Source organism: Odocoileus virginianus, chromosome 25 (genome assembly GCF_023699985.2).
Source record: "Odocoileus virginianus isolate 20LAN1187 ecotype Illinois chromosome 25, Ovbor_1.2, whole genome shotgun sequence".
NCBI lineage: Eukaryota > Metazoa > Chordata > Mammalia > Artiodactyla > Cervidae > Odocoileus > Odocoileus virginianus.
Window position 1 is genome coordinate 32,198,425 of NC_069698.1, and position 144,179 is coordinate 32,342,603.

Sequence of the window (144,179 nt, forward strand, 5' to 3'; positions counted from 1 at the left end):
GAAGGGCTGTAATGTCCTGGAAGTCTAATCTGTACCTGACTTTACCTGAATGAATGCATCTCTCTTGCTTGATAAACATATCACTGGACAACAGTGAAATTACTTGGCTATTTATGATGTCAGTTGTCACTGGTGGTATAAAGACATCTTAAAGTTGGATTCTTGATAAATGTGAAAGAGGAGAGTGAAAAAGCTGGCTTGAAACTCAGCATTCAGAAAACTAAGATCATGGCATCCTGTCGCATAACTTTATGGCAAATAGATGGGAGAAAAATGGGAAATGGTTGCAGATTTTATTTTCTTGGTCTCCAAAATCACTGTGGACTGTGACTGCAGCCATGAAATCAAAAGACACTTACTCCTGGGAAGAAAGGCTATGACAAACCTAGACAGTATATTAAAAAGCAGATACATCACTTTGCTGACAAAGATCAGAGCTTTGCTTTTTCCAGTATTTTTTTGTCCAGTATTTAGGAATGGTTGTGAGAGTTGGACCATAAAGAAGGCTGAATGATGAAGAATTGATGCTTTCCAACTCTGGTGCTGGAGAAGTCTCTTTAGAGTCCCTTGGACAGCAAGGAGATCAAACCAGTCATTTCTAAAGAAAGTCAACCTTGAATATTCATTGGAAAGACTGATGGTGAAGCTGAAGCTCCAATACTTTGGTCACCTGATGCGAAGAGCTGACTCATTGGAAAAGACCCTGATGCTGGAAAGACTGAGGGCAGGGGGAGAAAGGAGCAAAAGAGCATGAAATGATTGGATTACATTACTGACTCAGTGGCCATGACTTTGAGCAAACTCTGGGAGGCAGTGAAGGATAGTGAAGCCTGGGTTGCTGCAGTGCATGGGTTCTCAAAGATTTAGACACGACTTAGTGATTGAACACCAACAACAAATTTGGATTCAGCTCAACTACAGCAAAGGAGAGACCATATTGAAAATAAAAGTGAAAATTCATCAGGGTCTTCTCTCCAGAGGTGTAGGGCTCTCATTTCTGCTCCTTTATAATATACACCTCATCTTTTCTCTCTGTGTGAATAAAGGTTACTAACCATTTTATGCTATAGATGCCCTTGGACCTTTGAAAAAAAAACCTACGGAAAAAACCTCTGAAAATGCTTTCAATGTATAAAATATATTATATGAGATTAAAAAGAAAATCAAATATATTAAAACATATTCAAAATATTAACCAAAATTTTTATTTTTTAATTTAAATGTTTACAGTATATTAATACATATTCTTTTTTACAATGTGTGTTAGTTGCTCAGTTGTGTCTGACTCTATGTTACCCTATGAACTGTAGCCTTCCAGGCTCCTCTGTCCATGGGATTCTCCAGGCAAGAATACTGGAGTGGATTGCCATGCTGCCCTCCTCCAGGGGATCTTCCCAATCTAGGAACTGAACCTGGGTCTCCTACATTATAGGCAGGCTCTTTACCATCTGAGCCATACAATAAAGTCAATTAGAAGATCTGGCAGTGTGTCAATATCTAACATAATTCCAAAATATGTATAAATTTTTTGAGAGTTTTGATATAAAAATATTTGTAATTTTTACTGGAAATAAAATCACAGGTGTTACTAGCATTACTGCAGTTTTGCCTAAATTCATAGTGTAGCTAGAGGCTGATGAAAATCAATGTACTTTTTTTCCACTTTCAAGTTAATGAACTCCTTGAATTCTGTTCTTAGATCAGGGCTACCTGGGCTCAGGTTAAGATGTGCTTTTATTTACTGTCTTCTTTTTTATTCTGTACAAATTGGGAATTGGTAGCGTAAGTGCTGCACATTCTCAGATCCAGAGCCCTCAATAAGAGCCACATGTCAAATGCCTAATGCCAGATCTCATGGAAAATGATGGTGACTGGACAGAACAATCCATTCCTCTTTCCCAAAACAGTGGAAGATCCTATAAAGCAAACATATCCTTTGTCCACTCTTTTGAGGACAAGGACCAAGAGAGTTTTTAAATATAGGATATGTATAAGGCAAACATACCAAAAAGGACCTTTACAAATACAGGTTTGAGATCTTTAAAAGCAATTTGAAAATTCCTCTTGGCACAGCTCACAGATATAATGAAGGGGTTCCTTTCAGAGTGAAGAGTCATCACTGCTCCTAGGGAAGAAAAGTTGCCTCTGCACAAACAAAAGTATAGGTTTTGTAAAACTCTGATACAACACTGTTTTTCCAACTGTACAGTCCAATATGGTAGCTACGAGTCACAAAATTAAAAGACACTTACTCCTTGGAAGAAAAGCTATGAGAAACCTAGACAGCGTATCTGAAATTGAAATTGACAGCAATTGAAATATGGCTAATAAGACCCAGGAGTGAATTTTTAATTTTATTTAATTTTAAGTAGTTAAAATTTAATTTTAAGTAATTAGAATTTAAATTTGTGTAGCTATTTGTGGTTAGTGGTTAGTGGGGTGGATACCTAGATACAACCTGTTAAATAGTGCATCTCCATCACTTGCCTATAACCATGACACTCCAGCCAAACCAGCAAAGAACTCCTACTCTTTTACTTTTGTTGTGGCTGTTTTCCCTGCCAGGTACACTCTCATGGTTTCTACTTCTGTAAGTCACTCCATACCTTAGATGCTTAACTTATATCACACCTCCTCTGGAAGGCTTCTATTATCAACTTAGCCCTCTGAATGAATCTACTGCTATATCACTAGTTGAGACTTTTTTTTTTTTGGCTGCACTGCACAGGATATGGATTAGTTTCTCAACCAAGGATCAAACCCTTGTCCTCTGCACTAGAAGTATGGAGTCTTAACCACTGGACTGTCAGGGAAGTCCTGCTATATCACTAACTGGTATAAATCATATGCAACCTCATACTGATACTTATTTTTTAAAAAAACATTTGAAAATTTTTACCTTCAAGTAGAGTGCAGGCTTTTCTAGGAGGAAGAAACAATTTATCTCTCACATCTCTTTGAGTAGTACCTCATCTTTGCTTAGGGCTTCCATGGTAGCTCAGCCATAAAGAATTAGCCTGTAACTCTGTAGCCACAGGAGACAGAGGTTCAATCCCTGGGTGGGGAAAATGCCCTGGAGGAGGGCATGGCCACCCACTCCAGTTTTCTTGCCTGGACAATCCCGTGGACAAAGGTCATAGTCCATAGCGTCCCACAGAGTCAAACATGACTGAAGTGACTTAGCTTGCATGCAGTCTTTACATAGACATGTTCAATACAATTTTGTTGAAGACGAGGTCACCAGATGCTTTGGAGGAAGAAAGCATATGAATAAAAACAAATCCACTGGAGCAAGGATGCTTGGAAGTTGAGAATCACTGTAGAAACAGACTGCTGAAATATTTCTGAGTGAAGAGAGACCAAAAAATCATTTGGTGTTGTCGTTAGGCAAATAAATTATTCCTTTATGGATGAGACAACCAAGTGCTAATGATATTGACTAATTTAGCCAAGATCATGTGCCAATGAAGGATGGAAGGGAAACTGGAACACAGTTCTCTGACATTTAACATTTACAGAGCAGGGTCCTAGAAAGTCTGGGGACCTCTTAAGAAGAAAGAGAGAGGGGTCAATAGAAAGAAGAGGATAGTGAAAGGGAGATTTGTGAAAAGAAATACAAGAGAGGGTTTATAATGAATATTCTTGCTATGTTCAGTTTTCTGAAAACCTAAAAAGTAATTTCCACAAAATTAAAGAAAATTCAAAATATCCTTTTAATTTTAAATACCAGTAACTCCTAAGATACCTGAATAGATTGAACAAACACAGGAATCCAGGCACAAGGACTAGATATGTTTATGATCTCCTTTCATGCTTGATGGTCTCCAGATCATGTTCTTTCACCAGATGGAGCCTTGGGGTGCATGTACATGCCAGGCTGCAGTGAACTCAGTGCAGTGGGGAAACCTTGCCACAGCAAAAATAATTGACAACATTTCCTATAAAATGTTGACATGAACACTGGAGAAAGTGTTAGAAAAAGAATGATCATCAATATTAGGTATGTAGCACATTAAGGAGAAATCATCCATCTTCCCATCATGTATAGGCAAAGTACATGATAGCAGTAGCAGTATCATAGAAAGAAGGTAAAATCTAACACTGCACAAGCATTAGTATAATCATCCCCATGTACCCACTGGACTCATTTCTACAACTACAACAAAGCTCTCCTATCAGAGATGACCCACTTCTTTTCATAGGACAGAGATATACAGGAGATAGAAGAAGAAGGAAACTAAGGGAAATGAGTAGATAGATCCATGTTTAAAGGAAGGAGACTCAAGAGTCAAAGAATTGTACTATGGACGTGCTTAATTTGCTAAGAATGTGTGTGTGTGTGTGTGTGTGTGTGCTCAGTCGAGTATGTGCTTAGTCCAACTCTTTTCCACCGTATGGATCATAAAGGATTGAACCCATGTATCTGCATCTCCTGCATTGCAGGTGGATTCTTTATCACTGAGCCACTGGAGAAGCCCTTGCTAAGAATGCCTGTAGGCTAAACAAAGCACTAATTAAAACATTTAGACTAAGGTATAGTTACTATACAAAGTCATTCTCAACCTTTAAATTAGGAGAGCATGCTCAGTAATCCCTTCAAGTAGCCAATATTTGAATGTTCTTACTGTATCTGCAACATAAGACTCTCAAACCGTAAGGCTACTTCACGTGATTCCAAAGCCAGTGGCGTTTCCATGTGCTGCAGCCTATTTTTGCTCCTTCATCATAGATTGGAAAATTAACAAGTCATTCTATAAGTTTTTGGTAAAATGTCTATTCATCCTTGATGTGGGTATATTTGAAAAGCCAGATTTCAAAACCAAAAGAATATCTTGGGAGGGAATACACTTAAATGGTTAAGAAATGCTTTCATCTACCAAGAGGAATCATTATTTAGGAAAATCAATTTAAGGATAGAATTGATAGAGAATAATTTCCAGTGGAGAATCAATGGAGAATGAGTATGTTAGTTAGAGAAAAAGTAAAAATAAAAAATTGACTGAGATGACCATGCCTGGATACTGCCAATCCGGTGCTGTGATTTTTTAACAAGTGTTAAGATTGTTTTGATGAAATATTATTAATAATGTGCATTATGTGCTTATGATGTTGAAAGGCACTTTGCTAAATTTAAGGATTATTTCATGGAATCCCTGAAGACCTTAATATGGATGATTTGCATTATTTCTTTTTATAGATAAGGAAACTGAGAAAAAATAATTAGGTAAGATGTCCATAACACATGAGAAGGGACAGAACTAGGATTCAAAACCTAACAGACATACTCTGAGTAACCATGCATTTAACCACCATACTCTAATTTCACCTCAAATACACCAATGTGGTCCATGCTAAGTTGCTTCAATCATGTCCAACTCTGTGTAACCCTGCCAGGCTCCTCTGTCCATGGGATTCTACAGACAGGATTACTGGTGTGGGTTGCTATGCTCTCCCTCAGGGAATCTTCCCCACCCAGGGATTGAACCTGCATCTCTTGTCTCCTGCATTGGCAGGCGGGTTCTTTACCACTAGCACCACCTGGGAAGCCCCAGATACATCAGTGATACATCAGATACATCAGATCAATTTTGATCAAATTTAAATAATGTACAAAGCCTTATTAGAAGAACAATTGTGTGAGATTTCCCATTTTGAGAAACACTGACTTAAAAATGTAAAGTCACATTCTATGAAAGAAGCCACTGTTATGGACTGAAAATCTGTGTCCTCTCCCAAATTCATATATTACAGCTTCAACCCCCAGTATGACAGCATTTGGAGATGAAACCTCTAAGGAAGGAATCAAGGTTAAATGAGGTCATAGGGCTGGGGCCCTCATCCAATAGGGTTAGTTATAGGAAAAGGCATGAGAGAACTCTCAGTCTCACTGTGCACAAGAGTGAAGGCCAAGTGAGGACACTTGGAAAAGGTGGCCAACTGCAAGTAAGGAGACCTGTCAGCAGAAATCCAATGGGCCAGTACCTCGATCTTGGGCTTCCAGCTTCCAGAACTGTGAGAAAATAGATTTCTGTTGTTTAAGCCACCAAACTTATGGTATTTTGTTATGACAGCTGAGCTAACTAAAACAGAAGCTTTGAATTGTAAATTTTCATTTTAAACAAGGAGTTATTTGTTTTAAACCTGCAAGATGATTTCTAAAGATAGCTATTGAAATGTAAATCTAAAATTAAAAACTTTTTACAGAACTCTTACCCTGTTTCCCCTTAAAAATTATGTCCTTGATTTCCAGTGTTTGTGAATTTTTCATAGGACAAACCTGGGCTAACCATTGTTACAGATCTTGTCAGTAAATTATTAGTTTGCCTGCATTCAGAAATTAAGATAGCCCAATTATTTGTAAGTAGTGAATTAAAATAAATCTTAAAAAAAGAGAGAATAGAGAGATGTCTACATTCTTTCCTCTGGTATTTGAGCTTCCCAGGTGGCGCAGTGTTAAAGAATCTGCCTGACAAGCAGGAAACGAGGGTTCATCACTGGGTCGGAAAGATCCCCTGGAGGAGGAAATGGCAATCCACTCTAGTTTTTTTGTCTGGGAAATCCCATGGACAGAGAAGTCTGGCGGGCTACAGTCCATGGGGTTGCAAAGAATCTGAGAGGAATTATCGACTTAGCACAAGCGAAGTAAAGAATCACACTGCCCACAGCATTCTTGAATGTTTAAGGTAGGAATCCCCTCCCTTTAGAAAAATGGGACAAAATTATGAAGAACCATGTCACATTTAATCAAAATAAAGATAAATTCAGAGATTAATTTTAAAAGTATAAATTTAGCTTCCAGTTTTCAGCGATAGATGACTATATAGCTAATGCATCGTCCACTAGAATATACAAATTCCTCTTTAAATGGAGATGATGTTCATGTCATGTATAAGTGGCCGTTATCAACAGTAAAGGAGGTAATCTATGTGAAGCCTTGAAAACTGTCAAGTTCTATTGAAATGTCAAGTCAGTCATCATTGTTGAGTTCTTTGCTCTAAGTGACTAATGCCACATTTTGAATTTAAATCATGTGGCACTTTATTGAAAGGAAGTAATCACCATGTAAGCTTAGAAAACAATGTAACACTTCCTGAATGACCAAGTCTAGCATTTTTAGTTTATGGAACACATTATTAAGTATGGCTTAGTGACAAAACCATCCATAAAAAATGTGAATTTTGTTAAAGGTCTAATAGAATATTACAAAACCAACCTGACAAAGGATCTGTTCTGTGAATAAAGTGGATTTTTAGAAATTATAAAAATAGTTTAATGTGGCAGATTTCTACAGAAAGGAGGTATTTAATTTTAATTCAACTTGCAGATAGCAAGCACCTGCTATGTGGAAGGCACTGTGCTGGTTTCTGAGCCACAATGAGAAAATGATTGTGTGTCTGCTGCTAGTTGTTCTACATGAGATTTTTAAAAAATTGGAATACAATTGTTTTACAATGTAAAAAAACTAACTGTAGGTTTCTACTGTACAATAAAGTGAACCAGCTGTATGTATACATATATCCCCTCCCTCTTGAACCTCCCTCCCAACTCCCATCCCACCCCTCTCAGTTCAGTTCAGTTCACACGCTCAGGCATGTCTGACTCTTTGCAACCTCATGGACTGCAGCACACCAGGCCTCCCTGTCCATCACCAATTCCCAGAGTTTACTCAAACTCATGTCCATTAAGTCGGTGATGCCATCCATCCATCTCATCCTCTGTTGTCCCCTTCTTCTCCCTCTCTTCAGTCTTTCCCAATATCAGGGTCTTTTCAAATGAGTGAGTTTTTCTCATCAGGTGACCAAAGTATTGGAATTTCAGCTTCAGCATCAGTCCTTCCAACGAATATTTAGGACTGATTTCCTTTAGGATGGACTGGTTGGATCTCCTTGCAGTCCAAGAGACTCCTAAGAGTCTTCTCCAACACCACAGTTCAAAGCATCCATTCTTCAAAGCTCAGCTTTCTTTATAGTCCAACTCTCACATTCATTCATGACTACCGGAAAAACCATAGCCTTGACCAGATGGATGTTTGTTGGCAAAGTAATGTCTCTTCTTTTTAATATGCTATCTAGGTTGGTCATAACGTTCCTGCCAAGGAGCAAGCATCTTTTAATTTCATGGCTGCAGTCGCCATCTGCAGTGATTTTGGAGCCCCCCAAAATAAAGTCAGCTACTGTTTCCATTGTTCCCCCATCTATTTGCTATGGAGTGATGGGACCAGATGCCATGATCTTAGTTTTCTGAATGTTGAGCTTTAAGCCAACTTTTTCACTCTCTTCTTTCATTTTCATCAAGAGGCTCTTTAGTTCTTCTTCACTTTCTGCCATAAGGTTGGTGTCATCTGCATATCTGAAGTTATTGATATTTTCCCCAGCAATCTTGATTCTAGCTTGTGCTTCATCCAGCCCAGCGTTTCTCGTGATGTTCTCTGCATATAAGTTAAATAAGCAGGGTGACAATATACAGCCTTGACATACTCCTTTCCCAATATGGAACCAATCTGTTGTTCCATGTCTAGTTTTAAGTGCTGCTTCCTGACCTGCATACAGATTTCTTAAGAGGCAGGTCAGGTGGTCTGGCATTCCCATCTCTTTCAGAATTTTCCACAGTTTATTGTGATCCACACAGTCAAAGGCTTTGGCGTAGTCAATAAAGCAGAAACAGACCCACCCCTCTAGGTCCTTACAGAGCACCGAGCTGAGTTCCCTGTGCGATCAGCAGCTTCCTACCAGCTCTCTCCTTTACACACAGTAGTATATATGCATGCCGTGTGTGTAAGAAGCTTCAGTTGTGTCTAATTCTGTGTGACCCTATGGACTATAGCCTGCTAAACTCATCTGCCCAGGGGATTCTCTAGGCAAGAATACTGGAGTGGGTTGCCGTGCCCTCCTCCAGAAGATCTTCTAGATCTAGGGATTGAAGGATTGGAGATCTAGGGTTTGAACTCACGTCTCTCATGTCTCCTGTTTTGGCAGGCAGGTTTTTTACTACTAGCACCACCTGGGAAGCCCATCAGTGTATGTATATTAATCCTAATCTCCCAATTTGTCCCACCTTCCCCTTCTACCCACCATGTGTTCACCTGCCCATTCTCTATGTCTGCATTTCTATTCCTGCCTTGGAAATAGGTTTGTCTGTACCATTTTTTAGATTCCGCATATGATTTGTCGTAGAGAGGCAGATATTTGTAGAGGAATTTAGATCAAAGTTCCCCAGTAATTGGCCTGAGGTATGGGATGAAGTAGATTAATTCAGAGAATAAAATTGAGAGTTTAAAAAAAAATTAGTGGAATATTATCCTTACACACCCACTTCAGGGTTAATATTGGATTGTCAGTCACAGGCCAATCTTCAAATATATCACGCAGCAAGCTGTGATCTTTGCTTTCTGATTGTTGATACACAAAGCATCCAGTATTGATAACGATGTACTAGCGACCTAAACAGAAGAGCCATTTCCAAACTTTTTCCTTTCTTTCTTAATGCTGAATCTGAGAGCTATGTTAAATCTGGTGCTTGTGCAACTACTCCAGTTTTTCTACAAAAGAGGAAGGAAATTCTTTTCAACAGGAAGCAAAAGAAGAACAAGTTTAAAAATGATATTTGCTTAGGTGTGTATAACTTCTGTGTTGTCATCTTTCTTTTATAGCTGGAACGCATTCTTTGTTTTTAGGATCTAATCATCAGTAGACTGGTTTTGGGTTTTTTTATTTTGTTTTTAATTCATTTGACTGTGCTGGGTCTTAGTTGCAACATGTGGGATCTAGTTCCCTTCCTAGGGATTGGACCTCCATCTCCTGCACTGGGAGTGTGGTGTCTTAACCACTGGACCACCAGCGAAGTCCCAGCAAGCCGTTTTGTAAGGTCTTAAAGTCTTCAAAGTCCTGATGGCTGGTTTTTGTGCATTTCTGACTTCTGATTTAGCGAGAAAGTGCCTGGATGGGCTATTTCATCCATTATTGCCATGGTTTTCACTCTTGTGTTCAGTTTTTAATTAAAGTGTACTAAACTATATCAATCAGATCTAAGTAGGAAATAATTGTCCTAATTAAAAAACAAAAACAATAAAAATTCTTATGGCTGGTTGATTTCAAAATATTGAGTGCCCGAAATTCATGGTTGTACTGAAAACTACCAGTTTTGTTAAACTAAAGAGTTAATTATGTAGGGTTCTTATGCCAGGAAAGTGGGGTATGGGGGGGGAGAATTTTTTTTTCTTTCTATATCTGTCAATTGAAAATATGCTGTGTTGTAGCTGAAACATGAATATTTTAAAGTAACAGCAAATGCCTATAATTCTTGGCCAGCGGTTCCAGGCATGTCCTTTACTGGCAATGAACCACATGCAGGGAGAGTCTGTCTAGGGTGCCAAGGAGTTAATTATACTCTCTTAGACTCTCAGGACTAGAGTGTCTTTACTATAAGCCCCCCATCTCCCTTTTTTGCATAAAGTGGAGCAAATCTCATTGCTCATCAAATTGTTTTAAGCAGGTGCCATTTTCACTTTTCTCTTTGTATTTATGAGTCAATATTTGTACAATCAGATAAACCAAAAAAAGTAACTCTATAACTTAAGTCTCCTTCATGTTTTTATGTTGTTTCCTGGGGTTCACAGTGTGAATGCAGCCCTGAACCAAAGGGGGCTCAGTTCCCAGCAGTGCAGTGGCATTGGGCACCAGGCACTGCAGACTATCTTTAGTTTATACAGTTTATACATTAAAGAAAATAAATGCAATTGAGAATGCCTAATGGAACTTTCTGGCACATGCTACAGGAGGGTACTTAAATATAGCCTGATAAAAAATTAAAACCAATTTATCAAAATGGCAAAACATTCAGTAATTTGGAACACTCTTAATGTCCATTTAAAGTGCAATAGCCAGTAATTTATTCCATTTTGTAGATTTCAAGTTATCAGCATTTAGTGAAATTTATAGCTCATTCTTAATTTTGCTATTATTTATCTTAGCAAATAGGGGGAATCTTACTCTGCAAAAAAAAAAAAAAAGTGCTGATTCTCATCTTGTGAAGTGCCTCAGTGTAGCAGATTTGGTGTAGAAGACAAATTGATGGCTTGCTACCACCAAAGTAGAGATTTCAACTTTTTTTATGTAAGCTTTCAGATATGTGGCTTCTTATACTTGAGTATCTTGGAGACCCAACCAGGGAGCTTATTAAAAATACAAATTCTTGCTTTCTAGCCCCAAAGGACTCTGATCGGAAGGTCTGGAATGGTGCCAAGTAATCTGTGCTGATTTTTAACAATCACCCACAAATAATTTTGTTCCTAGGATACATTTTGATAAGCACACATTGAGACAGAAAAATCGGTGCTTTTTGTACACAATGCCATTTTATATATGAACTACTGATTAGTAGGTATAGTAATCCTAAAATTAATTAAGGTGTTGATTAACTTCAGTTTGAGGGATTTACAAGATCTGTTAAAAATTCAGTTTGGAAAATTGTTCCATTTTGTATTAGCCTCATAAGTTGTGTCACTAAGACCAAACCAAATTCATCAAATCAATAATTCATTTAGAAGGCTCTGGTATACACTCAAAGCTATAAATGTTAAATACATAAGATGTATTTTCTTCTCTTAATACAATTCCTGGGGAGATACAGATAATGAAACATAGCATCAGATAATTAACTATAGTAAACAGCTAATATTCATATATGTTGGTAAGAATAGTTGATTTGTTGAAAGTGATAGTCTCTTGGATTCCAAAAACCTCCTAAAAAATATGGCTTTAGGGAGTACACTCAATGCTGAGGTCTCATTCTGATCATGTATAGATCAGAACTACAAGCGTTTTGGACAGAAACTATTTCTCAGACTATGAAGCCATTACGTGTTCTCTGATGTGCCAGGTTATAATGGCCATGTAGCTCCCAGACTAGGATCTTTAAGAATAAATGATGTAGTGCCTCACTATGGATATTCCAGTTTTAAAACTGAACATAATTTTTCCATTAAGGAACTAGAGCTGGTATCATTAGAAAAGAATGGTTGGCACAGTAAAGGAGATAATCCATGTTCTTTTCACAGGTAAGAGTGAAGGTCCAGTGAGCTTCCTAAAGACATTTACTCAGTTTTCAAATATCTCCCCAAACAGAAAAGTTGCTATAAAGGAATGCTGGAAATCAAGCAGTAGATATCATCTTAGATGTGAAATGATGGTCTAAGCAGAGATTACAAGGACTTCTTCTTGGTCCTATATATTGTAGAGGTCTTAGGGGAGAATCAACCAATTACAGGCAAAAAGGAAATATCACATATGAACTCAAGGACAAGACCATGTACATGGGCCATTTATAGAATAAGCAAATGAATTCTAGATTTCAGGGGAAAAAAGGTAGAAGAGGAAATAAGTCCACGAACCATCCAGGTTTAAATCCTTGGATCAAAGGTTTATCTCCAGCTGTTGGAGGCTCTTGGCAGAGGAAGATAGTCTCTGGTGATGAGTGACAAGTTGGAGGAAAGGAGAAAGTGACAGGCAGTTTCTGAGGAATTTGCAGCCCAAGGCATTCCTGGTCCCTGAAGATGGGAGTGACTATGATAGGGATCTTTAGCAGTTTCATTTTTTTCTGATGTGCTTATCTGAATTTTAAGAACCCAGAACAGAAGAACAAGAAAATTCAGTTAGGACCTAGTTTTACATCCATTATCCAGGCAAGAGGCCACAGAATCAAGCCTATTGAGGCTGTTTATGTTTGCCAAATGAACTATTTCAGATATTAAAATGACATCAATACAGGTTTTTGGAGAAGCTCACTGACATTAATGGCGTTGCCAAAAATGTAACACAAACCTCTGAACATTTGTCATATTTAGGAAGTTCTATTTTCCAGTTCATTTCCACAGAGCTAGAGAAAGGAAACGTGAATTACTATGGTAGTAAGGGAAGGAAACCAAAATATAACGAACCCTTATTGTGGTCTTCACCTTGTTCTATGTACTTAATACACTGTCTCATTTGGTAAGTTCATAATAAATGTGAACTGTGTTAAAGGTGAAAAAGGTAGTGATGTGAAGCCTATAGACATTTTAGGGATTTAATAATGAACAGGCCATCCCAAATGACTTTTTAAAAAATTGGAGTAAAACTGTTTTACAATATTGTGTTAGTTTCTGCTATACAACAAAGTGAGCCAGCTGTGTGTTTACATGCATCCTTTTCTGTTTATACCTCTCTCCCACCCTGCTCCATCCCACCCCTCTCAGTCATGACAGAGCACTAAGCTGAGCTCGCAGTGCCATATAGCAGCTTCCCACTAGCTATCTCTTTTACACTTGGTATTGTATTTATGTCAAACCTAATCTCCCAGTTCATCACACTCTCCCCTAACAGTTCAATTTCATTGTGTTGAAAAAAAAAAAAGTCCTCATCAAACCAACCAACCCTGAGAGCAGTCTGCAAATACATTCATGTGCAAACCCTTTGTTCATATTCATCTGTCCATCTCTCTAGAGACCTACACAACTTTTATTTAAAATCCTTGGGAGAAAAATGACCTGTTGGAATTTTTCTAAAGCAGTTATCATAGTAAGGATATGAAGAGGGTGAGAGCAACTCATACAATCATACACAGTGTGGGTTTTATCTGGAAAACTTTCACATCGGAGGTTGACAAGAGATAGCATACATCTCCATCCTCTCATCATCCTATAGAGAAGTGTGTCAGTTCCTGGACCCACAGGAGTCTGTATCCCATTACTCTACTTTTTTTTTTAAATTTACTTTTACTTATTGGAGTATAGTTGCTTTACAGTGTTAGTTTCTGCTATGGCATGAAGTGGGGACAGAGGATGAGACGGTTGGATGGCATCACCAACTCAATGGACCTAAGTCTGAGCAAACTCTGAGAGATGGTGAAGAACAGGGAAGCCTGGTGTGTTGCAGTCCATGGGGTCATGAAGAGTCAGACACAACTGATTGACTGAACAACAAATAACATCTGCATATGTGTCTCCTCCTCTTGGACCTCCCTTACTCCTGTTCCGCCTATCGAGGCCATCACCGAGCCCCACGCTGAGCTCACTGTGCTATACTGCCCATTCCCATGAGCTGTCTGTTTTACACATGTCAGGGCACACATGTCCATCTGAATCTCCCAGTTCATCCCCAAACCCCTCCGTGCCCCCAGAGGATGGGCCCACCGGTGGCTGTCCTGACCTAGGATCCCCTGAAAGCACATCTTCAAAGGTTAGTTTGAGTACCATATTCTGGAGTGTGAGCCCACAGGGGCAGGAACGAAGGATGGACTGACAGATACACAGAGAGATGGAGGAAAACGACCCATGATGAGCTGTCCAGCAGTGCCTGCTATGGCTGGCAACTTGCTTACTATGGAACAGCCTGAGACTTCAAATAACACATGTCTTAGGCTCAATCTGCTTAAAGAAAAAGTGGGCAGAATGATTTGCCCATTGGCTTCTCTCTCCCTATGGCCAAGAAGTGCCCATTAATTATCCTAACACTCTGCTTCTCTTGTGTCAGAGAAACTCTTGAAGAAGTTCAAACCTGAGGGGAGGTACCATGAGCTCCTTTTGTAGGAAACTGATCAAAACTCAGGGCTGGAATAAACAGTGATGTCTTGGTAAGTGTATGATATATGTAAATTTCCCTTAAGGCGGAGGACCAAATGTTTTAAACTCAAGCCTCTAGTGGGTTGGGTATCACTGTTACGGGTAGGCTCAGGAGATGCAGGGAAACCATGGAAAGGCCTAACAATTCCTCCTGGGCAAGTATAGCCACTCACCCTGTGGAGATGTGAAACAGCTTTTCCTGATACGGTGGGGTGAGTGTGGGACCCCAATAGAGTGTGCCCTTCATAGTCAGGTAATGAAGAAAGCATGCCCATGACGGCCTTTGGAATTCCGGGTTGACGCTCTGTGGTCGGATATGGATATTTAGTGTGTGCTCTGCTTATTCACTCAGTCTGACGCTTTGAGAGCCCATGGACTGTATCCCACCAGGCTCCTCTGTCCATGGGGATTCCCTGGGCAAGAATACTGGAGTCGGCTGCCATGCCCTCCTCCAGGGGATCTTCCCAACCCAGGGATTGAACCCAGGCCTCTCACATTGCAAGTGGATTCTTTACCCCCCAAGCCACCAGGAAGCACAACATCTGGTATGTAAATTCATTCTAACAACAGTTTTTTTATTAGGAGTAAAAAAAAACATTGATCTGGTTTACCTGCTAGCATTTACATTGAATTTCATTCTCACATTTGATGCTCATGAATTGCAAAGGAAAGGTCAGTAAAGGAAAGTGTCTCCCCATCATGCTTTGCATGATGACCCCCATAAGGGTCAAAGGGCTGTTAGAATCCTATTCTCTTAGCTACTCTGCATCCTTGACATCACAAATGAGACAGTTATGTTGATAGTGAGTATTTTCTATTTCAGGAATTTTGCTTTGCTTTGTAAAAAGAATGATTTTTTTTTCTTAATTATTAAAGGTTGCAGTGATTTCCAGGTTTTCCCTGGGTTTTGACTGTGTAACTGATTTACCGTTATCCTGGGCAACACTTGAATGGCTTGGCTTGCTTTTGTTTTTCTAAAAGACCCATACTTTCTTTTTTTGTTCTTGAACTTCTGATCACTCTGCTTAAAGCACTTTTAAGTATATTCTTGTGCTGTAAAATTGGTCTAACTTATCTTTGCTCAACCTATCTGTGTTTAAAATACCTTGTTGATGATACTGATGAACTTATTTGCAGGGCAGGAATAAAGATGTGGATGTAGAAAATGGACTGTGTATATAGCAGGAGGAGGAGAGGGTGGGACAAATTGAGAGGGTAGCGTTGACATGTATACACTGCTATGTATAAAATAGATAGCTAGTGGGAAGTTGCCGTATAACACAGGGAGCCCAGCCCAGTCCTCTGTGATGACCTAGATGGGTAGGATGGAGGTAGGATGGGAGGGAGGTCCAAGGGGGTGGGGATATATGTATGGCTGATTCATGTTGTTGTATGGCAGAAACCAAAACAATACTGTATGGCAATTATCCTCCAATCAAAAAAATTAAAAATAAAATAAAGTACCTTGTCTTCCTCTTTTCCAACTCCATGGATAAACAGGGTTAATTTATTTAGCCTAGTCACTCCCAAACTCCTTTAACTTCTTATATATTAATCTCTGTTAATCATATTAGGTGATGGAGTCCAAACATTTTATTTAATAAAGAGAAGATCACATCTGTTGAATGTCACTTACGAGAGTTATAAAAAGGAAGAATCCATCCTTCCATTTCTTCTCTCAACAAATGATGGGTGGATCACAATAGGCATAGAATTCTGTCCTCTGTGTTGTGGGACACTGTAGAATGTAAAAGACAGTGGGCTTCCAAAGTATGCAAACTAATTTTGCTAACCTCATTTTGTCAAGTAATTTTGGTGTGGGAAATAACCAGTGGGAAAGCAAGTGGGGAAAGAAAAATAAGTAGTAAGATTCTGAACAGATGTTCAGCACAGCGGGAGATAGTGTTTCAGACCTGAGATCCAACTTGTAAAAGAAAGTGTGTAGCGGCTTGCATTTTGAGAGGAACCCCAGACAGGAAAAGATTATACTTTGTGGCAAAAACACAACAGGGAGACCTAAATGAAATCATGACTACTTTCCTTGTGGAACCACAGAGAAGAATGTGGGGTGAGGAAGCCCATTAGCAGATGACATGCCTTCGGGGGGGCGAGGTGAGGCGGCGGAGAGGGGGAAGGCAGTAGTTTTCACTGCCTGGGCATTTGTGGTGGGCCGTTCGTGTAGGTAGTATATAAGGCTCTGAATTGTCTTTTTATTTAGCGTCTATTGTGTAGAAAATTATTTATGCTTCTGTTTCATTTTTTTCTAATGTTTCAGAAAACTGGTTATTTATTGCTATGTCGCTTCACTGGTGTCCGACTCTTTGCAACCCTGTAGGCTGTAGCCTGCCAGGCTCCTCTGTCCATGGGATTTTCTAGGCAAGAATACTGGAGTGGTTTGCCATGCCCTCCTCCAGGGGATTCTCCCAACTCAGGGATCAAATCCACATCTTTTACGGCTCCTGCATTGGCAGACTGGTTCTTTGCCAGTTATTTGCTAGGTTAGAGTAATTGTGTAAAAACATAAAATCAACAACCAGCAGAAATCCTTTTTAGAATTTCTTCACTTTTAATTTTTAAACCTAAAATCAATGCTATAAAAGCCACAAGAGTAAAATAAAATTTATCTTGCTAGTAAAATGGATTTTCAAATGCTTTCAAGTCCCCTGGGGATTCAAATCCAGCAATACTTGAAGTCACGCCATTCTGTATGCTGTCAAAGTTTGACTGCCAGGGATAAACTTTGAGACGGTTCTGAACCAGCAAAGGGAAGCACTGGAAAATACACTTAGCAGCTGTGCAATCAGAAAATATTAGACTGCCACTCAAAATACAGTTCCTTGTGGCCACACAGAAATACAGTTCCCACTCACTGAACGAGTTGGGTTCCAAATGGGTATTTGCAAGAATCAAATCTCTCATGAGCTGGATCAAAAATCAGGAGGTTGCTGGCTCGTTAAAGAATGTGGCAAAAAAATAAAATCTAGATGAAAGCATCTTGAGAGTTAGCAGTTCAGACTCTTAGAGAAATCCAGAGGGCAGGGGAAGAAAATGCTTTCTATATCGGAGAGTGGGGATAAACAACAAGACGAAACAGGATATTCTCAGGACAAGGTCAGGGAATCTATCAGGAGTGTTTCTAGGCCAAGAGACATTACCGAGTGACCCACTGCTCTGAGCGTTTTTCTTGAACTGCTTCATTGAAATTAACGCCTTCATTCTCTGTGTGGTATTTTATTTATAGTGGTTACCTCTCACTCTCTGAAGATGTTGGGGGTCTTTACTTGTTGACGTGTTGACCATTTGTTTCTTCCTCTTTGAATGTGAACTTTGTGCTGGTCACCCTGTGTTTCCAGCATTGAAGTGCTTGACAATTGCTAAATGAATACACAAAAAAGAAAATGAAAATTTTACAGTTACAGTCTTGCCATACCATCATTGTTTTGTACTGTACACAAATAAACGGTAATGTAAGATGCTTTTGCTGATTCAGGCTCAGATGCTTTTGATGGATAGACAGCTTGTGAACAAAATAATTTTCATAATAGCTTTTGTTGTTTGTGGGGGTGCACAGTGAATTTGAATTCATTTCATTTTGATATAAGAAGGGTGCAGTATCAAATATAATTTTAGCGTAGACATTAAAAAAATCACAGCCTTAATAGACTGACATATTAGTGTTTTTGGTAGTTATCGCCTTTATTCTAAAAGAAGAAGTCAAATAGGGTTAGAGTTGAGGTTAGAAAGCATCCCACAATGTTGGGCAGAAGGGTGCTTCAACTCCACGTCCAATTTTTCAGAAACTGTAGTCTGGGTTTTCCTTTCTTTTCCAGTGCAGTTACCATGGAATTAAGATGGTATATTCTTAAATATACAATATTTCTCAAATGATGGGACTATTTCTGTACTACACATTTTAAAAATATGTTCAACCTTAAGGGATTATTTAGATCTTAAAAGTATTTTGCACCCAAGCTCGTTTGTTCCATCAGTCACTGATTCCCCTTCAAGCAACTTCCTGTCTCTCCTTTGAATTAGAACTGATATTTTATATCCCATGTGCTACAGACAAGATATGAATTGCACGAGGGTAAGGACATTTTCTGCTTCATTCCCTGCCTAGCCTTCAGTGACATGGTAAATGCAATAACAACATCACCAATTTGCAGATAAATAAAGGAGAAGAAGCTTAGTGGGCTGTTTTAAGCTGTACTTCCCAGGGCACCATATTTTGGTGGCATTCAGAGTAATTCTTGACTGCATGTTTAAAAATCACTCTTTATTACCACTTTGTTTTAATGCAATCATAAGCTTTTTAAAGATTTAGTTTTAATTGTGATTCCATATTTTCAAAAGTAAGTAATTGCTAAACGACATAGCAGTGCTCCTTTTCCCAAACCATCCCACCACTAGCCCCTTCACCACAGTGATCTCCCTTTAGACATAAGAAATACTATCTCTCTTAGCTCTTCTGGTTCTTAGCTCTTTACTTATAAATACTACATGTGCTGCACTTAGTCACTCAGTCATGTCCAACTCTTTGTGACCCCATGGACTGTAGCCCATCAGGCTCCTCTGTCCATGGGGATTCTCCAGGCAAGAGTACTAGAGTGGATTGCCATGCCCTCCTCCAGAAAAATTGTACAAAAAAAGGACACAATAACCCAAATAACCACCCAGATAATGATGATGTGGTCATTCACCTAGAGCCAGACAGCCTGAAGCATGAAGTCAAGTGGGCCCTAGGGAGCATTGCTACAAAGCTAGTGGAGGTGATGGAATTTCAGTTGAGCTATTTCAAATCCTAAAAGATGATGCTGTGAAAGGGCTGCCCTCAATATGTCAGCAAATTTGGAAAACTCAGCAGTGGCCACAGGACTGGAAAAAGTTAGTTTTCATTCCAATTCCAAAGAAGGGCAATGTCAAGAAATGTTCAAACTGCCAAACAATTATGCTCATTTCAGGTGTTAGTAATGTAATGCTCAAAATCCTTCAAGCTAGAATTTCAACAGTATGTGAACTAAAAGCTTCTAGATGTAAAAGCTGGATTTAGAAAAGGCAGGGGAACCAGAGATCAAATTGCCAACATTAACTGGATCATAGAAAAGTAGGTAATTCCAGAGAAACATCTACTTCTGCTTCTTTGACTACACTAAAGTCTTTGTGTGGATCACAAAAAACTGTGGAAAATTTTTAAAGAGCAAACCACCTTACCTGCCTCCTGAGAAACCTGTATGTAGGTCAGGAAGCAACAGTTAAAACATGACATGAAACAATGAACTTGTTCAAATTGGGAAAAGAGTGTATCAAGGCTGTCTATTGTCACCTTTCTTATTTAACTTATATAAAGAATATATCATGCAAAATGCCAGGCTGGATGAAGCACAAGCTGGAATCAAGATTGCCAGGAGAAACATCAATAACCTCAGATATGGAGATGACACCACCATTATGGCAGAAAGAGAAGAGAACTAAATAGCTTCTTGATGAAAGTGAAAGAAGAGAGTGAAAAAGCTAGCTTAAAACTCAACATTCAAAAGCTACGATCATGGCATCTGATCCCCTCACTTCACGACAACTAGATGGGGAAGAAACGGAAATGGTGACAGATTTTATTGTCTTGGACTTCGAAATCACTGCGGACAGTGGCTGCAATCATGAAATTAAAAGAAGAAGAGCTCTTTGGAAGAAAAGCTATGACAAACCTAAACAGCATGTTGAAAAGCAGGGACATCACTTTGCTGACAAAGATCTGTATAATCAAAGCTATAGTTTTTTCAGTAGTCATGTATAAATGTGAGAGTTGGACCATAAAGAAATCTGAGTGCTGAAGAACTGACCCTTTCAAACTGTAGTGCTGGAGAAGACTCGAGAATCACTTGGACAGTAAGGAGTTCACATCAGTCAATCCTAAAGGAAATCAGTCCTGAATATTCGTTGGAAGGACTGATGCTGAAGCTGAAGCTCCAATGTTTTGGTTACCTGAAGCGAGGAGCCAAATCGCTGGAAAAGTCCCTGATGCTGGGAGAGACTGAGGACAGGACAGAGGATGAGCTGGTTGAAGGGCATCACTGATTCAATGGTCATGACTTTCAGCAAGCTCTGGGAGATACTGAAGGACAGAGAAGCCTGGCCTGCTGCAGTCCATGGGCTCACAAAGAGTCGGACACGACTGAGCGATTGAACAACTAGAAATTTAACAAATTTCTTAAAATGTCCTTATTTCATTTTTACATATGGTTGATCATGTATTTGGATATAAATTACTAGAATGGATAGTATACACATCAAGAATTTGAAATGCACTGTGCTACTGTCCGCAAGGCTTCTAAGTTGCTTTTAGAAAGCAAATGTGATTATTTTTCCTGGTCTTTTGTATGTGCCCTGGAGGGTCTCCTTTTTGTTCTTTTTTTTTTTTTTTTTTCATTTATAGCTTTAGGCACCTGGTGGCAGGTTTTTTCAATCTGAAGACTTACATATTTCAAAGGTGGGGAATTTTCTGGTTTTCTCTGTGAAACTCCTACTAGTCAGATGTTGGGCCTCTTCACTTAATTGTTTTTCTTTCATCTTTTCTCTCTTATTGGCTATCTTTGGACAGTTTTGATCTTCCAGCTGTTTTGTAGAACTCTTATTCAAGTGATCTTTTTATGCTTTAATTTCTATTACTTGTTCCATGAATGTTTCTTTTTAAGAAGTTAGTTTTGTTCCATGAGTTCAATACCTCTCTTACTCTCCAGGGATATTAATTAAAGCATTTTTTTGCTCCCTAAACCTGTTTTGGTTATTTTCTCATCTTAATTTTAGAAGCTTTCAGTTCTTTGATTTTGTTTCTAGTTAAGATAAAGGCCCTAAAATTTGAATAGGAAGTTCTATGGGTGTGGGTTGCATTTATGCATGGCTGAACCTCCTGTGTTTGCCAGACTGACCAGCCAGTTTCTATGTTGTGAATCCCCTAAATGTTTGGATTCCTATTGGGGCTTTCTGTGAGGCAGTACATTTTCTCTTATATTTTCCTGTGGGGAGTTAACATGCCTACCAGATATCCAGAATTTGGTGGGAAAGAAAGGGTCAGGGTCCACAGTTTAGTAAGCAAATTTTAGTTTGATTCCATTTATCTTCCCCTGTATGGTAATTTGCAGTCTTCTGTGCTCATTCCTGCAGGTGTTTTAGAAGTAGAATAGTCATCAGAAGGTACTCACAGTGAGTGGGAATTGGGGATGTGGGGCTAATTGCCCGTCAGCTGGTTTTTTCAAATCCTTACCCTGATATCTTCAGAGTGTTCCCAGTAATTCCAATTTCTGAGACTTTAGGGGGTTGTTAGGGGCCAAATGAGTTAGTAAATCCATCCATAAGATTTTACTACTTCCATTCTTCTAAATTATTTTTCTGTTCACTTCAGTCTTCCAACACTATGCCTTGGGGTTACAGATTTATTCTAATTTTTTAAGTAGCTCTTCAAATTTGTTGGTTTTCATGTATTTGGTTGTTTGTTTTTTTTCTTCCCCCCTCTGGATGTTAGGTTGTTGAGTTTTGAGAGGAGAAGAAACAGAAATGTCTTGACTCTACCAACTTAAAACCACAAATCTGGTGATCAGATTTTGAGGGATAGATTCTCGTTATTGTAAAAATTGCCAGCATTTCTTTTTAAACAGGATACAGTTTACTAATTAGCACTTGCAACATTATCATGAAGTAAAGTAGAATATCTGCTGTGGTTGCTGAAAGCAGTGCTGTCCTACTAGAGAATCAACTGGAGAAACCAAATAAAGATCTAAAGCTTTCTGGTGGGTATTGAGTCAGTGTAGAGAATGTTAAGTTGCTCTTTCTGGTGATTGTTATCACATTATCCTAGACGAATGTTGTATTCCACATATGAGTACATGGCCGCCAATATAAGCAGAGCATGGGGCAAGTAAGAAAACTCTCACCACTGGATAGTTCTAGTAATATATAGACAGGTTTCTATTCTTCTTTCTCTATTTTTCCTGCAGATCACTGAAACATTACAACAGAACATTTTGCAGTTATTTGAGTGAAAAAGGAACAAACCTTTATTGGCTGCCCACTCTGTACAGTATACAGTAGTGTGGCTTATACATTATTATCATTTCATCATTTCTTCCCAGATATTTGTTACATTTTAAATTTATGTATATTCAGTGAGATTTCAAGGCATTGATTTCTGAATGAAATTTAAGAGATTCTCAGCAATTACTTGAATCTTTTTTTTTCTGAAATTTCCCATGTGCAGAGCTACATTCATTTTTTAATGATTTCTTTTAATTTTTGATTTTTGTCTGGATTTGTTTGTAAATCTGTGCCTCAATCTTCAGTTTATCCATTATCATACAATAACTGCATATTCAACACTGTGCAAAATTACCATTGCTCACTTTTCCTACAAAAACAAGGGACATGAAATCTTTATATTTGAGGAGGCCTAAAGAAAACAGATCAGAGTCCAAAACTAAATACAAACTCTCACTCAAGTTCCGTGAAAAGTCAAAAAAAAAAGAAAAAAATTGTAATGCGAACACATACACACACACATACAATGAAAACAGAAATATGTGTTTCTAATCACTGTACATTCTTCTACTCCCTGGACAGAACTGCAGCAACACTGAAGCGTTTTTCCGAGCCTGGATACTGCTCCTAATTTTGCACCTGCTCCTGAGGTGAGCCAGGCTGGCAGGAAGAGGGGGTGGGATTGATTCCAAAGGGCTAGTCCTTAGCCAATCACCAGAGTCACAGGCCCTTGGAGTGAGGTTGAACCACAGATGCATTTAAATGTTCATCTCTGTGTTAAAAAAAGACTTTGTGAAAATAGCGTCTGGTCCTGAGCCCAGCAGGCATGGAGAGGAAGAATGATAAGTTATCCATTTCTAGAAACTTTATAAATATAGGAATTGCTTAACACAGACTGCTGACCTTGAATTCCCTTCTTATGAGTGTGTTTGTAATTCTGAAAACAGCCTCAGAAGGCTGGAGAACAATTCACAGAATGGCTATTAATAAACAGCGCTCTAAAAGTTACAGTAGTCCAGAGGGTAAAGACAGGTGCTTCACTTCAGTATAGGAATGAAATGCTGAAGAGGCTGGGTGGCTTGTTTGAAGACTGTGGGGTGTGTGAATGTGCTCATGAGAATCCACACACTCGTGTGTGCATGCACAACACGTGCACAGGTACTCTGAAAGCACAGTTGACCCTCAAACAAAAAGGGGGTTAGGGCACTGACCCTCCATGTAGTGGGAAATCTGCCTTCAACTTTATAGTCAGTGCTCAGTGTTCACAGTTCTGCATTTGCTGATTCAGCCAGCTAGCAATGTGAAGTCCTGTAGTAGGTGATTACTGAAAAAATCTGTTATAAGTGGACCTGCACAGTTCAAACCCCTATCATTCCAGGGTCAACTGTCCTCACGTGTGTTTGCATTCTGTAGTAGATAATGCTTGTTTAAGACCGTGGTACAGCTTGAATTAATGCAGTAATGATTTTGTTTCTAAAATCATTCCAATGCTCCTATGTTTTTCAACAATGGTAATAGCTACAGTTAATAAAATAACATTAGAATAATATCTTTTCATTTAAGTATGATGCTAATGAGATTAAGACTGCTTGGTCTCATGAAGAAAAACATTCAGCTCTCTATTTAAACTGAGCTAACCTCAAAATGTAGGAAAAATAATATAAACTCAACCTATTTCCTAAAGAGTTGGCAATAACATCTTCATAAATGTACTGGGTTTTCAATATTTAAAAAGCAGTGACCTGGGTCTCACATTTCTCATAATTAAGTAGACATGAGAGACCAACTACTTGGGCATAATGCAAACATTAGTAGTAAGAGGAAATTTATGAGTTTTCTTTTTCATCTCAGTTTCAGTGTTGGATTTGCAACACTGCCTTCCTTCCATTTTCTTTCTTTACTTCTTTTATCTCCATTCCTTTCCTCCTTTCTCCTGGCTCACCACCTCCTCTGTCATTTTATGGAATAAGTGGTAGCATGAAGAGCATCTTCAAGAAAGTATATCCTATGGCCTTTCTTAAGGTAATTCAAACTTGTACTTGGCCAAAAAAGAACTGTATGCTAAATTTATGTATGTTCCCGGAGACAGAGAGAAACTATTTTTTCTCCGTCCCCTTCATGAGACATTTAAACAAGTGGGTAACAGGTGCTACATGCCTGGAACACACTGTACTCCGAATATTCTTGTAAGAAGCTGTTCACTCTGGGAAAGAATTTTGTTTCGAAGTCTTAGCAAACAGCACCTGTGCTTGGTCTGTCATTGATGAGATACACCCTTGGTGATGAAAGGGGATGTTATTGGGATATGGATAGAATTCTTCCTCCATATACCTGGGGAAGGAGTTGATAAATGAATTTATACCCACCAAGTTGCATAACTGTATGTTCTTTGGGATAAGATATTTCACCCATGTTTTGAATTGAAGGAAGAATGCAAGATTGAGCAATGTACTGTGTATTGTTTTCATTTGGGAAAAAAATGTGTTTGATTTTACTCATATAAAATATATGACTTGCTTGTGACAAGACTCTGATTGTTGTTGTTTAGTCACTAAGTCAGGTCTGACTCTTTGTGAGCCCATGGACTGCAGTACACCAGGCCTCCCTGTCCTCCACTATTTCCCAGAGTTTGCTCAAACTCATGTTCATTGAGTCAGTGATGCTATCCAACCATCCTATCCTCTTTCGCCCCCTTCTCCTCCTGCCCTCAATCTTTGCTGGCATCAGGGTCTTTTCCAATGAGTTGGCTGTTTGCATCAAGTGGCCAAAGACTGTGATACTTATGTAGAAAAAGAAAATTAAAACTTGAGAAAGAAAGAAGGAAATATCAGTTAGTAGGATTAAGGAGCAAATTTCTATGTTTTTTGCATTTACCTCAGAATTAGCAGCTAGGTCTCGTGGACTTGGCCTAATAAAGACAATTTACACAGCACTATGGATAAGAAAAGAGCCCCAGAGAAAATATTTGTAAGCCATAAATTACTAACACATGTGTACTTATGATGAATAAATTATTTTGCAATATGATGAACATGAAGAGAAAAATAAAATCTAGATTTCTAAAAGAGGATTAACTCTATCAGCTCCTTAGTATACATATTTTTTCTTGAGTCATTTTCATTGCCGACTTTTAAGTATCCTAATGGTTGGATATGATGTACTGATTCACAGAAAGCATCCTCCCAACCCCCCCAGGCAGAGCAGAACTGTGACTTGAGCCAGTGTTTGATGAATTTCCCAAGCTTGACGAAGTGCTGTTTTACTTTGTACCCTTATCCCACCCCCTCCCCAAAGTTTGTGAATCACTGTCTAACCTCAAAAGCATAATGCTGCTATATATCAATTTAGAGATTAAATTCATTTGTAAGAATAACTATCCTGACCTCCATATGTGATTTAGTATACTGGGTTAAGTTCTCTATGTCTACATGCTAGCTTTTAATAATTCTGGATGATGACGGCATAGCCTGAGTTGGGAATTATCAGGGAAAACTAGGTGACTTGGAAAAATTTGTTCTGGTGGTATCAGGTCAACATATAACATCAGAGGTTGTTGAAATCTGAAGCAGAACACTCAGAGTGTGACCCCAATACCATTTTGATTTGCATTGCAAAATGTCTATTTCCAGTTGTCTGGAGGAAACTTACACTTGAATATTTCATCACATTTAACACATTCATCTCCCTCTCAATTTAGACCTGTGTCCTTGCTTGTATTTTCCATTTTGTTGGGATATTGTTGTTCTAGTTTTCAGTAAAAGAGCTGAGGACTGTGAGTCTCAGTTTTGCTGCTTCTCACCATCATTCTCTATGTCTCAGTCAGTTCAGTCACTCACTCGTGTCCAATCTTGGTGACCCCATGGACTGCAGTATGCCAGGATTCCTTGTCCATCACCAACTCCTGGAGCTTGCTCAAACTCATGTCCATTGAGCTGCTGATGCCATCCAAACATCTCATCCTCTGTTGACCCCTTCTCCTCCTGCCTTCAATCTTTCCCATCATCTGGGTCTTTTCCAATGAGTCAGTTCTTCGCATCAGGTGGCCAAAATATTGGAGCTTCAGCTTCAGCATCAGTCCTTCCAATGGATATTCAGGACTGATTTCCTTTAGGATAGACTGATTTGATCTTGCAGTCCAGAGGACTCTCAACAGTCTTCTCCAACATGACAGTTCAAAAGCATCAAGTCTTCAGCACTCAGAATTCTTTAGGGTCCAACTCTCACATCCATACATGACTACTGGAAAAACCGTAGTTTTGACTAAACAGACATTTGTTGGCAAAGTAATGTCTCTGCTTTTTAATATGCTGTCTGTTTGTCATAACTTTTCTTCCAAGGAGCAAACATCTTTTAATTTCGTGGCTACAGTCACCATCTGCAGTGATTTTGGAGCCCAAGAAAATAAAGTCTGTCATTGTTTCCATTGTTTCCCCATCTATTTGCCATGAAGTGATGGGACTGGATCCCATGATCTTCACTTTCTGAATGTTGAGTTTTAAGCCAGCGTTTTCACTCTCCTCTTTCACTTTTGTCTAGAGGCACTTTATTTTCTCTTTGCTTTCTGCCATAAGGAAGGTATCATTTGCATATCTGAGGTTATTGATATTTCTCCTGGCAATCTTGATTCCAGCTTGGGCTTCATCCAGCCTGGCATTTCACATGATGTACTCTGTACCTATGGTTGATTCATGTTGAGTTTTGACAGGAAACAACAAAATTCTGTAAAGCAATTATCCTTCAATAAAAAATAAATTAATAATAAGAAAAATAGGTTAAATAAGCAGGTTGACAATATACAGCCTTGATGTACTCCTTTCTCAATTTGGAACCAGGCCATTGCTCCATGTCCTGTTCTAAATGTTGCTTCTTGACCTGCATACAGATTTATCAGGAGGCAGATAACATGGTCTGGTATTCCCGTCTCTTTAAAAATTTTCGTTTGTCGTGATCCACGGTCAAAGGCTTTGGAGTAGTCAATGAAGCAGAAGTAAATGTTTTTATGGAACTCTCTTGTTTTTTCTATAATCTAAGGATGTTGGCAATTTGATCTCTGGTTCCTCTGCCTTTTCTAAATCCAACTTGAACACCTGGAAGTTTTCGGTTCATGTACTCTTGAAGCCTGGCTTGGAGAATTTTGGGCATTACTTTGTGAGTGTGTAAGATGAGTGCAATTGTGTGGTGGTTTGAACATTCTTTGGCATTCCCTTTCTTTGGGATTGGAATGAAAACTGACCTTTTCCAGTTATGTGCCCACTGCTGAGTTTTCCAAATTTGCTAGCAGATTGAGTGTAGCACTTTCACAGCATCACCTTTTAGGATTTGAAATAGCTCAACTGGAATTTCATCACCACTAGCTTTATTCTTAGTGATGACTAGTTTTGCTCATCGTGATGCTTTCCAAGTCCCACTTGACTTTGCATTCGGGGATGTCTGGCTCCAGGTGAATGATTAGACCACTGTGGCTATCTGGGTCATGAAGATATTTTTTATATAGTTCTGTATATTCTTGCCACCTCTTCTTAATATCTTCTGCTTCTGTTAGGTCCATATCATTTCTGTCCTTTATTGTGCCCATCTTTGCATGAAATGTTCCCTCAGTATCTCTAATTTTCTTGAAGAGATCTCCAGTCTTTCCCATTCTACTGTTTTCCTCTATTTCTTTGTACTGATCACTTTGGAAGGTTTTCTTCTCTCCTTGCTATTCTTTGGAACTCTACATTCAGATGGATATATCTTCCCTTTTCTCCTTTGCCTTCTGCTTTTCTTCTTTTCTCAGTTATTTGTAAGGCCTTCTCAGACAATCATTTTCCTTTTTGAATTCTTTTTCTTGGAGATGGTTTTGATCACTGCCTCCTGTAAAATGTTGTCAACCTCTATGCACAGTTCTTCAGGCACTCTGTCTATCAGATCTAATCCCTTGAATCTTTTTGTCACTGCAGGATTTGACTTAGGTCATACCTGAATGGTCTAGTGGTTTTCGCTACTGTCTTCAGTTTAAGTCTTAATTTTGCAGTAAGAAGTTCATGATCTGAGCCACAGTAAGCTCCTGGTCTTGTTTTTGCTGACTGTATAGAGCTTCCCCATCTTTGGCTACAAAGGATATAATCAATCTGATTTCAGTATTGGCCATCTGGTGATGTCCATGTGTAGAGTCATCTTTATGTTGTTGAAAGAGGATGTTCGCTATAACCAATGTGTTCTCTTGAGAAAACTCTGTTAGCATTTGCCCTGTTTCATTTTGTGCTCCAAGGCCAAACTTGGCTGCCTGTTTCTCTAGGTATCTCTTGACTTCCTACTTTTGCACTATAGTCCCCTATGATGAAAAGGCTATTGGTTTCTGGTGTTAGTTCTAGGAGGTCTTGTAGGTCATCATAGAACAATTAAACTTCAGCTTCTTCAGCATTAGTGGTTGGAGCATAGACTTGGATTGCTGTGGTATTGAATGGTTTGCCTTGGATATGTACAGAGATCATTTTGTCATTTTTGAGACTGCACCCAAGTACTGCATTTTGGACTCTTGTTGACTATGTGGGCTACTCCATACCTTCTAAGGGATTCTTCCCCACAGTAGTAGATATGAGACTTTCTATCAACATTTTCCAAAGATACCTTGGACTTAGCTACCTTCTCTATTTGCATGTAACATATTAGTTGTGCTGGGCTTTCAATATCCACTGCTCTTCACCTCCATTCCCCAGCTCACATTTTTCTGCCTTCCTTGGGCATCTCTTTACTGTCCTTACACTTTGTGAAGGATTGCTTTCTGGAATTTTCTGTATACTCCTCTTGCTTGAAATGTTCCAGATCTGACCATTTCCTTTTGATATCTATTCCTTTCTGATGAAACCTAGACATCATAATTTAATCACTTAAATGAACTTCCACCAGAACCCTCAATTTCTTTTGTATTTTGTCTCTCTTTAGTCAGGAGGGGAAGAGGGCAACAGAGGATGAGATGGTTGGATGGCATCACCAACTCAATGGAAACGAGTTTGAGTAAGCTCCAGGAGTTGGTAATGGACAAGGAAGCCTGGCGTGCTCCAATCTATGGGGTCAGAAAAAGTCTGACACAACTGAGAGACTGAACTGAACTGAGGCATTACCCACTCCCAGCCCCCACTATGGTAATATACAACCAAAGATGAATCTACCCATTCATTTTCTTTATAACTATCTTTTATTTTTACTGTTAACCCTTGGTCCTGAACATTAAAATTCTACAATTGGGCTGAACAGTATCACCATACCTTACTCTAACCAACTGGACCCTCAATACCCGGGGTAATTCTTTGTCTAATGTGTGATTATGCATTTTTAAAAAATATTTCTTGCTTTATATCCCTCTCCATAAGTGCTTGTTTCACTTCCATCTCTCTAAACCCTGGCAGATGACTGTGCTTGATTTTTTAGACAAAAGAATGGCTGTTATGTACTGCTCACTTGTCTCCATGACACCTGACCTGTAGCTGTAGATCCATCCTTATTCATCTTCCCTCCTGTCTCAGAGGACTGTATCCCCTGGCCTTCTCTTTAAGACATTCTTCCCCATATCTGGGATCTTGATCATCATTTTATTCTTCTTTTTGCAGGTATTCTTCATTTATTTTTTCCTCTTCATTCCTCCTCCAGAGTAAATTGAAATTTCCATGTCTCCCTCACACTCAGAAATATTTTACCTTATTTCCGCATCCTCTTCAAACTTCTTCCTAATTCTTTTTTCAACATGTGATGAGCTTTCTGGGTAAGAGGGTGGTGTGAAGGATAAGACCACACTGACTGAGTCTCCTTTTCCTAATTTCATGCAGTTTTAGTTATTACAATCTGGCATCCTCTCTTATTACCCCACCCCACTGAGATTGTTTTCCTGTTAGCCATGAATGACATTCTCATTGCCAAATCCTATTTTACTCTCACATTACTTGATTTTTCTATAAAATTTAATGCTCTATATTATGTTTCCTATGGATTCTAGGGCATTAATGTCTGCTGGTTTCTATCCATGTCTTATCTCCTTCCATTTGACCCATGCATTGCATTTTAGGGTTTGTTTTCTCATGGCTACTCCCCTTTATTGTCCTTTTGTTTTCTTTACAGAGACCCTAGATGATCTTTACCCAGTTTTATCTTACATCCCAAGCTGTATTTCCCTGTGACTTCTCAATTTCTATGCCCAGGATTCTATTTCTTGTCCTTCAGTCCATTATGACTTTTATCTTCAAAAAATTATATCTCTTTATATCATCACCTCATTTAAACATCCCTGGTATCTATACAATAAAGATCAAACTCTTTAGTGGGGTGTAAAGCCCATTAGTATCTGAACTTTCATCCTCTATTCATGGCCTCATATTCTGCTCTCCAGCTACATTGGAATTTTTACCATAATCTTTCCTCTTCTGTATTTGTGTATTATTAGCTTCTACCCTCCATCCTCACTCTAACTTTGAAAAAAAACTCTGATCATGGGTGTGGTTGTATAATCCAGATCTTGAAAAATATTAATATTTGGCTATTTTGAGATAGTCCTGCTGCCCTGGGACAAGGCCATACCTTGAGAGAATTGGCTATTTATTTCCCCCCTGAAAGGAAATAGAAGTGATCATTGTCAAACATTCTAGGGAAGTCTTTAATATGGGGTAAGCATAAGATACATCTTTGAACTGAAGACTGAAGAACTGTCTTACTTTCTCAGGCTTGAGGAATTCCAGGAATGGGATAGACTTGGCTTTCTAGGTTAGGTTTCCACAACACAAATTCTTATGTGATAGGATCTGCATGAAAGTGGTTTATTAACAGGAAATTGGAAAGGGCACAGAAAGGTAGGACATGTGAGGGGGAAAAGTCAACAAAGGCTATGGTTTCAGGTGAGATCCTAGCCTGGGCTGGCTCCTATGGGTAACTCTGGAATGTAGACTGTGCTTCACACATTACCCTTCCTTGAGGTGAGGGAGCTGGAATTTAGTCCACTTGCAATAGCAGTCAGTCATTGGCTGCATGCTGGGTGAAAGTGGTAGAAATGAGGATTTGTAAATTCCTGATCCTTTCAGCTCTGCTTCAGTAGCCAAAGAACAATCCTCCGGAAAAGCTGCAGGTGTGAGCAGTTAAAAGTAGGCCACAGAGCTGGGAATGCGCATCCAGAAATGACAACACAGACATGAAGGAGTACCAATAATCTCTAAGCCATCTGGTTGTGGAGAAGCAGATTGGGATCTAATAATCCTGGAACTGGTCCCTTCCAGTGCCAGCAACAGTAGGAGCAAGAACATCAGCAGAACAGAGAAGTGACGGCTTTGGGAACAACCATCCTGTGGCGAGTATGGCATCTCTTGGCCACAGGTGGTCTTGTCAGGGCCCATAAACAGGCAAGGAGAACAGGGACCTGGAGCCCTGGGTGCTGAAAAGGATGCACCAGTGGTCACTGGCATCCCAGGGTGCCCAACTGAACAGAGACTTTCTGAGTGTCACCAGGAGCAGAGCAAAAGCAAAAAGACACAATGAGCAGGCCTGAGAGGAATACCCAGGCAGAGGAATTTCAAAAGGCATGCAAAAGGGTATCATGGGAAACTCGGAAATAGCTGAGAGGTGGGAAAGACTATTTGAAAGAGAAAAGTCAGTCGAATCTCTGGATCCAGTTATAGCTTGGGTTACGTTTCATGAAAGTGTTGTTTAGAGATTAGAATCACTGGGCTCTAAACCCCAACAGCTGTGTGTAGTTGATCCACCAAAGAGCCAGGAGATGGAGCAACAGGAGCTCAACAGGACCTCATCTTCTCCTCAGGCTTCAGGACCTAGGCACCACGTCCCAATTTAGATGAACTGTTTCCTGACCTCTATACACGGTTTCCCCCTCCTCTGTGCTTGAAGAGTACTCGGCTGCTTTCATTAGAGGATTTGCTGCACTGGACCGTGGCAGTCCACTTTAGGGTCTATCTGACTCCAGAAACACTTTCAGGAGGCTTTCAGCAGGAACCTACTCATCTCTGTTCTTTAGTATTGTTGTGTTGTTGTTCACTTGCTAAGTCATGTCCAATTCTTTGCAACCCAATGAACTACAGCATGCCAAGGTTCCTTGCCTTTCACTACTCCTAAAGTTTGCTCAAACTCATGTCCATTGAGTCAGTAATGCCATCCATGCCATCCAACCATCTCATCCTCTGTTGCCCCTTTCTCCTTTTGCCTTCAATCTTTCCCAGCATTCGGGTCTTTCTAATGAGTCGACTCTTTGCATCAGGTGGCCAAAGCATTGGAGCTTCGGCTTCAGCATCAGTCCTTCCAATGAATACTCAGGATTTATTTCCTCTCGGATTGACTGGTTTGATCACCTTTCTGTTTGAGAGATTCTCAAGAGTCTTCTCCAGCACCACATTTTGAAAGTACAGTTTGCAGCAAATATTATGGTCTTAATAAATGTCTATTGAATCAACGAAGTACCTAGGACCATGGTTTCTTTCTTTGTGGGGGTAAAAACATATCTGAGAACCATCTCTATGAAACTTTTCCCCAGGAAAATATGCAAACACAGAATTTTGTATACACTAATCTATAAGAATTTCTCAAAACAGCAAATAAATGAAAATAAAAAACCAAACCAAAGCAAAACATCTAAAAAAAAGCTAAATAAAAAAAACTAAAACATTGCTACTAGATAAAACATGTCCTTCAAACTCAAGATTAGTAGTAAGGATCCTCCTAAATTTGAAAAACCTGATGTATTCCAACTGATTGTAAACTAATGAGAAACTTGAAATCAATCCAAGCATTAAGAATTTAGGAGCTCACTCCCAAATTACATGCACCAACTACTTTGGAGGAAGTTCATAGGAATTGCAATTAATGAGGCACTGATGGGAACCAAGTAAGAAAACAGAAGAGAAGGAAATGAAGAGACTTTTTAATGAACAAAGAAAACAGGCAGAGCAGGCAAGTCTGGCCTTGAAATTGATTGATGGGGAAGGGCCTATTTTCTTCCAGGTTTTTGCCCCACTCTCAGCCACCTCATTTGACCATGAAATGACTTATAAATTATGCCTATGTTTTCTTAGCCAGGTGTAGGAAAAACTGTCTTTTCCAAGTGTCTTGGGAACCCCACATCCCCACTTCATTTCTCTAGTCTTAAAAATGCTTTTACTTTCTAGATTTTGGCTACACAGTCAATGACATTGACATCATTTAGTAATAAACCATTTTCCAGTGTTTGTGTTCAATGTATTATTATTGCAAATCTAGAGATTTTTGAGTCATTTGGTGCTCCATTGTGTTTCTATGTTTGATGAAATTGTGAAATATTTTGCATATGTGAAGTTCCAGGGGTAGCTATTAACTAACTGATTGTTGACTGAGAACAGATTTTTATGAAAGAGGTATCAATATATGTGCTCTATTTCTAATTTTGAAATACATAAATCTTATTCTCTCTTTCACGCTTCTAAATAAATCACTCTACAATTTCATCCTGGAATTTAAGATGGGCCATCAGGTAAACACGTGAGGACAAATTTGGGAGCATCCAGAGAGAATGACATTTTGGTACACAATTATTTAAAGATAAATTGAAAATATCTATCAAGTAATGATCACACTTCTTGCTACAAAAAGCTCATTACTTCTGTTACACCACTGCCATAGTTTCTGAAATGTGTATCAAGAATTGGAAATTTAAAAAAATCCAGGTGTAAAATCACATATGTTTGAAAATTTCTTTAAACTTGTCTATAGAAATGAAGTAAAAACTGACTTTTATTGTTTTTAAAATTTTTATTTATTTTTTAATTGAAGGATAACTGCTTTCTGTCAAACCTCAACATGAATCAGCCATAGGTAAACATACATCCCTTCCCTTTCGAACCTCCCTCCCATCTCCCTCCCCATCTCACCCCTCTAGGTTGATACAGAGCCCATGTTTGAGTTTCCTGAGCCATACAGCAAATGCCCATTGGCTATCTATTTTACATATGGTGATGTAAGTTTCCATGTTATTGTTTTCATACATCTCACCCTCTCCTCCCCTCTCCCCATCTCCATAAGTCTATTCTCTATGTCTGTTTCTCCACTGCTGCCCTGTAAATAAATTCTTTAGTACCACTTTTCTAGATTCCAAATCTATGTATTAGAATATGATATTTAACTTCCTCTTTCTGACTTACTTCACCCTGTATAATAGGCTCTAGGTTCATCCACCCCATTAGAACTGACTCAAATGTATTCCTTTTTATGACTGAGTAATATTTCATTGTGTATATGTACCACAACTTCTTTATCCATTCATCTGTCTATGGACATCTAGGTTGCTTCCATGTTCTAGCTATTGTAAATAGTGCTGCAGTGAACATTGGAATACATGTGTATTTTTCAATTTTGGCCTCCTCAGGGTATATATCTAGGAGTGGGATTTCTGTGTCATATGGTGATTTTTTCCTAGGTTTTATTTCCTAAGACTAGGTTTTATTCCTAGTCTTTTAAGGAATCTCCATACCGTCTTCCACAGTGGCTGTGTCAATTTGCATTCCCACCAACACTGCGAGAGTGTTCCCTTTTCTCCACACCCTTTCCAGCATTTATTGTTTGTAGACTTTTTGATGAGGGCCATTCTGACTGGTGTGAGGTGATATCTCATTGTGGTTTTGATTTGCATTTCTTTAATAATGAGGAACATTGAGCATCTTTTCATGTGTTTGTTAGTCATCTGTTTGTATTCTTTGGAGAAATGTCTGTTTAGGTCTTTTCCCCACTTTTTGATTGGGTTGTTTGTTTTTTTGGTATTGAGTTGTATGAGCTGCTTGTGTATTTTGGAGATTAATCCTTTGTCAGTTTTTTCATTTGCTATTATTTTCTCCCATTCTGAGGGTTGTCTTTTCACCTTGCTTATAGTTTCGTTTACTCTGCAAAAGCTTTTAAATTTAATCAGGTCCCACTTGTTTACTTTTGTTTTTTATTTACATTACTCTAGGAGGTGATCATAGAGGATCATGCTTTGATTTATGTCATCGAGTGTTCTGCCTATGTTTTCCTCTAAGAGTTTTATAGTTTCTGGTCTCACATTTAGGTCTTTAATCCATTTTATCTTTGTGTATGGTGTTCAGAAGTGTTCTAATTTCATTCTTTTACATATAGCTTCCCAGTTTTCCAAGCACCACTTATTGGTGAGGCTGCGTTTATCCCATTAAATATTCTTGCCTCCTTAGTCAAAAATAAGGTACCCATAGGTGCATGGGTTTAGTTCTGGGCTTTCCATCTTGTTCCATTGGTCTATATTTATGTTTTTGTGCCAGTACCATACTGTCTTGATGACTATAGCTTTGTAGTGTAATCTGAAGTCAGGAAAGTTAGTTCCTCCGGCTCCATTCTTCTTTCTCAAGACTCCTTTGGCTATTCGGGGTGTTTTGTGCTTACATATGAATCATGAAATTTTTTGTTCTAGTTTGGAGAAAAAAGCCATTGGTAATTTGATAGGGATCACATTGAATCTGTAGATGGCATTTGGTAATATAGTCATTTTCACAATATTGATTCTTCCTACCAAGGAACATGGAATAGCTCTCTCTGTTTATGCCATCTTTGATTTCTTTCATCAGTATCATAATTTTCTGCAAACAGTCCTTTACCTCTTTAGGTAAGTTTATTCCTAGATATTTAATTCTTTTTGTTGCAATGGTGAGTGGGATTGATTTCTTAATTTCTCTTTCTGATTTTTCATTGTTAGTGTATAGAAATGCAAGTGATTCTGTCGATTGATTTTGTATCCTGCAACTTTGCTAAATTCACTGACCAGCTCTAGTAATTTTCTGATACTATCTTTTGGGTTTTCTGTGTATAGTATCATGTCATCTACAAGCAGTGAGAGCTTTGCTTCTTCTTTTCTGATTTGGATTCCTTTTATTTATTTTTCTTCTCTTATTTCAGTAGCTAGAACTTCCAAAACTATGTTGAATAATAGTGCTGACAGTGGACAGCCTTGTCTTGTTTCTGATCTTAGGGAGAATGCTTACAGTCTTTCACCATTGAGAATAATGTTTGCTGTAGCCTTGTCACACATGGCCTTTACTATGTTGAGGTAGGTTCCTTCTATGCACATTTTCAGAAGAATCTTAACCATAAATGAGGGCTGAATTTTGTCAAAGGTTTTTTCTCCATCTTTTGAGATTATCATATGGTTTTTATCTTTCAATTTGTTAATATGCTGTATCACATTGATTTATTTGCATATATTGAAGAATCCTTGCATCCCTAGAATAAACCCAACTTGGTGTATGAGCTTTTTGATGTGGTGCTGAATTCTGTTTGCTAAAATTTTGTTGAGGATCTTGCATCTATGTTCATCCATGATATTGCTCTGCAGTTTTCTTTTTTTGTGTTGTCTTTGTCTGGTTTTGGTAACAGGGTAACGGGGCCTCATAGAATGAGTTTGGAAGGGTTCCTTCCTCTGCAATTTTTTGAAAAGGTTTTAGGATAGGCATTAGCTCTTCTCTAAATGTTTGGTAAAATTCTGCTGTGAAGGCACTTGGTCCTGTGCATTTTTTTTTTTTTTTTTTTTTTGCCGGGGGGGTTAGATGTTTTTATCACAGTTCAATTTCAGTGCTTGTAATTGGGTTGTTCATAATTTCTATTTCTTCCTGGTCAGTCTTGCAAGATTGAACTTTTCTAAGAATCTGTCCATTTCTTCCAGGTTATCCATTTTATTGCCATACAGTTGTTCATCTCTTATACTCCTTTGTATTTCTGTGTTTTTTGCTGTAACCTCTCCTTTTATGTTTCTAATTTTGTTGATTTGATTCTTCTTTCTTTTTTTTCTTGATGAGTCTGGATATAGGTTTGTCAGTTTTGTTTATCTTCTCAAAGAACCAGCTTTTAGTTTTATTAATCTTTACTGTTGTTTCTTTCATTTCTTTTTTATTTATTCTGCTTGAATATTTATAATTTCTTTCCTTCTTCTAATCTTGTTTTTGTTGTTGTTGTTCCTCTTTTCCTAGTTGTTTTAGGTATAAAGTTAGGTTGTCTATTCAATGTTTTTCTTGTTTCTTGAGGTAGGATTGTATTGCTGCAACCTTCCCTCTGAGAACTGCTTTTGCTGCATCCCATAAGTTTTGAGTGATCTTGTATTCACTGTCATTTGTTTCTAGAATTTTTTTTATTTCTGCAGTAACCTGTTGGTTATTTAGAAATGTATTGTTTACTTTCCATGTGTTCATGTTTTTTATATTTTTTTTCTTGTGATTGATATCTAGTCTCATAGTGTTGTGGTCAGAGAAGATGCTTGATATGATTTCAATTTTCCAAATTTACTGAGGTTCGATTTGTAACCTAAGATGTGGTCTATCCTGGAGAATGTCCCATGTGCACTTGAGAAGAAGTTGTATTCTTCTGCACTTGAATGGAATGCCCTGAAGATATCAATGAGATCCATGTCATCTAATGTATCATTTAAGACTTGTGTTTTCTTATTAATTTTCTGTTTTGATGATCTGTCCACTGGTATGAGTTGGGTGTTAGAGTCTCCTACTATTATTGTGTTACTGTCAATTTCTCCTTTTATGTCTGTGTTTGTCTTATGTATTGAGGTGCTCTTATGTTGGGTACATAGATATTTACAATAGTTATGTCTTCCTCTTGGATTGATCCTTTGATCATTATGTAGTTTCCTTCCTTATATCTTGTAATATTCTCTATTTGAAGGTCTATTTTGTCTGATATGAGGATTGTTACTCCAGCTTTCTTTTGCTTCCCATTTGCGTGGAATATATTTTTCCATCCTCTCACTTTCAGTCTACATGTGTCTTTACGTCTGAAGTGGGTTTCTTGTAGACAGCATATATATGGGTCTTGTTTTTGTATCCATTCAGTGTCTTTTGGTCAGATCACTTATTCCGTTTACAGATTGAAGGTGAGAGGAGAAGGGAACAACCGAAGATGAGATGGTTGGATGGCATCACTGACTCAATGCACTTGAGTTTGAGTAAGCTCTGGGAGTTGATGATGAACAGGGAGGCCTGGTGTGCTGCAGTCCATGGGGTTGCAAAGAGTTGGACATGACTGAGTGATAGAACTGAACTGAAGCTCAACATAGGCTACTTAGAAAGTAGTTGTTTTCATAGTTCAGTTCAGTTCTATGTATATTCTTTTGGATTCTTTTTACTTTTTTTCTTTTCTCCCCACCCCCCCCCCCCTTTTTCATCCTCTGTTGTAGTTGTCAGTTTTATGGACACTATGAAATCTAATTAAGCTTTTGAGGTTTTTTTTTTTCCCTTAGTCACATTTTTTATTTTTGTTATAAACCTTTGCCTCTACATTAGGCTTTTGCAGTTCTGTGGAGTTTTCCTTTTTTCTTTCTTCTTCCTTTTCCCCCCTCTCTTTTATTAATTTTAATTTTTTAAGTCTATTATTATCTTTTCTACATTTATTCCTTTGTTTTCTTTTCCCATGGTTCTTTTTCCCTTGCAGTTAATCTTTAATGTATATAAATCTTCATCTACCTCTATTAAATTTTGCTTATCTATTCTTTCTTTCTTTTCTTTCTTTCTTTCCTCTCAATGTATTTGTTAGTTTTGTTTTCATTGTTTTATTCCCCACTTGGCACCTTGCTTTAGTTTTGTTTACCAGTTTGTGCTTTAGTTAGTTTTGCTCTTAATTGGTAGATATAATTTTTTATTTCTTTTGTTTACCAGGTCAATATACTATACTTTATTTTTGTTGGACTGTTTTGATTTTGCTTATAGATGTATATGTGTATGTGTATATTCCATTATTTTAATAATTATTTGCCTGATTTTGTAACTGCCATTTGTCTGGGGTTCACCTTTGGTTTCTCATTTTGGGTATTTGTTTTAATACCATTTAATCCCATAACAAACCACTTGTGAAATCTTCATTCCTGACCAGAGATCAAGCCCTGAGCCTTTGCTGTGTGAGTAATGACTCCAAGACCCTAGACTACCAGAGAACTAACCTAGGGAGTATCAGATAGCTAGAACTCACACAAAGGAAGCCACTTGAATATAAGACCCAGCATCACCCAAGCAGCAGTAGCAACCTGTGCAGGATGCCTCATCTAAGCAACAAACAAAACAGAAATACAAACCCAGTCATCAGCAGACAGGACTATCACCTCACTCAGCCTCGCCCATCAGAGGAAAAACAAACAAACATAACTCAGCACAAATCTCACCCTGTACGAAGCTCACACAAATCACTGGACGAACCTCGTGTGTGAAGTCACCCAGTCGTGTCCGACTCTTTGTGACCCCATGGACTGCAAGCCCTCCAGGCTCCTCCATCCATGGGATTTTCCAGGCAAGAGCACTGGAGTGGGGTGCCATTTCCTTCTCCAATGCATGAACGTGAAAAGTGAAAGTGAAGTCACCCAGTCGTGTCCGACTCTTTGTGACCCCATGGACTGCAAGCCCTCCAGGCTCCTCCCTCCATGGGATTTTCCAGGCAAGGGTACTGGAGTGGGGTGCCATTTCCTTCTCCCAAAAGGAACAAATAATTCAACCCTGAAGCTTGGGAAAAGGAGACCTCAAACACAATAAGTTAAAAAAAAAATAATAATGAAAAAGCATAGAAATACTACACAAATGAAGGAACAAGATAGAAACACAGAAGTCCAAATAAATGAAGAAGAAATAGACAAACTATCTGAAAAACAATTCACAATAATAGTAAAGATGATCAAAAACCTTGAAAACAGGATGGAGAAAATGCAAGAATCAATTAACAAAGACCTAGAAGAATTAAAGAATAAACATACAAACAACACAAGTACTGAAATTAAAAATATTCTAGAAGGAATCAATAGCAGAATATCTGAAGCAGAAGAACGAATCAGTGAGCTGGAAGATAAAATGGTGGAAATAACTTCTGAAGAGCAGAATAAAGTGAAAAGAATGAAAAAACACTGAGGATATTCTCAGAGACCTCTGGAAAAATATCAAACACACCAACATTTGAATTATAGGGATCACAGAAGAAGAAGAGAAAAAGAAAGGATATGAAAAAAATTTTGAAGAGATTATAGCTGAAAATCTCCCCAAAATGGGAAAGGAAATATTCAATCAAGTCCAAGAGGCACAAAGAGTCCCACACAGGATAAACCCAAGGAGAAATGCACCAAGACACATACTAATCAAACTAACAAAGACTAAATACAAAGAAAGAATATTAAAAGCAACAAGGGAAAAGCAACACATAACATACAAGGGAAAACCCATATGTTTAACAGCTGATCTTTCAGCAGAAATTCTGCAGGCCACAAAGGAATGGCAGGAACCCCCTCTCTGACAGACAAGCCTGGCAGGCCACAGTCCAGAGGGTTGCAAAGAGTTGGACACGACTGAAGCTACCCTGTGTGCATAGATGCCAGAGGTTTTTTGCCTGTGGCACCTCTGCCCAGTGAGGGTTGAGTGTGAAGGTGTGGCAGCTGCTTGGCTTGTGGGGACCCTGGCAGGACCAATTGTGCAGGGACACTGGCTGCCTCTGCTGTGGGAGTTATGGCTCTACCAGAGTCTCTTTTCAAGCCTCTTGTAGCTGGCAATCAGAAGGCCTCTTTGACCAGTCTTTCTCCATATCTCTGCCTGTTCAGGCACTTAGAGGGAGTCTTACCTGGGGTCCTAGTCTGTTGTTTGGTGTTTCAGGTGCATAGAGGGGGCCCCCCTGGCTGGGGTCCTACACTGTAGTTCAGTGCATCAGGCATTTAATGGGCCAGCTTCTCTATTGTTCAGCTGCCGACATTGGCTGTGGGGAGAGAGAGGCTATGATGATGGCTCCACCCCCTATGCATGACTCAGCAATATCGCCTTGCTTCCATAGCTCCCTGGCTTTCCTCCACAGGCATTTCCCACCATGATCTCCTCCCTCACATCCCCTTGATCCGTCCCTCCACAATCAACAGCAGCCCTGGCCCTGGGATTGCTCCACAATCCCTAAACTCCAGCTCCTAACTGCTACGCCTTCTAGGGAACCTGCATCCCTGGCCGGGGTATGTATGGCTGTGGCAATGAGTGTATATGATTCTCATTAGATTTAGGCTGCCACAGATCAGCTGTTTCACTCTCAGCCTTAAATGTTTTTCCTCTGACTCAGACAATTACCCTGATGTCATGATCAGACCCCTGCTTCAGTTCCCCACCCATCAAGGACAGATCCAGTCCTACTAACACTCCTGTTTTTCCCCATACTTCCTTCATTCTACTGAGTTTTGTGTGGTTCTATATATTCTTTTCTGCTGGTCAGGTATTCCTGTCAGCTCTAGCTCATGTTCTGCATACACTTTTGTGTCTGAAGGTGTATTCCTGATGTATCTGTGGAGAGAAATGTACTCCACATCCACCTACTCCTCCACCATCTTGTTCTCTTCGTTTTTACTATTAATTGTTTAATTTTTGTTCATGTATGTGCTCTTTTCTTATATATTTATTTGAAATATATTAAAAATTTAAACTTCTGATTATTTATGATAAAATAACACATTTCCTTGATTTAAAGATTCAAATATTTATGACATTGAGATGCATCTTACAATCTACATGAACATGTAATCTAAAAGTTATCTTGATATTGATGGTATGTTGTTCAATTGATGGTATCTTAGAGTGGAGGTGATAAATAAGATAAATACATTTCTGTTTGGTTTTCTAAAATATTTCTTAGAGATGAGTAGTTCTTTTTTTTTTTTAAGATTTTTTGATATGGACCCTTTTTAAAGTCTTTATTGACTTTGTTACAATGTTTTTTCTGTTTTCTGTTTGTGTCCTTGGCAGCAAGGCATGTGGGATCCTGGCTCCCTGAACAGGAATTGAACCCGCACCTCTTGCATTGGAAAACAATGTCTTTACCACTGGATCACCAGGGAAGTCCATAGAGATGAGTGCTTTGAATCGATATTATACAACTTCTAAGTTCTCTATACATTTTCCTGTTTTTCATCTTCTGTCTGCACAAATTTGTTCAGGGAATAATTAGTTAAGCTTTTCTGAGAATAGGATAAGAATGAGATGTATTTGGTTTTCTAATCTATAAGAAATATCCATGAATTATCAGTGAATCAATGGCAGATGTTCCTTTGCTACTGGTTTACAAATAAGCTTTAGAAAAGTACCTTCATATCTGACAGTGTTATCATATGATAACATTGAAGCATTGAAACCAAATGTCTAAGCAATATCAAGACCATAGAGTTCCCTTTTCACACCTGGCTGTACTTTTCCTCAAATACAGATCTATTTGTGTTAGAACTGGCCAAAGGGCTTGTCTCATTAAACTGTATTCATCTGAAAGTATTTTACCAGCGATGAAAAATAAAATGTCATGTCAAATTTACTTAAAAGGTGATTGGGGGGAATGAAAGTCATTTCATGAGACAATGTGAAAAATAAAAAAGCTCTTTTTGATCATAATTCATAATTGAAGGTTATTTCAATTTCCAAGGTAGTTATTTTGGCAATTAAATCTACTCAAAAGTTTTATCTCTAAAAAAATTAATTGTATGTTGAAAAGTGAATTGGAATAATGTACTCTATAAAGGTTAAAAGAGGTTATTCCAAGTGTTATTTCAGTAACATTAGATTTGTTATCATATGCAGAAAAGTTTAAAATATTAAAAAATATAAACTGCTAAAAATGTTTTCTATATGGAAAAAGATATTCTTTAGTTTTAATAGAAAGAATTGTTCTGAGTGCATATATTTATTAACCCAAAGTGCTAAATTAAATTGATTTTTGTAAGAGTGATGCCAGTCTATGCTGCTATGTATCATGTTATTTATAAATCCCCCTTGATTTAATGACTAGATTACAAATTTCTGAGGAAATTACTGAGGGTATTTATATCACTCATATTTTTAAACATCTATATAAACACATATACTGTAGTCCATGGGGTCACAAATAGCTGGACACAACTGAGCAACTAAACCACCACCACGTAAAATAAGCTGCGTATATTTAAATTATATAGTTTGATAAGTTATTCCACAACTCACTGATCCCCTATTCACTTTTTTCCAGTATTTTTTTTTCCTTTGCTTCATTCTGAATTGTTTCTACTGCTCTGTTTTCAAGTTCATTAGTCTTCTATTCTGTAGCATCTAATCTGCAGTAAATGCTATACAGTGTATTTCTCATCTCACACATTGTAGTTTTCTAGAAAACATCTCTAGACATTTAGTTTGGATCATTTTAATATTTTGTATGTCTCCACTTAACAATTTGAGCATGTGGAATATAATCACAATTTTTAATACTCTTGTGTATTAATTCTAACATCTGCTTTGGTTCTGGTTCTGGATCAGTTTCAATTGATTGAACTCCATTATGGGTTGTATTTTCATAATACTTTGTATTATGGCAACCAATCTTTGATTGGTTGCCATACATTGCAAATTTTACTATATTTAACGTGGACTATTTTTGTATCCCTGTAACTGTTTTTGAATTTTGTTCTGCAACGTGATTGTTACTTGGAAATAGTTTCACTTTTTCACATCTTGCTTTTAAGAACTGGTTAGGTGGGACCAGAGTAATGTGTAGTAAGACTTATTATTCTCCACTACTGAGAAGAGATCTTTCTGAGTTTTCTACCCAGGGCATTTCAGGTGATTCTTTTCCTAGCCTCATGTAACTTCCTTATATGCTGTGCTAACCAGGACTTTGCTGAATACTACTTGAGAGGAAGTTTCTATGGATTTCTGGACTTTTTTCCTTAATGCGTCTCTCTTTTCTCCAGTACACTGTCTAGTGAATTCTAGCTGCCTTGGTCTCTCCTAATTCTCAGCTCTATCTCATCATCTCAGGGAGTCTTCCAGTTTCCTACTGGGAACCCTTTCCTATTCTGTAGCCTGAGAACTCTCTCAAAGCAGTAAACTGGAGGACTGGAGGCAATCATGGGGCTCATCCCTCTAGGATCACTCTGCCTGATGTTCAAGATATTGAAAGCCGTTGTTTCAAATATTGACATTTGGTGACTCTCTTTGTTTTTTGTTTTCTTTAATTTTTGGTTGTTTTAGGTGAAAAGTGGATTCAGTATACACAAACACACATGCATACACATATACATACACATTATAGTATTGCATATATTCATAACATATTATAATATATATGAATATTTTTATGTTTTATCCAGGTAAATCTCAACTCTCTGGAACTTTTTGGGAAAAGTGCTATTATAGGCTTTCCAATTGTATAAAAATATTCATGTATTACCTGATCTTGATATTGTTTAAAAGTTTTGTTTGAATGCTTCAGAATGACTCTGTTTGGCAAAATTGTCAGGTATGAAGGTGGCTTACTATATTATATATAAATAATCACTGCTACCTCTCTGTGCCACATCTCTATCCCAATGTATGCTGTGAAAGGATCAAAATTGATATACTACTTCTATCAGAAGAACCTTAGTGATTTTGACATTTATTCAGAGTTTCTTTCCTATATTCTCAGTCATCTCTTTGCTCAATTCTCATATCCAAATGTACTGAATCCTTTTTACAATAATAGCAATAGAATTTATTAAGCTTTGTCTATTTTGGGGCATGATTTTATGGGTCATCAATATACTTGCTATAAGAACATGAGGACTACTGTAATAAAACAAAATGATGAAAATAAACTGGAAAACATTCTAATCATTAAAAAAAGGGGGGGGGGAGATCTTTATGTAAATTATTTCCTGTGCCACATACAAAAGGTATCTTTAGTAAGGTGGTTGGTCTTGAGAATCACTGTTAAAGAATACAAAAAGTATTCTCTCAAGAATGGTTGAATGTGGCTTCTAGGTTTTGATAATAAAAGCAGGACTCTTCATGTGTAATAGAATCAGACTTTTCTTTTTCTTTTTTTTTTTTTCTTTTTTTAAGGCGTGCCTTCCTTTGCTATTCTGGACAGGTGTTTCCATAGTGCAATTTAAACTACAAAAATGGCTCATAATTGCCAACACCTACTTTAAGTTTCTGAAGCTAATCATAAAACAATCTCTTTCACAGGAAAGACAAGATCTCAGCTGGGTTTTAAATCCTGATTATATGACAGGTTCCAATTGAAATTTTAGCTATCAACCAAGTGACCTTCAATGATCACAAACTGGGAAGCTTGGTAACTAATCTAAATAGATCTCTAGGCAAAATCCCCACCCAATATTGGTTTCCAGACTCTTGTGTTATTCACCTTGTGCAAAAAAAAAAAAAAACTAAAACAGAATATGAAAAGCAAATGATTATAGCAAACTTCAACCCTCAATTCTTGGAAGGCCAAAAGCAAGCTGTGAAAATATTGCCATAGCCCTACTTCCTGTGTGAGAGTTTCGGAAACTGATAAAATGTTTGCATTGTCAGCCCACATACAACAGTAATTTGGCCTGCCTTTAAGAAAGTGCTATTTCAAAGAAATAGAGTTCACCTTAAAATAAAAGAAATCATACCTTCATAGCTGCTTGCAGACTGTAATAAAGTCATACTTAATTTTTTTCTGCAAATGTCAATTTGAGACAAGCTAACTATTATTTTGTGTAACGTTTTCCTCCTTTTCATAACAAAATTCTCCTATAACAGAATTTTATTTTAACTTGCAAGACTTCTTTTTCAACATCATTATAAAAAAATTCTGGCACAGTGAAATACAATGCAGCTGTATAAGAAATACCTCATTCCTGTCTTTAAGTGATGTTGGTAAACACGTTGGCTTTTAATTGCTATACCATAAATTTATTGAGGGTGATTCATTTTTTAAAACGAGTTTGTATTCTTCATAGTGACCTCAAAGCCTACACTTCTAAACATTTTTTGGATGAATGCAAGACTTTACTAATATGATGAACGGAAGATTTGATTTTCTCTATAAGTATGATTATTCCCCTGAGGGTTTTTTGCCTTTTTTTTTTTTTTTTGATTTATAACTTTAGACATCTATAACATTTTGCCAAAGGCATATGATTAAACAACAATTATACATTTAACAAGGTGTCTATCCTATATTGAATTCAATAATATTTTATAAAACAGAAAATTCCTCAAAAAATCTGTGTCAGATAAATCGATAGATTTGTAAGCTTTTCTGGGAGGGATACACTTGAAAAATTTTTCACACAGATGTTAACAGACTAAAAAAGTTCTGTACAATAATATTATAAGAATATATTGGAAGAAAGAAAGTTAGAAAAAAAGAAGAAGAAAACACGACAACCACAAAGCCTAACTCAGTGGGTACAATTGTACATAAAAACTCACTGCATCATTTTGGCAGCCAAAACATGAAAAAGGAAATACAGTGGATTACATAACTCACCAATAGAAAAGAAGAAAATTTACTACTTTTTCAAAGAAGGCACATTTTTTCCTTGGTACTAAACTCAGAGCAAGTTCTCATGTGGGTCTTAGGTAGGGAACATTGAGTAATTTAATGGACAATGTCCTTATTCCAATTTCACCTGTGAATGCAGAAATGGGCCTCATGTGGCTCTTTCTTGCAAAGGTCTTCAATAAAAGTCAAAAACATAATATTAGAACATCAGGGAAGAGCACAGTTTTGAGAAGGATCCACAGAATGACATGTTGGCTTGTGTTCAATGTTGATCCAAAGGTAGAACTTCGATGCTGGGGGCAGTAAAATGCTGAAACTGGTTCTTGATCAATATTTCCTTTTGCTTAGCAGCTGGAGAGCAGAAAATCTTTAAAGTAATCCTCACGTGAGGGCTTTGGTTGAGATTTTTATGTTTCTGGTTAAGAATAGACTAGTAAGTTTAGAATTCACATGAACAGGTGAGAAGCCAATCCATAATTTAAAAATTCAGGCCCCTAACTAGTGTTGTGGTCTGCATCCCTTTGCTCCACCAGACAGTGAAATGAGAGGCTGCTGTTCAACATGGTTGGGCTTATCCGCCTTTTTCATCAAGCCACTTATAATGGCAACATCAAGTTAACATGTTTCAACTAGGATTTGGGATTAATCTCTAAAGATTTATACCCAAAATTCTTGTTACTGATCAGTTGCTAAGTCATGTTTAACTCTTTGCGCCCCCATGAACTGCAGCACTCCCGGTTTCCCTGTCCTTCACTATCTCCCAGAGTTTGCTCAAACTCATGTCCATTGAGTTGGTGATGCCATCTAACCATCTCGTCCCCTTCTCCAACTACATTCAATCTTTCCCATCATCAGGATGTTTTTCAACAAATCAACTCCACATCAGATGGCCAAAGTTTTGGAGTTCAGCTTCAACATCAGTTCTTCTAATAAATATTCAGGGTTGGTTTTCTTTAGGATTGACTGATTTGATCTCCTTGCTCTCCAAGGGATTCTTAAGAGTCTTCTCCAACACCACAGTTTGAAAGCAACAATTCTTTGGTGCTCAGCCTTCTTTATGGTCCAGCTCTCACATCTGCACATGATATTGGAAAAATAATACTTTTGACAATACAGACTTTGTCAGCAAAGTGATGTCTCTGTTTTTTAATATGCTGTCTAGATTTGTCATAGCTTTTCTTCCAAGCAGCAAGCATCTTTTAATTTCATGACTTCAGTCGCCCAAGAAATAAAATCTGCCACTGTTTCCTTTTCTCCCCTATCTATTTGGCAAAAAATGATGGAACTAGATGCCATGACCTTAGTGTTTTGAATGTTGAGTTTTAAGCCAGCTTTTTCACTCTCCTCTTTTACCTTCAAGATGCTCTCTAGTTCTTCTTTGCTTTCTGCCTTAGGGTGGTATCATCTGCATATCTAAGGTTGTTGATATTTCTCCCTGCAATCTTGATTCCCACTTGTGATTCATCCAACATATACTCTGCATATAAGTTAAATAGACAGGGTGACAAAATACAGCCTAGATGTACTTGTTTCCCAATTTTGAACCACACTGTTGTTTTATGCCTCTTCTAACTGTTGCTTCTTGTCCTGCCTACAGGTTTCTCAGGAGGCAGTTAAGGTGGTCTGGTATTCCCATCTCTTTAAGAATTTTTCAGTTTGTTGTAATCTATGCATCAAAGGCTTTAGTGTAGCCAACTAATCAGAAGTAGATGTATTAAAAAAAAAAAAAAGAAGTAGATGTATTTCTGGAATTCTATTGTTTTCTCTGTGATCCAACAGATGCTGGCAATTTGATTTCTGGTTCCTCTGCCTTTTTAAAATCCAGCTGGTACATCTGGAAGCTCTCGGTTCATGTACTGTTGAAGCCTAGCTTGAAGGATTTTGAGCATTACATTGCTAGCATGTGAAATGAGCACAACTTTATGGTAATTTGAACATTCCTTGGCATTGCTCTTCTTTGGGATTGGAATGAAAACTGACCTTTCCCAGTTCTGTGGCCACTGTTGAGTTTTCCAAATTTGCTGACATATTGAGTGCAGCACTTTCATAGCATCATCTTTTAGGATTTGAAATAGCTCAGCTGGAATTCCATCACCACCACTAGGTTTTTTCACAGTAATGCTTCCTAAGGCCCACTTGACTTCACACGCCAGGGTGTCTGGCTAGGTGACTGATCACACCATTGTGATTATCTGCGTCATTAAGATCTTCTTTGCATAGTTCTTCTGTGTGTCCATCTCTTTAATATTTCACTTTAGATTTCAAAATGCACATACATTATTATTACATAAAATAGTTATAAAATTTAAGTTACAAATAAAACCAGTAAGATATGACACCATAAAACCCCTAGAAGAGAACATAGGCAAAACTCTCTGACATAAATTATACCAATGTTTTCTTAGGTCAGTCTCCCAAGGCAATAGAAACAAAAGCAAAAATAAACAAATGGAATCTAATCAAACTCACAAGCTTCTGTACAGCAAAGGAAACCATAAAGAAAATGAAAAGACAACCTACTGACAGAAAAAAATATTTGCAAAGGCTGAAACAGACAAGGGCTTAAAATAATGACAACATTAAATTGGATAAGAATGTGAAACAATAGGACTCTTATTCACTGCTGATGGAAATGTAAAATGGTACAGACATTTTGGAATATGGTTTGGAATTTACTTGGAAAAATAAGCATACTATTACCATGCAATCCAGCAACTGAGCTTCAGTGGTATTTACTTCAAAGGAGGTGAAAACTTATTTCCACCGAGAAACTTGTATTGAGATGTTTACAGCAGATTTACTCATAATAACCAAAACTTGGACGCAACCAAGATGTCCTTCAGTAAGTGAATGGATAAATGAACTGTAGTGCATCCAAACAATGGAATATTATTCAGCACCAAAAATAAATCTGTTGTCAAGCCATAGAAAGGTATGGAGGAAACTTAAATGCATATTACTAAGTAGAAGACTCTTGAGAATCCCTTGGACTATAAGGAGACCCAACCGGTCCATCCTAAAGGAGATCAGTCCTGGGTGTTCACTGGAAGGACTGATGCTGAAGCTGAAACTCCAATACTTTGGCCACCTCATGCGAAGAGTTGACTCATTGGAAAAGACCCTCATGCTGGGAGGGGTTGGGGGCAGGAGGAGAAGGGGATGACAGAGGATGAGATGGCTGGATGGTATCACCGACTCGATGGACATGGGTTTGGATAGACTCCGGGAGTTGGTGATGAACAGGGAGGCCTGGCGTGCTGCAGTTCTTGGGGTCGCAAAGAGTTGGACACGACTGAGCGACTGAACTGAAATGAAATGAAGTAAAAGAAGCCAATCTGAAAGGTTTAATTACTGTATGATTGCAACTAGATACTATTCTATATAAGCCAAAATTATGGAACAATAAAGAGATCACTGGTTGCCAAAGGTCAGGGGAGGTAAGGATGAATAACCAGGACACAGATGATTTTTAGGACTGTGAAACTACTCTGTATGATACTGCAATGGAATATACAAGCCAGTATACATTTATCCAAACTCCTAGAATGTACAATACCAAGGGTGAAGCCTAATACAAGCTATGAGTAGACTTCGGGTGTTAATGATGTTTCACTGTGGATTCATTAGTCACAACAAAATACTTCTCTGGTGGGGGATGTTAGTAACAGGGGTGGCTATGCATGTATGTGGGCTTCCCAGGTAATGCTAGTGGTAAAAAAAATCCTGCTTGCCAGTGCAGGAGATGTGAGAGACACAGGTTCAGCCCCTGGGTTGAGAAGATCACCTGGAGGAAGGCACGGCCACCCACTTCTGTATTCTGGACTGGAGAATCCCATGGACAGAGGAGCCTGGTGGGCTGCAGTCCATAGGGTCACAAAGAGCAGGAAAGGACTGAAGCAACTTACCATGAATGCAAGCTTGTATACGTGGAGGAAGCGGGTATTTGTGAGCCTTCTGTACTTTATCCTCAAATTTGCTGTGAACTTAAAACTTCCCTAAAAAATGAAAGTCTATTTTTAAAATGCTTTAAATAAACTCTACGAAGCCTTGCTTATTGAATAGCTTTGAGTGCTTCTTGGTCCATTTCTCCAAAGGTTAGACTAATTCAGTTTGAGAAGCACAGCCAGAGACAGTCAGGGTGTTTGCAACCTGAAAAATTATCAATGCGTGCTACCGTATACCTTTACAACCCTAAGTGAACCGAGTTCATGTTCCTGTGGAACGCTGACTTCTGAGCAGCATGGTCTATCGCAGGCTTACTGGAAATACCAATAGAGGATTACTTAAACAATTGACCTGCTGTGAAAACTCAAATGATTCCCACAGTTTAAACATCCATCAAGGAAAATAGCTTCACTTATAATTTTGTTGTTGCTGTTGTTCAGACACAATACTGAATTCCTCCTCCCTGCTAGTAAGTCAATTGCTCAGACTGGTTTCTTTGGAGTCAAAATAATATAAAACTTGTACTGTGAATTTTGCCATTCAAAACTAGTAGAATGATAACACATACGGCACGTGGTATCTGGAGGCTTTATACAGGTTGACTCATTTAATTCTGCTAGTCGCCTATCAGGTGAATACTATCATTATGTCCACTTTACAAAAGAAGGGTTTGGGACACAGAGAACATAAGTAACTTTGCCAGTGGTCACACAGTGGTCAGTGGATTAGCAGGTATTTGAACCAGTAAGCTTGACTTCAGAGTGGTTCTTTTAACAACTGTGCTAAACTGACTTGAGATTGTTCTATTTCAAATCTTTCTATAAATTTGAGTTACTTCAAGTCTATATGTGTCCTAGAATTATCCTTGGAAGTATATCTGGGCCAAAGTAGTCTCAGGTACAGACTCTAGAGAAGTTGGTTCTTTAATTCTGTCTCCATTCTGCTGTATGTACTCAGTCACCCAATCATGTCTGACTCTGTGACCCCATGGACTGCTGCCCACCAGGCTCCTTTGTCCATGGGATTTCCTAGGCCAGAATACTAGAATGGGTTGTCATTTCCTTCTCCAGGAGATGTTCCTGACTCAGGGTCCAACCCATGTCTCTTGCATTGCAGGCAAATTCTTTACCTCTGAGCCACTGGGGTTGACATTCTGCTGTACTCTCTCCAATTCAGCGACATTCTCGGAGTTTTTGGATTTCTTCTCCACATCAAATTTACCTCAGGCATATCCTATTATGCCCTTCAAACACATCCCATATTTCTATTATAGTTTTTCTGCTTGAACTCCCATTTGTAATTTGTTCAATTACTCAGTCATTTTCAGTGCTTATTCTGAGCGGAAATCTTTGGTCAGCCCCTTTTTCACTTCAGAAAATACCTCAGTTTCTAATCAGCTTTGTGTTTGTTGTCCTGAACTATTTTGTCACCAGTGGCTGAGTGAACTGGTATCTAGTGACTGGAAAACAGGACCATTCAAGGAGCAGCAATGCCAGTGAGGGTGTTCTCTTTTGAAGGGTGTATGCATGTGAAAGGATTTCTCAGACTTGGCCTATCTGTGAAAGTTGGAAGGAGATATTCTGTTGTCCTCCTACACTTTCATGAAGAACTTAGCTCATTCAATAAGCATTTGTCCTTCCTTTATGAAATGAATAAATCTTGGCAGGCTAGTATTAATTTGTATGTATTATAAAAGTTCGATGCATCACTATGAACAAAGCTAGTGGAGGTGATGGAATTCCAGTTGAGCTATTTCAAATCCTAAAAGATGATGCTATTAAAGTGCTGCACTCAATATGCCAGCAAATTTGGAAAACTGAGCAGTGGCCACAGGACTGGAAAAGGTCAGTTTTTACTCCAAACCCAAAGAAAGGCAGTGTCAAAGAAGGTTGAAACTAACACACAATTGCACTCCTCTCACATGTTAGCAAAGTAATGCTCAAAATTCTCCAGGCCAGGCTTCAACAGTGTGTGAACTGAGAACTTCCAGGTGTTCAAGCTGGATTTAGAAAAGGCAGAGGAACTAGAGATCAAGTTGCCAACATCCGGTAGGTCGTAGAAAAAGCAAGAGAGTTCCAAAAATAACCATCTACTTCTGCTTTATTGATTATGCCAAAGCCTTTGACTGTGTGGATCACAACAAACTGTGGAAAATTCTTAAAGAGATGGGAATACCAGACCACCTTACCTGCCTCCTGAGAAACTGTATGCAGGTCAAGAAGCAATAGTTAGAACTGGACATGGAGCAATGGACTGGTTCCAAATTGGGAAAGGAGTATGTCAAGGCTGTATATTATCACCCCGCTTGTTTAAATTCTATGCAGAGTACATCATGCGAAATGTCAGGCTGGATGAATCACAAACCGGAATCAAGATTGCTGGAAGAAATGTCAATAACCTCAGATATGCAGATGACACCACCCTTATGGCAGAAAGTGAAGAGAAATTGAAGAGCCTCTTGATAAAAGTGAAAGAGGAGAGTGAAAAAAATGGCTTAAAACTCAATATTCGAGAAACTAAGATCATGGCATCTGGTCACATCCTTTCATGGCAAAGAGATGGTGAAAAAATAGAAACAGTGACAGACTTTATTTTTTTGGGCTCCAAAATCACTGCAGATGGTGACTGCAGCCATGAAGTTAAAAGACAGTTGTTCCTTGGAAGAAAAGCAATGACCAACCTAGACAGTATATTAAAAGGCACAGACATTACTTTACTGACAAAGAGCCATCAAGTCAAAGCTATGGTTTTTCCAGTCGTCATGTATGGATGTGAGAGTTGGACCATAAAGAAAGCTGACCACAGAAGAATTGATGCTTTTGAATTTTGGTGTTGGAGAAGACTCTTGAGAGTCCCTTGGACTGCAGAGATCAAACCAGTCAATCCTAAAGGAAATCAGTCCTGAATGTTCTTTGGAAGGGCTGATGCTGAAGCTGAAACTCCGATACTTTTGCCACCTGATGAGAAGAACTGACTCACTGGAAAAGACCCTGATGCTGCAAAAGACTGAAGGCAGGAGGAGAAGGGGATGACAGAGGATGAGATGGTTGGATGGCATCACTGACTCGACAGACATGAGTTTGAGCAAGCTCTCGGAGTTGGTGATGAACAGGGAAGCCTGGTGTGCTACAGTCCATGGGGTCACAAAGAGTCAGACAGGGCTGAGTGACTGACTGAACTGATAAATAGATGATGTGTTTTTGATGGACATCGTGGCTTTTTTCAGGCCCCCTGAGTTCCTAATCAGCTTAAAAATGACCTCTGAATTACAGCGAATTAACACTTGGAAGCATTTTTAAATGTTGGAAATCTAGCATTAGTCAATGCGAGCTTTTACCCTGGCTTACTCCTTGTATTTTCAGTTAATCTAAAAAAAATAAAAAATAAAAATAAAACAAAAACAAAGCAATGCTTTTGTTGTTTGTTGTTGTATAAACTTTCCCCCTTACCATGTAACTACAATTTTGTGTTCCTCCTTTCTGGTCATATCTTGGGTTCAGGAGGGTCCACCCCTATACTATTATCTTAGACTGTCTTTATGTTTGATGTCACACCATCACTGTCACCTCGCTCCTCTCCCCCTTCTCCAGCCCCATTACTGCTTTCAAATGCACAGTGTCTGCTATGGTTTGCTTTAACTGTTTTATATCCATTTAGATATGTGCTCACTCTGTATAGAAACAATACTGAATTTGTGGACAGACAAATCATAAGCATGAGATGAGCGGTTTTGTCTAAACTTATTAGAAAAAACCACTGTGCTTTGGAAGCAAAGACTGTTTCACAATTGTTTTGTGCTTGTTTGTGTAATGGAATTTTAGTTTCAAGCAATGGAAAAAAATAAAACTAAAGGTGCATGCTTAAATATAAAACTGTGTTTTTTTCAGAGAATGACATATAATTATACTTTTCTTTACCAAAATCTCACATTAACAGGAATATCTTTTATTTAAAAAAAAAAGTCTAGTTGATAAAAGTCCTAGGAACTACAGAGTTGAGAGGCAAACGCAGCTTCTTTAATGAGAAGATCAACATACAAACTGGTGTTAAATTTCCAGCAAGAGCAATGCTTATCTTTTTAATATATTGGGTATAAAATCCTGTATGGGAATACTACCGTATTTCTTTAAAGAAAGAGACTTCCTTGCAAAACTTCTTTAAAAGTGTTCTTTGTCTTGACATTTCGGGCTATTTTTATTACCTTAAACATTTTCAGTTCTGTTATTTTGAAACAGCAAACTGTAAAAACAATAACCAGAAAGAAATCGTGTGATAGTCACTTGATAAGTTGATCACCTTGTATTACTGCCTTGCTGGAACATTTGAAAACTGCTTTTATAATCTCAAGATTTCAAGGGTCATAATGTTTCACAATGAATCCTTGATATGCATCTACATACACACATGGCATTTGTATGACTATTTGTATAATCACATATTAATTATTATATCTACAACATACATCATTCCTCTTTTTCATGGTCCCGAATGTTTATTGTTTTACATGCATGTTTTTACTTTACTACTTCTAACTTGTATAACTAAATCAATATTTGCCAAAATATTCCAACTTCAGGGATATTACTGACATTATGTGGTCAAGGCAAAATTATATTTAAAATTAAAGCCATTTTGGAAGTTCTAGAATATATAATATACTTTAACAGTGAATTAAAAATTAGAAGTCTAAAAACATACATCACTTTTGAAATGGGATGCTGTAAATGCAATCACACACATCACAGCACTAGCTTATAATAGGGTGACCTCGTTTTAATTATCTTCAGAATATGAATTAAGCCATCATAGATGATCTTTTGAAGAGTGGGTCTGGGAAAGACAGAAAACATTTTATAGCCTTGGAGTAAAGGGATGTGGTCATTTGGAAACGCATCATTAAAGACTTAATCCCAATCACAATATGGGAAGGCAATTCTACAGACGTTTTCCAGAAGACATACAGAAGATGTGAGGTCAGGAAGGAGGAAAGAGGTTTAAAGCAAAGCACATCTGGGATTGTTAAGAACAATCAAAACCATAACATAAAGAAGACAAAAGGGGAAATGTGCTTCAGTCAGCCCCGCAGCCATCTGGCTCAACGGACTTTAAATATTGAGCAAGTGCTGTTTCAAAGACTTCTTTTTTTCTCCCTCTGATCTCAGCTACCAGAAAACTACAGTCTATATAAAATCAGCCTTTTTGTGGAATCCCTGTTAATTCATAGGTGATATATATTAGAAAAACTTCCAGTTTATGTTAGTCTTAACTTTCTACTTAGTGGATTCTTAATGCCCAGGACAATTTATGGTTCACTAAAACTACACATAGATTGCCATCCTATTAATCTATTTAATTAAGAAAATTCCATTTTTTTTCCAACAAAAAAAAACCAATCAGTAATCATTTGAACTCCTGAATGAACAGTGAAAGCAAATACACTCCTGATGGTTGTTATTAATATTCAGGATGAAAACTAAAATGTATTCTTTTTAAAAAATTTTTAATCTGTGAAGAAAAAGTTCCACTTTCCTTTGGAGGAAATCTTATTTTAGTAAAAATAGTGCGAATGAAACATACACGAATACTTTCTAAAAATAATACATTTCATTTGTATTACAGTTTTAGACTTACAGAATAATTAAACAGATAGTATAAGGAATTTTATATGCCCCCTCACCCCTCACAATTTTCCCTGTTATTAACATCTTACATTAGTGTAGTATATTTGTCACAATTAAGGGAGTATTGACACATTATTCGGAACTAGAGCCCATCCTTTTTATTAAGGAGCTTAATAAAAGAACTTGTGGGATCTTAGTTCCCTGATCAGGGATTGATCCCCAGCCACCAATAGTGAAAGCACCAAGCCCTAACCACTAGACCACCAGAGAGTTCCCAAGTTCCATGGTTTTGACAAATGCAAAACGGCATGTATTCATTATAGTTTCATACAGAATAATTTCATCATCCAAAAGATTCCCTGTGCTCCACCTATTCTTTCCTTCCCTTCCTTCAAACACCTGGCAACCACTTACCTTCTTACTGTCTCTATAGTTTTACCTTTTCTAGAATGTAGTACAATTGGAATCATACAGCATGTAAACTTTTCAGACTGACTTCTTTAACTGAGCAATATGCATGTCTTCTCAATGTCTTTTCCTGGCTTAATAATTCATTTCCATTTATCACTGAAATGATTTTTCACATATGCAAAATTTTCATAACCAAATATAGGACTGAACAGTAAGAATATTTAAAAATGTATTTGGATATTAAATTAAAATTAGATATTAAAAACTTTATTTCAGATGCAGAAATAGTTTTCAACAATCACTAAATTTAATTGCTTATTCTGCAAAATTTATTAACCTCATTTACATTTTTCGGTACCATGAAATTGTCTTTAAGTCACACTCAGTTCCTTTCTTGGACCGCATGTTCAATAGGCTCATATACCCATTAACCAGAAGAGTTGTCCAATAATCAATGTTCCATGTATCCCCAATGCCATGAGAATTGCTCCTCCTCTCCCTGTCATTCCAAATCACTTCCTTCTCTTTCCTGCACAACCCTAACTTAGATATTAATAACTTATCAGATTCTTTTTTTGGTGGGGACAGAATAACCATGAAATTATGGAGTGTTTCTCTGTGGTTGTTTTTAAGAGTCTCATGTCATTGGTGCTTGATAATTAATTGTTTTTAAAGTTCTACACAAACATAAATTTCTGTTGGAATTAAAATCCATGAAACAAACAAAAAGAATTAGAATAACTGTTTAAAATTTTCATTGGCCTCTTATTTATATCTTTTCTAATATGGACTTAAAGCATGATTACCCAAATGAGCATTTTGACCTGGAATAAAAACAAGTTTTAAAAATAATCTATTTTTTCATGTGCTTACAATCTGAACCATATGACAGTAGTCGTTTTTGTTTTCTTTAATAAGAACCAGGCCATTGTGCACGTGTTTCTTGAACATATGTTTGAAAAGGCCATTGGAATGATCTAAGCAAGTCTGCTTTATCCCATAAAAGACTGGGATAAATTTAGTAGGCTAGAAAATATAATTGAATAGTATAATTAAAGCTTCATCTTTCTGCTAAATAATTTGCTTAAACAGAAAGACATCTTGTAAAATGGCTTAGATCCAGTATTTTTGGTCTGCTTCCCTTTTCTAGGAACCATATTGATTGCAGTTTTAGAAATATAAAGCTATTTAAACAAAATCAATTAAAATAATATTAAGAAGGTCAAGCATATATTTATAAAAATCAAATGATCTGTTAATTAAAAAGTGCAACCCATTAGTAACATTTGAAGCTTAGAGTTTCCATGGCAACTGTTTAAAAAATTTAACAGCACACATTTTATTTACTTTGCAAAAGAGCTGCATCCAGTAAAACAGGCTGATGACCTAATACAGGGTGGATTTATAGTCATATGTTTGAGCTAGTAAATTAAGAAAAGTGTCACTAAGATTGGCAGGGAAAATACAGATTTGAAGTCACAACATATTCATATAACAGTTATGGTTATTACATTGGGGAAATGTACATAATACTAAATAATCTACTTATATATGCTTTTATAAGTTTGTAAATTTCCACATTGCTGCATATGCAAACATCTGTTATTTTTACAAATATAAAATCACCTCCACAATATTACAGCTGTTCCATTTCTTTGTGTAGATTGTTGGAGATGCTGCATTCTCATCCTTATCTTTCACATTAATTTTAACAACATAGTCTTCCTGGCCACCACCAAGGCTTTTTGAAGTCTTTCTCACCCACTGTCCCCCATCCCATTATTGATTCCTATGTATGCTTTATAAGTAATGGAATGTTAATAATAATTTCATCTGCTTATTTATCTTTTTTTTCTTTACTTCAATTATGCTGGATGTTAAATTATTGTACTCCTTCTCTAAACAGCTGCAAACTCTGCTTGTATTCAGATTTTATCTGACCATAATTCACAATGATCAAGTGCACAAATCATTCAACATATGTATGTCTATAGCATATATTCTAAATATTGTTTGTTTCATAGTAATAAAAGTGAATATCAACAAATCAATGATGCTTTTATTGTGGAAAAATCATCAATATAAAGATATATAATTTGCTTGATAGTCTGGGGCTCTCAGGAGGCATATGAGTTATGGGGGAGATGTTATGAATATAAATGAAATCATAGCAAACACCATGAAGCTATGAATAATCAGTACTTAGAAAATGGTACAGACCTAAGAGACAGAGAAGGGCAAAATTGAGAGACCATTTAGCATTTGATGATCAGGGAAAGTCTTGACAAAGGAGATACGATTTGGTCACAAAGGATGGGTGGGATTTAAATGGCAGGTAGGAAAGAGGAAACACGCTTCCCAGCAATCAGAACAGAGTGAACTAAGGCAGAGAAAGAGTGTGAAATTCAATGGGTACTGGAGCCACTGAAGGGACAGAAGTAGAAAGTTCATGTAAAGCCCTACCTAGTGAGAGGTATGGTTGCAAAGACAGACTAAGGTCATATTTTGGCATATTCTCTATTTCAGGCTAAATAATCTTGATTATGGACACCAGACAATTATTTTGTGGATTCTCATCAAGAGAATGGATGCTCTTTGGACAAACTGATTGCACAATAGTAGACAGGTTACTCTGCAGGGGAAGGCTGGAGGCATGGCGACTAGTTAGTGGAACTATACACATCAGGAAGAGGAATTGTTGGATAGGAAGTTAGATGGAGATGGTCTAGCAATGATTAATGTTAGAAATTTTGAATTTGGGGTGAATTATCAAGTAGTCAGTTGAAAGGAAATATATATTTGAAAATAGTTTTAGGAGAAAGAATGTAGATTTGTGAGGCATTCCAGTTAGGAAAGTTTGACTAAATTCTTCTGCTTCCTTGAAGTGAAGTGAAGTCGCTCAGTCGTGTCTGACTCTTTGCAACCCCGTGGTCTGTAGACTGCCAGGCTCCTCTGTCCATGGGATTCTCCAGGCAAGAGTCCTGGAGTGGGTTGCCATTTCCTTCTCCAGGGGATCTTCCCAACCCAAGGATCGAACCCGGGTCTCCCGCATGGCAGGCAGATGCTTTATGCTCTGAACCACCAGGGAAACCCAACTCTGCTTCCTTAGAGTCCTAAAATTAAGCCTTTGAAGGGAATGACCAATTAAACAGATGGTGGCTTTGAGGGAGGAAAAATTTGAAGAACAAAATTGGAGAGAGGACTGGGGAGTGAATGTGTGGACCTCTACCTTCTCTTGGGAAGAAGAATCTTAAAAGGAAACAAAGTAATCGATAGAGAAGTAGGTAGACCAGAAGAATGGAGCTAAGGGAAAGAGATTGATTAACCTAGTTAATGCTGATATCCACTTCTGAGAGATGAAGTTAGAACATTTGTTTAGTCATGATTTTTCACTACATAGTTCACACATCACTAGGAAATGCTTCATGTAACTGAATCTACTGCACCTCTGCCAGCAAGTATCAACATACCCTGTGAACTGTTGCAGAGTGATTTACAATGTGAATAAGACCTAGAAAACTTGTTTTCCTTATGCTTGCAGAGAGGCTCAGTCAAGACATACAAAAGCATAACCACATGGCATGAAAAACTCTCAAGTCTAGTTTGCTTTTCTTTCTTTGTTAATTCCAGAAATCAGCTATTAATCACAGAGAATACCATAAAACATGATCAGATCTTTTTTAATTCCTAAATCCAAAATGATTAAAAATGTGCTGAGGCAACTTGCTGTCCGTGTATGCCCAGATGTAGATGTTGCTTCCAATAAAAAAGTAAGAAATTTGTTCAGCTCTGCAGAAAAAGATTGCTCTTGGCACACCAGATTGATGCACCTGTGCACACTAGCCCTGGAGGGAAAAGGTAGGAAAAGAAAGTAGATTTGGATTTTGCTAGCATGGAAACCATGCCATATAATTACCGGGATTGGCCCTATTCGTTCGGCCCAGAATAGTAACCACTGTAATAAAGAGTCAAACTTTAGAGTGCAATGTACAATAGTAACTCAAAGACTGTTGCTTCTTGGAGTAATGTATTCATCCCTTGGGTTAAAGGTAAGGGGAAAAAATTGCTGATGTTAAATTACCATCACCTCACCTTGATGACTTAGAAGACTGGATGAAGGTTGTTACTGGGCATCTCTTCTGCTAACGTTGCTGAATCCAGATGAGAACTTGGGAGAATTGTTACATAAGAAGTGCAGCCCAGCTGGGAGACTCCTGGATCAGTTTCATTCCTCCTTCTCCTCTGCCTTAGCTGTGTAATTCTGAGTAAGTCACTATTTTGCCTTCAACTATCTCAGGAAAAAAAGAGACAGGTCTAATACACAATAAAACACAGAAAGAGTCTTTTAAGAAGTGGGAAGCATTGTGGGAATGGGCAATTTCAGGCATGAATACTTATTTCTTCTAGGTTTATCTCAGATTGGTTATTAATAACATAATTCCCTGGTAGCTCAGTCGGTAAAGAATCTGCCTGCAATGCAGGAGACCTGGGTTCCATCCCTGGGCCAGGAAGATTCTCTGGAGTATGAAATGGCAACCCACTCCAGTATTCTTGCCTGGAAAATCCCATGGACAGAGGAGCCTGGCAGGCTATAGTCCATGGGGTTGCAAGAACTGGACATGACTTAGCAACTAAACCATATATGCGCACGCGCACACACACACACACACACACACACACACAAATATATATTTAAATTTGAAAAACACCTTCAAGCAGATCTTCACCACTTCCGGAAAAAGGAAGTGATTCCAAACTTGGAATCACACTGCAATCTGATTGCTCACCTTATTCTTTCTCACCATATTCCCATAGCTTCCTACATGAGCTTTTCCTGATCTTCACTTTTTTTGTCTCCTCCCTTCCTCTTTCTCCCTCTCATTCTCTGCCTCCTCTCCTCCTCTCTGCTGTAGAATAGTGTATAGTTTCTATCTTCAAACCAAAGAAATTCTTTATCTGAATCACACACACACACTTAGGGATAAATTCTGAAGAGCAGAAGTCACTGTATAATTTTATGAAAGGCAAGTCCTAAAAAGACTGACTTGGATGAAGTGAGTATCACACAGGAATTGCCTGAGATTTTTTTTGGAGGCTGAAAACTTGTAGAAGAAGGAAAGCAAGGTTAGATTCAGAAAGTACTCTTTTTTCATTAGCTGGAAGTTGCTAATAATGCTGCAAATAGAGAATGGGAATGTTAGTTTTGAATATAATAAATAGTCAAAGATTCAATTCCTAGCTCAGGAAGCTCCGCTGGAGAAGGGATAGGCTATTCTTGGGCTTCCCCGGTGGCTCAGCTGGTAAAGAATCTGCCTGTAACACGGGAGAGCTGGGTTCGATCCCTGGGTTGGGAAGATCCCCTGGAGAAGGGAAAGGCTAGTCACTCCAGTATGCTGGCCTGGAAAATTCCAAGTCCACAGGGTTGCAAAGAGTTGGATACGACTGAGCAACTTTCACTCATTACTCATGGAGAAAACTGGATTCTGTTTAAATCTGCTAGAGTGCTCATCAGAACCAATAGAGATCTGGAAACTTTGAAGAAAGTGTGTTCATTCCTAAGTAGTAGGAGCTACTTTCATGTCAAAGAATGTAAGTTAGAGAGAGTTACAGTTGTGTGATTTATTGAACACTAAACAAATTCGAGTATATGATGATCCCCTATTTTCCAAAGAGAAGATACCAGAAGGAGGTTTTTGTGTGTGTTTGTTTATTTCATTTTGCTTTATCTGCCAACTTGAAATACATGTTTTAAGGGTGTAGTTTAAAGAGCTATTTATAAAATTTAACTATGTTATGTGGTTACACACAATTTTAAAATCATGCATAAAGTTAAATGATATAGTAATGAACAAACCACTATTTTTCATGCTCTTTTTCTGTGAAATATATATATTAAAACTCCTCACTTGCATGAATGCTTATAATGCCTGAATACAGTGAAAATGTTTTCCTTTAGATGTCAGCATCTATTATAACTAGAACCACTTTTTTGAATTTTCCAAAGTACTTATATCCTTCCCTTCCATCTAAATTGTTGGAGATACAGCTCTTCCACGATTGGTGGGTAAGGTGATCTCTGGAAATTTTACACCAAGCAACAGATGTTCGTTTGGCAGTTTCATTTTAACAACTTAGCCAATGCTACTTTACTTTTTAAAGTGATCCATAAAAGGCATGTTTACATCAAAACTTGTGATTATCAGACTGAGGGGTCATTATTAAGCATGCATAAATTTATTTGGTACCTTTTAAAAATTTAATACCATCATTAATTGAGTGACTTGGGGTTTGAATCTTTCCCAAATAGAATTTTTCCAGAAATATGAGAAATTCTGTAAGGTGACTTTCTTGTTTCTGAAGGATTATTTGAAAAAAAGAACTCATTTAATATTTTAGCATATATGGTACTTGTGTTTTATAATGACTAGGTCAATTGACAGTAATGTAACAAGGGCAATATTTCTGAAATACCTTCTGAAGGATATATCCTCCTTTTTGGTAGCCAATATCGTTCGCTGTGGGCCTTCGGTTAACATCGCTGTAGAGAAGGCGATGTGAATACCCTGGACTGAATAAGAAAGAGCATAAAGAAACTTCTGCCAGTTAGTAAAGGAAATGGAAAGTGGAAAGGTCTTCTGATTCCAGAAAAGTTAAAGAAGAAGGTGAGGTAATGATAGGAGTAAGATATGGATGCTATCTTGCTCCCACCGTTTGGTTACAATCCAAAGATAGAACAGCATAGAAATACTCAGAGAGATTTTAGACAGCCCCAGACATATCCCAGGGGAGATACCAAATCTCTTAGACAAGTTGTCTCTCTGAAACCATATTCAATGTGACACCAGGAATTAGAATAGAAAAAGTCAAGGGAAGTGATATGGAGGAAAGCTTCACACAGCTCTTGCACTTCAGGAGAGAGAAATCAAGAGTTCTCCATGAAAATAAAGACGAGCTAAGGCGATCTGCGGAGAAGGCAACGGCAGCCCACTCCGGGACTCTTGCCTGGAAAATCCCGTGGACGGAGGAGCCTGGTGGGCTGCAGTCCATGGGGTGGCTAGAAGTCAGATACAACTGAGCGACTTCACTTTCACTTTTCACTTTCACGCATTGGAGAAGGAAATGGCAACCCACTCCAGTGTTCTTGCCTGGAGAATCCCAGGAACAGGGGAGCCTGGTGGGCTGCCGTCTATGGGGTCGCACAGAGTCGGACACGACTGAAGCGACTTCGCAGCAGCAGCAGCAAGGGAATCTGAGAACCCATAGTCAGGACGTGGAGACTAGCACACGGGGCCTTGATGAGTGAAAGGTCTGATTACCCAGATTTAACCGCGGGTAATCAATATCATGGGGCTTCCCAGATGGCTCAGCAGTGAAGAATCCACGTGCCAAGCAGGAGATGCATGTCCAGTCCCTGGAGAAGGAAATGGCAAGGCACTCTAATATTCTTGCCTGGGACAAAGGAGCCTGGCAGAGTACAGTCCATGGGGTCGCAAAAGAGTTGGACATAGCAACTAAGCAACAACAACAATCAAAGCCATGCTCAAAAAGCTAGTCAGCACCACCTATAACCTATTCTAATCATTGCCAGGCGCTCAGGAGAAAGGTCAGACAATACATTGGAACAGATTGAAGCAAGAACACTTGAAAATGAGCACATGTACCTTCAGCCCCACTCCCTCCACTGAAAATCTTGGGAATTCTATTTCACTTAGATGGGAGCTTGGCAAGGAAAAAAGAAGGATTCATCTATGATAATTAATATCCTTAATAGGATTTAAATCTTGGATGAGTTGAATATTTATTTATTTACCCAACAAAAATCAGTTAACCTAAAGAAACTTCCAAACGGAAACAAAAACAAAGTTACTTGTCATTGACAAGTTTCAATATTTCCCCCACCACCTGTGGGAATGGAATCTTCTGATCAAACTATGATTTCTTTTAGAAATAAAGTACATTATTTTGCATTCCTGAACTAAAGAGTTCAAATGCTTCAATCTAGTTTATATATTGAGGTATCAGTCAGGATAGGTTATTTTGCCCCACCAAACAACCCCAAATCACAGCACTTTAAAACAACAAAGGTAGATTTCTCACTCATGCTAAAGGCATGAGCTTTTGCAGAGACAGCTATTTATCGCAGTTACTCAGAAAGAAATTCAGACTGATGGAGAGTGGACCATCTTTGCTAAATGGTGACAAGAAGAAGGAGCACATAGCAGTCGTGTCTTAAAGAAGTTAAGACATCTGAAGTGATATGGATTCCTTCTGCTGAAATGTTATTGGCCAAAGAAAGTCACATGATCATGTCTAACATCAAGGGTGCACAGAAGTGCATTTTTACCATACACTGTTGAGGAGAAACAGAAATAGCTAAAAGAGTGCTGATGGCCACCATAATTTGTAAGCCTTTTGTAACTTTCTGGATTATGGTTTCAACAGGAAAATTATCTGACCAGGACCAGAGGTGAGAAATAGAAAAGATACCAGTGACTAAAATTTTGGCATAATAAATACAATGCAATGTAGCCATCATTGTCTCACATGTCTTAATACAGTAGCATCCTTATTGTTCAGGATTCAATCAAACCAAGACAGTTTACTTTAGATCAGTGGGTGGGAAACTTTTTGTGTAAGGGGCCAGATAATAAAGATTTTAAACTTTGTGAGCCATATGGTCTGTGTCACAACTACTTAATTCTGCGGCTGTAGTATGAAAGTAGCTCTTCCTAATATCCGAATGTGTGGGAGTTGTATGTTCCGATACAGCTTCATTTAAGGACTCTGAAATTTGAATCTTGTATAATATTCACATGTCACAGAATATTATTTTTCTTTTGATTTTTTTCCCAATCAGTTAAAAATGTGAAAACCATTTTTAGCTTGCAAACTACAAAAACAGACAGAGGGCTAGACTTGGGGTAATACGGAATCTTCTATAGACATTTAAGAATGTACAGAATCATTGAAAGGAACGGTGGAGCAGTTTTAACCTTAACAACCAGGAACAACTAGTAGCTCCAGAAATGACCTTGCCTTTGCCTTTAGCAGGTAAACCACTATCAGGGATGCAGGAAGCTGAAAAATTATAAATCTGCTGCTGATAGTGCTGACTTTCCAGGCTGTAGCCCGGGCTCCTCTGCCATGATCCAGAAATACGCCGCTGCTGCACTAGGAAGTGCTGAGTCAGGAATCCACCCACCACACTGGGAAGGCGCTGCTATAGCTGCTGCCTTGGCCTTGATCTTCGCCAGCAAAATATATGCCTCAAACTTGGCTTTTTCCTACATTTGAGTCAGTTCCTAAACATTCCCACAGCATATGATGGGAACTAAATCATGTCCTAGCCCCCCCAAAAGTCTGAGAAATGGCTTGTAATTTTCCAGCTACTGAGTGTTAGCCATGGTTGGAATGGATGTTGGACACAGCAGTGTAAGGTATCAGACAAATCCTGAAACAAGGGAGACAGACTTAGTTAAGATGACTTCGTTGGCATTTCCAGAACCTTCTGTGACCTCTTAGGAAAATGAAGTCCTCTGTATAACTCCCACAAAACAGCAGGAAAGTAAAAATAATTGTATCCATGCTTCCTTTCTACCAGTGCTACCTTCCCCAAACCATCCTTTATTCCATCTTGCAGACCTGGGAACTACTCACAGTTACACAAAGAGACGTGTGTATTCATGTTCATGGTAGTGCTGTTGGAAACAGCAGCAAAAAAGTACCTTCAAGAAAGAGAAGGAAAAAATGAATTAGTATAGACATGCTAGAAAGCAATTAAAAGAAAAGAAATGGTTGCAGATATCAACATGGAAAAGGTTCTGAAACGTTGTAAAGGAAGTGAGTGAAGGAATAGTTTATGAAGCATGATTCTACGTTTTGAAAGATAGAAATGTTTAAAATGCATTATAATCTTTACTGCTTTGTTCTGATTTCCAATGTAATCCAAAGATGTAAATATATTTCAGGGAGATATAAAAAATAGAAAGTGAGATTTCTCTATAATTCTAATCTGCTGATATAGCTGGGATCAATTTTTTGGTATGTATATTACTTTCTTCTGTGCACATACAAAATTTGGATTACATTTTAAAATAAATTTCTCTTTGTTTAATATGCACATTTTTATCTTTAGAGCTAAGATTTGTTGCTTAGGGCTCTGCTATGGGGTCTTGGGGGTACTCTGAATTTCATTTTTCTACCAAAAAAGACATGGGGACCACTGATTTCTTCATATGTGCTAATAAAAGGACTAATTTATTTCATAAATTTAGGTCCAGTGGTTTAATCCTAACACAATTTTAAATTATAAGCCATTTTCAGAGACTTGTTTTCCGCAAGTACTGCACAATGCTATTATTTTTAGTGCAAATATGTCATTTAATCAATCTGAGACAGGCAAGGTACTTGTAAACATTAAACAGAAATTGATAATGTACCTGTGAGAAGTACTGCATCCTATTAGGCCCTCCTTTAACACTTGTATAAATCTCACAATGTAAGACTTCTCAATAAAATACTTGATTTTCCTATTGTACAAAAAGAAAATTTGCTTAAAATAAGTATAAAAGTCATTTCAATCATTAGTTAATATTTAATGACAGCATCTCCATTAATATTTAATGAGAGCATATCTCAGGGTTTCTCCCCATGCATATAGGTCCATTATTGTTGCCAATGAATTGTTACACAGTTTATAGGTTCATCAGATCAAAACGTTTTTCTTTTCTATCAGTATTTGAGCAAAATATACATAGATGAGTAAGATACATCTGGAAATAACTGGGAAGACATAATGTTCAATAGCAATTAAGTCTAGAACTAATAAGACCCTTAAAATAATTACTGGTAATTGTACTCTGCTTAATTGTGTCTGAGTCTTTGCAACCCCATGGACTGTGGCCCACCAGACCCCACTGTCCATGGGGATTCTCCAGGCAAGAATACTGGAGTGGATTGTCATGCCCTCCTCTAGTGAATCTTCCCAACCCAGGGATCAACCCAGGTCTTCTGCATTGCAGGCAGATTCTTTACTGACTTAGTCACAAGGAAGCCTTATAGTTAAACCTCACTGAGGGTGGTGGTTTAGCCCCAAAGTCATGTCTGACTCTCACGACCCCATGGACTGTAGCCTGCCAGGCTCCTTTGTCTGTGGGATTCTCCAGGCAAGAATACTGGAGTGGGTTGCCATTTCCTTCTCCAGGGCATCTTCCCCACCCAGGGATTGAACCCGGGTCTCCTGCATTGCAGGTAGATTCTTTACCAACTGAGCTATGAGGGAAGCCCATAAGGCTCACTAATTCTGAGCAAATACAAGAAAAAGGAAACAAAATGGAAAAAGGCTGAACTGTAAAATGCATTTAAGCAGGGGTTTTCAAGTTATTTGGTTTTAGAACTTCTTTATACTCTCAAAAATTATTGAGAATACCAAAGCAAGCCTGTTAGGAAAAATACTGATTGCCTGGTTAGATTTGAATTTCAGATAATAATGCATAATTAATAGTATAAATATGTTCCAAATATTACATGGGACATGTGTATATTAGCAATTATTCAATGCTAATTTGAAATTCAAATTTACTGTGTGTTCAGCAGTTTTATTCACTAAATCTGGCAACCCTACCCCATTTTGTTTATGTGGGTATTTACAATACCATAAATTAAAATGGAGAAATTTTAAAATATGTATATATCATTCATTCAATTTAAGATATATACCTATTGCATAATAAATTTCACAAAAATAACTACATTTTCTTTAAAAAATAATGAGATGAATTGTTTTACATTTTAGGGGGACCCATTTCTTTAATATCCAGTTTATTAGATTCTCATACCTGCTCCTGCACTGGATCTGTTTCAGTGTTTTTCTGGTTAAAGTATGTGAAGAAAATATGGCCTTCATCAGCTATGTAGTTTAGAAAAAGGAAGACTAGTTTAATGCCTCTTCAGGTAATTGTGGATATCTTCTTTGATCTACACCCAAAATCCACAACTGATATTTTCCTAAAGGTTGGTTACAATAAGGAATCTGAGACCACGGCAGTGAATTTTCCTTAGCATCACATTGGTCTGTCTATCCCTTGAACTGATCGTCTATCCCTGCTTGATTTATAGCATCATGGGCACTGGCCATTTGAGAACTAATTGGTTTACTGATTTATGTAGTTCTTTCAAATGATCTCTATACAATATTTTAAAACTTATGTTTGTTAATAGCACTAACAGTCTCCTCAGAGGAATCCTAAGTGTTGAAAAGGTGTCAAGCTTAAGGTGGTAGAGCTACATTTTCCAAAACACTAAGTTTTGCTGGGAAGTTCAAAGTTTATCAATGGCAACAGATTCTAACAGGTTTTTTTTTCTTCCTTGAAGTAACAGCCTTATTTTATTTTCAAGAAAACCTCTCTTCCAAATGGTCAAGTACTGAATAAACATAGCCAATCATTTTCTGAAGTAGAGACCATGTTCTATTAAAAAAGCAGCTAATGTGCATGCTATATCGCTTCAGTTTTGTCTGACTCTGTGGTACTCTATGGACTGTAGCCCACCAGGCTCCTCTGTCCATGGGATTCTCCAAGCAAGAATACTGGAGTCGGTTGACAGGAAGGATCTCCAAGGGATCTTCCTGACCCAGGGATCAAACCTGCGTCTCTTACGTCCCCTGCATTGGCAGGCTGGCTTCTCTACCGAACTAGTGCCACCTGGGAAGCCCGGAAAAACAGCTAGTTCTGATCATCCTGCTCCCCTTGTGGCTCAGCTGGTAAAGAATCTGCCTGCAATGCGGGAGACCTGGGTTCAATCCCTGGGTTGGGAAGGTCCCCTGAAGAAGGGCATGGTTACCCACTCCAGTATTCTGGCCTGGAGAATTCCATGGACTGTATAGTTCATGGGGTCACAGAGAGTTGGACACAACTGAGCAACTTTCACACTTCACACACTTCTGCTTACAATGCAAACATCATTCTCCTTAAGGCTGCCACTATACTTTGGCAGAAGTGCTTTCACGTATACTTCCAATTTGCATCACACACAATGTTTAAAAATATGTGCATTCAAAGATAAAGATTTAATTAAGTTAATGCTTAATCAGAGAGGTTGTCTTCCATGGTGGCTCAGACAGTAAAGAATCTGCTTGCAGTGCAGGAGATGTGGGTTCAGTCCCTGGGTCAGGAAGATCTTCTGGAGAAGGGAATGGTTACACACTCCAGGAGTCTTGCCTGGAGAATTCCATAGACAGAGGAGCCTGGTGAGCTATAGTCCATGGCGTTGCAAAAGTTGGACACAACTGAGAGAATAACACTTCACTTTTTCACTTTTTTCCCCATGAGTGTCCAGCAGTGAAGACTACAGTGATTATCAGTATAGTTTGGTGCCCTTGCCTTGGTTCATGCTAAGGTGCCAGAACCATCCCTTTCTCACCATCACTTCAAAAGTCAGCCTGGTGAAAAAGAAAATTGCTTTGTAGTATTATTACAAAAATAATTTGACTTTGTAGACCTCGTGAAAAATCTTGGGAACTTCCTGGGTGGGTGTGCCAGGCTTTAAGAATTACTGCTTTAGATACTTTTTTTTTTCCATTGTTTTCAAGAGTACTTTAAAGAGCCAGTAGTTATAATAAAAATATTAATATTTACATGAATAATAATGCATGCACTAACCCAACATATTTTCTTAAACATTTTCCATGCAGATAGCCTTATTTTCTGTAGCTCCACTTAACCATCTCTTTGGGTTATGGCACCAGCTTCTCATTTGCTTCTCTACTCTTGCACACCAATAATTCTGTTCACTGATATCTGTGTCCAAAATGAAACTGTGAGTGCAGGGAAAAATCACAACAACTATATGGGGAGGTCTTTTTTTATTTGGAGTTATACACAGTCTAATATTAGCCATGCCCCACTGGCATAGCAACATTGCTTCTGCCTACTTTCTAGCATCATGTCTTATCATTTTCTTGCTTAAAATCTTGTGATATGGCCTTATTGTCCTGATAAGATGCAAATTCCCTAGCCAAGTGAGTTGCTTCCTCACTCCTTGATCTCAATCTAACCTCTCTTTTTAAACCTTTCTTGTCACCCCTACACACACACACACACACACACACACACACACACACACACACATGCACACAGCCACACACACTACAACAGATGGTGAAGAATCTGCCTGCAAAGCAGGAGACCTGTGTTCAGTCCCTGGGTTGGGAAGATCCCCTGAAAAAGGGAATGGCAGCCTACTCCAGTATTCTGGCATGGAGAATTCCATGGGCAGAGGAGTCTGGCAGACTACAGTCCATGGGGTCTCAATGAGTTGGGCACAATTGAGTGACTAACATACACACAGTGTTTCTTCCAAACCCTCATCTCCTTGGAAATTTCCACCCCTAAAGCTTTTATTCACAATTCATCTTCTCAAGAAGGCCATCCAGGAATTCTTTATCAAATGTCACCCCCTTTAGCATTTCATTTTCTTCTTCTCTGCTTAATTTTTCATTCTCACTTCTTACCTGCAACAAATATTATTTATCTTGACTAATTTCTTTCTCATCCACTAGAATACACATCCAAAGTATGATGGCAGAGATTTTTGCCTGTGTTGCCCACAATTATATCTTCTTTACCTAGCAGTACTTTCCAAGTATTTCTAGGTGCTCATAAGTATTTGTTAGATGCATGAATGATGTCAAATAGCACTGCCTCTAGGCTACCTTCACCTCAGTGCAGCTAATTTAATCACACATTTTCCTCATTATTTTCATGAAACATATAGCACTATACAATTCATCACTTTGTTTTAGCCTTATTTATTTTAAAAAGTGAAATGTAATATTTCTATCAGAGTATGAGTGGAGTGGAGTTTCAGTGCTCAGTCATATCTGATTCTTAGCGACCCCATGAGCTGTAGCCTGCCAGGCTTCTCTGTCCATGGAATTCTCCTGGCATCAACATATATAATTTATTTTGTTCATCCTCAGTTATTGACACAGGCTGACACTGTGTTTTGGAAACATTTGCTGAATTGAAAACTGAGAGAAGTTACATGTGGCAATTAAAACTAAAAATGTAGAACAATTTGGAGTTTGCATAAAATGGAATGCCTATTATCAGCAGCTATTTTAAGTAAGGTCTTCCTTTGTGGCTCAGCTGATAAAGAATCCACCTACAATGCAGGAGACCTGGGTTTGATCCCTGGGTTGGGGAGATCCCCCGGGGAAGGGAAATGACTCCAGTATTCTGTCCTGGAGAATTCCATAGACTGTATAGTCCATGGGGTCGTAAAGAGTTGGACATGACTCTTTACCAACAAAGGTCCGTCTAGTCAAAGCTATGGTTTATCCAATAGTCATGTATGGATATGAGAGTTGGACTATAAAGAAAGCTGAGTGCCAAAGAACTGATGCTTTTAAAATGTGGTGTTGAAGAAGACTCTTGAAGTCCCTTGGACTGCAAGGAGATCCAACCATCAATCTTAAAGGAAATCAGTCCTGAATATTTATTGGAAGGACTGATGATGAAGCTGAACTCCAATACTTTGGCCACCTGATGTGAAGAACTGACTCATTGGAAAAGACCCTGATGCTGGGAAAGATTGAAGGCAGGAGGAGAAGTGTACGACAGAGGATGAGAAGGTTGGATGGCAACACTGACGTGATGGACATGAGTTTGAGTAGGCTCCGGGAGCTGGTGATGGACAGGGAGGCCTGGCGTGCTGCAGTCCGTGGAGTCACAGAGTCGGAGACGACTGAGCAACTGAACTGAACTGATTTTAAATAAAATAATACTATTCATTGGCTTTTACAATATGGTTTAGAACTACTATTTCCACCAAAACAAATAGAATATGTAAATAGCCTTTTCCATGTTCAAACACCATTGATATAAACTGAACTATCACAACCAAAACTTTTCTGATTTAGCCACCTCTGGTTTAGCCTTCTTCCTTCTGGTATCCTCCTGCTCTCTTACTCCTTCCATGAAAGATATTTTGATCTTGATCAGTTTGTAGTGCTACAAGTAGTTTAATCTGTAAATTACTTATGGACTAGCTCTTTCTCTTTTAAGGAAAATTCAGACATCAACCACCTTGAGAAAGAGATATCTGTCAGAATCCTCCCTTAACCAATGGAATCATATTATACAAAGGCTCTTCCTGAGTATTTATTTGATTTATCAGTCATAATAAAATGCCCATATCCTATAATGTTATCCACATTATTATTAAAAAATAGAATTGAGAATTTTACCCGACAGATCAAAAAGAGATCCTCATGGTTCAGATATTTGGATATTTACGGCAAACCTTCCAGAATGCAGGGAATCCATTGCAGGGGTGAGGGTGGGAGTGGGAAGAGGCCTGGTGCAGAAGGAGCAGCTGGACGGGACATCTGAGGACCCAGAAGCTTCCTGGGTCTGAGAGAGGTCTGGGGAGGTGAAAGGGCAGTGGGAAGAGTTCAGAGACCAGCAGCCTGAGGCCAAAGGTCAGACCCCTGACCTTTCGTTTTAACATGTATCTGTGGGAAAGGGTCTGCAATAAAGATTGAACTAAAGGATTTATTCTCCACCTTGATCCTCATTATAGAAATAGGAGAAATAATAGTGAATAAGAGGAAAGTGAAACACTAAGTCTTGGCTGTATAAACTTAATAGTTATTTATGTAAACGCTGTGTAGTTTGTCGGCCTTTCATATGGCAATAACAATGGGCCTGTTATTAAATGTGTATTAGCCATTAGGTTAGAGTTGCTGATGCTTTCAGAGTCTTCTGTTAACAAGCAATGTTATAATCCACCTACAACCTTAAAAATAGGTGAGCTGTCACAAAAGGATTCCTGCTTAATTCCCTATACTGGATACAAGTTTGATGTTTATGAGACGTGTTACCAGTGAAAGAGGATATGTATGTTCAAATAGAACTTTTTAATGTTGTTTGCATTTTATAAAGTCTAGTAAATACCCGCAGCTGACCTTTCTGATCTTGCTGATTACAGCTTAAATTCAGTGATTTAAGTCCTCGGAAATACATACATATGTCTAAGTGACTTCTAAGGCATCCTCTGCAGAGACAAAATATGCCTATAACATGACCTTCATTATTAACTGCATAATCTGAAATTGAAGATGGGAGACTTCAGCTTCCAAATATTTCCCATGTATGCTGTAACTTTTACTATCAGAAATGTGTGAAATAAAATGTAAGTTCTATTGTCATGCTCATCTTGGCATAGTATGTGATAACACCACTTAAATTCCTTGTCAAGGGAATGAATGTAGCCTTTTCATAACTCGAGGATGTTTAAAAAAAAAGGTGGTCACGTTTTCAGAGACCAGCTTTCAACTTTGAACGTATTTGGTGGCATAATAATGACTGAGTTCATTGGTCCATCAAGCAGAATCTTTCTGTCTGAAGCAGGTTTTCATCTGCATATTGACAAAAACAATGTCCTTCTCTTCTGACCTTTTAACCCCAACCAAGCTAATCCTGCCATTATTCCAAAAAGGGAGTGGGGGTGGTCCTACTGCTTGAACTGTTTTCCAAATTTAACATTAGAGTCTTTGCCATTTTAACAAAATTAAGATTTTTAATACAATGAATAATTAACAATGTAGGATTCCATAAAACACTTAACATGATGTGTTGTTCTGTATAAAAGCTATTAAAATCAATTGTCATAAAGTAAAAGAAGTACATGAAAATCATTGCCCATCAAATCAATAAACAATTAAATGAAAGATATATATAGAGCGAATTTTGCTTTTTGCTACATCAAACATGCTTGATTTTTTTTTCCCAATAGCTCTGCAAGACTACTGAACCCAGACATAAACTGGATGGAAATCTTATTTGTAGTTTGAGAATAAGAGGTGAAAGTCTCTCCAATCCATCCCTGACTATCTAACCTTTGGAGCTGATAACCTGAAATAGGATGAAATGTCCCAGAAGAGATATATCTTGAGGTCATCTTGCTTGGAGACCAAAGGTCATTTTCAACAAAGCAATCAAATATCTAATAAAACCAGATCACATCTTTGGCATATAAGCAATCAGAATAACTAGATAAGAGTGAGAGAGCTTGGAATCCTTTTATCTGTAGTAAGAAACATAGCCACTGAATCTTACCCCTTCTCATCAATGTGAAGTCTGGCAAATGCACATTAAGACTCAGTTTGCTAAATAACAAATTTATGCATCGAGATTACATCATTTGATAAACTAGAAAAAGAAATTGTTTTATTGTCTCTCATTGAAAGGTAAATTTTTACAAAAGATACTATAAACTTCCCTCATTATTTTGATTAATTGGACTTTCTGATTGACTCTACAAAGATCATTTCTTTTATAATTATGGAAGAAACTAGAGTCTGTTAATGGATACATCAATCAGTATTTATCAAATAATATGGAAATAGATCAAACCAGTCAATCCTAAAGGAAATCAGTCCTAAATATTCACTGGAAGGACTGATGCCGAAGCTGAAGCACCAATACTTTGGCCACCTGATGTGAAGAACAGACTCATTGGGAAAGACCCTGATGCATGGGAAAATTGAAGGCAGGAGAACAAGGGGATGATGGAGGATGAGATGGTTGGATGCCATCACTGACTTGATGGACATGAGTTTGAGAAAGTTCCAAGAGTTGGTGATGGGCAGGAAGCTTGGCATGCTTCAGTTCTTGGGGTCTCAAAGAGTCGGACATAACTGAGTGACTGAACTGAGGTAAATGAATTTTAATTTATTTAATTCAATACCTTTATGTTAGGAACAAATATAAATTTGATCTTTTTTAAAAGTCCTATATTGTTTCTAGGTTTGAATATTTGACAAATGCAAATATGCTGTTTACATATGTGGACTAAAATTTAGAGACTTGATTTGAAATTGCATAGAAAAATTCAAAGAAAAGCTCTAAATAAAAGATGATTTAAAATATTTATTATGTATATTAGTCATATAAACAAACTCAATATGTAACCCATATTTTCTTTCTTCTTTGCCAGTCACCAAATTTTTAAATCATGTTATATAGACTGTCTTTAAGATAGTAGTAATTATGACGCATCATTTATAGAGCAAATAAAAACCTTTAAATTCTACCTTAACATTCCTATAATGTCTTACTTTTGAGTCAAAATCTCACTCAATATTGAATTTCTAGAGAATCTTTAGTAGCAAATTTTTATTAAGTCTCCTGTCACAAATTTTCATAATGCTATTTTATATTTATTAATATACATTATCTGTAATTTCTTCTTTCCCTCCCTGAGATAGTTTACATCTTCCCTTTTTCTTTTTCTATATTTCATTGAAACACCTACTTGAGTAAGTCTTTTGGAGCACTTTAGGTATTACTAGATATTTTTTGAGACCATATTAACAAACTAAAGCTAGTAAAGTGAAATTTACTAAACTCCTACCTGAGGATCTTGAACCATTAAATTTCATTTGAAAGACAATAAAATCACTTTTGCATTATAACATTCATAAGTTATTTGATTGCTTATTATCACTTTAAAAGGGATGATTAACTAGTTCATTTTTATTCTGGAACTTTCTGGAAAGTAGATGAATGATGTGACCTTTAAAGTGTTCTTCACTCTTTTCTTGGGAGTTACCATTTTATATAATCATCAAAAGAGAATATTTTTATATAGGTAATTATGCTCATACACCATTGAACCTGCTCCCTGAGAATTGAAACTCAATCATTTTTTCATATAGATATTATATTTGTTTAAGATATTAGAATTTGAGAAAAGCACAATTCAGTGAAATATTACAATTATATTCAAAATACATTCAGTATTCTTCTGATAATGGAAGAGTTGGAAGGCTTGTTCTTCTAGCTAAAATTGTGAGAATTCTAATTATACACGTTGTTCATTATGTGCCTCTGTTATTAAACTATGATTACTGAAAAACTTGTGTTAGAAGCAGGGCACTTTATAATATGAATAGCAATTGGTATTGCATGTGTCCTGTCTTTGATTTTGATCCTAATTCCTCTGAGGATGGAGTTGTGTTAGGAACAAGTGGATTCAGAATTCAGCATCCGAATGCAGTAAAACCTAAATTACGTTCATGTAAGATGGAGGTGTTCCAAGAACTTTACGATCAGTTATGTGGAAGTTTGAGTTTTTGGCCCTGATATCCAGGACTCTCTGTAAAACAGAGCAGCAGACAGATTATCTCTCTGTAGAATTCATTGTCAGGAACTGGAACGTTATTAGTTGGATAGTGACACCAAGTTCTGATCTTGCACAAAACTGAAGCAATTTCCTCAGCATGATGTGGTGTTTCTATGAGTCTGTCTTTAAGATTCATTCTGCAGCATCCAGATGAGACTGGATGAAGTACTTAATGTAAAGTGAAAAAAAAAAGTTTTGAAAAAGTTTGAACATACACAAAAAGTATAGAATTGCATTGGGCTACTTTGTAGTCCCACAATTATTCTAGTGTCTATATGTTTTTGTATATGCATGTATTTGTAAATTAGAAAGAGATATCTTATGTGGACAGTAAGTTTTATGTAGTGTGCTGTATCATTTATGTGCATGCATGTGCTTTAATTTACATAAGTGATATATCTTATTCTAGTTCTTACTTTTTTCTAAAACGTTTTTAAGAAACAGCATGTATTTATCTTGCTCTATGTACATTTGGTTCACTACTTCTGAAGGTTGTATATTATTCCATTATAGTCACAAAAATTGAAATATCTTTCACATAGTGGTGATTATACAAACAAATCCACAGGCAGTTCTCTTCTCTCATGGACTTGCAGGAGAACTTTTAGGGTATGCTTCCAGAAGTTTGCTAGGTCACAGTGAGCACATATCCATTTTTGTGAGTATCCTTATCATTTCACTTAGTGAGTCCAGTTCTCCAGAATATTTATGCCAATTTACATAACAAGCAGCGGCACATAAGGGTTATAGTTTCCCCACATCCTGATCAGCATTTGGTTTTATCTACGTCCTTATTGCCAATCTGATAATCAAGTACTTTTTCCTTTTTTATTTAGTGTTTCTGTGACTACCAAAATGATCAAGAATTTCTTCAAATACTTGCTTAATACTTAAATACTATTTTAAGTTTTTTTTTCCTATATATTCTATATACTTTATCCATTTTTCCTAGCATTTCTGGGTTTTTGTTGTTGTCAATTTTTCAATTTTTTTCATTATTTTACACTAGGCTGTTGTTGAGTTGCTAAGTCATGTTCAACTCTTTTGCAACCCTATGGACTGTAACCTGTCTGGCTCCTCTGTCTGTAAGATTTCCCAGGCAAGAATACTGGAGTGGGTTGCCAGTCCCTTCTCCAGGAGATCTTTCTGACCCAGGGATCTGGTAACAATCCTTTAATAATTTAGGATTCTAAACATTTTTTTTCTCGCAGTCTACCATCGATAAAAACTTTTTTCATCTGTTTCATTGCACAGGGTCTATCAGCTTAGGGTCTATCAGTTTAGGGTCTTATGGGTTTTGTGGTTTGTGTTTTCTGGCTCTAGTTTAGGAAACTTTCCTCCATCTAAAGATCACAATCGTAATTTCTTAATAATTTATTATTCCCATTCTGGCTGACCAGGATGTATAATTTTTTATCTCTATGAAGTTTGTTTTGCTCTGTAAACTGAACCAGTTTTGCCAAAGCCGTCACTAAATAAGCCACCCTTTCCCCACCTCTGCTGGGCTCACATTTGTGCTCTATTCAGTTCTATTAGTTATTTGTCTGTTCTGAGCTAGCACATAGTAGTCTTATGTCTTTAAAATATGCCTTACTATCTGGTGGGAAAATAAATCTCAGTTTGCTATTTTTCCACCCCAAATATTAAATTAGGTTCTAATTTCATTTAGAATTAGATATGAGTGTAGAATAAGTTTGTTGAATTTCATCCAAAGTTTTGGTAGAGTTTTGATGAGAATTGTACTGGACTTGTAGATTAATTTGGAAAGAACTCACACCTTTAAAATATTAAGTCATCCCATCCATATTTATTTATGGATTTCTTTATCTCTCCATTTATTTATCTTCTTTATGTCCTTTTATAGTTTAACTCATTTCCTCTTTAAAGGTGTGTGAATTCTTTTCAATTTAATCTTAGATGGAGCTTGGTAATGTGGTGAACTGTATTTTCTTTTTTTTTTATTTTCTCAGCTGGTTATCTCTAGTTTAGAAAAATGTTACTGAATTTTGAAAGCTGTTCCTTTATCTGATGTTGTACTTAATTTGTCACTTGGTTTTATAGTTTATTGATTCTTTGGGGGTTTTCTGTGTAGTTGATGATACATCATCTATTAAATAATATTTTTCCCTACCCATACTTATATCTCTATATTTTGTGTGTGACTTAATGTAATGGTTAAAATATCTGTTGTTATGTGTAATGGTACAGATATGAGCCAATTCCTTCTATTATTATTGTCTTTCAGATAGTGTATTGAAGATTTCTACCTTATTGTTTTGTTTGCTCTTAGATTTGGTATGATGCTTTCATCAAGTTAAAGATATTCTTTTCTATACTGATTTTCTGAGAATCCATATCAGTCATAAAGTGAAATTTATCAAATAATCTTTCTACATCTATTGGGACAGTCATGTGAATATATCTTCTTTAATATATTAATATGCTGAGTTACTCTGACATATTTTTCTGATGTTAAAATATCCCTGCCTTCCTAAGATAAACCTTATTTATCATGATATATTTATATTGTTATTATTATTTAACTCTGGATTATATTTAGCTATTACTTTAATTAGGATTTTGCATCTTGGTTGCAAGAGTTATGGGCTCATATCTTTCTTTTTTATGTATAGTCATTATCTGCTTTTGAAATCAAGGTTACACTAGTCTTTTAAAATGATTTGGTCAATGTTTCCTTCTTTATTTTGTGAAAAATAAAATATGGACTACATGTGCCTTGAAATTTTGATCAAAGTAGAATTCTCTAGGCCAGGGGTTCTTTATTTTAGTGAGGGGAGAGGGAAATTGATTACTATGAAATCTAATTGTTATTAATATATTCCAGATTATATTGTTTTTCTGTCAGTTTTTATATCTTATAATATGCAAAATTTATCTACCATATAATGTTCAAATGTGTTGCTTTATAGTTCCTTATAGCATTTTATTCTATTTTAAATAGCTACTTTTTCTGTAGTTATTTCTTCTTTATCATTCTTATTTTGAGTTATAGCCTTTCCATATCTTCTCTGTTGTCTTAAGAGGAAATTCACACAAAGAAGCCAACTTCTAGTTTTATTTTCCTTTCTCTCTCTCTCTTTTGGTTTGTTTTGATTTGATGGTTTTCTGTCTTTTTCTTCCCGTTTCATTGGTATAGAATTTTTCTTTTTTATTGCTTTTTCTGTAATTGTTTAGCTAATCATTTACCTAATCTGTTTTTAATCATTATTGCTTTATGATGACTTACTTCATATTACACTTTCCTCTAATGACTGCTTCAGTTTTGTTCTGTACCCCCTTTTTTTTTTTTTTTCACATTTTCTGTTATGTATTTAAGAAATATCTGATTCCCAACCTGGGAAACCAACACTTCTGTGTTTAGATGAGACAAGAATTCACTCAAGCCAGCTGACCTGGTCACTGTGGAGATGTGGCTCTTCTCAGAAAGCCCTGTACCCTGGCACTAGTGATCTAGAAAGCTGACAGATGACCAGGTGACCTGGCTTGTTCAAAACTCTGCAGTCAGTTGAAGGCTTTGGAGGTGGCTGACGGATCCCCAAAGAACACAAGTCTCCTCCAAGACCTTTTGCCAAGATGCCTGACCAAGCACTTGGGAGTTTGTTTTAGTTTTGGGTATTTTTAATATATGGTCACTACTTGTTCATTATAGAAACCCTGAAAAACACTTATGAAATAATAACACAAAGGTGTATGGGTCATATCTCACCCATAAGTTCTTGTTCGGTTAACTACTACCAACAATTGATATATACCCTTCCACACTTTTGAGGGTTTATTTACATGTTTGTTTCTTTGTTTATTTTTACGTATGATAATAAAACAGATTCTCATGTACTTCCCACTGAGGTACCTTTGAAGAGTCCCTAATGCATCATTTGCCTTTTTTTCCCCCGTAGAAGTAATAACATTGAATTTTGTATTGGTCAACGCCTTGACTAGTTTTACTTTTGAGTTTTGACACACACACACACACACACACACATATATATTTAGTCTTAATATAAATGAATCACCTTCTGTTCTCCTGTGAGAATCTGCCTTTTTTGATTTGACAGTCTGACCCAATGAAAATTTTTTTCTTTAGTTCTGACAATTCTATTCTATTCTATGAATCCACCTGCCTATCTATCCGCCTCCTGATCGATCGCTGTTCTATCTGCCTCCCTATGTATCGTTCAATCATGGCTCTCCCTCCTCACCACTGTTGGCCCGGCCCAGGCCCGCAGCCCCTCTCCCCGGCCTCTTGGAAATGCCCCTCTAGCTGCCCTTGCTACTTCCACAGTTCCTCCTTCCCAGCCTGTCTCAACTCAGAGCCCAACATGATTCTGTCTGAATGGAGTCAGATAGCATTCGTTTTCTCCTTAAAACTTGTCTATGGATTTTCATCTCGCTGACAGTAAGAGAAAGAAGTCTTTACAACGATTTCTCAGACAGGATATAAGTGGACCTCTCAGAGCTCCCCTGACCGTTTTGCCTCAGACTCCCCCCTGCCCACCAGCCATGCAGATCTCTCTTCCTGACTAAGTGGGCCTCTGTCTGCTCCCGGGTGCCCTTCCACTTCTATTATTTCCTCATCTCCTCACGTGAGCTTTGCCTCACATTTCAATTACTCATTGTAAACCAAACCCAGTCCCTGACTTATTATTTTTCCATAGCACTTGTCACTCTTAATACGCCATACTCTCTTATTATTCCATTTATTGTACATCTCTACCAAAAGGCAGTTAATGGATATAATAAAGGCTTGTTTAAATAATGAGCAAATTTTAATTATGACTTGTTAGGTCATTTCTACCATCTTATTTCATTTTCTCCTTACCATACTTCATATTTTTATCTTTTCATACCTTTAGCAAATAGATTTTTCTTCTATCAGATTGAAATTTATGCATTTGGATTCTTCTATTGTTTTTCTCCTATAATAATTTGTCTATGAATTTCCTAAGCTTATCAATTTCTGTTATTTCTTCAACACAAGAGAAAAACCTCAGCATGACCTTATACCTCTCTGGTATCCTTCCTCTCCTCATTGGTCTTAATTTATCATGTTTGAATTATCTAGACATGAAATTTTTCCTTGCTTATTTGTAAGTAAGTTGCTCTTTTTATATCTGAAAATGTTCTTAGAATTTTCCCTTTGCCTTTATTGAGTACTCTGCTGTGTCTATTTGTAAGGGTTTATATTTTTTAAAAAATCTTCTTTTTCTTACTCCATTTCAATTTGATGTGTTTTCTCACCTTTAATTCTTACTATTTCTGGTTATCAAATATTAATTTTTTCCTCATTTGCATTTTTACTTCTGGAATATTGACATCTTTCTTTCTCCTTTACTGTTCACTTACCTAACTTTATAATTTTCCAGCTCCTCTTCCTGGCTCCTTCTGAGGTAGATTATTGACGTTATCTTTCATTTCTCTAGTTTGTTCTTTCCTGAATCCTGTTTTTTATGACAATCTTTGAATTTCCATTCCCACTGCTTTTCACACCCATTATTTCTGCTTTGTTCTTGTGTTTTTAATATATTTTATAACTTAAATGTTATTAATATAATATCTCCCTACCCATATATCTTTTAAAGATGTTTATCTTTTTAAGTTTTTGTGGGGTTTTTTTGATTCATTAGCTCTCCTGTCTCTATATTATTCAAGTTTCACTTTTGTTATTTATTCTATTTATTGCTTTATATTAAAGCTGTGTTCTCAAATGACTTGTGAGGTCTTTTTCTCCTGGGATTATGTGTAGTGGGAACAGCAATGTGTTTCTATGTAGAGAATGAGAAATTAAAATCCAAGTGGGAGCATTTATCCCCTTCTGGTGGTTTTAGATTTTAATGGGCAGAGATCTATTGAATTCACAATCTGGATTTGATAACTCATATTTGGGCTTCCCAAGTGACTCCAGTGGGTAAAGAATCTGCCAGCAATGCAGGAGATATAGGATACTCAAATTTGATCCCTGGGTCAGGAAGATCTCCTTGAGGAGGACATGGCAATCCACAGTATTCTTGCCTGGAGAATCCCATGGACGAAGAAGCCTGGTGGGCCACAGCCCACAGGGTTGCAAAGAGTCAGATATGACTGAAGTGACTGAGTGCAGCAGCATTTGTTATCCCAACCACGTGACTTTGTCCTCAAGGAATTTTTCTGGGTCCCTCCAGGAACAAGCTGAGTGGGAAGTATACCTGCTTTGGTTATCCTCCAATTATCTCTGGGTTCCAGAACAACTCTGATGCCATTCTAAGCCCAAACTAGAGCTGAGCTAACACCAGCTGCGTTGGGTACTATACCGCCGTGGAAAATGTGAGAAAACAGAAGAGTACAACTGAAGTGCTCTCTCTTACCCTATCATCTGTCTTGGTAGTTAGCCCTTCTAGATCCTGGTTCATACTTTGCCCCAGGACCAAACACCTCTCCCTCCAGCTTTTGTATTAACTTCTCTGATCCTTCAACTTTCTCTCTTCTTTGTGGCATTTCTAGTGTTGGTTTTGGTTAAAGAACCAAATTCTCCTTTCATCTTGGGAGAATCTGGAAGTTTCATAAATGTTTATAAATTATCTAACAAATGAAAAGATATATTTTATAGGAACTGCTAGTTTCTTGTCATCATAATTAGGAAACCAAAACATTGTGCTAATATCTATCACATCAAACTATAATGATACATGAAATGTAAAAAAGAAATTAGAAAGGAACTTATTTACAAAACAGAAATAGACTTATAGACATAGAAAACAAGGTTATGGTTACCAAAGGGGAAAGGGTAGGGAGGAATAAACTAGGTGTTTGGAATAAAAAAATACACACCACTATATATAAAATAGGCAACCAATAAGGTCCTACTGTGCAGAACAGGGAACTATTTTCAATATCTTATAATAACCTATAATGGAAAAGAATCTGAAAAGAATCACTTTGCTGTACATAGTGTATCAACTATACACAACATTGTATACCAACTGTAACGTCAATAAAAAAAAGAGCTTAAAGAAAATATTTTTTTAAAAAAACTATAATGATCAGAGCACCCATTTTAATCTTGCATTTCCAAGGATATCTTTCAACTCAGTAAAGGTTTAGCTCCTTCTGAACCTCAGTAAGTCTTCCTTGGACTTTCTGATATCAGAGCTATTAGGTACAAAAAAAAAGAGGCATGCTTTCTAGGTATGACAACTAGTGGCCTTTCTATGGGCCTTAGTCTCCATGTTTTGAAACATGTATGCTCCAGGGAGATCAAACAGTGTTGATACATATTCTCATTAAGTGTATAGTTACTTCTTATCTTTGGGTTGTACAAATTCAGTATAATTGAGTATAATAATTGATGTCTTCTGTTGATACGATATTATCTTCTATATTTTTAAAAATAGTACCTCTGGTAGTCTCAACCATAAAGATATTTAAAAGTAAAATATTTCATTATAATTTTCAGCTAAGGGGAAAATGCTGAAAACCCAAGTATCTTAATAAAGGGACAACTCACTTTCAGCCAGTGTTATAAAGCAACTTGTAAAAGGAGAATGAATTGGTTAAAAAAAAAAAAAAGGAACAGAATGAGGAAAGTGAACTATTTCCCTACTTCTCCTAATTCTCCACTATGTGATTTCTAAGTATTTTACTCAATTATTGAAAATTTCTAAATAAGGTACCCCAGTACTCAAAAAAGTACAGAAATAAAATATAATCTACAATATTATTTATTAAGACTGAGAGTTTCCTCCCAAGAGTAAGAATAAGACAAGCATGTCTGCTCTTGTAAATTTTGTTAAACACTGTACTTCTACTCAGTATCTAGTTGGATCAGTTAAGCAAGACAAAGAATTAAAAATGAAATTAAGCAGATTAGAAAGGAAAAAATAAACCTATATTTGAAGATAACATTGAAGGTGACATTTTGGATATGTAGAAAATCCAAAAAAGTCCACACAAAAATATTATAAATAACAAAGAAATTCAGAACGTTGCAGAATACAAAATCAATACATCAACATCAGTTGTATTTCTTTACACTAAAAATGAATGATCTGCAAGTGAAATTAAGATAGTAATTCCATTTGGTGGTTTAGTTGCTAAGTCATGTCTGACTTTGCGACCTCAGGGACTGTAGCCTACCAGGCTTCTCTGTCCATAGAATTTTCAGGTAAGAATACTGGAGTGGGTTGACATGTTCTTCTCCAGGGGATCTTCCTGACCCAGGGATTAAACCTGGGCCTCCTGTGCTGCAGGCAGTTTCCTTACCAACTGAACTACCAGAGAGGCACAAGAGCATAAAAATGAATAAACACAAATGAATAAATTTAAGCAAAGAAGGGCAAAAGCTTACAGAAGACTACAGAGCATTGTTGAAAGAAAGAAAAGATCTAAATAAATTGAAAAACATCTTAAGTTCATGGATTCAAAGAATATTATTAAGATAGCTATATTCCCCACATTGATCAAAACATTCAACATAATTCCCATCAGTACATTAAATGCTTTTTCTTGCAGAACTAGAAAGTTGACCACCAAGGTTCATGTGGAAATTCAAGAGGCTCAGAATATTACAAATATGTAGGAAAAAAAAGGTTGAAGGGAATCACACCTCCCACTTTCAAAACTTATTACAATGCTAAGTAATCAAAATAGTGTGCTAATGATAGCAAGATAGACATATAGATCCATGCAATAGAATTGAGATTCCAAAAATAAATCCAGATATCTGTGGTCAATTGCTTTCCCACAGTGTCCCAGGACCATGCAATGGGGAAAAAAATAGCCTTTTCAACATGTGTCCTGTGCCAGCTGGCTATTTACCTGCAAATGAACAAAATTGGACCCCCAAATCACACTAAAAATTAAATCCAGATGGATCAAAGACCTACATGTAAGACCTAAAATTATAAAACCCTAAAAAAGTAAATAAAAATAAAATGATAAAAAAAAATATAAATCTGCATCATCTTGGATTAGTCAATGGGGTCTTAGGTATAACACAAAAATCTTGAATAACAACAACAAAAATAAAACAAACTTTATTAAATACTTTTGTTTTAAACGACATTGTTAAGAAAGTGAAAAGACAACCCACAGATCAGGAAAAAATATTTGCAGGTCAAACAATTGATAAAGGTCTATCTAGCGTTCAGAGTAGAGAAAGAATGCTTCCAACTCAACAGTAAAAGACCAATAATCCAATCAAAAGTGAGTAAAGAATCCAAATACACAATTTAGAAAAAAAGATATAAAAATAGCCAATAAGCATATAATAAGGTCAAGGTCATTTCCTGGATCATTCAGTTTCAGTTCAGTTCAGTTCAGTTCAGTTCAGTTGCTCAGTCATGTCCGACTCTCTGCGACCCCATGAATTGCAGCATGCCAGGCCTCCCTGTCCATCACAAATTCCCAGAGTTTACTCAAACTCATGTGCATCGAGTCGGTAATGCCATCCCGGATCATTAGGGAAATGCAAATCAAAACTACGGTGAGGTATCACTTTACACTCACCAAGATGCCAATGATAATTTTTTTTTTTTAAGGAAAAGAACAGCTATTGGTGAGGTTTAGAGAAAATGGAATGCTAAAGCACTGCTGGTAGGAATGTAAAATGACATTTCTGTGGAGCACAATTTTGTAGTTTCTCAAAAAGTTTAACATGGACTTCCCATACCCTACCAACTCCACTCACCCAAGAGAACTGAAAACATGTTCACCCAAATACTTGCACACAAATGTTCATAGCAATATTATTTATAATAGCCATAAAGTGGAAACAGCTCAAATAACTATCAGCTGATGAATGAATAAACAAATGTAGTATGTTCATACAATCACTCAACCACCAAAAAAGAAGTGAAATGCTGTTATATATTCCAAATGGATGAGTCTTGAAAACATGCTAGGTGAACAAAGCAAGACACAAAGGGTCACATAAGGAAATGGCAACCCACTCCAGTACTCTTGCCTGGAAAATCCCATGGTAGAAGCCTGGTAAGCTACAGTCCACGGGGTCACAAAGAGTCAGACACGATTAAGAGGACTTACTTACTTACTTACATATTTACTTAGAACAGACAAAGCCACACAGAAAATAAATCAGTGATTGCCTGGGAATTGTGTTTGTGTATGTGTGTGTCTGTGTGTATGTTGGGGTGATGATTGGCCTGGATGACTAATAAATAAAGAGTTTTGCTTGGAGGGTGGAGGGAGAAGAGAAATTGGGGAGGTAAATTAAGAGGTGCAAGCCTCCAGTTGCAAAATAAGAGAGTCACAAGGATGAAATGTACTGTGTAGGAAGATATAGTCAATAACTATGTACTGTTTTAGTATAGTGACAGGTGCTAACTAACATTATCATGGTAACCATTTTGTAATGTACAGAAATATCAAATCATTATGTTGTATAACAGGAGCTAACACAATGTTGTAGGTCAATTATACTTCAAAAATAGACAAGCAAAGAAACAGACAAACAAATCTGTAGAAAAAGAGATCAGACTGTGATTACCAGAGGTGGGGGGAGTAGAGGAGGAAATGGATGTAGGCAGTCAAAAAGTACAAAATTCCAGTTATAAGATAAATATATTCTAGCAATGTAGCATATATGATTAAGAATTAGCTCTGCTGTATGTTATGTATGAACCTTGCTAAGAAAGTAAATCCTAAGAATTCTCAGCATGAGGAAAAACATTTTTTTCTATTTCTTTAATTGTGTACTTATATGAGATGATGGATGTTTACTAAACTTACAGTGGTAGTCATTTCATGATGTATGTAAGTCAAATCATTATGCTATATACCTTAAATTTACACACTGTTATATGTCAATTATATCTCAAAAAAACTGGAAGAAAAAATTGAATAAAATGTTACCTGAATTGTAAATATTAAAAAAATGAAATATATATGATTAATTGCGAATTGTACCTTATTTGCAATAGTCTTTTATATTACTATGTCTATTAATATTTTAAACTAATCAAGAACTTGAGTGTCTTTTTATTTAAGAATGGCCCCTTCTTCATAATACACAGTTTAAGACTGACTCCCCAAGGTCGTATGCTTCATTTGCAGAGAACAGCTTTCTAACTCTATCTGGGCAATGTGCATTTAGACTGAATTCTTTTAGCATGCCCCAAATATTTGTAGGCTACTTATTAAAAATTCAATGACTTATTTTCTGAACGATTAGTGTTAGTCATTCAGTCGTGTTCCGTTAAGCATCAGAGATGTAGTAGAAGAATTACGCTTGCCTGAGCAGCCTTTGCTGTTGTTAGTCTCTAAAGTGGAGAAGGCAGTGGCACCCACTCCAGTGCTCTTGCCTGGAAAATCCCGTGGACAGAGGAGGCTGGTGGGCTGCAGCCCCTGGGGTCGCTAAGAGTCGGACACAACTGAGCGACTTCACTTTCACTTTTCACTTTCACGCATTGGAGAAGGCAATGGCAGCCCACTCCAGTGTTCTTGCCTGGAGAATCCCAGGGACGGGGGAGCCTGGTGGGCTGCCGTCTATGGGGTCGCACAGAGTCAGACACAACTGAAGCGACTTAGCAAGCAGCAGCAGCAGTCTCTAAGTTATGTGAAAGGAGCCATTTCATTTTTTCCCATTTGGTTAAGAAACAGATTCATATGCTGAACTATGACAGATATTATTAAAAGGATTTCATCAAAGAAAAAAGAGCTTTAAATTATTAAGATGAAAAGGATAAATAATCCATTAGTAGCAGTAACAATTTTGTTCATTTTAACTGTGGATGGAGTTTCCTACTTAGAAACACCAATAGTTTAATGAGTTGGGCATAAGATAATAAAGTTTAAGTCAAAATGAGGCCCAAAGTTACCTTATCCTTAAAATATTTAAGGATATTTAAAGTATCCTTAAAATAAAACAAACTCTTGATTCTCCCCTTCCCCCACACACCCCAAAAAACCCAATCCTAACCCACATCAAACTCATCATTTTTCAGCATTTCCCATCTAAGGAAGTAGCATGCCATAATTATGTCTCATGCCTTCTCTATTAACAGCCATATTCAGCCTAACACTGCAGCATGCATTCATCGCAATTTGACTTTTAAACATGATGTGAACATCCTTACGGTTAGGAGAATCCCTCATTGGTTAGGTCACTGTGGGAGATGGAGCCCATCAACTAAGTATAGATGCTAAATGGAGGTGAATTATACCTCTGCTACTCCCAGAGGCAGCAGGGCACTGAACCACACATTATTCTCAGGGAAGTGAATGCTCTAACTGGGCCTTAATATGTAAAGATGCAGAGATAGTTTGAGATTGTCCACAGTATCCACGGTTGCACTGAGATTCCAGCGAGGTGACTTTGGCTGTGTTCTTGGCTATCTTTGCTTCTCTTGTTCTCATTTGTTTCCCAAATTCAGTTTTCCAATTTCCCTTCAATTCTGCTTGCTTCTTGATATGCTTCCAGTAAATTTCTCTTTTTCTAGAGTTGTTTTTGTTGTTTTCAACCAAGAATCTTGATCAGCACAATTGTTAAATACTTTCTCTTTTACTTTCTTATTGACTTTATAACCATCCACTTGTCTTAATCTCCATCACCCCTACTAGCCAAGTCTGAGCTACAGCACTTTTTTCCTCACAACTGCTCTTTAGAACTCTTCTACCCATAGCCACTCTGATTCTCTTGGAATCCATCCTGCATCCTACAGCTGCAGGGAGCTCTTGAAAACATACACGGCTCATTTCTCCCTGCTTAAATTCTTCCGTGGATTCTCCTTGTTCTTGAGACAAAGACCAACACTCAGCACTGGTTTGGTCTGTACCTCCGTTTCCTGAATCAATTGAACTTGGTTCTTTGTGCTTCAGCCTCACCGATTTTCAAATTTTCAGGCAATTCATGTTGTTCTCCAGCCACAGGGACAAGTACCTGGAATTTATTTTCATTTATTAATAAACGCTATTTGAGAGTGCCCTTTTCACCTAGTTAATTTCTATTCAACTTCTAAACCAGCCTCAAACATCCTTTTATTCCTCAGTGCCATATTTCTTTGTCATAAATCCCTATGTTTTTTCTTTAGAGCCAGTGGGGCAACATTTGTAATTGTACACCTTCCATTACTATTATATTGTCTGCCTCCCTCACTGGCCTGTAAAGCTTTAGGTGATCTGGAATCTCTTCTGTCTATACTTGCCATTGTATGCTCAGTGACAGCACAGTGCCTGGAAACTAATAAATATTCCACTAGTATATCTTAAATAAAATATTTATCAAATAATTCACAGACTATGACTTAGATTTAGAGTGCTATTATTATAATATTTGTCTAAAGTTAAATATATATAGTGTCATTTCTTCTTTGTGGCTCCACCCTGTTAAACTTTGTGTTTTATCTCTAAATTTCTAGAGGGAATTGTTTCCCTTTTATTCGTGTTTTCATTCCATGCTTCCTTTGCTACATTATTTCTTGAGCTGTACATCTTTGAGAAAGCAATGTTTGAGATCGGGTATCTTGAGTTTATTGAAATTTTTCAATTTAGAGCCAATTATCTTAAATCCTTCCATAGACTTCTAAACTGACCTTCCACTAAGAAAAAGAAAGTGCTTATCTGAAGGAAAAAAGAAATGGCAGCTTTCCTATTGAAGATTCTTCATCCAAGCTTGACATATAGAAATAGTCTCTCTCCCTGAATTTTACTTAGTCATAAATTTTTAGCTCAAATTTCAATTATAAGAGCTGACAAATATTTAATATTGAGAAAAAAATTGAATGGCTGCTTCCAAATAACACACTGTTCTTTGAGAAAGATCACTTAAAATATCAAATTTATCTCAGCCCCATTATCAATTGTTCTGAAAGTCTCCTTTGGGTCATTTATCTTTGTGATCATTGTTTTAATCCAGATAGTGGCATTTAGCCATGTAGGACAGATGGACAAAATTTTAAAAAAATACACAGATGTATAAAAATGCACCCACAATACCCCTACTAAAATATTAATGATAAAGAAACCAAATGTAATGTGTTCATTTTTTTAATAACTTTAAAGAATTCATGTTTAATTAAAAGTGATCTATAAATCATGCTGTTTGCTAGCACTATTGACTGTGCCGTTCCCATTCTGCCAAACTTAATATAAAATTAATTGTTAATTTTCAGGCCAGTAGTCTGCTCTTCACCAAGACATATGCTGATTGTTTAGACATGAGTCAGTGAAATATAAAACTTCATAATTGAGGGCTCTCTTTGTGATGTCTTAAAGTAATTCTGAAGATTTGACACTACTCTCAATATATAAGTTTGTCGCTTTTATACACCGAAATGACTGTTCTGAAATATAACTTTAGACATGCTATGCATCAAGTCTATTTCACATTCAATTGAATGGATATTATTTCTGTAAAGTGCACTTAACTTTAAGAGTAGTGTGACCTTGTAGGGTAGTAAAGAATGGCTTATCTTTTACACAATCACACACACAACTGTGGACCTATCTAAACTTTTCTCACTTTATAATACTTGAAGACCTCTGGGTTAGTCTGACCTTACATAAACAAATGTAACATTTCAGCAGCCTTTCACATGCTTGTTCGTAACAGCTCTTCAAGCCAAAATAGCCACCAACTCCAAAATAAGTGATGATTAACTTAGGGAGTACTTGGCTCTATCTTTAAGAAGGTTAGCATGACCTCAAATGACAAAATTATATTACTTATTATATTGTATGCATTTCATGGGCTGTTGGGATAATAGCTATTCATTTTTGGAGGAGGCTGGACTGAAAAATTTGACCAGTAAATGTTTCCATGACATTGCCCTTCCTGAACCAATCTCCAAACTTCCTGGAGGATTTTATTCCTATTATGACTATTATTATTATTATTATTTTGCCTAGTATTAAGGCACACCAACTCTTTCATTAACTAGAAATCAAATTCCTTTTCTCCAGGTGAATGAAAAGCATATTTCCCAATATTTTCACCCAATGAATGGCAGTAAGAGAGACCTTATCTTTTCACACCTCTGTAGCATCTCCACAGAGCATCCCAGTCCTCTCAACTTGCTTAGTGCAGGTCCTTCTCATGCTGAGCACCTTCTATTGTTCCCATTGCCTGGGATGCCGCCTTTCATCTGACATTTCCCTCTTCCCAATATCTAGATATTCAACACTTTTCATGATTTTCTTTGTACCTTATTGATGGGAAGATCCTGTTTGGAAAACACCACCACAGCTTCATGTAACAGAACATCTGATGCTTCTTAGAAATTCAGCTCTGAATCTTCCCATTCATCTTTTACTCAAGAAATCAAGCTGGAATGTGAGTGAGAATGTAGTTATTACACACCATAAGTTCAATGCATTGTTTTCAATGTAGTCATTGGCAAGGGTTTGCCATTTTTTTTTTTTTTTTTTTTTGCAGCAAATTACTTTTGGCCCCATTAGGATATAATGACATTGGACTGAGAAATATTCACCAAGTCAAACTGATCACGACCCAACTCAAGTTCATTGGAATTCAGAGTATATTAGCTTATCTGTTTACTCGTTCACTCAGCCACTATTTACGGCGATAAACAGAACCAGACACTGCACAAGGTATTGGGCTATAAAGACAGACAAAAAAATCTCCCTGTTATGAAAATGAACGTGCTGCATTCCCAGCTCTTTCTCTGTAACAGGTACATTTGGGACTTTTGAGCTGAGTCTATAGAAACTCTCAGGATCCTTCTGAACACAGCTCTCCAAGACACTACTACTAATCATCTAAAGTTAACATAGAGATAGATACTTCTACTGTACCTGTGTCCACAGAAATACACATAAAAAGTCAGTAAAATGGAAGTTGTAGAGTCAAGTAAAAATTATAAGAGCAAAACTTTAATGTCTGTTCTTTAATTTAAAACATATTTAAAATTATACATATATATATATGTATAATTTCTACACAGTGCCATTGGATCTTATGCAAGAGTCAAAGGAATAATCTGAATAGAAACAATGAAGAATTTATAGTTTCCACACATTACTTAAGTTTTCTCTTTTCCAAATCATTATTTGACCTACCTCACTCTAACTTCCAACATCTGCTGGATCATCGAAAAAGCAAGAGAGTTACAAAAATAAAACTGCTTTTGCTTTATTGACTATGACAAAGCCTTTGACTGTGTGGATCACAACACACTGTGGAAAATTCTTAAAGAGATGGGAATACCAGACCACCTGACCTGCCTCCTGAGAAATCTGTATGCAGGTCAGGAAGCAACAGTTAGAACTGGACATGGAACGACAGACTGGTTCCAAATAGGAAAGGAGTACGTCAAGGCTGTATATTGTCACCCTGCTTATTTAACTTATATGCAGAGTACATCATGAGAAATGCCGGACTGTATGAAGCACAAGCTAGAATCAAGACTGCCAGGAGAAATATCAATAACTTCAGATATACAGATGATACCATCCTTGTGGCAGAAAGTGAAGAACTAAAGAGCCTAGTGATGAAAGTGAAAGAGCAGAGTGAAAAGATTGGCTTAAAACTCAACATTCAGAAAACAAAAATCATGACATCTGGTCCCATCACTTCATGGCAAATAGATGGGGAAACAATGGAAACAGTGAAAGACTTTATTTTGGGGGGCTCCAAAATCACTGCTGATGGTGATTGCAGCCATGAAATTAAGACACTTGCTCCTTGGAAGAGAATTTATGACCAACCTAGAGAGCATATTAAAAAGCAGAGACATTACTTTACCTACAAACGTCCCTCTAGTCAAAGCTATGGTTTTTCCAGTAGTCATGTATGGATGTGAGAGTTGGACTATAAAGAAACCTGAGTGCCAAAGAATTGATGCTTTTGAACAGTGGTGTTGGAGAAGACTCTTGAGAGTCCCCTGTCCATCCTAAAGGAAATCAGCCCTGAATATTCATTGGAAGGACTGATGCTGAAGCTGAAACTACAATACTTTGGTCACCTGATGAGAAGAACTCACTCATTGGAAAAGACCCTGATGCTGGGAAAGATTGAAGGTGGGAGGAGAAGGGGACAACCGAGGATGAGATGGTTTGATGGCATCTCCAACACGATGAACATGAGTTTGAGTAGTCTCTGGGAGTTGGTGATGTACATAGAAGCCTGGTGTGCTGCAGTCCATAAGGTCACAAAGAGTCAGACACGACTGAGCAACTGAACTGAACTGAACTCTGACTTCTGAACTATACCCCAATCTCAGTCTTACTGGCACCAGCAATCATCTAGTTTCCAGGTACAAAGAACTCCTTCAATTCTGCATTGCCTTTGACCTTTCCATAGAATTTGACACTGTTGATTATGCCTCCTTTGAAAATGGCACCTCCATTTTTAAACACTACACTTCTGGTTTTCCTCTCACCCCTTCTGACAATTCCCACTCAGACCCACATATGTTTTGATTCTTTTCCTTCCTCCGCCTCTCATATTTGGTTGTCCCTCATGGCCATCCAGTCACCTCTCTCCCTCTTGAAGTATTCTATGTGGTTTACTTTCTCCAATCTCAGGGTAGCTAGTGAACAATTACAATAGATATCACTCACTTCATAGCCTAAATGAATGGTGTTCCTAGAACTATACAGGGCCACAATCTCTGCGACCCAACACATACCCTCAGATCTGTGTTTAGTCCAAGGACTCATATCTCCTTCCTTGATTTTGCACACTTTGCTGATTTCATCAGTTATGTGAATTAGCCTCATGGATAGCTACACCTATATAATCACTCCCAAATCTATACCTGCACGACTGCATACCCTAAACATCCAGATTTGTGTTTCTAACTTTCTAATGGACATCTCCACCAAGAACTTGTAGAAGTTCTACATTGTGTAAGAAGCTACACTCATCATCCAACTCTTCAAACCTGTTCCCCCTACTCTATTCAATATTTTAGTTAAGAATACTTTTATACAGTCAATTCCCCAAGGTAGAAATTTAGGAGCCAAATTTACTTCTCTCATCTCTCCATCCAAATCCAATCAGTTATTGTGTCTTGTCAAATCTAACTCTGAAATGTTTTTCAAATCTGTCACTTCTTATCCATTTGTACATAATTTCATTTATATAACACATGTGGTCATTTCCTTTTTTCATGTGACTTGACCTAGCCTTAAGGTGCCTTGATGTTACAAGTTCTTTTTGCCTATTCATGTTTTTTTGTCTATTCTCACTATTTTCTAAAAACCTTTGCTCCTTTTCCCTGCTGTTTTCTTTAACCAAGTGATGTCATTTTCCAAACTCTTGCTGAAAAAATAATTTTCAACTTAAATATTACTTCCTTTAAAATGTTTGTTGAGCCTTTGCTAGTTTGATTCTCTTCCCTGAAATATTACCCTTTTCTGTGTTCAGGTTCTCACAGACTTTATTCATGTTACTAGTAAAACACCTTTGATAATAATCACTACTTAAAAAAACACTTGTTTTCTTTATTAAACTGTTAATTCCTTCAGGGCAGGAATCAGGAGTCTGAAATATATTAAATAAGTGATTAACACATAGAAGATAGTCAATAAATTTGAGGTTTTATATTGCACTCCTAGCATCTGAATTGAAGATCTAAACAGATTTTTTAATACATCATTAGGTGATTCTCATCCACAAAAGCATATTTTAATGCAAAGTGTTCAGTGATGCTACTTATGAAAATAAAGGGAAATTGACAAAAACATAAAATGTGTGTGCAGTTCCTGAAACTCATAACTGCCATTAAGTTTCACAATGATTTGAGGTTGTATTACTCACTTTGCCTGTTTGTGACTCAATGATTATAAGGAAAGGTTTCTTGATTTTTGCAGCTCTACCGGCTTTCATTTTCTATGACCTGCTTTGGCTCCATAGTCTTGAAAATGAACTGCTCATTAAACATATTTATGTCTTAAATATACTTCATCATAAGTAACATTTATGAACCCACACTTATTTTATTTATGAACCCATCTTTTTATGTTGTTCCTGAAAATAAATCAGGAGAAATGGATCGACTACCAATTCCAGGTGACTATGGAGCAGAATGCTTTCCTCTTGCTAAATCTGGACTCACTCTCGCTCCCCTCATTCATGTTCTCCTCATTCGCCTTCTCTTGCTGACTTCCTCAGCTCTGCTCGCCCAACTTCGGCTTGGTTCACTTCTCATTCTCTCTTCAAACTCTATATTTACGTCTTTCACAGTTGACTTCTTTCACTTGGTTTATGCAAGCAGAGTTCAAAGAACAGTAGAAAAAAGACTGAGTACTAGACATCATAAGATTAGAAAGGATCCAAAAGTCACTTGGGAAGAAGGAACACTGGACCCTTGTTATACTGTGTTTCCTCAGATTTCAGAATCCAGCTACAAAAATGGATCCCTTGCAGTACTCTCATTGACTAAATCCTCTGCTCACGTTATTCAAAATGCATTCATTTATTTTTTTGTTCATTCATTTATCATATGATAAGTGTGTGCCTAATATACTCCAAGTTCTGCTCTAGGCTAGAAGGACACTTCAGAGTTCAACATAGATCCTTTTCAAATAGAGCATCCTTTGCACTCTTAGATGCAAAGAGGATGTAGGCAATAAGCAAATAGATACACGACACATGTGGGTTAAATATGTTATGCAGGGGAAAATGAACAAGGCAATGGGATACAGGGGGGATTGTATTATTTTACTTAGAATAGTCAAGGACTGCCTCTTTCTTAGGATGGCATTTGAACGGAGGCAGATGTGATGAAAGGAAATGAGCCATGGGGCTATCAGGCAGATAAATGCACCTGGCATGGGAAAGAGTGAGTGCAAGGGTCTGAGATCCTGAAGCAGGATAGTGCTTGGAATTTATATCAGTCAGGTCTCTGTAGAGTGATTTGAGTAGAGCCTCATCATAAGTCTCTGATTAAAGAGCAAAGACAGTGCAAGAAATTTGTTGGGAAAAATACAGTGTGTATGACTAGTAACAGTGGGTCTCTATTATTCATATTAGGCCTGAAGGGATGGGGTGCTAGATTGGTGGCAGGAATCCCAAGACAGAGAGGAATGTGCAGAGAGGGCTGCTTTATAGAACTGGACTCCTTTTAATAAGGAGCGCCTGCAGGGAGAAAGCTAGTGGATACAAACTCTGTCCTATCTTCCTCTGACCTCTTAGCAGTGATGCCTCTTGGCTGGAACCTGAGGGCTAAGGCACCCACTGATGGAGTCCTTAACTTTCTTCCTACCAAGGCATGGAAGAAAAGGGGAAACATGAAGGGAGGACCTTGAGGGACAAATCAAAGGAAGTCAACATAGCAAAGGACTCAAGGAGCCCAGAGTGTCTGGAATCGAGTGAATAAAAAGGAGAAGGGAGACGAGAGCAGAAAGAAGAGGGACAGCTCAGGGAGGGATTTATATCCTGGACTTGGACTTTGCAGTTTATTCTAAGTGATATGTGAAGCCATGGGGTGTTTCTGAGCATGGATAGCAGCAGGAGGACCATTTGGGAATATTACAGCAATCCAGAAGAGAAGCGATGCTGGCTTGGACTAAGGAAATTGTGGGCATGATGGTGTGAAAAAGAGCCAGATTCCAGATGTATTTGGAAATTAGAGCTATCGTAATTTATTTACACTGACTATGAGAAAAAGAGAGGAAGATCAAGTAAGATTTGGGACAAAAGGAAGAATAGGGTTGCCATTTACTGAGATGAGAAAGCCTTCAGAAAAAGTAGGTTTCATCAGAAACAAACTCACAGACTTAAAGAACGAACTTACAGTTGTCATGGGTGAAGAATGGGAAGAAGGGATAATTAGGGAGTTTGGGATTGACTTGCATCCTCTGTTGTGTTTAAAATGGTTAACAAACAAGTCCTACCATATAAGATAGAGAACTCTGCTTAACGCTATCTGGCAGCCTGGATGGGTGGGGGGTTTGAGGGAGACACATAGCTGAGTCCTTCTGCTGTCCACCTGAAACTCTATCACAACATTATTAATCAGCTACACTCCAATATAAAATGAAAGTTTAAAAAAGTAAGTTTCATAAGTCCATTAGGCATCTATGTAGAAGTGTAATATGAAAAGTCTGAAAAGGTTGGGCCTGGGGATATATTATAAGTTTGACAGATGTTAAATACAGAAGTTATATAAAACTATGGTTCCAGATGTGATCAGCCAAAAATTAAGTGTGACTGAATAACAGCACCCTGGCATCACTGGCAAATTTTAGTAGACTTTCCATGTAGGGAGCATTCAGCAAAGAAGTCTGAGAAGGACTAAAACATGTTATAGTGGGAGTCCATTGAATGCCAACTGGATGAGAAAAGTTGAAAACAAAATAGCAGTAGTGAGAAAATCACCAGAATATGAGAACCATTGATATATTTCATGATATTAAGAGAACCTAAAAAAGAGACAGAAATATAGCTAACTACATTTTGATGATGATTAAAACATAATTTGATCTTACTATTTTTGAAATTCATAGGGTCATCATCTTAGTTGTTAGGTTACCAAGCTTTCCCTAACAATGAACATTTTTAAATTTTGATTAAGAAGATATCTTGAACTAAGTCTGATCCAAAAACTAAATGCATTTAAATGTATTTATTGTTCAATTTGCCCATATTACTATTAATACCTTTGACAGTAGGAAACTATTTTGAAGACTATAGAAAGTTCTAAAATAATTCGTGTATATCCTAAAGTTAGGGTCAAGGTTCCTGGTATTTTCTTGTAAGTAACATAGAGCATTTACATGATTCCACAGATTTCTAGTGTGTGTGTGTTTTTGTTTTTTTTTAAGTGCATATATCAGCCATGTTGAAAGATGACAAACAGAGCCCAGTTCTGAGTTTCCTATCCCTTTAATATTTTGCTGGTGGAGGAGGGGCAATCACCAAGGGTATCAGGTGTACATTGCTCATTAAACTAATTAACAGTCCTTTGGGAGCTTTAATAGCCTCCTTCCTTTGTCTAGTTACTGGCAGGAAACTGGGTGGCCAGGTGGTTTTCTGATGCTATAGCATTGCCAAGGGCTGCTACAGACTGGAAAAGGGCTTTAACTTCTCTCTTCTATATCCTCACCTGCTCAACCCAGGTTTTTCTCTCTCATTTCTACCCTCTTCACACAACTATGTTTGATCATGGGGAATCTGGTAAAAGGCAGCATGTCTTTACTTCCTCTTGAGTTCCAAGGCTCAAATTCTGTAAGCTAGTAGCACAACTCGCTGTCTTACTTCTGTGTTTCATTTTTATGAAAATATAATTTCCCTACTTAAGAGATGCTTGAGGAATTGCCTTAATCAACCCAGAGTCCCTCTCTTTTTGCTGCGTTGCTATTGAGTGTGATCCTTGGTGGAAGTGGCTTGCATTTCATTACACAGAGCATTGCCGGGCTGTTTATTTTCTGTGTCTACAGAACATAGAAACAGTTCAAAGAAAGGAGTGGCTGGAGGGGAGGGATTTGATGGTAAGGAAATAGGAATATTTGCTTGTTTGGACTATGGGGTGAATTCAAAGATGGAGACTTTTGTTTTCTGAAACCATGGCGAGCAGTTCCGGTTTCATGTCAAACATCAGGGTTTCATGCAGGATGTAAACATTTCCTGCTGGCCGAGTCTGTTTCTATAATGGTAACCCCATAGGTTCTGTGCTACTTGCACTGTAATTGTGCCAAGAGCTCCTGTGTTCAACAGGGGAGGTTAAAAGTCAGTCTGGTTTCGCAGCTGTTTTTGGTAAGAATTGGCTTTCCAGCAGCTCTAAAAACGTGCAGTTACACTCCTCAGACAAACATTAATCAGTAGCCATCATCTCACAGAGACACTGCAGAGTTGTCTGGAATGAACCTAAAAAGCTCCCTCTCTGTGGACATATGTAATGGTAGTGGGTCGTGAATTAATTTTAAGTAAGGTCATTGTAGAATTTCATTCATAATTCGTTCAGGTACATGTTAAGGTGAAATGAGCAGAACCTGAATCTTTAAATGGTGATCTAATTTCCCCTTTGACAGTAAGTTTAGAAATGGTTTATCTTCCCTTTCGACTAATCTCAATTTGGCACCAATTCCCATCACCTTAGCTTTAATTTTCTCTTTTCTCCAGTTTCCCTTTGAAGTAGTTATTGATTTATAAACAAATACTTAAATGCAAGGAAGAGAGAGAGAATTTGATGTAAAGCAAGTCTGGGGTGAAAAGAATTATTTTGAGATAGGGAAAAACCCTCTCTAATGGATCTGTTTAATAGGTTTGAGTTTTCAAACTTCTGTTGTTGTTGTTGTTGTTGTTGTTTTTGTTGTTTTTAATGGGCTTGCATGCTCAATCCGGCTCCTCGGGCCATGGGATTCTCCCGGCAACAATACTGGAGGCGGTCACCATTTCCTTCTCCAGGGATCTTCCAGACCCAGAGACCAAACCCACGTCTCCTGCATTGCAGGCAGATTCTTTACCGCTGAGCCACCTGGAAGCCCCTTCCTTTAACGGGGAGTTCCTCTATTTCCTAACAGTTTTTGTAACTTGTGCCCTAGCAGATAGTATGAGCTGCCTTTGATAAGCCCATTTTAGAGCTTGCTCTGTGATCTAGATCATAAACTTGACAATGAGAATTATGTTCTTTCACTTGATAAAGGCAGCCAGAATTGGCAGAACAAACATAGAAGATTTTGAAAGTACTTGAAAGAGAAGCTATCCCGTGGGCTTTTCTGACTAATATGGTGTATTGTGCATATCTCTTCTCAGGAGGCAGAGGAAAGCTTTAAAAGGAGGGTAGGGTACAGACATCACAAGTATTTTAGAGATACCATAACATGCTAAGGACAGCCAAAGCTGTAATTTTATTAAACCATAATGGAAAACATAATAAAAATGGTGAAAGCTGCATTTTTCAGGCTGAATTATCCAAGTCCCTTGGTTTTTCTGCAAGACTACAAATGAGAAGATGTATGTGCAGGAGGCCGTTTTAGAGAAGTGAGTCAGATTAAGTAGCTCCAATGTGCTCTCCCATACACCCCTCAACCAAAAATGAATGAAGAAAAAAAGATGTAATTGTGTCCACCAGCTGAAAGTTTTTAAATTTTTAACAAGAAATGATAAGATTAAAAAGAGTTCATGACATTTTTCAGATTGTCAGTAGTTCAACAAATAATGTGAAGTTCTTGATGAACACTGATGAAGATGAATCTTCCCTGAGTCTAAAATGCATAATATTATTTTTGTAAATAGCATTTCACATTCATGGCAAAAATTAAGACCTTTGTGTATATATAAAGTTTATCTTCTGATGATATAAAAGTGCCTTGCAACATGTGGCTACTGAGCATTTCAAGTGGTGCTAATCTGAACTGAGATATACTGTAAATGTGAAATACATGCAGAATTTCAAATCCCAAAAAAAGTGTAAAAATATCACAATAATACTTTTATTTTGATTACATGTTGAAATGATAATCATTTGGATATATTGGGTAAATACAAATACTATTAAAATGAATTTGTTTCACTTTTTAACCTGGCTATTAGAAAATTTCAAATTATAATTTAATTTAAAATAACATAGCTCACTTTATCTTTTATTGAGCAACACTGATCTAGGGGCCAAGCTTGTCTCTACAATTTCAGACACTGGAGCAGCTTTCAAAAATAAGGGGACAAAAAGAGATTTGAACTGTAGGAGTGAAATAGAGATGAATAGACTTTAACTTGGATATATACAGAAGAGTTAAGACAGAAGAAATGGGGCATCAGAGCTAAGGTATCTAAAAGATTTGAGGAACTGAAGACAAGGGTCAGATGATGGAATATGAATATAAAATAACAAGAATACACACAAACACACAAACAGTACACACAAACACACAAACTCACATGTAGAGAGCTGCTATCCTCATGCTTTCACATCCTGGTTTTTGAGTCTCTTTTACTTGGGTTCCAAGTAAATTCAGCAAGGTCAATGACTTCATACTTTGGCTCGTGAAATTTCTTCCTGCAACTTTGGGTGGACTCACTTTAATAGTACAAGTTGTAATTATGAAATATCCAGTTTGGTGTGTCTACTAAAGTAGTAGACATTACCTATATTTTCATTATTCTTTTCCGTTGGCACCTTACATGTGTTATCTTACATGTGTCAGCCAAAACGTTGAAGTCTGAAACATTAAAGTAATTTGACAAATCTATAGGCTCATATCTTATCTTGGTCTGAACCTTCAAAGTTATATGGAAGAAATATAATAAAAATTGATTCTACAAAGATACCCAAAGCCCTCACCCATCCTTACATGGTCAGGATAATAAAAAGATATATACTGTCCAAAAATAAATTTCCACAGCTCCCTTGGCCTTGGGTGAATGAAAAACTATAGTTTTTAGTTTTATGGATCTCCTAGCCTTCACTAGCACCAATGTAGAGGAAATTAAACAATTAATCTTTCTTTTAATTGTGTGGGAATGTCAGTCAGTGAAGTAAACACAACTCATTCCACTCATGCTCAATGAAAGTTATCTACTGTGAAGGATTAGCTGCCACATTCAACAATAACGAAGCTCTTGTTTTCCAATAAAGAGGTTAATTGGCTTCAGAGAAAATACATGTACAGAACACATAGGCCTAATATTGGTTTTGCAAAGGCCCTGTGAGAGGGAAGTTAATGCTTCCTGTTTATTAGCTGTTTTACAACAATCTGCCCTTGACCAATAATTATGCTTACATAGCTGATGCTAATATTGTCAGCCCAACAGCTCCTTACTGTGTCCTCTGCACCTGTGTGCAATTGACTTTGTCATCATTCCACATAGTCCTCAGGGCTTGCTCTTTGGGTGTCATTTCCTGCATCCAAATAGACTGTAGTACCTAGGTGGTTGAAATTATTTCTGCTGTCCAAAAATGGGCTGCCTTTCCAAGACCTTTAAAAAAAAAATCTAAATGTAACCATCTGTTCAGCAGATTTAACTATATGGTTAAAAATTAGAAAAACAAAAGCAAGGGACATTTTTTGACCCCCAATTTTTTCCCAGAAATTCACTCACGTGTCTCACACGTATTCATTTGGGAAAGTGCTTCTGGAGTTTTAATAGCATACTGTGGGTAGGGGGTCTTGTTAAATTACAGGGTCTGACTTGGTCAGTGTGGGGAAAGGCCTGGTAGCCTGCATTTCCAAAAAGCCCCCAAGTGATGCTGGTTCATGGAGCAAAGTTGAGTAACAAGACTCTGGGATCCTTTAGACTTCAGTCATCCTAATTACTCATTCATATTTACTGAAATGGAGACAAGTTACTACTTATGGATAGCAACTTGGCCTTCTATTTTCCTTGGAAAGGCTCATAAAGTTTGGACACAGAGTGGCTTTCAACATAGAAGTCTCCTGATAAATTTTGTGAAGGAATTTTTACCATGAGATGACAATGTACTGAGACCAGTTTTGCCACTGAAGATACACAGTCACATAGAGTAATGTTAAAAACAATATAGCAGGCTCAAAATGGAGTTGCTTATACTAAAACTCTATGTCACCAAGTCAAAGCTTACCTTAACTATGGCTACAGTTCTCCCAGGCATGGAATCTTAAACCTGCCTGATAAATTCCTGCCATCCTCTAAAGAAAAGTAACGTTTCATTAATCAACAACTCCTCAGAACTCCTTTTTATCTGCTAGGTTGGATGTGTGTTGTGCGTGCTGTGTCGCTTCAGTCCTGTCCAATCTCTTTGCGACTCCATGGATCTTAGACCACTAGGCTTCTCAGTCCATGGGATTCTCCAGGCAAGAACACTGGAGTGAGCTGCCATTTCCTCCCCCAGGGGATCTTCCAACCCAGGGATCGAACCCGTGTATTAGCACTTTACCACTAGCGCCACCTGGGAAGCCTGCTAGGTTGCAGGCTGCTCTTCAAATTGACTTTTGCTTAAATAAAACCTCAAATTTTTAAATATGCTTCAGTTTATCTTTGAACAGTACTATGCACAGAAATAGACATTTGAGGAAAATGATTTAAATAAATATGGCAATGAGAATTCCCAACTGGGACAGTTAGATTCATTACCTCCTTAATTTCCTACCTTTTACCTTATTCTCAATTCTCTCACTCTCCTGGAGAAGTTATTTCAGTTTACTCAGTGCTATTCCTTCTAATGGCACACTAGCTGGGTTTCAAATAGCTCTTTAAAAACCACCCCATGTCATAAATAGGGCACAGAAAGTTCATTGATGGTGAAAAACAAGAATCAGGAACAGCAAGCATCCAGAGACTTTGAACATTTTTAAGTACAAGTAAGTACTCCCCCTTGTTAAATGTTTTTGATGGCTATGGGAAATATTCATATTAGTTTCTAAAAAAAATGATGACCAGGATAAAGAGGCTATGTAAAAATAGACTGAAGGACAATCACCAAGCTGATTCTATTTCACCATACAAGTTTTCAGGGACAGCTCTAAACTAGCAACTTTTCAATTAAACCCAATCTGTCACGGTGGGGAAAACAGTGTGGCCGACAGGCTCTGCGAAGAGATTTGGCTGCGAGTGGCCACATTAGCACTCTTAACTGAAAATAAGCTATATTTGTTTAAACCAATGCTTAAATAGCACTGCATATTTTTATTCCTCAGTAAGCATTTATGCCATTAATTTCCACAGCATACAATTAGGCACTGCAAGCTCCGTGTTGGAATCTCCATTTTTCAATTTTTCTTGTGTCTCTAAGTTTGGCCGGGTAGGAGAAAAGCAGAGTGATAAAATCATCCTTTCTTCCCTTCTCTCTCTCCCACATGGGAAGACATTTTTGTCCTTGAAAATGTTAAGTGTTCAAATCATTTCTGAGCCCAGTTCATGGTCGTTGCTTGAAGGAGACAGTTTGAGGCAGCAGGAGCGTCTTAAACTATCTCACCACAAAATATAAAAAGACGGGAAAGAATGCATCCTTCCCTGCTTCAAAATCCAGTGACATGCCGCCATTCTTGTTGTATAAATTACCTTCTTTTCAAGGTTGTTCTGAGGAGCTGGGGACTTGTAGGCATCGAGAGACTTTGCGTTATTAGCAAGGTTTATATTCTAGAGAGATAGAAATTAATGGTCAGAAATTAATGGCATTGATATCCCCAGGAACAAAACATTAGCTGCGCTTGGAAAGAGGCATTCTTATTTATCCTGGTCTAACAAACAGGACCTTTCTCTGGCCATCACCCTTCAGTAATGTGGACTGACTGTATCATTAGCTCAGTAGCACATATACCAGAACCCAGTCAGGGGTATGTCAGTCATCTCACCTTCTTCTTCACTTACCCTCTTCTCTGTTCCCTCTTTTTCCTTCTCTCTCTCTCTCTCACTCACTGTGATTTAATTGAGAAAGCTTGAAGTTTTCTGATAAATAAAGTTACATGCAAACCTAAGATTCCAAGTAGGATCTGAGCGCCTCTCACTCTCCACCTTTACTCCGTTTAATGGGATCAACCTCAGGAGGGATTGTGGGCCTACATACTAATATTTTATTGAGGGTAGCTACCCCACATTCCTTCAACTGTTGGATGTCCCCTGATTTAATTCAGAAGTGAATCAGAGGCTGGCTTCCCTTCCATTTACGGATTTTCAGTTTCAGGAAATTTTTTAAGTCAACAAGCTTTTCTTATTGTCCGTGTGCTGGTTATAGAGTATGTATCTGTTGATGGTTTGAAAATCCTTTATGAGGCTCTCTGTGTGCATTTGCAATCACTTGTGCTTGGACAATGATCAGAATTTTTCTAAATAAAACTGTAACCAGCTAGCCCACATGGCGAAACACTGCTTTTGCGGACACAGTGTAACTTATAAGTTAACACAGAGGAAAAGGAAAGAGAACTCTGTGTTGGTGATGCTGACTTCCCTTAGAGAACAAGCTGGTCACCTTACCAAGGCTGACTTGAGCTCTACTATAAACACGCGAAACAAGGAAATTGCAAGCTTTGGGGGTATACTTCATAAGACAGCATAAGGTCCATTTCAGGAAACTAACAGAACAGTGGGTGATGCTAAATGCTACTGAGGAACTTGCAATATTTTGCACATATGGACTGACTATGCGGCAGCATATATAAATATTTCATTTGCTAATTGTAGTTAGTTATCAGATTGCACATGAACAGACAGAATGACACATGAGAAGTTCCAAGAACACTGTGTAACAGTACATACAGCTGAGATATAGTTTTCTCACACTTGGCGGGCATTCGAGCTCAGCGAACACAACTTTTTCTTTATTCTTTAATTAAGATTAAAATATTTTAAAATCACCAAATTGAGAACATCGTTATAGTGTCGTGTTCAAGGACCAATGCCAAATGGAAAGTCAGAAACTAGAGCTGGAATCATCCATCTTACAAGTTGCTTGACGTTTTTGGGAATCCATTGAGAGTTCATTTGACTTCCCCCCCAGATTAGGTAACCAATACCTCTCTTTTTCATTTTGGAACTTAATTGCTGAGCTACCTAGAGAGGAGGGAAAAAAAAGATAAGGCAGAATAATAATTGAAAACATTACAGAATCTCTGAAAAGTGAATTATCAAGTCAGCTGTATAAAATTTTCAAAGCAGAAATGAAAGCATTCAGTAATATTTAAAATCGGAAGGGAAGGGATCACAAAAATAATTGAATACATTTCCGCTTTATGGGGATTTATACATAAATCTGAAATAAATAAAGTGTCCTTCTAAGATCATGTCTAGTTTGTCAGGGCCAGTACTAGAATTCCTGCTTCCTGGATCTCCAGTCTTTCCAGTTTGTTATGCTGTCCTTATCATTAATAAACCTTTTTAGTTTATCTCTCAAATATGATTTAAGTGGATTAGTGAGATGAATATGGGTTTTTGAATCAGTGATATTTGAGTGCAATCCTGACTCAGTCTCATTTTCTCCCTTCATAAAATAGGTATAATTATACTCATCTCCAGACATGGCTTAAGGACTAACAATAAAATATGGACAGTCCCACAAACATTGAGAGGTTCAGAAAATAGTAGTTCTTATTGCTATTTCTGTATCCTGAAGGCCTGGGTACTTAGTATACACTCAATAAACATTTGTGAATAAATGAACAAATAAAGGAACAAAGAGATAACTGACAGAGGACATAAGAATGAATAAGTGAGTGAATGAGAGTCAGAGTCATCACTAAAAGATAAATGAATAAATCTGTATTTTCTTCGGCTTCTTTAAATCTATTAAGAATGCTTTATTTCCTCTTTGACTTCCCTCATTCACCAAGTTTGTTCTTTTGGCTTCCACAGTAGTTGAAAACGTGACTCAGAAAACTGAAAATCAAAATGCACAAAATCACTCAAAAATGTATATCAGCTCAGTGCAGCTTAAATTGGAACATCTAATTGAACACCTATTCAAACAGAGCTTTGTAAACGTTACCTGAGATCACCAGCCAATCTCGAGCAGAAAACCTCTCCTAGGGACAGACCAGTTTAATTAAATTTACCAAGTCATGGAGGACAACATGGCCTTGTGCCTAGGTATTCCTTCTTTTTTTTTTTTTTTAATTAATGTACGCAAAATTACCCTTATACCATTTCAACAACCTGCTTAATCAGACTGCCTGTAAAAGTTGGGAGTCTCCAATATTAACTTTGCTTAAGTGTCCTTAAAACCAGAGGAGTAAAGAAACAAGGAGATGTCGGCAGGTCCCTGTGAAAATGCTACAAGAAACACTATCCCTTCTGTTCCAAGGAAGCTGAACTTTTACTCTGGAGAGGTCAGGATGAGGCAGCTGAGCGACCATAAACAATCGTTCTGCCCAGCTTTTCAGCCCATACAATTCTCTAGCAAATAAAGCATGTGGAGGGCTTTGTGTGTGAGGGAAATTTTACTTTAAAAAAATCTGGTCTGGAGATGAAAAATTTGTTCATATTCTTTCTAATATTCTTTCAACTCCCCAATTGTTTTTTTAGCAAAGATATTATAGGCAGGATGAAATCCAATAGACAAATGTGTACAGAAATGTGCATAAAAGGTATTAAAATATTAATGCTTTTCTGTTATAGAAGAAATACTTGCACATTAAAAAAAAAATTGAGGGGACTTCCCTGGTGGTCCAGTGGCCAAGACTTCATGCTTCCAGCGTAGGGGGCTGTAGTTCCATCCCTGGTCAGGGAACTAGAACCCAGACTCCTCAACTAAGAGTTTGTGTGCCACAGCTAAGACTTGGCACAGCCAAATAAATAAATAATAATTTTTTTCTTTCTTAACTGGGAATGAGTAGAACAAATACAAAGCAAGCGGTGGGTGTGGGGATGCCATACTTCAATCCATCAGCACAAAGCCAGTCTTGGTGGGGTTTTTGCTGACTTTTAAAAAAAATCAAATTTTATCAAGGTATAATTTGCATATAAGAATATGTACACTTTTCAAGTGTACAGTTCAATAGGTTTTGGGAAACACATACATCAAAGCAACTACCTCCAAGGTAAACGACTCTTCTTGGAACTCAAGTCTATACCTCCATCTTTGGCTCAAGCCAATCTGCTCTCCATCATTGTAAATTGGTTTCCATTTTGTAGAATTTCATTAAATAGACTCATACCATACATATTCCTTTATGTGTGCTTCTTTTATTCAGCATGTTTTTATATTCACTTACATTGTGGCATAGAATTAATATTCTAAATGGATGGGTCTGTGTTTTCTTATGCCTATAGCACTGTTGGAATAATGTTTACCATCTTGAATAATTTAATCAGGCAAAGGAATGGTTTCAGAAAACAACTACAGAAATTGCCATGAGTTGATCTTGTTCTAGTCTGACCAGAGAAGGATCCAGAATGAAGTATGTCAGAGAGAAAAACACATATCATATATTAATGAATTTGTGTCCCTGGTAGCTCAGCTAGTAAAGAATCTGCCTGCAATGCAGGAGACCCTGGTTCAATTCCTGGGTTGGAAAGATACTCTGGAGAAGGGATAGGTTACCCACTCCAGTATTCTTGGGCTTCCTGGTGGCTTTCTTCAGTAAAGAATCCCCCTGCAGTGCAGGAGACCTGGGTTCGATCCCTGGGTTGGCAAGATCCCGTGGAGGAGGGCTTGGCAACCCACTACATGGCTATAGTACACGGGGTTGCAAAGAGTCGGACGTGACTGAGCAAGTAAGCACACAGCACATACTGTGGCGTGTCTCAGAGATGTGTTCCTTTTTGGTTCTGAGAAGTATTCCTTTGTGTAGAGATACTACAATGTGCTTATCTGCTCGTCTCTTGATAGACTTTTGATTTTTAGTTTGTTATTATTATGAACACATCACTTCCTAGGTGACACAGTGGTAAAGAATTACCTACCAATGCAGGAGTTATGGGCTCCATCCCTGGATTGAGAAGATCCCCTAGAGTAGGAGATGGTAACCCATTCCAGAATTCTTGTCTGGAAGATTCCATGAACAGAGGAGCCTGGTGGGCTACAATCCATGACTTGGCAAAGAGTAGGACACAACTGAGCAGCTACGCATGTACACATTATGAATACAATTATTATGAACATTTTGAACACTTATCACAAGTCTTTATGTAGACAGATGTTTTCATTTCTCTTGGATAAATATGTAGGAGTGAAATTGCAGAGTTGTATAATAATGGATGTTTAACCTTATTAAATGAAAAAAACCTGCCAATTATTTTCCAAAGTGACTGTAAAATTTTATTTTTCCTATAACAACAATAAAGGTTTGAGTTGTCCCGTGTCCTTGGCAACATTTGTCACTGTCCATTATTTCAATTTTGACTGTTAGATGTGCAGTGGTATTTTATTGTTGCTGTTAATTTGTATCTCCCTTATAGCTACTGATTATGAAAATATTTTTATGTGCTTATTGACCATTTATGTATTTTGGGAATTTTCAGCTGATTTTCTGTTTATTTTAAAAATTATATTATTGAGTATTCAACACATTCTGGATATAAATTGTTTGTCAGAAATATGAATTGCTAATATCTTCTTCCAACCTGTGACTTACCTTTTAATTTACAAATGGTCTCTTTCAAAGACCAAAAGTTTTAATTTTGATAATATCTAGTTTATTATTTTTTCTTTTAAGACTCATGCTCTTTGTGTCCTAAGAATTTTTTGCTTGTGTAGTGATATAAAGACTTTACTTATCCTGTGTTTATTCTAGTTTGGCAAAAACTCTAAAGCAACACTTTAGAGTGTAAAACACTCTTAAAAATTGATGTTTTCATTTATATTCAATGTATTTTTTGTAATACACTTTTGATTTCTTCTTTGACTAATGGTCTATGTAACAATGAGTTTTTAGGCCTCCAAATATTTGGGAATTTTCCAGATATCTTCTTTCTCTAAAGTTTTAGCTTAATTCTATTGTAGTTGGAAAATATACCCTATAAGGTATCAACCATTTGAAATAGTAACATATTTCATGACCCTATATAAAATCTGTCCTGGTGAATGTTAGTCTAGAAGGAAGAGACTAAGAGAAACAGAGAAATCTAGATATTTCTTTAACTTTCTAGTATGTATACTTGTTTCTATCTGAAATATTATTATTTAACAGAGTATAACATTAAAATTTATTCAGGAACACCTACAGTAATTCTAAGGATGAGAAATTGACCTGTAAATTACATAACACAAATATTTGGAAATTTATCACAGTTCCAAGAAATCAACAAAATTAACTTTACCATATCTAATTTCATATTCAAATTTATTGACTATTTTTCTGAAGGGTATTTAATTTTGTCCTCACAAGTTTTAATAATAATATTACTTTGTCAAGTTGCCTCTTTTCCGTAAAACTCTTTCAAAAAATGTTTGGCAGAAAATGTAGACATTTAAATAAACTGAGAAAAACCTGATCTTGCAACTGAAAATTTCTGTTTCACCAAGAAATAAAAAATAAAAACAACAATAATCTGAAGTTGAGAGAATGTTCTATTAGTTTCCCAAAAGCCTCACTGACAAAATGGGAAGACAATAGGAAGTAATAAGTAGTAAACAGAACAATGATTTTTCTCAAGCAGATTGTTGTCCTCAGTGAATTCTAGAGAACTACAAAACAACCAAAAATAGTGCTAACCAAAAATTAGAGGTGAACACCATGATGGGAGGTTGGATGAGGCAACAGAGCAGAAAGAAGAGCTTGGGTACCACATTGAGAGACCAACTTTTATTTGGGTCTGGGCAGCCACCATACAGGACTTGTTATTCCAATGAATTAATCAATGATTCTTCTTAAGATTATTGGTAGATTTTTCTTCCCCTTTGCATATTCTTTTGGAAGGCACTATTGATGCCATGCAATTATATCTGTTAGGAGTCAGCTATATTAAAAGTCTTGTATGGCAAGAGAGAAACAAGAAAAGATTTTGCTATACTTTTAAATTCAAATTAGCTTTCTCAAACCACAGCTGGAATAGATTATTTTTGACCTTTCTTTAAATCATAATTTATATCTTTGCAAATTACCACCATCAAAGTTGTCAGGACAGCAAGAAAAATGTTTCTGTTTCACAAAGTGGAGGGCACGATGCCATAAGGATGGTTTGCAATGAATTTGGCTCTCCCTACTTACAGTTTTTCAAAATCTTCAGGCTGATCTCAATTATGTTCAGCTGGTAAATTTGCCTTAGTTTTATCTACTTTTACTCTTTTTTTGCCTAAATACTTATAAATTCTATCTTATCTGTGGCCAATCTGATTATTACATGAAGTAATGCCTATAAGCTAACAGTCATCATAGATTTTAATGCTTTCACTTTTTCAGACACTGTTTTCTTTTAACCCTCATAACATCAGCAACCTCCTGTAATGGATGAGAAAACTCTTGGAGATATTACATTGTATACACAGCTTCACAGATAGTAAAGGAAAAAATTAAGTCTTGGACCCAGAACTATTTGATTCCAGTCTGTTAAAAAGAACATGTGACTAACTTAGTCTTTCATTATTCATTTTCTTTATTCACTCATTCATATTGAGCATGTTAAATGCCAGCATTACTCAAGATATTCACAGTATTCAAGGGCATATAAAGATGAATTAGAAAGCAGGCCTTTTCATCAAGGAGTTCACAATCTTTAATTAATTAAATTTTTTTAAAAAAAAGTTAAGTCAGCCCTGTTCATGTGATGAAATCACCTCCTCCTAGTGTTTATTATACCTGAGTATATTTGTCTAAAATTTGTGCACTTTTACCTTACCTTTGCAACTGAGAAGAGAATAGTTACTTTTTAAAATTAGTGCTGTAGATGGATGGGGGGCTTCCCTGATGTTTCAGTTGGGTAAAGAATCCACCTGCAAAGCAGGAGTCACAGGAGATGCGAGTTTGATCCCTGGATGGATTGATGGTTACTATAGAAATGATTTCATATGTATGTTATCATATGTATAAGTAATAATTAGGTGGATCAGACTGATACTCAGAGTCATTTCCGTAAAAAAATAGACAAGAGACATATGGGAAGTCACACAGGTAATGTTTTTTTTTTTTGTTGTTGTTGTTGTTCCCTCACTTCTTATCCATTTATTTTTATTAGTTGGAGGCTAAATACTTTACAATGCTGTAGTGGTTTTTGCCATACACTGACATGAATCAGCCATGGATTTACATGTATTCCCCATCCCGATCCCCCCTCCCACCTCCCTCTCCACCTGATCCCTCTGGGTCTTCCCAGTGCACCAGCCCCAAGCACTTGTCTCATGCAACCAGCCTGGGCTGGTGATCTGTTTCAGTAATGTTTTTAATCCATCAATCAAATGGCCTGGAGTTGAAGTCCTGAGTTTCTGTGTGCAAGAGTGGAAGGGTGCAACACAGGGATCCAGGTGAGAGGACAGAAAGAAAAACAAACATAAGATGAAAGAATACTGAGTGTCCTTTGTATGGAAGAATTATATACGAAATGTGTATGTCAGTAAGATGTTGTGACCCATCAAAGTCTTCCTTCTTGGGACTTCCCTGCAGTCCGGTGATTAGGACTTTGCCTTTCAGTCCAGGGGAGGTGGTTTCATCCTTGGTTGGGGAGGTAAGATCCCACATGCCTTGCAGTCAGAAAATCAAAACATTAAAAAAAAATATTGTAACAAATTCAATAAAGACTTAAAAACAAACAAAAATGTCCTCCAGGTAGATTTAGGCTCCCAAGCAAGTCAAAGCTTATCAAAGTCTTTTGTAACTTCCAAATTACTCATCACAACAACCTGTGCTCTGGGTCCTAAGAATTTGGAAAGAGAACTGAGGAAAGAGTTCAGAAAAGAGTTTCTTTCCTGTCTCTTCTGAATACAGACTTTGCATTTTACTCTTCATTTTCTAAATTGTCTATTCTTTATCCCTTTAAGTTTTTAAAATGGATTTCTCTCATCATATCTCAAAAGAACTCAATGTAAGATGTCCATGATTAACTAAGCATACTTATGAAATAGAATTTTTAGGGATAGAAAGCTCTCTCACTTAATAACCTGATCTCAATTTACAGAAAAATATAATACATTTGTAGGTAGAGGGTTAACTTAGCAAAGAGTCTTCCCTGGTGGTTCAGACAGTAGAAAATCAGTCTGCAATGAAGGAGACCAGGGTTCAATCCCTGGGTCAGGAAGATCCCCAGGAGAAGGAAATGGAAACCCACTCCTGTATTCTTGCCTGAAATATTCTATGGACAGAGGAGCCTGGCAGGCTACAGTCCATGGGATTACGAAGAGTTGGACATGACTGAGCAATGAATGCTTTTCTCTTTAGCTTAGCAAAATGCCTGCCTTCAAATTTCAAGTCTTCTAGTATACATGCACTCATTTAAAATATATGAATCCTACTCTCCTGGTTGAAAATTTCCTCCCAGTTGATTCACTGTCAAGATTTTAGTCCCCTGAATTAAGTCTCTTGTAGAATGAAAATTTAGAGCAGGTTGCTTTTTTGTATTTTAACAAAAGATCCTTTTTTTGTTTGTTTTTGTTTAAATTTTTCATGGATTAAGCTGTCCTCACCTAGTTATCATGATCTGCTTTTGGGGGAAAGAACTCCACTTGTCCAATGTTCTTCAGTGATGCTATTATTTCTTCTCTGGGACCTGTTTCTCTGGATAACCATGGACCATGGTTGAGAACATTTGCAGTGGAATAAGCCAATGACTGGTATGGCTGAGTCCTGCCATTAGAGATCATTATACTCATGGATGATTCAGCTGCCCTTTCACATTTTCTGGAGGAAGTAGGTTGGGGAAAATATGGAGGAAGAAAACATGACTTATTTTTTAGATTTAGTCTTTCTTCACATTTTCTGGAGAAAATAGGTTGGGGAAAATATGGAGGAAGAAAGCATGACTTATTTTTTAGATTTAGTCTTTCTTAAACTGGCTTTGTGTGTTTTGAAGATGACAGACAGGAAAAGACTGCTTCAGGAAGAATTGGATTTTTCTGTGACTAAAAAGAAGCAGAATCAAAACAGAAGAGCTACTGATCAGGCTGGGTTTAGCATATCTTTCATTATCAGCTTTCCTTCTGAGTTATTTTAATGTTTTATTAATCCTGTTCCTCAAAATATCTTCCTTCTTTTACAACCACAGAATAAAATAAAATAAAATGTGACAATGTGTTTTCTTTTGTGCTTAAGTAGATGGAGTTCTCACAGATGACACTATGGGTCAACATGACCTCAACTTTAGTTTTATTATATGATATCTACAATGGTGTCTTATCAGTGCCTCCTACTGTTTTGTGTTTATACAATTTTTAAAGAATTAATGTGGATCAGTGGGCCTTAACTCTTAGTAGTGGAAAATCAGATTATGAATTCTTATACATTTTTTCTTAGATTCTTAACTGAAATTGCAAAATAATTAATCATTTTTTAGGGGGAAGAAGATAGAAAGTGAAGGAATTAATTGGTAAACAATAGGGTTTAAATGGATTCACTGATCATCTCAACTTCAAATACTAAGGCTATTAATTGCAATTCAGTAAGGACCTGAATATATAACAACCTTACTATGGAAACATGTTAGATTGTATTAAGGCGAGGTTAAAGTATTGGAATATGTTTACAAAGAGACTGTATAATCTGCTTGGAAATATTTTAAACATGAATGCTTTTTACTCCAGTGGTTCTTAAAATGTGGTCTATAGGTCAGCAACCATCTAACCTGTGAATCTATTAGACAGATAAATTCTCTGGCCCTACCCACAATTACTCAATAAGTCTTTAGTGATGGAATTCAGAAACCTTTGTGTTAACAACCTCTCCAAGGATTCTGCAGTTTGAGAGTCACTGATCAGCTCACTGAGTCTCAAGCTGGCATCACATAAGAATCACTGCTGAGCTCTAAAATCTACCAAGGCTATACCCCAAAACACTTACATGAGAATCTTTTGGGGGCTGGCCCCAGACCCTGGTGGCTCAGACAGTAAAGAATCTGCCTGCAGTGCAGGAGACCCAGGTTTGATCCCTGGGTCAGCAAGATGTCCTGGAGGAGTGAGTGTCAATGCACTCCAGTATTCCTGCTTGGAAAATCCCATGGACAGAGGGGACTGGCGGGCTACAGTCCATGGGTTCACAAAAAGTTGGACATGACTGAGCGATTAACACTTTCCCTTTCAGATTACCCTAATAAACAACCAGACCAGCTTCCAGAGAGTATTTCTCAACTTTGGTTTCACTTTATAATCACCTGGGGAACTTCAAGACATACTGATATCAGGGGTTCCGTTATCCACCAGTGAAAATCAGGTACACACTTACTAGTTTTAAAATAAATTGAATTCTGAGGATATAATGGATTTCCCTGGTGGCTCAGTGGTAAAGAATCTGCCTGCAATGCAGGAGACATGGGTTTGATCCCAGCATCAGGAAGATCATCTGCAGAAGGAAATGGCAACCCCCTCCAGTATTCTAGCCTGGGAAATCCCATGGAGAGAAGAGCCTGGCAGGATACAGTCCACGGGGTCATAAAGAATCAGGCACAACTTAGCTACTAATAAACAACAACATGGTAGCTACAGTATTGTCTGCTTAAAGAGATGAGAAGATAGTAGATCTTAAAAGTTCTCATCACAAGGAGAAAAAAATTGGAAAAAAACAAAGAATTTCTGTGAACTGGATCTGGGAATGGTTACTGTCTAGAAGCTTCCCATATAACTTCTATGCAGTCAGGGCTGAGAACTGCTGTTCTAGCTAAAGCTATCTGAATGGATTAAGTAATAGCTGTAGGTCTGTTTTGATGTGGTTTATTTTTTTAAAGGTTGTGCTAAAAGGTATTTTACATGCAAGCTTTTCCACTTACCATATTTTAAATTAACTTTTTTTTAAAAAACTTGGGAAATTTTTACAGTTCCCCATTGTGGTAATCACCTGATATGAGCCTGTTTTTAATGAATGAGTTGATGCATTAACCACCACTGATGAAAGGGAAAGAGTAGGGTTGGACATACACAAGGGGTGAAAGCCAGCCACAGGAGGAGTTTTCGGATCACACAGTAACTGACATGATGGAGCAAAACATTTCCTGCTGCAGAAAACATGTCCACATTTAGAGAAGAGGAGAATCTCTTCTGAGTCTGATACCATGATGCAAAAGTAGATAAGGTATAAACAAAATAAAATACAAAGTGATCGGGTCTTCCCAGGTGTCAGGCAAAGCAAGTATTTACTTGTCTTTCTTGATAAACCAGTGAACACATAGGCCACTTTAAAACTGGCATGCAATTTTATTTTACCTCATTTGGCACTTAGATTTCAATGAATGCTTTCACAAAGGAAGATTTCAAAGACATATTTGGTGAAGGGGATGAATCTTCTGAATTTAATGCACACTCATCTGAGTCATCCTTGAGAGATATCTCATTAATTTCCTGTTTAGAATCCATCACCAAACCTGTGACTGTTTTCCTGAGAATGTCTGTGTCTGTGTGTGTGTGTGCTAAGTTGCTTCACTCATATTTGACTCGTTGCAACCCTATGGACTGTAGCCCACCAGGCTCCTCTGTCCATGGGATTCTCCAGGCAAGAATACTGGAGTGGGTTGTCATGCCCTCCTCAAAGACATCCTCCTGACCCAGAGATCAAACTGGCATCTCTTATATCTCCTGCATTTGCAAGTAGGCTGTTTACCTCTAGTGCCACTTGGAAGGCCTAAGAATGGCTCGAGGGATCACCATGTCTCCTCTATTCACATTTACCACTACTCCATGTCTCCATCTCTCACATCATTATTATTCCAATCAACTCTAAGAAGATCCTTTGCCCAAAATTCCCTATAGCTGGTGCCATTCTGCATACACAGCAGGCAGAGAAAATCATACTAAAGCTCTGTTCCATCAGATCTCTATCCTGCAGGGGCTCCAACTTTCCTTCAGGATAAAGAGAAAATTACCTTCACATACTTCAGATTTTCCCTAAATGGATGCAACCCCTTTCTCCAATATCTTTTGCACTGGTTCCCCAAGGTAAACTCTTAGCTTCAGTCAGCTGATCATCTCATTATTTTCCAGATATGAAAAAAATCATATTTGTCATAACATAACAGCTCCTGCCATCCCTCCCATCACCCACCTGTCTATCCATGTTGTCTTCGTATTTCAGAGTTCAGACAAAACCTTAAAATATGGATTCCAATGTTGGTTACTCTTTAAGGTTCTCTGAGTGCTAAAGTTCCCTACCCCTGTACTCACTGGGTTTTTCTCCCTGGCCCACCTAGTAGTACAATCACATTCCTCCTTACAGAGATCAGCCCTTAATTGTCCTTTCTACAGATAAAAGAGCTCACTCAAACTTAGTTCTATGGAGCTCTTTCTTTCATTTCAAATTTGTCCATATATCTTCTAAGTAACTTCCAATGTGTCAGAGACCTGTATTTTCATCTAGCACTAGATTTAAGGTAGTCATTTCATTATGTGTTTCACATGGGTTATTCAAGTTATTTCACTTCATCATACAATTCTAGAATATAAATATTACTATTACCTGAACTTAACAGAGAAGGAAAGTGAGACATAGATTTAAAAAAAAAAAAACAAAAACAAACTTACACAAAGTAAATAGCTGTTAAGTGGAGAATCTGGAATTCAGATCTACCTTTTATTTCAAAGCCAGTGATCCTTTCCTGATATCCTCAAAAGCCTTCCAAACCATCTTTTAAAGCTTTATGATTGAATTGAAATTGCTCAGACTTTTAAAAGAAAATACTGTCTTTTTTAAGGGGAAGAGTGTTTTATCTCAAATCTTTTTAGACAGAGTGACAGATGCTAAAAAAGAAAAAAAAAACATGAATTTTATTAAGTAGAACAATTAATTTTCTATTCAATGAAAATGGCTAATGTTGACGATCATGGCATGTTGCCAGTGTGTAATGACTCTGAAATCAAAACCTTAGTTGCTGAATCAAGCCAAGACCCTGAAATGGCTGAATGATATATTGGGAAGGATACAAGAGAAGCTAAGATGAAGGGTGGGAGTTTTCCAAGGTTAATTACAGAACAAATGTCTAGGAACAAGGCAGTGAGACAAAGAGGTATGATATGTGACATCTGTTAAGGGCTGGGACCAGCACTTTGGAGACCTTGTGCAAGTACAGTTCATTATTTAAGAACACATTACCCTCTGAAGAGTCTCTAAAGGTCAGGGTCAGCTTTACACTCAGACTTTATTTTCATTCTTTGTTAATTTACAAATGGTGTCTGAGTACCTCTCTAAGCCTCTCATTGTATAGCTGCTTCAGTTGTGTCTAACTCTGTGCAGCCTGCCAGATTCTGTCCATGGGATTCTCCAGGCAAGAATACTGAAATGGATTGCCATGCCCTTCTCCAGGGGATCTTCCTGACCTGGAACTGAATTCACTTCTGCCTGCATCTCCTACAATGCAGGCAGATTCTTTACCCACTGAGCTACCTAGGAAGCCTCGGAGGTTTATAGGTGCTTTACTAAATGGGTTTCCCAGGTGACTCAGTGGTAAAGAATCCACCTGCAATGCAGGAGACAAGGATCCAATCCTCCCTGGGTCAGGAAGATCCCTGGAGGAGGAAACAGCAACCCACTCCAGCATTCTTGCCTGGAAATTCCCATGGACAGAGGAGACTGGCAGGCTACAAACTACAGTCCATGGGAATTGCAGCGTTGGATATGAGTGAGAGACCAAGCAATAACAATAGCTCTACTGAATATATTCAGAGTAATCATCCAACTTTACCTGGTTTGGCCTTGTGGTAAGTCGTACAGAAAGTGCATAAATATATGATAGAGATATAGAGGTAGATAAAGATAGAAAAGGACTACAAACTATTTAGAAAATGATAGATACTGTTTATTTAGCAACTATTAGATGAAAAATACTTGCATATTTTCTTTTTGGGAGTAGAAACAGCAATCATTTACTTCTCACAGTTCTGGAGGCTGGGAAGTTCAAGATCAAGACACTGGCAGATTTGGTGTCTGGCAAGAGATTGCTACTTTAATACAGTTCATGGGGTTCTCACGGCTAGTATATTGGAGTGGGTTTGCCACTCCCTCTTTCAGTGGCAAGCCCTGTCATCGTGACAAGGCAGTGATCCATGAAGGGATAGGATCCATGCACTCCATGGGGTCTTGAAGAGTCAGACAGGACTTGGCGATTGAACAAAAACAACAAAAAGAACCTGCTTTCTGGTTCGTAGACATCTCGCTGTGTCCTCCCACGGTGGGAGGGGCAGAGGATCTCTCAATACATGTGTGTTTTCTCTAACGCATAATAGCTCTGCAAGGTAGGGATTTATATTTCTGTATTACCAACAAGGAAACTGAGGGGTTTCTTAACTTCTCCAAAGTCACATTGCTTTTAAATGTCAAATCTAGGATTTGAATTCAGGTCTCTCCCTTTTTCTTTTTATGGATAGATTCCCTTCCCGTTGTAGTACTGTCTACTTCAGAATAAATTGAGTTAGGCTGTGCTAACAAACCCTCCCCCTCCTCAGTAGCATAAGCCATCATAAGTTAATTTCTTGTTCACACTAAGTGCTCTGTGGGTTTGGGCAGCTCTCCAGGGAACTGTCTTCAGCGTGGAGGCTGAGCATCATAGGCTGCTCTGCTCTTGGAGCACCGCCATATTTCCACGGGCTTCCACAGCCAAGGAAAGTGCACACCAGCTCTTAAATGCCTTAGTTGAGGAGTGATACACTTCATTTGTGCTCACATTTTGTTGGCCAAAGAAAGTCACACAATAACCACACATTATGAAAGGAAAGGAGAACCAAAAATCTTAGTAAGAAATAGTAATTTCTCCCACAATAAGAAGGGACTCCCCAGGTAGCTCAGCAGGTTAAGAATCAGCCTGAGATGCAGGAGATGTGGGTTTGATTCCTGGGTCAGGAAGATCCCCTGGAGGAGGGCAGGTCAACACACTCCAGTATTCTGGCCTAGAGAATTCCACCGATAGGGAAGCCTGGCAGGCTACAGTCCATGGGGTTGCAAAGAATCAGACATGACTGAAGCGACTGAACACACACACACACACCACAATAAGGAATATTATATTTCAACTCAGTCAAGTACTACTAATTCTTTACTTAGAGAAAAACATTTTGCTAAGTACAAAGATCATGGGATTTAACATGATATGAAGAAACTGACAGTTTGATAAAGAAAGTATATGGGTACTATAAAAAGGATCTAGCATGTTAGTATAGCAGGACAAAGAATATCTGAATTCAGAGGAGAGAAAGGCAACATGGATTTGGAAGATTCTGAAAGGTAAAAGGAGTTTATATTGGTCTTTGGAGAATGAGCTTCCCTAATGGTTCATCAGGTCAAGAATCTGCCTGCAATGCAGGAGACACAGAAGACACAGGTTCGATCCTTGAGTCGGGAACATCGCCTGAAGGAGGAAATGGAAACCCACTCCAGTAGTCTTGCCTGGAAAATTCCAAGGACAGAGGAGCCTGGTGGGCTACAGTCCATAGGGTTGCATGACTGAGCATGCACACAATGAAATCTGAGAATCTGAAGAACTTAATTCAGAAATACAAGGAAGAAAGTTGAAGAAAGAAAAAATACATGAAGGTGTAAGAACATTTTGTCTACACCACTGCTCTCAGGTAACTTAAGACATGTCCACTCTCCAGAGACAAATTAAGCACCCCAGTGGTAGCAGAAGGGAACAGGCAGTAAGCCTGGAAGAAGTCACTGCCCTTTACCTGCTCGGCATTGTTCTTGCTTTTTTTGAGTGGGAGATGATACCTGCCCCTTTTTCTTATTAAAAAAAATTTTGGCTGTGCCTCGTGGTATGTGAGATCTTGGTCCCCTGACTAGGGACAGAATCCTCACCTCCTGCAGTAGAAACTTGGAATCTCAACCACTTGTGTTCACTGTGCTTCCATCCACATATTTTATCAGAGTCACCACGAAGTGAATTTTAATTTTTTTTTTTAACTTGAAAGGTGCCACTTTTGAAAAATATTCATGGACAGTGAGAGAACTCACCAGGCTCCAGGTCTGGGGATACATGCCTGCCCATCTCCCAACATACTCACTTGCTTTCATGTTTGCATGCTGCTAAGGCGGACTTTGCGTTAACTGACCCAGGAGGCAGAGGCCTCACACAGGGTAAAGGGATTGACGTCTAATAAGCCCTAAGATTCAGGGTCACAAACCATGTTGTTGGGATAGGATGGTTTTTGCCCTGAAGCCAAAAAGGACAATGAAGACTGTAGTAGAAAATTTACTATGAGAAATTGAGATTTTTTTGAACCCAAAGGCTGGATTCATCACCAAGACACTGGAGAGGTTCTTTATAGGTGTCTGCTCAACTGGTACAGAATTTTTCACCGCTTAGGTCTGGAGGTGGTTATAGAGGCTGGGGAAGGATCTATAGATCTATAGAGCCTGGAGAAGAATTGATCCTGGAGAAGGATTGATTTCACAGGTGCAGAGCCTCAGCAACACTGAGAAATGGCCCATGAAATTTGTGAAACCAATTGAGTGTGGAGAGCATCAGGAAAGACCAGTGAGTCAGACACCCTATCCATTCAGCTCAAATGATCATTTTTTTCATCACAAGCTTGTATAATGTGGGAACCCTAGGTGTCTCCCCATTGATTCTCCATGTCTTCCCCCTTCCTGGGCATATTCAGTTGAGACTACACAGGCTCTCATTGTAGCCACCCTCTTACAAATGCCTTCCACCTACTTGTCCAGAAACTTAGGCCCCTCTCTCCCTCACCACAAACTTACCATTACCTTGATGTTTTTAATATAATTTTTAATACTATTATTACTTAGGTATGCATATCTAATCAATAGATAGCATCACCCTTCATGTCCTAAAATTTTATCTAAATAGTATAATGCACGATATACTATTAGGCTTATCCACTTTTTGAGGCTTATCCATGTCTTAGAAAATGTATTCAAATGTACTGGAATTTGGTTTACTCACAGGCTCATTCTCAGTGTGTGGGATTGTATGTGTGTGTAATTTTTGTTTTCTTGTTTTGTTTTCCTTTTTATCTTTCCATTTACCCTTGCTTTATTAATCTGCTCAATGAGTATTTATCAAAACCTTCTAATTGGCAGTGACTTAGTTACTTAGAGGGACTTCCCTGGTGGCTGAGTCAGTAAACAGTCTGCCTGCAATGCAGGAGATCAGGGTTCAATCCCTGGGTCAGGAAGATTCCCTGGAGCAGCCTCTCCAGTATTCTTACTTGGGAAATCACATGGATAGAGGAGTCTGGCAGGCTACAAGTCCATGTGTTCGCAAAGAGTCAGGCATGGCTTAGCAATTAAACAACAAATAGGCACTAAGGGATATTACAGTGAATTATACAGATTTAAAACATAGAACAAACAAACCAACAAAATCTGGGCTCCTGGAGTTTATTTTCTGATGATGAGGAGACATTATATATGAATACATGTATGCAACAGTTAATATGTCAAATGATAGAAAGTGCTAGGGAGAAAAATAAGCCAAGAAGGGGAGGAGGGCATGTCTATGGCAGGGCTTATGATTTCTAATAGAATGATCAGAAAAGGATTCATTTAAAGGCAACATTTGAGAAAAAGGCTAAAGGAGATGAGAGGGTAAGTCTTGTGGTTCTTCAGGAGAATGCTACAGTCAGAGGGTAAAGCAGCAAATGTGACTCCTGAGACAGGAGCATGTGTGTTGTGTTCAAATAGCATCAAAGAAAATATTGAGGCTGGAATGGTGTGAGCAAGGGGTAGAATTGATCAAAAGAGATCAAGGAGGCATTAGATTGTGTAGCGCATTATACTTTGGCCTCCACGCTGGAGCAATGGAAACTTTTCCAAATGTTTCAACTGTGGTGTCATGGGACATGACTGGTGTACATCAGGGATTCCTTCAGACTACCGTTTTGAGATTAGACAGGAGAGCAGCTCTACAATGAGGGGGACCACCAAGGAGTTGCCGTAGCCCAGAAGAGGGGCAATGGCAGTGTGAGTCAGGGTGACAATTGTGGAGCTCATGAAAGGTGGTCAGATTTTAGATTTGATTTGAAAGTGAAACTGTCAGGATATGCTAGCTGATTGTATGTAGGATAAAACAAAGAGTCAAAGATGGCACTAAAGTTTTCAGTCTCATTGATGGAAAGGATAGTTTCCATTAACTGAGGTGGGAAAGACTACGAGAGGAGAGTACTTTTAGGGATGAAATTAGGAGCTGTGATTTGAAATACCCAAGTGGAAATATCAAATAGGCCCTTAGATGTGTGAATCTAAGTTCAGGAGAAAGGTCTAAGTTGGAAGTGTAATTTGGGGAGTCATCAGAATATGGATGGTATTTAAAAACATGAGCAGGGATTGTGTCACCAAAGAGTGATTAGAGCAGCAGAACAGTTTGGAAGACTGAGTCCTGGGACAATTCAGTGCTTGGAGGTCCACTCAGTTCCCGCAAGGCAGGCCAGAACCAGGATTCACAGTGGTAGAGTTTCCTGCCCCATAGTAAGGGGCTGGTTTAAATCTTAACCACACAACTATATTTGTGTCCTTGTATATGTGTTAGTTGCTCAATCATGTCTGACATTCTGAGACCCCATGGGTTGCAGCCAGCCAGGCTTCTCTGTCCATGGAATTCTCCAGGCAAGAATACTGGAGTGAGTGGTCATTCCCTTCTCCAGGGACCATCCTGACCCAGGGATTGAACCCAGGTCTCCTGCATTGCAGGTGGATTCTTTACCATCTAAGCCACCAGGGAACAACCCTAGGTTAAATGATATATATCATAGTTCCAGACAATAAGAGTGAGTAGTATTTCCAATCTCATCCCTGCTCTTGACTTAAGGGAGCCTGACCAGACTTCTAAACCCTCAGACCATGTCACACAAAGACTCTAGTCCTCAACCACCTCCTACTCATGGCTTTATACCACTAATCACATTATGTTGTCCTCCATTTATATTCAAAGGAATATTTGTTTATTTTGTTTGTAAGCCTGACTGTATAATTATTTTTCATTTTATATCTTATCTCTGTACATGTTTGAATCAGAAGAGGTGTGTCAGAGAGTACACTTACTATTCCATCTGGACCCCTTGGCTTCCACCCCCTCCTTCTGTGAACGTTCAGTGTAATTGGCTTATAGACACTTTGCTGACATTAACTCCTATTTCATTCAGTCTCCTGATTTTCTTCTGTGTCTCTGGCTATTTATTTGGTCCTTTGCAAGTTTATCTTCCTCTTCTAAACTGTAAATATAGGAACGTCATGGGTGCTTAGTCCCAAGCCCCTGTCTTCCCACTCTCTCCCTAGTTGATTTCATCAGCATTTTCAAGTTAAAATACCAATTCTGTGCTGATGACTTTTATCTTCATCTCTCCCTATCTGAGCTCTCTTTTAAAATCTAGGCTTATACATTTAAATGCCTATGTACTTGATTCTTAGGTGCATCTGAAACCTAAATTGTTAAAATTTTGATTTCTTCCTATCATGTGGTTCTCCTTTCAAATTTCAGCATTCACCCAGTGGTTTACACCAGGAACAAACATTGGAGTATTTGACACTAACTTCTCCTTCATTTCCACAGTCAGACACTATCAAATCTTCTCAACTCAATCTCCAAAATATATGTCAAATCCATTCTTTGGTGAAATAACTAGATAAGCCAAAGTGTGAAGTTCTGTGAAATCAAAGGAAACTAAAGTAACCCCCTAGAAGTTGTGTGATAAGGATGTGCTATCTGATTTTAGAGATGCTATACCCAAGTCCCTTCTTTTTTGGATTATAGAATTTTAAACATTTAAGTAAGAATGGATTTGTGACACCTTGCCCTTTTCACTATCTTTGAAATAAAAAAATAAAGCCCAGAAAGTAAGTATCTCATTAACATTCCCACAATTAGTGGTGAAAGATTTAAGACTAACCCTTATAGTTCCTAATTCAGTACAGTGTTCTTTCTCAGAGCCATGTCGACAGGAAGTCATGTCTGGGTTCTGAGACTAGTGCCTTACAAATAGCAGTTTTTGATATCTGTAATTTTCTAAAAAGTAAAGCAAAACTGGTTTTGTAGAAATTTTCAATTCTGTAGTAGTAGCACAAATTTAACTTTGGTTTTAGCATAAGTAAAGTTTTATTTATGAAACACTGATCTTAAAACAAGCAAACTAACAAACAATCTGGCCTAAATACATCTCAGATTGCAAATAATGCAGTTCCTTGTGGCTAATGGTATTTGGATTTTTGTGCAAGGTCTAAGATTTTAGAAGGAAACTGGGAAAGCAATGGCGTCTTGTCATTCCCACCTCACCCCTCCATGGACTCTATTCCCGCTTTCAGAACCATTGTGCTGTAAGCTTCAAAGTCTTAAGATTATCATCCTTTATTTGATAGGGAAGATAATCCTGTTGATGTTTGTGCAACCAAGTTGTCTCCAAACCTGATCCACTTAAAATAAAATATGATAGCAAAATTGTTCTTTTCAGTCTCTGAAGAATCTGATAATAGAATGAACAGAAGTAATTGAGGTAATTCGACAAAAGATTAAGGCCTTGATGACAAAATTATCCTCTTACGGAATAGAGTTTTGTTGATGAGTGAAAGCTTGAATTCTCCTCTCTTTACCTGAGTTGAATCCTATTATTACTTTAGTTCAAGTAGATCCTTGCAATTAAACTGCCATTGATAGAAAACTGCATGAGTAAAATCTTTTCTTATTTTTAAAAGCTAAGCATGACATTTTAGGCAAGTAATACTTATCATAGGAATGGAACTAAAAGCCTTTTGTAATAAAAACAGCAAAATCAAGCCTATTTATTTCATCTAAGATTAAATTGTCTGAGAATATTTGCTTAATTGGCATCTATCTTCTGTACTTTGGCAAAAGAGCAATCATTGAAACACTGGTTATATTGTCAAATATCTAATTTTGACTGCATGTTTTTAAATCATAAGGTATGCATAGTCAGGGTTTAAGGTATAGATTTTAGTTTCAGGAAGATCTGATTGAGAATTCTGCCTCAGTCACTTCCTCACTACATTGAACAAATTACTTAAAATGTAGCTAATGTCTAACGTCCCCACCACACTGAACCACTTAGCATTACCTGAGGTCATCATGACCCTTCTGATTTCCACATCACTGTACATGATGCCTCTTTTCTGAAAGAAGTCGCACAAGCTAAAAGCAGAGAATTCTATCTTATTCAGCAAACTTTCTGAGGACTTAAGCCTGGGACACAGCCTCTCAGCCCTGAGGGACAACTTCCAAGAGGTAAGAGAAGAGCCAGGATATAAAGGAGTTTTTGCAACAAAAACAAGGTAGTTAGGACATCAAAGATTACTTATTAGTAGTTAAAGAAAAACTAGACATCTCAAATTAATGAATTTAGCACTCTTCTATGTATGGGTAGGTGGAAGAATCAGGGCTTATTGAAATCACTCCTTTGATAGACATCTTCACTCTAGGGCCAGTATCCCATTTTTATCCATCCTGAATCATCTCAGGGTGCACAGTTGAGGGTGGCTGCAGTGGCTGCCAGCTCCATGGCTGAAGCATCATTTGTTTACCGATATGGCAGATGACATTCTTTTGTCCACATTTCTCACACTTTTGAATACCTCATCACCTCCACCCCTTTACTGTCTAGCTAACTGTTCATCTAGTAAGACCCTGTTAATGTATTACCTATTGATCCTCTAAAGTTTAGGTTTAGATCTGGCCTATTTCAGTCTTAAACCTTCTTAAACACTCTTTCAACTCTCTGTTTCATTGTCTTGTCTATGAACTCCTTTAGAGTGAGGATCTTGACATTCAGGGCTTCCCAGGTGGTGCTAGTGGTAAAGAATCTGCCTGCCAATGAAGCAGATGCAGGTAACACAATTTTGATCCCTGGGTTGGGAAGATTTCTTGGAGTAGGAAATGGTAACCCATTCCAGTATTCTTGCCTGGGAATTCCCATGGATGGAGGAGCCTGATGGCTACAGTCTATAGGGTCACCAAGAGTCAGACATGACTGAGCATGCATGCACTTGACATTTATTTTTGCCTTGCTAGTATATAACATAATGTGTGGCCCACAGTTGGTATGCAATGTATTTTGATAAAGTTGAAAAAAAAAAAAGAAAGAAAGCTGGAAGTGAAGCAGAGACAGAAAAGTAACTGAAAATTAAAATTAGAAAGCTCTTATCTCCAGTGAATGATGATAAATGCCTACAGATTCATAGTTACCTATATTGAATTTTCAGGATGGTGGAGTAGGAGGACATGTGTTCATCTTCTCCTGCGAGAACTCCAAAATTACAACTAGTTGCTGAACAACCATCAGCAGAATAATTTTGGATCCCACCAAACCAGGACACCCCACGTCCAACGGCAAAAGAGAAACCCCAAGAAGAAGCAAGATAGTAGTAGGGGCAAAATCGCATTTAATATCATACCCCATACCCACCAGAGATGCTTGGAGGGCTCAAACAAACCTTGGGCACACCAGGACCCAGAGAACCCACAGAGACTGAGCAGGAACTGTGTCTGAGTGTCTCCTGTGGAGATACGGGTCAGCAGTGGCCTACTGCAGGGACCAGGGGTTCTTGGAGCAGCAGACCTGGATGTGGCATAAGCCCTCTTGGAGGAGGTCACCATTAACCCCACCAAAGAGCCATAAGAAATTACACAGGACTGGGGAAACAGACTCTTGGAGGGCACAAACAAAACCTTGTGCCCACCAGAACCTAGGAGAAAGGATCCATGATCCCACAAGAGACTAACCAAGACTTACCAATGAGTGTTCAGGAGTCTCCAGCAAAGGTGTGGGTTGGCGGTGAGTGCAAAAGTGGGATCTTCTGAAGGAGGTCACCACTATCTTCATTACCTCCACCATAGTTTGGCCTCAGGTCAAACAACAGGGAGGGCAGACAGCCCTGACCAACAACAGAAAATTGGATTAAAGATTTACTGAGCATTGTACCACCCATAAGAACAAGACCCTGTTTCCCCCTCAGTCAGTCTCTCCCATCAAGAAGTTTCCATAAGCCTCTTATGCTTATCCACTGGAGGGCAGACAGAATGAAAACCACAACCACAGAAAATTAACCAAACTGATCACAAGGACCACAACTTAGTCCAACTCAATGAAACTATGAGCCATGCCATGTGGGGCCACCCAAGACAGAAGGGTCATGGTAGAGAGTTATGACAAAATGTGGTCCCCTGGAGAAGGGAATGGCAAACCACTTCAGTATTCTTGCCTTGAGAACTCCATGAACAGTATGAAAAGGCAATAAGATAGGACACTGAAAGATGAACTCCCCAGGTCTGTAGGTGCCCAATATGTTGCTGGAGATCAGTGGAGAAATAACTTCAGAAAGAATGAAGAAACAGAGCCAAAGCAAAAAACAACACCCAGTTGCAGATGTGGCTGGTGATGGAAGTAAAGTCTGATGTTGTGCAGAGTAATATTGCCTAGGAAGCTGGAATGTCAGGTCCATGAATCAAGGCAAATTGGAAGTGGTCGAACAGGAGATGGCAAGAGTGAACATCGACATTTTAGAAATCAGTGAGCTAAAATGGACTGGAATGGGCGAATTTAATGCAGATGACGATTTTATCTACTACTGTGGAAAAGAACCCCTTAGAAGAAACAGGGTAGCCATCATAGTTTAAAAAAGAGCCTGAAATACGGTTCTTAGATGCAGTCTCACAAATGTCAGAATTATCTCTGTTCATTTCCAATGCAAACCATTCATTATCACAGTAATCCAATTCTATGCCCCGACCAGTAATGCTGAAGAAGTTGAAGTTGAACGGTTCTGTGAAGACTTATAAGACCTTCTAGAACTAATACGCAAAAATAAAGGATGTCCTTTTCATTATAGGGGACTGGAATGCAAAAGTAGGAAGTCAAGAGGTACCTGGAGTAACAGGCAAATTTGGCCTTGGAGTATAGAATGAAGCAGGGCAAAGGCTAACGGAGTTTTGCCAAGAGAACACACTGGTCTCTAGCAAACACCCTCTTCCAACAACACAAGAGAAGACTCTACATATGGACATCACCAGATGGTCAACACCGAAATCAGATCGATTATATTCTTCGCAGGCAAAGATGGAGAAGCTCTATACAGCCAGCAAAAACAAGACTGGGAACTTACTGTGGCTCAGATCATGAACCCCTTATTGCCAAATTCAGACCTAAATTGAAGAAAGTAGGGAAAACAACGAGACCACTCAGGTATGACCTAAATCAAATCTCTACAATTATACAGTGGAAATAAGAAATAGATTCAAGGGATTAGATTTGATAGACAGAGTGTCTGAAGAACTATGGAAGGGGGTTTGTGACACTGTACAGGAGGTAGGGATCAAGATCATCCCCAAGGAAAAGAAATGCAAAAAGGCAAAATGGTTGACTGGGGAGGTCTTACAAAGAGCTGAGAAAGGAAGAAAAGCAAAGGAGAAGAGGAAAGATATACCCATTTGAATGCAGAGTTCCAAAGAATAACAAAGAGAGATAAGAAAGCCTTCCTCAGTGATCAATGCAAAGAAATAGAGGAAACCAATAGAATGGGAACGACTAGAGATCTCTTCAAGAAAATTAGAGATAACAAGGGAATATTTCATGCAAAGATGGGCACAATAAAGGACAGAAATGATATGGACCTAAAAGAAGCAGAAGATATTAAGAAGAGGTGGCAAGAATACACAGAAGAACTATACAAAAAAGATCTTCATGATCCAGATGACCATGATGGTGTGGTAATCACTCACCTAGAGCCAAACATCCTGGAATGCAAAGTCATGTGGGCCTTAGGAATCATCACTACAAACAAAGCAAGTGGAGGTGATGGAATTCCAGTTGAGCTATTTCAAATCCTGAAAGATGATGCTGTGAAAGTGCATCAATATGTCAGTAGTGGCCACAGGACTGGAAAAGGTCAGTTTTCATTCAAATCCCAAAGAAAGGAAATGCTAAAGAATGTTCAAACTACTGTACAATTGCCCTCATCTCACACGCTAACAAAGTAATGCTCAAAATCCTTCAAGCCAGGCTTCAACAGTACATGAACCATAAATTTCTAGATGTTCAAGCTGGATTTAGAAAAGGTAGAGGAACTAGATATCAAATTGCCAACATCCATTGGATCATCAACAAAGCAAGAGCATTAGAGAAAAATATCCACTTCTGCTTTATTGACTTCTCCAAAGCCTTTGACTGTGTGGATCACAACAAACTGTGGAAAATTCTTCAAGAGATAGGAATATCAGACCTCCTGAGAAATCTGTATGCAGGTCAGGAAGCAACAGTTAGAACTGGACATGGAACAACAGACTGGTTCCAAATCAGGAAAGGAGTACATCAAGGCTGTATATTGTCACCCACTTTTTTAACTTATATGCAGAGTACATCATGAGAAATGCTCGGCTGGATGAAGCACAAGCTGGAATCAAGACTGCATGGAGAAATATTAGTAACCTCAGATATGCAGATGACACCACCCTTATGGCAGAAAGCAAACAAGAACTAAAGCACCTTGTGATGAAAGTGAAAGAGGAGAGTGAAAAAGATGGCTTGAAACTCAACATTCAGAAAACCAAGATCATGGCATTTGGTTCCATCACTTCATGGCAAATAGATGGGGAGACAGTGGAAATAGTGAGAGTCTTTATTTTGGGGGGCTCCAAAATAACTGCAGATGGTGATTGAAGCCATGAAATTAAAAGATGCTTGCTCCTTGGAAGAAAAGCTGTGACCAACCTAGACAGCATATTAAAAAGCAGAGACATTACTTTGCCAACAAAGGTCCATCTAGTCAAAGCTATGGTTTTTCTAGTGGTCATGTATGGATATGAGAATTGGACTATAAAGAAATCTGAATGCCAAAAGAATTGATGCTTTTGAACTGTGGTGTTGGAGAAGACTCTTGAGAGTCCGTTGGACTGCCAGGAGATCCAACCAGTCCATCCTAAAGTAAATCAGTCCTGAATATTCCGTTGAAGGACAGATGCTGAAGCTGAAACTCCAATACTTGGCCACCTGATGCGAAGAACTGATTCATTTGAAAAGACCCTGATGCTGAGGAAGATTGAGGGCAGGAGAAGTAAGGGATGACAGAGGATGAGTTGGTTGGATGGCATCACCGACTTGATGGACTCGAGTCAATGAGTTTGACTAAGGTCCAGGAGTTGGTGATAGACAGGGAGCCTGGAGCACTTTAGTCCATGGGGTTGCAAAGTGTTGGACACAACTGAGCAACTGAACCGAACTACCTATACTAAGTGTTAGAAGAATAAGGCAAAGATAAAGTGATAGAAGTTTTAGGTTACCCCTTCCTGTTTGTATTCTGGTCCCTCTCCGGACAAAGCTTGGAGATATCTGTCAAATAGCTCCTTTGCGATCAACTCTCCGGCCTATGTCCTGTTCAGCTTCTTTTCTTCCTCCAGCCAGGTCTTGGAGTGACACAAAGAAAGTAGGTGGCAGGAATCAGCTACTTCAACTCTATTCTTTTCTCCTTTTTTTTTTTCTTTCACCATAAACCACTGGAAAATATTACCTGTCTACAGGTAGTAGAAGTGAACCACCAGATATCTGACTCTAACATCAGATCTAATTCCAATCATGACATAAAGAAACAGAGAGCTATGAGACTAGTTTAACTGGGAAAATAAAACGTGAAGAGAAAGCAACTATTAGTGATCAACTGCTCTCTCTTGGGCTCCCCTTCTGGCTCAGCCAGTAAAGAACCCCTGGGTTTAGAAGACCCTCTGGAAAAGGGAACGTCTACCCATTCCAATATTCTTGCCTGGAGAATCCCATTAACAGAGGAGCCTGGCAAGTTACAGTCCAAGGGATCGAAAAGAATTAAGACATGACTGAGCGGCTTTTATCTCACTGCTCTCTCATAGACAACACGAATGTTTATAGCTACTCCTCAGCTGCAGAACCCAACACAACCCTGTGAAACATGCAGCTAATAAGGAGACGTTTTGCTGGAACTGCTATCTCTATTTAAAAAATGCCTGAGATAAAGTTACCAAGGTTTTCCTACACTTCAGCCCTTGGGAAATCAGTTTTTAAAAGTTAAATAAGATAAAGTAGATTAAAAGAAATCACTGTTTCAAAATGTAAATGCCTGACATTTAGCATCTGCATTTTTTTAATGAGTGAAAATTATGTCCCACAATGTTCTGTGAATGCTGTTATGCAAATTAGTCCAAACCTAGGGACTGAAAGAAATAATGCATAGCCTAAAGAAATGAATTAGAAACCAATTAAAACAAACTGTCAAAATGAAGCTATGAAGCCCACTTCCCCCAGACTGGTCGTTATTAAAAACAAAGAGGTACAAGTGAACATGATTTTCGAGATGATGCATTTCTTAACTTGACTATAAGACATTAAGTAAAATTAATCCTAATTTTAGAATAAAATCAAAGTGCTGATAATCTCATTATTAGAATAAAACCAAGCAGTAAATAATACCAGGACCATAAAGTACCCCTGATCTTCAGATGTGTTCATTGACTTTTAGAGGCTGAAATTTTATGTCCAATTTTATCCTTAAAGTTATCAATTAGGAAATGGAACTATATACTTCAATCAAATTACACTTTCCTCCCTCTCTTCTAGCTCCCATTTCCCAATTAATTAGCCATTATTCTCATGTCTCGTGGCTTTATTTGAAAACATGGTGAGGGAGTCTTTTGTGTCACACAGTTATGTGAAGGCCCCTTTCACTAGTCCTAAGATGGTAATAGGCTGGATCCTGTGGGACCTTCCCAGAACAAACCCCTCCCCCCGTGTTCTCTGCTTTCTTCCCTCTGAAGTGCCTAGATAACAGTATCAGTTGCACGTTTCCTGAGTCATTTCACAGATGCTAAAACCCCCACCACAGGGAAGAAGTTAACTACTTGATGACTATGAGCACACGGCTCCCAGACCTCCCGGAACCGGAGGGTTGATGATGTGACATCACCCTGTTACCTCATCGTCAGACAGTCAGAGAACTGTGCTATGACTGCATACCCTGAGACTCCCCTCCCTAAGTGAGCCCTTAAAAATGCTTTCCTGAAACTCATCAGAGAGTTTGGCATTTTGAGCACTAGCTCACCTAAATTCCTTGTTGGGTGCCCTGAAATAGAGGCTGCACTTTTCTGTACCACAACCTGGTGTCAGTAGATTGACTTTACTGCACATGGGTCTGAGAGGTGCCAGCTACAAAGATTGCTTGCCAAAGGTGAGTGATTCTTTGATCAAATTAGGCATATTTGATTCAAGCTAAAAACTTAGAGGGCTTTAAGGACAACTTCATTTTGAGATTTCAAAAGTCTTGGGGCATACACTTAAAGGCAGGGAGGAGAATAACAGTTGTCTTTCTTCCTTACTTACTCAATCTTGTGGAGTAAAGTCAAAGAATCTTGGCAGGCTCAATCTAGAGAAGAGATGGTTGTGGGAACATGTTGCTGTCTTCAACTATTTGTATGATCATATAGTGGAAGAGTAAGTAGACCTACTGTGGACCTGAAAGATAAAATAAGGATGATGTAGAAGTTACAGGAGGCAGAGTTCAACTCATAAAGACACCTTTCCTACCAGCCTGCGATGTAAGCTTACCTTGGAAATGGTAGCCTCATCATTACAGGAAGTGATTACGTATAGTCGAAGCAGTCATTTATTGGATATTTAGAAAAGGAGACTCAAGTCTTATGGAAAGCAGGCTTGCTGCTCTATTGCTGATCCTTGAGATTTTTTTTTTTCCTAGCTATGACACCCTCTATGTCTTTGAAGAGTAAAGTGCTATGCAGAGAACTTCTGCTTCTGTCTATAGTGGATTAACTAATATAAGACTAGCTCTGATACAAACAATTAAGGGTAGACAAAATATCTTAAACAATTTTATTTAGTCTTTGGAGATAGTATATATGTGTGTGTATATATATATATATATATTACAAGATTACAAGACTTTGGTCTCTGAAAGAAGGGGAACAAATGAGCTAAGCCCTATGGTTCCCCCAGGTTTCTTCTTGGAGTCACTTCTGGGCTATGGTATATGGAGGGGGAATCCATTGCAGAATTCAGTGGTCTTCTTGAGTGGAAGAAACACAGATTAGAAACTGAGGAGGATTAGGTAATTAGAATCTTTGTGGCTGAGTGGAAAGAAGGGAACTACTCAGATAAAGATCACCAGAAATCTGCACAGAAGCTTCCTGGAATCTTTGGTAAATGTTAAATTGCACTGTGGGAGATGAGATGCTATAAGGCAGAACAAAGAACTCTTGGAGAAAGAAAAAGCATTAGGTAATGATTAACTGATTGTCTTCATCCATTTCAGCTGCTATTACAAAATACCAGGATCAGGATAGCTTATAAACAATGGTAGTTTATTTCTTGTAATTCTAAAAGCTAAAAGTGCAGGATCAGAAAACCAACATGATCTGGTGAGGGCCCACTACTCACTCACAGATGTGCCCTTGTTTCCTTAATTGGCAGAAGAGTCTAGGAACCTCCTTCAGAACTCTTTCGTAAGAGCACAAATCTCAGTCACGAGGGCTCCTCTGTTATAACCTAATCTCCCCTCCCAAAGGCCCCGCCTCTCAATATCATTTTATTGAATATTAGGTTTTCCCATATGAACTGTGGGGACAGGGAGGGAGTGTGATAGAAACATTCAATCACAGCATTCCACCTCTGACCCTCAAATTCATGTCCTTCTTGCATGCAAATGTAAAAATTAATAAATGGAAATATGCATACTTATAGATGATTCATGTTGTTATACAGCAGAAATTACCATATCATTGCAAAGCAATTATCCTCCAATTAAAAAAAAAAAAGAAATAGAATCTGGAGGCCAGAAGGGAAAGCATAACCTGTCATAAAAGCTGGGGCCAACAGGAAGAAGTAAGACTTCATCTTGCCCAGCAAGAGCTCAGCCAATGAGAGACATCTAGAGCTGAAAAATGCAATACTTAAAAGGAAAATATTCCTAAATATGCTGAAAAACAAATTATGTACTGCAAGAGAATAGATGAGGGAACCTGATGATAAGACACGAGAAACTAATCTGAGAAAACTTTAAAAAGAGAGATTGAAGAAACAAAAACAAGCAGAACTTCACTGCTCTATAGGGTAGTCTATACACAGTCTAATGAAATTAAAATTGGGTCCCATGAAGGAGTCAAGGGTCAAAACTGTGAAAAATATCAGCGTATAGATCCAAGAAACTCAACAAGCAATAAGAAAATAAACATTAACAAAAGTACAAGGCATATCATAATCAAATGTATTAAAACAATGATGAAGAGAAAAATCTTTACCATAGCAGAGAAAAAGAGACAAGATTACAGAAAGAAAACAGTTGCAACCTATTTCTCACCAGAAACAATGCAAACCAGGAAATGATGGGATGCTATTTTTAAAGTACCAAAAGGAAAAAAATTCATTGCAATTAAACACTATATCCAGTAGATATATTCTTCAAATATGAAAACTTAAAAATTTCAAAAAATATATATAAATGAATTCTAAATAGCTCATGGGTCAAAGGTAAGATTACAAGAAAGATTGGAAACTGAACTGAAAGATAATAAAGACACAATACAAACTTTGTGAGATGCATCTGACAGTTTTTAGAGAGAAATTTATAGTTTAATCCTGTGATAATAAAGAAAAAAGCTAAATAATCTGAGTTTCTACTTTAAGACAGAAAAAGAAAATCCAAGAGACACAAGATAAGTAGAGTGATGGAAACAATAAAAATGACAGCAGTCAAAAAATAGAAAAAAAAGGATACTTAGAATAAGTCATCAAAAGCAAAAATTCTCATAATTCTCCCCCTCAGTATTCATGAAAAAAACCTAACAAGAAATGATCAAAACACATACAATGAAAAATTGAGAGTTCTTCAGATAAAGACAAAGCCTTAAAGAAATGGAAAAAAATACCTGTTCTTGCATAGGATGATTCAATAGCTTAAAGATTTTCTTCAATTTAATACATAAATTCAGTGCAATCTCTATACAAGTAACAGGATTATTTTCCCCTGAATCAGATTTTTTTGAAGATGATATGAAAAAGTAAACATGTAGGAATGACTAGGAAATCCTTGGAAAAAAGGAGGAATAAGGGAGAACTAGCCAGGAGATCCAACAGTCCATCCTAAAGGAGATCAGTCCTGGGTGTTCATTGGAAGGACTGATGCTGAAGCTGAAACTCCAGTACTTTGGCCACCTCATGCGAAGAGTTGACTCATTGGAAAAGACCCTGATGCTGGGAGGGATTGGGGGCAGGAGGAGAAGGGGACGAAAGAGGATGAAATGGCTGGATGGCATCACCGACTTGATGGACATGAGTTTGAGTAAACTCTGGGAGTTGGTGATGGACAGGGAGGCCTGGCGTGCTATGATTCATGGGGTCACAAAGAGTCGGACACGACTGAGCGACTGAACTGACTGACTGACTGAGCCCTAATAGTCATTGAAGTATACTATCAAACCTTGATTTAATTTAAAAGTTTGTTACTGGCACACAAATAATATACCAATGAACCCTAGTTGAAAGACTAGGAACAAACCCAAGTGCATAAGAAAATCTCATATAAGTAATATCTCAAAAGCTGGGGAAAACATGGACATTTAATAAATTTGGAATAGCTGGATAGCCATTTGGAAAAAAGATGAAATCGGATTTATACCTCACCCAATGCAACAGAAAAAATTCCAAATGAGTCTGAACTGTAAGTGCCAGTAAGGGGACCATATGAGTATTAGCAGAAAATTTGGGTGAGTTTTCTGTAATATTAGAGTAGGGAAAGCCTTTTTAACTAGATTAAAAATCCAGTTACAAGAAAAGACTGGTAAATTTTACTAAATGGAAACAAATTGCATAACAAAGAAACCCTAAGTAAAATCTAAAGAAAATGCCACTGTAAAAATACCTGAATTGCCTGGATACACAGCTGATTTCCTTAATACAGAATTTCATACTATCAAAGGGGAAAAATATCAAATCTGATAGAAGAAATGGGCAAAACCATGAATACATAATTTCATAAAAAGGTATACATCTAGTATATAAACATGATAAAAGTGCTCAACTCCACTCATAATAAGAGAAATGCCAATTATATCTACTGTGTGATACAACTTCTTAACTGTAAAACATTTAAAAACCTTACAATCCATTCTGTGGTAAGGCAGTAGAGAAATTGACACCAAACTATGTTTTCATTTAACTTTTGTCCCTCCGATGCAGCAGTTCCACTTCTAGGAATTTGCCTAAAAGTGGTACTACCACACATACAAACCAAAGTTATATATGCATTATTATATATGTAATGATAGTAATTCATAAAAAATAATCCAAATAGCCATTCACTCACCGGACACTGAATAAATTACCGTATAATCATAAAATGAAGACCTATGAAGCCACCTAGAGAGAGACATCCACAGTGAGAGACAGAGAAACTAATATGCAGTAATTTCAAAGATGTGTGGAGAAAAAAGCAAAGGGCAAGGTAATATGCTTCCTTTATCATAAGAAAGAGACAATTGTATAGCTGAATCACTTCGTAGTATAGGAGAAACTAACTCAACCTTGTAAAGTAACTATACCCCAATAAATTAAGGAAAGGAAGAAAGAAAATAAGAGTATGCATGCTTGATTATTTTTTGCTAAGAAAAAAAAAAAGGCACAGAAAGGATAAACCATAAATCAATAAAAGTGAGTAGTCATGTAGGTGAAGGGAGAAATTGAATACGGAAAGAGAATTTTAGATAGAGCTAGAGATTGATGCTTACCAAGGATCAAGCTAGTCCTTGCACATTATGTGTTTGATTGTTTTTGTAACACTTTTTGGTTTATTTGCTATTTCCTGACTACGATTCTCAAATTGCTGCTTAACTAGATTTCTGATTCCTGACCTAACTGTCCACACAGCAAAGGATACATTTCTTTTTATTTGGACTTGAAAAATAAGGTTGTGACATTTTTCTTTCCCCCTAAGGTGAATTACACTGCAAATTGATTACCAAATCAATTTTACCCTTTACCTTCAGCTGTTTGCTGCAGGTTTATATGTGTTGAGAAACACAGAGACTTTCTCCTGAGATGAAGGAAAGAAACCGAAAATGGATTTTACTGAAACCTAGTTAAGTTGGAGTGCACTGAGAGGCAGGGAGCATCTGTAATTTTTTACTGGGTAGTGATAAGATGCTGACATTAAATGGTTGAACTAGGTAGGAGACAACAAATCTAATTCCTTTTCCTATGAATATTCTGTGTGTATTTTCCTATGAATATTCCGTATGCCACATAGGCATAATGCACTTGAAGAATGATCAGCAAATTCAGATACTTCTATGTAAGCTCAAAGAAGTTTTGCTAACTGTGTAAATCCTGCAAGCTTATTGATGGTGGCAATTACTGATGTGGTAGGAAGTATGCTACAAGAAAAGAAAGATGCTGGCAGGAATAGGGCCTGAATGGAAGACTTGGCAAATTGTCCTCAGCCAGAAAAGGGCTACCAGCAGTTCATCTGGTGAGCAGGTTCTTAAGGGGACATTTCTCTACCAAGGAATATCCTACAGAGGAAAAGCAATGAATCTTCAAGCCCTTGAATTAACCCAAAGCCCCCAAATCCCTCTACAACTGGCTCTGCTCCTGCCTCTGATGCCATCTTGTAACATCTTCCCCTGCATTCTAACAAGACTCCCACACATCACACTCATCACTACCAGAGGCCTGTGCAATGATTGTTTCCTCTGATGAAATGTGTTTCTCATATATCACTCCCAGTTTGGTTGAAGCCACCGCATCCTACCTCCAGTTATCATCCTCATCTATTTTTTCAGATTTCTTATAAGTCTATTGAAATTTTAAATTAAACAGATCTAATACTTATTTACTTACCTGTGTTGTTCTAGCTTTATTATGTGTAAGCTCCATGAGTGTGGAAACCAGACCTTTTTCACTGTTTGCTGAAATGCCATCTTCTAGAACATTACAACATTGTCTCTGTTCATAGCACTTGGTGGGCACTCAAGATGCTCAAATTCTTGGTGAGTGGGTGACTGAATGCATCTCATACAGTTGTGGGAGGCAGAATAAAGACCCTCAAAAATGTCTAGGTCTTAATCCTTGCAGCCGGTGAGTCTGTTAATTTACATGATGAAAGGAATTTAGCAGATGTGATTGAATTAAAGATTTTGTGGGAGAAAGTTCAGTTCAGTTCAGTTGCTCAGTCATGTCCGACTCTGTGACCCCATGAACTGCAGCATTCCAGACCTCCCTGTCCATCACCAACTCCCAGAGTCCACCCAAACCCATGTCCATTGAGTCAGTGATGCCATCCAACTATCTCATCCTCTGTCATACCCTTCTCCTCCTGCCCTCAATCTTTCCCAGCATCAGGGTCTTTTCAAATGAGTGAGCTCTTTGCATCATGCGGCCAAAGTATTGGAGTTTCAGCTTCAACATCAGTCCTTCCAGTGAACACCCAGGACTGATCTCCTTTAGGATGGACTGGTTAGATCTCCTTGCTGTCCAAGGGACTCTCAAGAGTCTTCTCCAACACCACAGTTCAAAAGCATCAATTCTTCAATGCTCAGCTTTCCTTATAGTCAAATCTCACATCCATACATGACTACCGGGAAAACCATAGCATTGACTAGGTGGACCTTTATTGACAAAGTAATGTCTCCACTTTTTAATATGCTGTCTAGGTTGGTCATAACTTTCCTTTCAAGGAGTAAGCATCTTTTAATTTCATGGCCTCAATCACCATCTGCAGTGATTTTAGAGCCCAAAAAAATAAAGTCTGACACTGCTTCTACTGCTTCCCCATCTATTTCCCATGAAGTGGTGGAACAAGATGCCATGATCTTGGTTTTCTGAATGTTGAGTTTTAAGCCAACTTTCTCACTCTCCTCTTTCATTTTCATCAAGAGACTCTTTAGTTCTTCTTCACTTTCTGCCATAAGGGTGGTATCATCTGCATATCTGAGGTTATTGATATTTCTCCCAGCAATCTTGACTCCAGCTTGTGCTTCTTCCAGCCCAATGTTTCTCATATGTGCTCTGTATAGAAGTTAAATAAGCAGGGTGACAATATACAGCTTAGATGTACTTCTTTTCCTATTGGGAACCAGTCTGTTGTTTCATGTCCAGTTCCAACTGTTGCTTCCTGACCTGCATACAGGTTTCTCTAGAGGCAGGTCAGGTTGTCTGAGTTGGCTTGAAACTCAACATTCAAAAAACAAAACATTATTGCAACCAACCCCATCACTTCATGGCAAATAGATGGAGAGACAGTGGAAACAGTGACAGACTTTATTTTCTTGGGCTCCAAAATCATTGCAGATGGTGACTGCAGCCATGGAATTAAAAGATGCTTACTCCTTGGAAGAAAAGTTATGATAAACCTAAAGAGCATATTAAAAAGCAGAGACATTACTTTGCCGACAAAGGTCCATCTAGTCAAATGTATGATTTTTCCAGTAGTCATGTATGGATGTGAGAGCTAGACCATAAAGAAAGCTGAGTGCCAAAGAATTGATGCTTTTGAACTCTGTTGCTGGAGAAGACTCTTGAGAGTCCCTTGGACTGCAAGCAGGAGATCAACCCAGTCAATCTTAAAGGAAACCAATCTTGAATATTCATTGGAAGGACTGATGTTGAGGCTGAAGCTTCAATACTTAGGCCACCTGATGCAAAGAGTCAACTCACTGGAAAAGACCCTAATGCTGGGAGGGATTGGGGGCAGGAGGAGAAGGGGACGACAGAGGATGAGATGATTGAATGGCATCACTGACTCAGTGGACATGATTTTGAGCAAGCTCCAGGGGATGGTGTAGAACAAGGAAGCTGGTGTCCCTGAATTACCCAGGTGAGCTCAAGGTAATCACAAGGTTTCTAATAACAAACAATCAGGAGAGTCATAGACAGATTGGAAGATGCCACACTGATGGCTTTGAAGAGGGAAAGAGTAGCCTTGAACTACGGAATTCAGGTGACTTCTAGAGCTGGAAAAGGCAAGTGGATGGATTCTTTCCTAGAGCCTCCAGAAGGAATGCAGCCTGCTGACACTTTTATTTTAGCCCAGTGACACCTGTGTCAGACTTGTGACCTCCAAAACAATATGATAATAACTTTATGCTGTTTTGATCCACTAAATATATGGTCATATGTTACAGCAGCTATGGGAAACCATTACAAGGACTAAGTTGGCCCTGCCCATTATGTTAGCACTGCATCCACATTAGTATGTATATTACTCAGAGTTCTCCAGAAAAACAGAACTAATAGGGTGTGTCTGTATGTGTGTGCAAGAGAGAAAGAAAGAGGCACAGAAATAGACAGAGAGACACAGAGAGAGGTAGAGAGATTTAGTGTAAGGAATTGACTCTTGTGACTGTGGAAGTTGTCAAGTCCACACTCTGCAGGTAACACCAGCAAGCTGGAAACTTAGGGAGGAGCTAATGCTGCAGCTTGGGTCCAAAGACAGTCTGTAGGTAGAAGTCCCACTTCCTAGCAGAACCTCTGTCTTTTTCTCTTAAGAACTTCAACTGATTGAATGAAGATCACTCACGTTATGAATGGTAATCTGCCTGACTGAAAGTGTACCAATTTAAATGTTCAGTTCAGTTCAGTCACTCAGTCATGTCCAACTCTTTGTGACCCCATGATTTGCAGCACGCCAGGCCTCCCTGTCCATCACCAACTCCCAGAATTTACTCAAACTCATATCCATCGAGTCGGTGATGCCATCCAACCATCTCATCCTGTGTCATCCCCTTCTCCTCCTGTCCCCAATCCCTCCCAGCATCAGGGTCTTTTCTAATGAGTCAACTCTTCTGTAACTTAGTACCCCACAAAAGAGATCCAGGCTTGTAGGCTTCTTCTCAAATAGGGAATATTAGGAAACACCAAAAGTCTGCAGTTTTCTACCCACATGTTAAGTAGATTTGTATGCTGAGCTGTGTGCATGTGCGTCTGTGTGTGTTTCAGTGTGTGCACTTTCCAGAATTTGTTCCTTTTCTTAAAGCTTCCCAGGAGGCACAGTGGTAAAGAATCCACTTGCCAATGCAGGAGACACAAGAGACTTGGGTTGGATCCCTGGGTTGAGAAGATCCCCTGGAGTAGGAAATGGCAACCCATTCCAGTATTCCTGCCAGGAAAATTCCATGGAAAGAGAAGCCTGACAGGCTAAAGTCCATGGGGTCACAAAGCGTCAGACACAACTGAATACACATGCACTTAATAGCAAGATTATCTTCTTTTAGTTCAGAGGAATAAGCCCTCCAATGTAATATTCTGGTGTGGCTTTGAGGCAACTGATACTCACCTTTTGTACTCCTAAAAAGGAACAGAAACAGAGGATCAATAGACAGGGCCTAGAGGGTGAAAACTAGTTTCACCCAAAGTCGATGCTATCCTTGGACCTCTACATCAATAAATTCTCCCTTTTGCTTAAGACAGTTTGAATTGAGCTTTTTTTTTTTTTTTTATCATTTTCAAGTAAAAGGATCCTAAATATATTAAAATTAATTTCTGGAACAGAAGGCTAAAATAAAAATTCTTCCTGATTTATTTTGCAGAAGAGTTTGATTTTCTTCTCCTTATTCTCTTTTCCTTCAAGAGCTTCTCTGCAACTTCTCTAACTCCATCAGAAATGATCAGTAAGGTCTCTTGTCAAAGGCACTAGTTAAGGTCTAAAAATTATAGTCTTGCTTTTAACATCGAATTCTTAGGTATGACCTGCATTCCCATCAGTTTTGTAGGTGAAAGAGAATTTGTTGTTCTACTAATAAGATTATATCTCATGACAAAAGGCAGAATTGTCATTTTTTTTCATTTTAGATAGAAAGTTTCCTTTCTATGAGAATCTTATATACAATAATTGATAAATTTCTATTCTGCAATAATTTCTTAACAATGATATTTTAACCTTTATTTCAACAACAACAACAACAGCAATAATAATAATCTGTTGTGTGTAGAGTTCCTAACAGATATCAAGTGCTGCTCTAACACTTTTCATCCTTTATTCATACATTTTCACAAGAACCTTATAAGGTAAGCTTTGTTGTTTCCATTTTAGTGGGTTGGGCAAAAAGTTTGCTTGGGTTTTTGCATAAGACATTACAGGAAAAACCTAAGTGAATTTTTGACCAATGCAAATACTTGGGAGAAGATTGCGAATCACGAAAAATGAATATTGGAATAAACCTAGTGTTCTTGAAGCCTTTCGTGTTTCTTGAGGTTGAAGGATGTCTTGTACTACTTTAGCCTGCCATGTCCTTCTGGGATTTTGCTAACAGTCTAGCAGTCCCCTTAACCCATGACAGCTAGAAGAGTACAAACCCATCACCAGTCTTCAGCTTTAGGTTACTGTATTTTAAACTTTATTCCACTCTCCTCAGCCCACACTCAACAGTCATCCTTTTCCTGAAATAGGATTAAGTCAGAAATTTCTGACCTGGTTTATACCCTCTTGTACCCCATGAGATATAAACCTCCCAGGCATAGTAGAGACAAACTATTCAGTCAAGAAAAGGGGAACTGACAATCGCTCTATTTTCAGCTTCCCAAGACAGCCTTCCATGCCAAGTGGATGCCATATTCTGGGGCTGTTCTGGTAGGAGTACGAATTTTACTACCCCCCGCCGCTGCCATGAGAGCTTGTTAAACTAAACCAGAATTACCACTTCCATTCAATATATCCGCTCTTTGGAAATGCTTTATGACTGACATGGGCATTTCCTCTAGCAACCCATTCTCACCTTAAAGGAAATAGAGATAAAATACTTC